Raw genomic sequence first — 144,179 nt, 5'->3', positions numbered from 1 at the left:
CAGCAGCTGATGTTTCGTCCATAACCATATTACATACAGCTGAGTGCTCGTGTTTCCACAAACTAGGCCTAGGCCACGCAAGGAAAACTATAAGAAAATGATAACTATATGCATTTCAACTTTGCAAAGTCAAAGTAAAAATTGTCAATGTGTGTTATGTGTCTTTGATTGGTGAACACTGTTTTCTGAGAGTTTATGCCCTGTGTATTTATGTAGTAAGTTGGCTTACATGCAAGGTTCAGGGGCAGGACCTTTGAGACATTGGCCTTTACAGTGGGAAATATCTGAAGAGGCATTTCAAATGTGTTCATTTTTATACTTTGGTGGTCTAATTATTGCCAATGGCCAATGTATATAATTGCATTTTCATATGTATGCCAATTTTCAACTGAAGGTCTGCTTAAATGTTTCTATGTGTCAAGACCTAGAGGGTCTACATGAGCTCTACTGACCTAGCCTAGGCCTACTTCTTTTTTAAACCCATGCATGGCCGTTCTTTCTCAAGGGTGAAGTCTCTGAAAGGTTGAGCAGATAAACAAACTCTCATTAATTACACGGGCCTCATCCAGATCCAGCGGCGTGAGGGTCTCCGAGAAGAGTGCGTGCTTAGAGGAACATATCACCTTCATAACAATCGGATCCCAACATTCAGTGTAAAGGTCAGGGCGGGAGTGCGTAGGATTACACTTTAATGCGTTTTTAATGAGGCGGCTGCCTGTGCCTCGAACTGTCCAGCGAAAGAGGTTGTTGTTTCTGAAGCGTGCAAGATAGAGGGGCTAATGAACTGGAGGGCTATAAATGGAACGAGGCTCTCTGTGCTTCCCCCCACCCACCCCACACTCTGCTTCACCCGGGGAGCATGTGCAGTCATTAACTGTTTGTGATCGGTAGTGTTGGTGTGAGAGTGCTGCGATACCGTGGTTGTTGTAAAGAGAGGCTTGTAACGTGTCGTAAATCAAATGAACAACTGTAATGTTTGATTTTGAGCCACTTATTTTGGTGTAATAGGCCTAGGCCCTGGATTATGAGGTGTCAGATAGTAGGCCTAACTGATCAAGCAGCGGCTGCTCTTTAAAAACTGATAGGCCTACGTTTGCAGTCAGCAAGTCAATGTTAATATGAAGGCCAGTTGAAGCTGAATATTTAACACTAATGTCATGTGGACAACTCCGGTCTGAGAACAACCTATGGTCTGTTTTTGGAAGACAATGAGTGTTAACTTTCATTGGGGACCAACACGTTAACTGGAGTAGGTTTGAGTAAAAACGGAAAATGAAGCCTATTCACAACAAAATAGCAATAGCCTACAGACGAAACCAAAGTGATTTGAACTTGTAAGTGTACAGAAAGGGTATAAAAGGATTGTTTGTGCAGTCAGTGCATTACCCAAATTCTTCTTCCAGGCAATGCCATCTTGTTAGAAGTCTGTAGGCCTACAAATTGTTGTACAGACTTTCTTCTAACCAGATGGTAGCGAACTAAATAACAGTAAGGTTATTCACAGAATAGTTAATGGCTTAAAAGAGTGATTTACTTTGACTTAGGGAATCTACCCTGAAGCTATATTTAGTTGTGAATGCATTTTCCAGTCTTTCTCAAAACTGCACCGATGATTGGATGATTGGTGTTTTGGTCCCCAATGAAAGTTTACACTCATTATCATCCAAATATAGACTCACGGTTGCTCTTGAACTGCAGTTGTTCTTTAAATAAGTCAATGCGCTTTTGTAAACAGAAATATATAACCAACCAATCCCTGTTTTCACAAAGGCATCAACAGGTGTAGGCTACCTACCTACCAACCTACATAGTCCCTAATATTACTTAAGATTAAGTGAGATTATTGTAGTAGGCTGATGTGTCATTAACACCTCATTCAGCATTGTGTTGACTTAGGGAAGTCAAAGGATAGGATTCAGAGGCTTTGAATTCTGTTCATTAAAATACTGTGCAATACAATGGCTTCAAATGTTCTTTGTAGCAGGTACATTTTTGTATCTCTTGGTTGTATGGTGATGTCCATGCTTTGATGAAAGCGTTCATTGTATCTACTAAATACACATGCAAAAGCAGTAGGCAGTGATGATGGCAGCTCAAGTAACATTTTAAAGTTCTACTCTCCAGGCTAGTTGGGGTGCCATCAAAACATTGCAATAACATGACAAGTAAGCCGTGTAAGCCGTTAAAAGCATAACTAGCACAAAAGTCTCCTCTGTGATTCACCACTGAAAGTACATTTTTAAATCAGTTGACTCACTTTCTAACTGCATTTGTTCTCTTTCAAAACATGTTATATTTCTCTCTTTTTTACCTCAGCAACAGGTTTTCTTCTCTACTGCAAATGAGGATATTTCAAGCATCGCATCATCACGTGTGAAGCCACTGATGTCTCTGAAGCCATATTATGCTGGGTGATTTAGATGTTACAAAGAAAGAAAGAAAGAAAAGAAAAACAGAAAGAGAGAAAAAAACAACTCATGGGAAAGTCGGAAGTTAACGGGGTCAAGACAGTTGAATGCCCACCTTTCCTTTTTTTTTCTTATAGCCGTCTTTTTCTTATAGCCGGAGGTGTGATGACAAACTGTCATTTGCGTCATTCCAAAAAAAAAAAAAAAGCCTGGGCATACAATCCCACTCCTCACTCTTTGCGCGCGTCGTTGCTAGGCAACACATCTTTACCTCAATACACACACACACGTGTAGACATGAGGAAGGGCAACACGTGCAGCAGAAGCTGCTGCTTCCACCACCGCCCCTTGCCCACACGCACACCCACCCTCCCCCAACCCCCCAGGTGGAGAAGCAAAGGCAACAAACACATTAGGGGAGACCGGGTATGGTTGTAACATGGGGGGAGTTGTAACATCACCAATTCCACCAATCAGGGATAAGATATGAGCCATGTGACAGTTTCTGACTGCTCAGACTTCCTTAACGATCACATATGGACATTTTCAAGTTGTTAGTGCCATTTATCCCGGAGTAAGGAGAAAAATTCAACATCTGAGGTAAGAAAGTAACTTTTTTTTTTTAGATTTATTTTTTTCTAGTGTTTTTACCATTGTAGATACAGTTGTATGAGTTTACATCAGGTCAAACAATAGTTTCTCTAGTAAAGAATGGTGTAGCTCTCTCTTGCTAATGTCAAAGCACCATGCTAATACAGCTAGCTAAACAATGGATGACAGTGGTGGGGTAGGTTGTAACACAATTTTTGAATATGTTAAAACCTGTGGAATGGGGCTAGTAGACCCATTTAATGTCTGTTTAATTTCATCTTTGTGTGTGTGACTGTTCAGCCCTCTCTCTCTTCCATGAGAGACACAAATACATACACACACAAAAAGTATAAACACTGTGGTTTTATATTTAGTTTAAAACGTTAATATGATCTTCATTCTCTATGTGAAGAACGGATTGTATGGTATACAATATGTTGGTGAATCTATTTTCACACCCTGTGTACCCTGTTTATGCAATAAATCAGTATATCAAATGGAATTCCATTGTTTTTCTGCATTTTTTTTTACCTGTTACAATCTACCCCAATAGGTGTTACAATCTACCCCAGTAGTGGGGTAGGTTGTAACAAAGGTACACACTGTATTTGTCATAATCTCACAAATTCTGTAATATAGTTGAAGAGATTTAAATGGTTGCCACTTGTAGTAGACAAATGTGGGTACTTTGCCAAAAAGTTCCAGAACTGTAGCTTTAAAAGAAATGGTAGTTTTAGGTGCTGAAGAAAAATGTGTTACAACCATACCCGGTCTCCCCTACCTACTTTGCTTTCTAAAGTGATAAAAGTATCCATAAGCCTGAAAGGAGGGATTTCATTGTATTAAAGCAGATCTCTTGATAAGATCAGCTATACTTAAGCTCTGATTTGTATCTAAACCCTTTTTAAAGTAGGGCTATATATTTTTGGGTCCTTTTCCCTTTATTCAGATAGGACCGTGTAGAGTGTCAGGAAGCAAGTTGGAAAGAGAAATGGGCTGAGAATGAGATTGATAAATGACCAGGGGTCAGATTCGAACTCTGGTCCTTGTGGGTTCTTCGACTCAAATGTGCTAGAGATGCTGTACGCTCTTGCGTTACAGTGCCCCCATCTAAACCCTTTTAGTGGCTGTTTAGTGCAAATCTAAAGCCTTCCCAAACAAAAACACAAAATACAACATTTGTGATCTTACTGGTGTTGCGATCACTAGGCCTGTTCCTACCCTGTACATCGTGCTCTTGTCTGAGTTATGGCATTTGTTATGTCACAAGACCACTGCCGGCCGAACAGTAACTTTCCAGACAACCGTAAAACGCATGCAACGCTCAGTTAATTCGCACATTTATGAAACATTTTGGCAAGCGACAAAAAGCCATAAAAATCTATGGTCAAGCGGCATCGCTCTTGAATAATAACCGGGGATAAATTACTCAACTCGGTATAAAGTGCAAGTTCTACTGGATGTGGTGATACAAGGTCAGAGCCATTTCTTTGTCAGGGTATTTGTCATTATGATGAACTCATAAACCCTGGCCTGCAATGCCTCTGTAATTTCTTTGTTAATGATTCATGATGCTTCCGTAATGCATTACTGTGCTATAAAACTGCAGTTAAAATGTATAATGGCACTTAAGCTAATGTGATTATATCTATTTATGTTATGTACGTATAACAGTTAGCAAACTGAGCGACTTCCTGGGTGTCTTTATGTCACATCATGGAATGGTTCCTTTGTACAGGAAACATGAAGAGGAGAGTCACATTTATCTCTTCCCTATCTGTTCTTTCCCCCTCTCTCTGTTTTTCTGTCAGTCTCGCTCTCTCTGTCTCTGTCTCTCTCGCTCCCCCCTCTCTCTCGCTCTGTCTCTCTCGCTCATACTCACATACATACACACACCCATGGAGACGGACTCTGGGAGGTTTGGCCTGATTCTGGTGTCCACTCTTGTCCAGTCTTGTGGGTGCAGGGAGGACAGCCGCTCCACGTGACCAGGTTTTATCCAAATCTGACAGTAAGCTGTAAATGCAGTTACCCAAAAGCCATGGAAACAAGTAGCAAAAAAAAAAAATATTCATGATTTACCACTTAAATCAAAAGTCATTTGTGAAAACAGTTGCCTCACTTTCTAATTACTTAAGTTCTTTTCTGTCTGATTATTCAAATATTTATTTCAATGTCATCAATGAGAGACTGTAATTTATTATCATTAAAACACAATAATGTCACCACACTGGATTGAAGTCTACTGATGTCTGTTGAAGACTATGCTTTACACATGATAGAGACCAAGTTTCTAGTTCAGGCATTTGACCTGAAAACAGAGAGAAAGAGAGACACATACATTCACATGACACATGTGAAAGAACCCCCATACACACGCACACACACACACACTGCCACATCCACACTTCCAAGAAAGGAGGCTTCCTTGAAAATCACACGTTTGCTGTTATTACTCAACAGCGGGACCCAGAGTTGCTGAATTTCCCCTCCCCTTTTCCAGACAGCCCCCTTCCTCTTCCTCCTCCTCCCTCTTTCACTCGTTCTCCGTCGCTCCCTCTCCCTGTGTTGGGGTGGAGCAGAGAGCGGCACGTGCCCTAGAGAGGTTGTGCTGAAACGTTCTCCTATATTTAGCCCCCGCCCAGGCCCCAGAATAGAGAAAGAGAGAGAGACAGAGCGAGAGAGATAGAGAGAGAGAGCATACGTACAGGCTGGGAGCAGCTGTTGCCCACTGCTGTAGGATGCACAGGGGTGGAAGTGAGGGAGTGGAGGGAACAGAGAAAAAGAGAGAGAAAGAGAAAGAAGATAATCAAAAAAGCGAATGAGCTTCAAAGAGTGTGAAGGAGAGAGAGAAGGAAAGGGGAAGGAGGAAAGAGTGAGATTCATAGAGAAGGAGGGAAGAAGAAGAGAGTCAGGGTCGTCACGGAGACACTGGAACGTGACGCTACAGGGTTTGAGGCCCCCTCCTCGCAGAACTCCATCCCTACTCCACCCCCTAGTTTTTCCAGACTGACCTCAGCCAAAACAGCAGCAGCTGGTCTTTTGCCCTCTCTGCCACTCCTGCAAGAGGCCCTGGTGACTCACCTCACACACACACACACACACACACACACACACACACACACAGTATAAGTACATACAGTAGTTCCCCTAATACACAAAAACCACACGGTGCAGTTACACACCCTGAAATCAAAAGCCCCATGGTGGTAAATGACACCCAGGCGTACATTCAAGCAGTTGCCTCTCTCCAGCTCTCTGTGCGGGCCCTTGAGCCAATAACGCGTTTGCCACTCATACTTGACCTGTCTCCAGTTTCCACCCTCACAAAAGTACTTAGTATGGAACGAGGAGTGATTTGAAATGGAGTCACTCGAGTGATTCACACACACCTACGGCAACGGCTCTATGCTGACCTCACATGAAACCATAAGTAATGTATGTGTTTATGTGTGTGTGTGTGTGTGTGTGTGTGTGTGTGTGTGTGTGTGTGTGTGTGTGTTTGTGTTTGACATGTCATCTGAAGGGGTCCATTTCCATGAGTGCGCTTCAGTTGGTGAGTAGACTTTACCACCCCAGGAGTTATAGTTTCACAATCAGAGTAAGCACTTTGTTCCATGAGGCCTGAATATTAAACCCTTCTTGAAATATCATTATTCATTTTTGTTTAATCTTTCCGGCAGATTTGCAGCCAATGTGTAGGTGATTTGTGGGAGAGTTCACTAGAAAATATTGCCAGAAGTTTGCCAATGTTGGCCAATATAGGCAAACTTCCAATAAAGTTCTGGCAATAAAGAGGTTTGCCACTAGATAGATAGATAGATAGATAGATAGATACTTTATTGATCCCCAGGGGAAATTCAAGCAACTGTTCACCAGAAACCTAAAATTTCTGTTAGGGCACTGCCCAATTGCCCAATAATTCAGAACCGTTGCTTACATCAGTACATCAGAATTCCCATGTATAGCCAGCCCCCATGTTTTTTTTACCTCATACCTGAAGAAATTTTGCAAAATGAATGTATAAACCTCAGTTAATTAGAGAAATAAAAAGTGGATATCTGGAAAAAAAATGTCATCAGTATAAGGTTAAATATTTGTATAACAGATCTGTAGTGTTTAGTATTGATCCTTGTGTTAACATAATTTAAGTAATTAAGTTGCAGCATCATATTAACAGTACACTTTATAGCATATTGTAGTGAACTGAGCCTAGCTGGTTATGAATGTGAGCTCCCATGGTGCTGTGCAGTGTTTGTGTGTGTGTAATGTTGATGTTGGTTTTAGTGATAGTAATTGCGTTTACCTTGTCATGTATGTGTTAGCTTGTGCAGTCTTTCTTTATGTTGTACCTCATGTGTTCACCCCGTGTATTGCATGTGTTACCTGTGTAATGGTGTTCATGTGATTAAGTGTGTTGGTTCAATAAAAAACATTCTGAGACAACTTTGCAGTTTGTTACAATATTCAGAAAATGTGGAGTGAACAAAACTGTTGGTTACGTTTTACGACTATATCAGTTAATATGATGACGATTGTCTTTTTACATTTTATACATTTATCTTTTTTTTTCAATTGTCTAGGTGCTGCTGATTGTACCGAAGTACCCATGTGCAGAGACATGCCCCCTTAGAACATGGCAGAACATGTTGTTAACTAACAGCACAACAACAAACTGATCCTTTGAGTCGTAATGAAGTTCTCATCTCTCCCCAAGACTGATGATTGCTGATCTAAGAATTTAGCACAATCGGATATAATGACTTTTTCCAGGTGAAATGACATGCATCCTTACATGCACCGCTTTCAAAATGTTTCATAGGCATGACTAATAGGCAGTTGTATTGCCAAAGCAGTCATTACATATAGGACTCTCACACACACACACACACACACACACACACACACACACACACACACACACACACACACACACACACACACACACACACACACACACACACACACACACACAATAGATTAGTGATATACTGTAACAGCACATTGTGGTGACTTTTAAATGACTTCCTGACACTTATCTAAGCCCGGGTTCCCGTCTGCCTGGTAACACTTTCCCATGAGGAGGAATCCAGCGCAATAAAGCGACTGCAGGACTGCAGTGTTTGGCTCAGTAAATCACACACTTACCCACAAGGCCAATCCACGTCTTCATCGGTGCAGTTTGCCATGGTTCTATTTACTGTACAAACTATCTGGATAAACACTCCTGCATGCACACACGTCGCTCGCACATTCTTTACAGACGTGTATACACAGCCACTTTATTTGTCTCTCCACGCCATGCCCTTTACTCTGCTGTGTGACACACATATACATGTTTCTCATATACACATGCATACATTCAAGCACACACACATACACATACTCACACATACTTTTTAAGTCAAACAAATACGCAAACACTCTCTTTCTTCCACACAATGACCCACTCTCTCTCCCCTCTCTCTCTCTCTCTCACACACACATACACATACACACACACAAATGTTTATCATTAGTGTGTGCTCAGGAGGAGGTCAGTCTAAGTTTTTATGGCCCCTCTCTATTCCAGGAAGGAATGTGAGTTATTTCGTCAGCGCTGGCAAGGAGCTGCGCCATGCTGCACATAGCTCCACAATGCCAGCCCTGGGGCCCACACAAGCTCAGCTGCCAGGGCCTTTTGTGCAAGAGGGTGTGTGTGTGTGTGTGTGTTTCTGTCTGTGTGTACTTTTGTCTGTGAGAGTGAGTTTGTGAGTGTGTGTAAGTGTGTGTTTGAGGGTGTGTGTACACACAGGGAGCTCAACTGTAAGCTAGACTACTTTTATGCAATGGGACATCTCCACTTTTATGTCTACATACTTGACTGTGTGTACTGTATGTTCAGGGGAGGTGGGGGGAAGAGAGAGAGAGAGTGGGAGTGAGAGAGGGACAGACAGACAGAGAGAGAGTGAGAGATAGAATGAAAGAGAGGGAGACCAAGTGATTGGTATGTTTAAATGTGGTATGTCTATATAGTCTTGGAATGTGGAATGCCCCTTTCTCTCTCTCTCTCTCTCTCTCTTTCATTGAGTGTCAGGAAGCGTGGGAAATGTAATGAGTGCACCGCAGCATGGAAGTGAGCTCACCCATTCAGCCTGGCTAGACCTCAACATACAGAACCACTGTATGGAAACCTCTAGAATGTCTGAGCCTTTAGTTCACACAAAAAAACGCATACTGAGCAGTATGTTTTGTTGGAAATAGAGGCTGGGAGGGGTGAGGTGGGGTGGGGTGGGGGTGATTCACATAACTGCTCTTACAGTAAAAGACATGCAGGTGCTTGTGGGAACAGAAAAATGCAAGGTGTTACACAGATATCAAGGCCTGGCGATTATTTACTTTTATGGCGATTATTTACTTTAAAGAGGGGTAAAGAGAGATAATCCACAGCCCTAGTCGTGTGGGTGTGTTTTTCTTTCTCCCACTCACATGCACATGCTCTAGATATTGAGGGCTTATCAGAAAAAGAGGTCAAAGCACATTTAAAACCCACACAAGCATTGTTACCTTGAAAGAGGGAACAGCGGCTTACAGAGGACACCTCAGCCTAAATATAGATCACGCACAACTTCTACAGTACATCTGGACCGAGGAGTCTCCTATTCGAACAACATTTGACCATGGACTGATTTCTCTCTCTTTCACTCTCTTTCTCTCTCCCTCTCTCTCACACACATATACACACACACACACACGCACACACGCAAGCACGCACATAGAAAGAGCAACAAAAGGATTCGTTTGCCAGAGCCAGACACACCGTCAGCACTCGCCTCGGCCTCTATGCCTCCGCGGGCCAAGTGCTCTATGGGGCAGATCAGCAGCAGTGTCTGTCTGCTCCCTGTAGGCTTGTGGGCCCCATCTGAGGCAGCGATAAGAATAGCACTGTTGTCTTGTAGCCTCCTTCCCCGATAAAGGAGAGACCAGTAAATCACTGGGTTAATGCCACACACACACACACACACTCAAAAACACTCACACACATTCTTTCTATCTGACAACTGTGTGTCGGAAAGAGATGACTTGTAAAGAAATGTGATAAAGAAACAGCCACCTCTATCAGGATGCCTAATTAGTGCGAACACAGCAGAGCTTTGTTTCACAAGTTTACAAGTGCAGACACGAGTGATGACATATATTTGCAGATTTTCTACAGACCATAACGTGCGCATGCGCGACTGCAAGATTGAAGAGAGAACTCCAGTAAATGAGTAAAACAAGATGTTTTTGTGCTCTTCCACTGGCTTGGTGTGACGCCTATCCAATAAGACTGCAGCACAAACATACCTTCACGTCTCGTCATCTATCATAGGGACTATAAATGTAAAGCTGGGTGATAACACACACACACACACACACACACACACACACACACACACACACACACACACACACACACACACACACACACACACTCAAATTCATTTACAACACTCAATATAGGAGTGAACTTCAAACACACATGTGAGTCACAAGATTCAGTCGACACTCTTCAAAGAGCCTGAGATAGCAAAGCAATGAATTAGTTCAAACATACAGTCTAATAGTCATACACACAGAGGCAAGTCAGAGTGCTCTAACATGTCTGTGCGATTTCCGAGCTCATAGATAAGACTGCTTTGAGTGAAACAACACAAATCTTACATGACTAAGCAACGAACCAAGTGAGTGTGTGTGGAGTGAAAAAAAAAGTGTGTGTGTGTTGCTTATTCAACCTGGCACGCTCCTTCCTGCCTGAGTTTATAGAATCAGCATTACATCATTTCTGTTAATTATTCCCAAAAACTCCCAAGGCACAGGAAACCCACCAAATCCCCCCGCCTCCCCCAAAGTGGGAGAGGTTAGTGGATTAACCTCCTTTTCTGTCTCTCTCTCTCTCTGTCTGGCATGACGAGGGAGTCTTTTGTGTTTGTTTATCTTTTGCTCAGTCAAAAGATAACAAAATCATGGGGAAAAGGCGTGTGTGCGTCTAGCCGAAGCACACACACAGACCCAACTAAGCACTCTTTCCCTCGTTGTCTCCTCGCAAGCGCTTTTAATGAACTGCTTGTGAGCTTTTTAAACTAATGTCACTGACATTTCACTCACCAGTACCCCCCAGCCCCACCCCACGGGCTGAAAATGTGACCTAAAAGGGGGGGGAATGAGAAGAAAGTCAAATTCTGTGGAATGTTGCTTTAAACGTCTTAACTGCCAGGCCACTTCCTGGCTCAGGCAGAATTCGGGGGCAGAATGAATAGCCATCTCAGGCCCGCCCTGTTCGGTGGAATGCAGCTTCTCTTGTGTAGATCTCTCGAAGGGAAAGTACAGAATAGCATAAAGGACTAGACTAGATGAACTGCAGAGAGGTCCATGGTATGACCGCCACATGGTGTTGCCACCTGGCTGCTACACAAAGGAAGTAAAGCTCATTTCCCTTGTTCTATCCATGCCTCACTCCTGAAACTCTTTGTAAGCATCCAAGTAACCAAGCACCTCGGTTACTTAATTAGTGTTAAACAATCCAGGACCAGAAATATACACAGTCGGAACTACTTGAAGTGTTTGAACATCAAGTTCAAGTGTGTGTGTGTGTGTGTGAGAAGAAAGAGAGTGTGAGTGTGTGCGTGTCCATGTGTGTGTGACTACTTACATAAGACAAGTCTGAAAAAAGAGATAGGATACTTTGGTGACACCCTAAATGTATGTCAGTATACATGTTTCTGTGTACGTGTGTGTGCTTATGTGTGTATATGCCTGTGTTGTTTGTGTGCGTGCATGTATGTGTGCAGCAAGCAGTGTTGGTCAAGTTACTTGGAAAACGTAATTAGTTACTGATTACTGATTACTTATCCAAGAAAGTAATCTAGTTATTATAATACATGATTACTTATTTTCAAAAGTAATTAGTTACTTTACTAATTACTTTACTTAGTTACTTTACAAAAACACACTAGCTATACACAACCTGAATACGCTTTTTTAAAACTTGGTTTTATTAGTTTCAATCTTAACTTTTTGGTGTGTATACTCCTTCATTCGAATAGATGTGAATAAAATACAGCAAAAAAATAAAATTAAAACCAAAGTCCAAACCAAAGTTACATCTTTTAACAATTGCAGTGCAGAGAGGAGTAATGCATTTACCAAAACAGAAAATGCTGTTGCATGCCACATTTAGGCTGTTCTAATGTCAAGAAGAGTATGTGTTTGAACTGTGTGTGTGCAGTGCCGCTGCTGGCTATTTTGGTGCCCAAAGCAGAACTGTTAGTTTAAAATATTTCTTAAGAAATACTACTAATTTGATGCAGTTTAACTCATTTATAAATGGTGCGCTGTCACTTTAAGAGCATCTACACAACTCTCATAATGATCAGCTCCATTCAAATATAAGCCTATGACTAGTCCACAAACTCCACATTTGGCACTATATTAGCAATAGTCATGATATTAAGTTGGTATAAACAGCTAGCTAGACATTTTCTGTTTGCAATTAAAAGTGATAGCTTAGATGAGCCTGGTAGCACCTACCTGAGTGTAATATGTTTCAATCGGCATAGGCTACTGTGCTTCATGTAAATGCTTAGTTTAAGGCAGTGGTTCTCAAACTTTTTCTTTCATTCCCCACTTTGATCAAGGGGGCCTTTTCGAGCCCCACCTGCCCCTCATCACTCTAAGAAAGTGGTAGGTCAAACTTAAAATTGTCAAATGTATTGAAATAATGACAAGTTCTAAATATATCCTCTTCAGCAGAGTTGAAATCAGCTGGTGCTGCAGATATAATAATAAATTAATACATAATGTGCCATTGTAAATTAAACACACATATTTCTGTTTTCCAGCAACATACAGTATTAGGAAGCATAAGCCAATATTTTACAGCATTGTACAATATATTCAATGAAATACCAACATGCTGCATTAAATGGATCCATAATCCAGTCATACTGAGCACTGCTGGTTGGGAAATATTTTTGAAATAAACTTTGCAGGGATGTGATGTAGGCCTACTGTTTAATACATGGGATCACAAGAGTGGCTCCCGAAACAGACGTTTCAGCGATTTCACTGATTCTCAAAGGCATACTGTTTGCGATCCCGGCCTGTCCCATACCTCAAGTTTTTTGGTGAATGCAGTAATCTTATCTGCTAGGTGAGGTAGGTGCTTGTCTTTGCCTTGTAACTGGAGATTTAACTCATTGAGCTTTCCAAATATATCGCAAAGATAGGCCAGCTCCAAGAAATGTTCATTAGTGAACGTGCTTGCAGATTCATGAACATGCGCTCACGCTGCCTTGACACGAGCGCTTCCCTATGAATAACACAGTGAGTCCATTGCGCATCGGGTGCTACCTGGGAATAGGCTACAGATAAAAAAAATAATTAAAAAAAACTCCTGTTTTTCGCGCCCTACCTGGCATGTCTCCGCGACCCAGTAGAGAAACGCTGGTTTAAGGGAAACGAATTATTGAAGACTTCAACACTCACCAGCCCCATTACAAAAAGCAAAGACCACATTATATTTATTATATATATATTTTTTATTTTTTTTTTGCCCATTTTCCAAATCACAGTGAATGCAGCCAGAATATTATAATGCCCTGGCACCTGTTATAACGGGCCAGTAGGCTACAGGGAACCCGCGACGTCCTCTATTTTCACCTGTTGCTGCAGCCGTCATGTCGGGATCTGGGGGTTTCTCAATGAGTTTCACATTCCTGTGCCGGCTTGCTAGGTGTTTGCTCAGATTTGAGGTGTAATTTTTCGCTGTAGACAACATTTTTCTTCCCAGAACAGTGTACAGCGTTAATGTTTTTTTCTTAATGTCTGAACTGCAATGAATTAAATGCTCCATGTTCGCGCTCTCTCCTGCACTCCATGTCTTGCACACGTGTGTCTGTTGTTTACATCTATATCTGGCAGCTATAGCCTACATCATTGTCAGGAGTTAGTCTCACAAAATCCATATGGCAAAATCCCAAATTCTTTTACTGTCTATGGCAAAATCACGGTTTAGTAACGCAGTAACGCAGGCTGCTTGCAGGAAAGTAAAAGTAATCTAATTACTGTTTTTGCAATTGTAATCCCTTACTTTACTTGTTACTTGAAAAAGTAATTGGATTACAGTAACGCGTTACGCGTTACTGCCCATCACTGGCAGCAAGTGACTCCAACTACCCAGTGTACTTTCTTGTACCTGCCACACTTTGGCTGTTCTCTAAGCAGAAAATAATTATGTTGCCCCTGTTTGCAAGGTATTCATGGACTCTGGGCCCCTGTCATCTCTGACCCCTTAGGCTTGGTTTACCTGTGGCCAGTCTGTGTGTTTGTGTGTGTGTAATTGTTTTGGCTACTGAATTTCGATTGGCCATTGGCAGCCATTTGGCTGAGGGAGCCAAATGAAACTTTAGAACGTGTGGCAAATCTTGGTGCGTGAACTTCGTCCAGATTGTAGTAACAATCCTACACGAATCACTTTCACTAGGTGGCGCTACACCACAAATGAGATGTGACGGGCCTCCTTGAGACCAATGTTACACAAAAAGTTAGTTTGGAGAGTTATTCGCTAAAAAAAACACTTTTGGCCCAGGTGACGGAGGGACCACCAAGTTTCATGTTCCCCGGTGATCTGTGGTCGTATTAACCTAATATGTGACCGCACTGCAATTAGCAATTAGGCAAAACAGGCATTAGTATCAATAGCACATACTGTACCATGAATGTAGGCTTTTCCAGAAAGCTACATCAAGAGAAAATAAAAACTCCACACAGATTATGTGAGCATGTGAATCCTTGTTTGAATTTGTCTCTATTACTTTTTATTGTTCAATAACCTACTTTCTCGAACTAAAGCCTGACCACGTTCATCTTTCACAAGCTATACGTAGGAACATGACTCTTTAGAAACAGCAAGCACTCTCAGCTCCTGTGCTGAGTGTACAAACCTGAAAGACATGTTTATTGGCACAATATTCAAATTAGCATGGTGAGGCAGTGGCCATCATGATCATGTTCGGTAAAATCTGCGTGGGATAGCTTAAGTGGAAAACACATGGCCAGTGTTTACACTGGCTCAATCATTATACATTAACTTGCCATACGCATGCCAAACACCACCCTGGCTCAGAGCCGTGGGAGTGATTGATAGCTAGATGGTCGCAGGAGCACTCAGTTGGCACCAAAAGCATTACTGTTGATGCCCTGAAACAGGATGTCACCAATCAGATTCAGTGTGGTCTTTACTACACATAAATACCTCTACTACACCTGATAAATAATCAGATGTATGATAACATTGCGCCTGAGGACAATAAAGTTTCACTCTTTAAATCTGAATTAGAGGCGTGGTTTCCACCTTGGACTAGTAATGCTTGTTTGGAAACGCAGCCTTCTGCTGAATATGGGCCACTGCTTACCAGTCTGGCATTACCAAATGTGCAAAACAATAGGAATACTGACAAAAAAAAGCACACTAGCAAAAGGAGTGGGGGTCATGATCTGTTATAGTCTCTCCATTTCCCTTAAATGATAAGCACTGTTTTGAAAATGAGTCAAATGTTGTTGCCCAATGTGTTGTTCCAGATGGTGAGAAAACAAAGGCATGACTGGTAGGTCACAGAAGGAGTCACATTTCTCTTTTGTGAGAAGAATTGCTGCTCTGTCACAGGTGTGACCTTAATATCATTCAAAACAACAGCAATGATGGTTATTATGTCAACAATATGCCCACAGGATACACCCTACTGTCAAATCAGCATTATTAATCTTATACAACCAATGAGAGAATGAGACCTTGGCAAACTGGAGGCTAGGAGTGCAACAAAAATATTGAAACTTTGCTAATTATTCTACTTTGTCTTTTAATTATTCTATTTGATGTATTTTACTTGCCCTTGACATTGCCCTATAAACTACAACAACCCTATAATGCATATGGCCTGTAAGAATGAGGAAAGCTTTCCAGAACAGTAGAGTTGATGATTTATTGAGGCGTTTTACAAACTTTTTGGTAAAGATACAATTCTTCCCAAACCATTCATAAGTACATATCCACAAAGTAGTGCATTGCTTTGTTGGGTAGTTGGTGCAGTATAGTAGAACTACATTGGTACAGAATATGGTCATTCGACTTGACAAAAATGCTTTTAAGGAAGCACTAGCTTTCTGGAATATTATCTGGATCAAATGTCCACACACATACTGTATAATGGAATAGTATTTTGAAAGGCAGTGGAAGGCAACTCATGAAGATGGAAAACTGACATTTAAATAATATGAACCCATGCAAAAGTCATATGGTTTACAAGTACAACCTTTCTCACAGTCATGCCTATTCTGACAATATGGCCCACATAAATGAAATCATGTATCTCAAAGTACCTAAAATCTACAGAGGCAACCATCACATAGTTCATTATCACAGATCTAGTAGCTCTGCGTTTAATTTCTCTCACAAGAACTAGCAGTAGCATATTAGATGCTAATAATTTCGAAATGGGACACCCCCACCCATGTCTTGCACCATTTTAAGGCCAAAACTGCATTAAACACAATACGTGACAAATGGTTTTTAAAGTGCCACATTTGAATTTTTGGGAAAGAGTTAGGCCTCTAACTATCTAAAAGTTAGTAGGCAGGATTGCCCTTGCCTGAATCATTCAGGCTGAATTACAACCCCCACCCAACCCTCAACAATGCCACACCGTCACCTTGACCCCCCTCCTCTGGGAGAAGGAAACTGTGGTCTGGCTGCTCCATCACATCTGGCTGAAGGTACTAGCAAACGTTGTCGCCATAACAATAGTGGTGATGGAGAGATACACAGACGCTCGCTGGAGAGGGAAAGGGGCTTTGACTGCCTCCGGTCGGTTCCGCTCACTCTCCCTTGAAGCGTGGGGGCCTCTTCTCCTTGAAGGCGGCCAGGCCCTCGAGACGGTCTTTCGTCGGAATAACCTTGGAAACAACAGAGACCAGTCAACAAATCCCATTCTATCTTTAGTTTGGGCTCATGCATGCGTGTCCACCCTCCTCCAATCTCTCACTCGCTCGCTCACATACACAAAAAAATGACTGCAATCTGATGACTAAACCTTTACAGCGACAGCCTGACCTGCCTTGTTTTCCTCTACGTGTGGGCAATGTGTGTTACTGTGTGCACCAGGCTTAAACAAAACTGATTCTGCTAGAATTATCCCTGGTGTGTTCATAAGGCTTTCCAGGCTTACCTGGGCATAGCAAGCTTCTTCAATAGCTAGACCTGTCTTCAGGTCCACCTGCAAATGAAACGGATTATAGAATTAGACATTTCCTCTCATTTGAAATGCCACAAACAATTCTTCCAGGAGGTTCAAATGCGCTGCTCATTCTTCACTGAAAATATTTAAATCAGGCTAGAGGGCCATCTTCAATTACACTACACTACATACTCAATCAACTCATACAAATTGGCTTTCGGACACAGTCAAACACTAGATTAATTAACTGTGGGCGGCAGAGTTCCTGAAGGTGCTATTGTGCTGGAGGAAATTAGTGGCTTGTGTAGCCAAAGGTTGCTTTTTGAAAAGCTGGAATGGGGCCACATAAACATCACATCAGGCGAAAGAAAAACAATGGATGCAATTCAAACACGTGAACAGAAGAAGGCATTATTAACCTTTACATACGGTAGATTCCTATTTGGGTCAAATGTTTTTTTTTTTTTATATATATATTTTTTTGGGCTTTTTATGCCTTTAATTTGATAGGACAGTGGAGAATGACAGAAAGTGAGTGGGAGAGAGAGTCGGGGTGGGATCCGGAAAGGACCACGGGGCGGGAATTGAACCCGGGTCGCCAGCGTACGGTGCAGGTGCTCCAGCCAGTTGTGCCACAGCCTATTTGGGTCAAATGGTTTAATAGGGAAAAATGCCCTTAAAGCTAACAGCTTAAATTGAACAAAGCACCATTTTAAATTGAACATATGAACTGCTTTTCGTTGTCTTTACTGCATTTCGTTGTCTCTGTACTTGTACTCTGCACAATGATAATAAAGTTGAAACTAATCTAATATAATCTAATAAACAAATTCATGCATCTCACAGATGAACATGCTTCCACTGGTTTTATGCGTTTTTGCATTCTTTTTTATAGCCTAACCTGCATTACAACAATAGAAATCAAGTAAAGCTAATTAAGCTAAGTGAAGCTAATTAAGTTAAAAAGTCTGTTTTAGTCTATGACTACAAGACATCAACCCTGTCATCACCATCATGGCGTCTCCAGGAACACTGTGAATGCTCACTTACTCACCTACTAAAAAAAAAAAACTAAAAACACCACCAGACTTACAAACCTTCACCATGACAACAACTCTGAAAGACCTACTTTAATAGGTTACCTTGGCATTTTCCTGTGCCAGAAATATCTCGATGGCATACATGGCACAGCTGCGTGCGCGCACACACACACACACACACACACACACACAGAGAATGAAATACAATAAAAAAAGATATATAACCTTGTTTCAACCACTTGTCTTTTATAAAAGGTAATACAGAACGAGTCCAATTTTGACCATCTCAGCCACAAAATGGATGTACTAAAAAAAAAAGGCAGACTAGATGAAGCAATGAGGCAAGATATCTGTGTACAAAGCATAGATGGGATAGTAATGGTGGTGGGTAAAGCGAAGGCGTGTATAAACAATCAAATACCTTGCATTGATTTATTGATTGCTTCCAATTAGACCTGATCAGATATTGTGGAGCTACGTTAACCAGTTCGTATAAATAACATTTTGAAAGGATTGCTCATGTCTTTTTTGTTGAAAAAAAAAAAAAAAAAAAATGTTTATGCTAAATGTACCAAAAGACTGGGAAACACTGTCAATGGAGTTTCTGGGAGAAGATGACTAGACTAATTCATACTTCCTGTTAGTAACAGTGAGGTTGAGAGCAGGACAGGGAGGAAAGGGGAGAGAGAGAAAACCTTTTGCAAAGTCACCAGTAGGGTTGTGCCATTTCATATTGCATACCGTATACCTAGATCATTCTTGTATTGCCAATATTGTTGCATGTTTTTGCATAGCTGTATGTGCCTCCATACAGAAAAAGGTGCCTATGTGCCAGCCCAGCCTTAGTAACCAGACTCGACCCTCCTCTGTGCCTACGTACCAGCCTAGCCTTAGTTACCAGACTCGACCCTCCTCTGAGTTTATCTAAATGGTTGTGCCACACAGCTCTGGGCCTGCTGCTTTTGACAGCACAGATCAGCATAGAACATCATGCCTTACAAGAAGCCATTAAATACTGAGGCAGACATCACCTACTACATAATAGCCTTTTGTAGCTGGCCAGTTTAGAGTTCAGTCCTTTGTATGGCCACTAAATGAAGTCAATTAATCAAGAGTACAAGGTGCACAGTGCCACAGTGAATGAAGTTTCCTACCTCAATCCCCTGGTTGATTGCCAGCTTTGCCATCCTGATTGCAATAGGTCCCTAAAAACAAACAAAACTACTGACACCAATTCAGCAGAAATGTACAGCGGTTATTCACATATTAGTCATATTCACTGGAAAGTACAACATACATCTCAGATGTCCTGAGAAAGGACGTTGGCTGATAAGGTACCATTAGTGTTGTCTCAGCATATGGGAATACTTTGCATAGTACTATTTCTACATCATAACACTGACCCAATCCTAACATGCTTTCAAATGAGCAAATGTCAGCAAACTGTTATTTCAAAATAATTCCTCTTCAAGGAATTTGCTCCCAATACCTACATATGCTTAACCTATACATGAAGTTAATACATTGGTTATTCAGACAGCATGTGCACTACACTTTATTGTAGATCGTCTGATTGACCACAAAGTTCACTTTGACGTTGACTAACCTGTGGGTTGAATTCGCGGGCCAGTTCCAGGGCCCTGTGGTAGGCTGCGTCGCCACTTTTGTTCTGCTCCACGGAGTGGCTGACCAGCCCCAGCTTGCAGGCCTCCGTGCCGTCAACTACCCGCGCTGCGAAAATCAGCTCCTTGGCCAGGGCCACGCCGATGGCCCTCGGGAGTCTCTGGGTGCCCCCTGATGAGAGGAGAGGGGAGGAGAGGAGAGGAGAGGAGAGGAGAGGAGAGGGGAGTGGGAAAGGGAAAGGGTAAGGTTGGGGCAGCAGGGGCCAGGTGATGGGGGGGGGGGTATGGTGATATGATATGCGTGATAATTAACACATTTTCATGACCATCAGTTCCAGACACATAAACACTTGGCACAGTTGGCTTTGGATTGAGTAACTAAATGATAAGAAACCAGAAGACGGTATTGCAGGACCTTTGTTTAACACTTCCTCTTGAACCCTATTCACCCTCCTCCTCCTCCTCCACACACACACACACACACACACACACACACACACACACACACACACACACACACACACACACACACACACACACACACACACACACACACACACACACACACACACACACACACACACACACTAGTGTCTGGTGGTTAGTCCCCATTACTCATGGTCAGGGTGACCTGGCGATCTTGCCTTGCCGGCCTCCATATGGGCCTCTGCATCCTCAGGCATGATGGGCAGGATGGGATGCCTGAGCTGGCCCACGTCAGATGGGGAGCAGAGGAAAAGCTCCATCATTCTGATTCAGAGCGGTGTGTGAGTGTGTGTTTTGGGGGGGGGGGGTGGTGGCACACACACAAACATGTTGAGCTCTCCCACAAGATTGCTTCAGCTAACCTCTTGAGATGGTCGGAGAGTAAGTCAATGTCGTAAGTAAGCCAGTGAGTCATAAGTGTGGGTTACAGATGTTTGATGCTTGCTGGTCTTAGTCTTAGTCTTGTGACGAAATGACCTTTTTTTTAGTCTTTTGTCATATTTAGTCATTCAAATATCATTTTTTTGTTAGTCAAGTTTTAGTTGACTAAAAGTTCATCATTTTAGTCTAGTTTTTTGTCAAAAGAAAACTAAAGGTAGCTTAGTCTTAGTCTGTTTTAGTCAACACATTTTAGTCTTTTTTTTTTAACAAATTATTTCTGATTACCATTTCAGTCAAATAGTGTTTCACACATCTCAATTTTTCCAACAATATTGTGTGTCCACAGGGCTACCTCGTCTGTTATACTTACTCATTCTGATTTTTGTCAGTCAGTATGTTTTACATGCACAGGTAAGTCGAGCTACAGTTATAGCTCGGCTGGGATTTGACCATAGACAGTAAAGATTTGACTGGACCACTGTCATCATATTCAGAGACCAGTGTTTCTCAAAGTGTGGTCCGGGGATCACTGGTGGTCCGCAAGGTATCCCAAAGTGGTCCCTTGAGAGCAGACGTGGTAAAAATATAATATAGATGAGTTGTTTGCAATATTGAACCAACTTGTATGTAAAAAAAACAGTTCTGCAACTAAGATATGCCAGTTTAAATCATACAGTATGAATCCACACAAAAGCAAAGTACAAAGACAATGCAAGATGGTTCAGTAGGCCTATTGTGTAGACTAATTATAGGCTACTGTTGAAGTAGGTCTAATCTTTTTTTTTTTTTAGATAGGGTTAGTTAAGTGGTCCTGAAACTGAAAAGGTTTGAGAAACACTGTCATAGGCCAAAGTATTAATGTTTTACTCCGCCCGCTAGATGGCGATATAAGCAAACACAAATAACATTCCCCAAACAGACTTTCCATATTAGCTTACTTGCTAGCAAACTTTTGCATCATCAGTCTAACTAGTTAAATAGTTGACATTACATGATAAACATTTTTGTATATGGGACATTCTGGGGGGATGTTAATTTGTATGAGAGAAGCTTCAACTTCTGGGTATGTAGCATTGTGGCATAAAGCTTAGGTAGTTAGCTTGCTAACTCTGGCAGAAATCTCAGTGTTCTTGTTCCATGTAGTTTAGGTGTTGCAGCCACAGGGTTGCAGCAACAGCACGTAGACTAGCCTACAGGAAAGCTGCTTATGAACTCATTCGAATATTTTGAAAAACTTAACAGCTAGATATTCTGTCTTCTCATTTTGAAGACCTAAAATGAAGAGAGATTTTATCTTAGTTTTTTATTTCATGCAAAACATTTAGTCTCGTCTTTTTTCACAACAATAATGCATCTTAAGATAGTCTTAGTCAGTGTTTCAGGACATTACTGCCGTCTCACATCGTCTGCCTCTTAGTCATGAAAAAAAAAAAAAAGGTTGTTGACTTAACATATTTCCTCTACGTCTCGTCCTGGAAAATTAACACTAGCTTGCTGGACTGAGCAATCTGCAATCAAAGTATTGTACAGTATGCTCTCATACTAGAGGTCTGCACTCCCACGGTAGACCCGCGGGCCCCGACGCAAAAGAGTGCGGCGCGGTACAACTTTTGAAAGCTCTTTGCGGGATGAGAGAGGTGCGTTCGCGGGTGCGGGACAAACCGATGATTCACTGCACTCCCGCAAATTAAATATGTGGGTAAAATTAAATATGGAAATGATTAAAGTAGCCTAGTGTTCATAACTATAGTTCAGCTGGATGTTCTGTTAGGCAGCATTAAAAAACGGGGTTTAAGCATAACTGACGGATAGCAGGCCTATAGCCTATTGTCGTTTACGTGGGTTCAATTTGTTCCTGCTGCTCATTGTCAAAACTCGAAATAGAAAGCATGACAGAGGAAGAGGGCACCAGACTAGGCCTACTTCAGTTGTTAGCCTACATTCAGAACCAAGAAACTTTTATCTGGAGTCTTTCTCAGGTGTGTGTGCTCCTTTCGTGAGACAGAAAGAAAAACTGAATAGGCTGTCCCTCCTGCATGCTGGCTTTAGCGGGCAGGAGCCCGGGACATCATGTTCCAGATCTTGGGCGGGGCCCGGGACATCAAAATGACACATCATGTTCCAGATGCGGGCGGGAGCGGGACTAAAAATGACACATTTATGCGGGAGCGGGACAGAATATTGCGGGAGCGGGCGGGTGTGGGAAAAATCAGTCCCGCGCAGACCTCTCTCTCATACTGTACCAGTGGAAGGTCTCTTCCATTTAATTAAAGCTGGGAACAGACCTCCCAATTGTTAAACCCGATTTTAAAAGGATGGATCGTCCGTGACAGTCGTGGGAAGTCTGAGGGAGTCCAATGGTAGTCACGGCTGGAATCGTTATGTGTGTTTAAGTGACTAATTGAATCTGGATCAACAATGGAAAGAATCGCAAAGGATTCAATCTAACATGTTTGATATTTTCTTGACTGGTCTGTGGTTGCCATGGTTGCAATTAGGAAATGAAAGAGCCAACAACTCAATCGTTAAGTCTGAGCTCATAACTAACTCCCAATCTTACCACACTCCATCTGGAGGTTGGGTCTACTCGCGTTCTTATCGTGTGTGACTGGAAAAAAACCAAGTCTGTTCCCAGCTTAAATTGTGTTTATTCATACAAAACCATTATATTAGAATAGAATAGAATGCCTCATTGCATGTACAATTAAATTGGAGATACTCTAGTAAGGTGTTACTCTAAAAAGGTGCCATGTGTAGGATTTTTTGTTGTTGAAAATATTCAAAAATGAATCAGAAATAGCAATATAATGTGAGAAAATAACTGTTTTGACATAATTGTCAAAAATATCCAGAAGCTCTGTGTTGCCCAAATATCCACTACAATTGGAATGCTAACCAGCTAGCCTTGCCTATGCTTGGGATTGTAGGCCTACTCTCACATGTACCACAATGCATCCCAAGAGGTGCTGTACTGAACACATACAAATTAATAGACAAGTGCCATGGCAGACATAATGGGGTATTAAAGACGATTCAACCCCTATAGAACCTCACACGTAGCCCTTGCACTGACATGGTCTTAAAGTGCTTTACAGAGCACTCAAGGCCTTAATCGCCAAAGCAAGCACACAGGCAACATTCAGTGGAACTTCTGATGGTCTAGATCCGGTGTCACCTAAGGCCTGCCTTCAGCAGAGAGGACTTCACCAGTTAACGCCCGAACTATGGGTTGACGTTGCACTATGATATCATGTCCACTGAGACTTTACTTGAGTGTGGTGCGTCATTAAAGCAGAACAGCTGAGAGTTATGGGTTTCATCTGAGCAAGCGCCCCGAGAAATCTCTGGGGGAAGCCCACAGCGCAGTGATAGCCCACTGTCAATGAACTAGCCTTAAACGATCAATCCAACATGGGGACGTGACAAGCCTCCTCATGTCTTGCTCGACACCTGTTGAAGAGACGTCTTCGTTTGCATGACGAGCTGTACACCTGTGGGACTTGAGAGCAAACAAGCTGCTGAGTCACGCGATTCCCGCTCCTGGTCTTGTCAGAGAATGTGGATGACTTACGTCAGACAGGCTAATACACAAGTGGTCTGATGATCCATTAGTACAGTCATTTCAATTTAATTAGCCGCATGATGGTGTTTTATGCAAATAATTTTAAAAAAAAGGTCAAAACCTCTCTTGATCGCACTCAAGTATTCACCACAGTGTCCAACTACCAAATGAATCAGAATCAGATCGGAAAGAAGAATAAAGAAAAAAGAAATGCATTCCCATGTATCGCCAGTCGCCCTTGTGTGCAAAATCAATGTATAAACCTACTGTAGGTTAATAGATGGGAAAACCACTGGTTGTGGGGTTTGTATAAACCTACAGAGAATGACTTTGTTCTATGAATGCCTAATGTGAGGAATTCACAAATCAACACTGTCATGAGGAGACTGCCACAATCACCAGGTACAGCAATTATTTACTGAAATGCTGCAACACCATCTTAATGAGCTGCACAGTACTGTCAGGTGTTCAAGAATAGGCTTGGATGAAGCATGACAGCTCAAAAACATTGTGTGAATTGAGCAACTGTGCTGATATCACTACCTGACAGTGTGTCAACAAATACTGGGGGAAAAACGTTTCTCGTGCACGCGCGGTTTCTCAATAGGCCACAGCGATTAAATGATGCGTTGTGACCAGACAACTTACCGTGCCCTCATTATTATTATTTTTTTTATTCATTAGACCAAAACTAGGAAGTACATGAAAAACAGAATCTCTTTAGTAACTTCTGTCCACAATGACTCACAGGGTAATCTTTCTTCCATTCTCTTGGTTTGTGAGTTTTAGATAAATAAACAAAGGAGTTGTCTACACACAGACAAGTTCTCTGTTCGCTCAGGCTTAAAAGGCTTTGAAACGGCTGGTTTGTAGAGTGAGCAGAAATTCTGCAGGACCAGATAAGGTTGACTAAAGTGACCTCCACCAGGTCCATAATCACTGATTCTAGTGATCTTGTTTGATTCTGAGGAAGATGCTATGTGTCAAAATGTTAATCATTTGCACCTATTAACCTATGTGAAACCGACAATTTACCATAGGCAAAACAAGAGACACTGTCTACCAGGAGTGTCTGCTGCCAGACAATACTGAAAAACATAACCATGATGTTAGGATAAAAAACCTGTGTGTGTGTGTGTGTGTGTGTGTGTGTGTGTGTGTGTGTGTGTGTGTGTGTGTGTGTGTGTGTGTGTGTGTGTGTGTACATGGCTAGATATATGCGTCATTTAAATAAACACGGCAAGATTTCTATCTGAATTAGGGCTTTGTTTAGTCCTGAGGGGTTGTAAATGACAAAGAAAAAAAAAGATACTTGAAGAGGAATAACTACTTGTGGTAGATCAACTATCTAACACAGATTGTTACCAGGGCAGTTCAAGTACAGAGTTATATTTAATGTGCAGCAGCCAATCTGAATCTGTCGTATCCAAAGTAACACACACACACACAGTTTGTATTTCATGCAAGGGTCTTGCTGTTTGTTTCCTTATAGCTGTTGAACAGAGTCCATTAGACAAGAAAAAAAATACAATACAAGTAATGATTACCTTCAGTGCAACAGTAATAGTGTAACCCTGTGCAAAGCTGTTGAAAGAAAATTCTTTAAAAAAATGTAAAAAAGGTGTTCTCAATTATTTTAGTAGTCACTTTTTGGATGGGCTGTTTATCTTAATCACATGCTCATTCAAATCTCTGACTGAGTACTGGTGCATAGTCAACCATCAGAACCATTAAAGCACAGACAAGAGGAAACACAAACAAACAAAAGAGCAGGGAGTCAGATGATGGCAATGGCTGCAAAGTCACGTCAGTCAACATCAGCAAAAAACAAATTCAAAAGCCATGCATGGCATAGTGTAAATGTATCCACATACATTTGGTAAGGGGGGGGGTGCAGACATGAAGAAAAAGGGTGACAAAAAGGAGGAACAGGCCCTTACTCCATTTCTCATTTATGGTCATTAGTTCTTTCTGTTCCCCTTATGGTCAACGCATACCAAACATGAATGACGAAAGCTTTGTGTATGCCAATTACCAACTGCTAAAGCCAAAGACACTCTAGAGGTTTTTGGTTTGCAACTAAGCACAGACACAGGAGCGGATAAATTTACCAATGCAATATTTGACTTGCGACATCACTTTCACATGAAACACAATCAGCCCTAAATGTTTCAACGCAGTTGCAACACACAACGAATTACCCAAGTGCTTTGATGGAAAAAAGGTGTTTACAGATGGTGTAAGGCAGAAACAGTTGCAAGAAGGGGGCCGATGTAGCAACTCTACACTCTTCTCTGATTGGCCTGTTGACAGCTTCAACTCGCTCACTCTTGTCTTCAGAGTCCAGTAGCAAATGAATAATATAAGCTCCAAATCTAGGGCACCGAGTCTCTGGCTGGCTATTAAGATTATTCAGGTTAATAGCAACAGCAGAATCAACACTCCTGCTTTTCATTCGCTCCCTTCACATGGCACACTACGCAATCACGGACATCTGACTGCTTTATGAGGGCAACAAGTCATGAGGCTGCACTGTCGGAAGTCTGTTACTGAACTTCAGTGTCCACCATAAAAAAAAAAGAAAAGATGTCCCCGCAGACGCCTGTGGCCTGTGTGCTGACGTTCTTGTGTAATACTGGGTAACATGTTTTCTTATGAGAATCTTACAAGATTTTGCAAGAAATTCTAAGAAATTGTTGCATCAGATTTTTTTTGCTGAGAAGAAAAAAAGATGGCATGATGACAGAGACAGACAGACACAGATAGAAAGTGAGAGAGGGAAAGAAAGAAGGGAGAGAGAGAGAGATAGAAAGAGAGAAAGAAAGAGAGAGAGAAAGAGAGAGAGAAAGAGAGATTGGGTGCATAATTCAGCCAGTTGTTAAAGTGGGACAAAAAAAGGCTGAATACTCTCTGTTGTACCCACTCTGAATTCCCTAGAAGTCCCACCACACCCCACCCCACCCAACCCAACCCCACACTGAAGTGCTGTGGCCTGGGATCATATTTACAAAACCACTGAGGCAAGCGTGACCCGCTCGCTTTGCCTTCCCAGAAAAGTTCAAGGCAACAGCAGCAGCAGCGGTAGCAGTAGCGGAGCACACGCCCCGTGTGTGTGAGGCTGCACAAACATGTCCGAGCAGAGGGCCAGCTCAGAGAAAGTGGAGCTCCGGGAAAAAACAGAATGCAGAATCGCACAGTCTCGACCCCTCAGGGCAAACAGGCGTCAATCAGACAAACGGAGTGACATGATGTGGGTGAGGGAGAAAATTGAGACGTATGATGATGATTTATGCAGAACTGAGAGGGAAGGAATTCACTGTTTAGGATTTATGCAAGGAGGCCTTCTCTTACCTCTGGTTGAGTAAAAACTGCACATTTTTTTAGGCTTACTGTAAACACTACACTAGGTAAACTCAGCCCAATCTGCCAGCGATTTTATTTTGCCCTGCAGCTCATGCTGGAAACCTCCAAATTTTTCTATCCTACTTCCGCTACAAATCTGTTGAGACCAATCAATATTAGATTGCCAATAAAAGATTGAGCTTGGTCTGGTGATAGCCATGCTATGTAAGCACCTCAGGTGTACAAACGTATTCTAGGGCAAAAAGCCCCTATGTTTTCGCACACACACAGACAACACACACACACACACACACACACACACACACACACACACACACACACACACACACACACAGAGACAGACACAGACACACACACACGTTACACACACCCACCCAATGAGCAGAGGTACAGATGGACACCTTTTGTTTGCACGCCTGTGTGAAACACCGCAGGCAGAACCCTGCCCATGTCCTGCTTGAATGCTACCATGCTGGATCAGGTTTCTGCATCACACCTCCCAGGCTATGAGCATGAGTGACGTGTCTCACTCACACCCACACCCACAGTGTTCACGTGGAGCTCAAATAGGCCTTGGAGCAGCGAGAGACACCGATTCCTAAGGGGGACATGTCCATTTACTCTCATTTGCAGCGCGGCTGTATAAATAGGAGTACAGTACAACCACACTGCAGCCGAGCCGGTTACCTTGGCAAACTAGGCCACACAGGCATCCGCTGCACATGGCCTAGAAGGTTGTGTCCCTCTTGCGACATGTAGCCTATAGTTCAGAGCTTAGCAGCATGGCACCTAGCTCCTCCAAAGTCCACCATTACACTACCGTTCAGTGCACAGATATGTATGATGGAGAAGGAAATAACTCAGGCCACAACCGCTACAAGAGTTAGACTGGTCTGATACAGAGGCTTTTGTAGTTTCCTGGGACTCTGGGAATTGTTGAGGGTTTTAACCACAAAAATAGTAGTAATACAAAAAACAAATCAAACATCTTAAAGATGTGTAGTTCTCAGAAAAGGCCAAAGGGTCCTGTTTTTCAAACCCATCCACTAAACTAACAAACTAAATGTCACTGTACTCTTCAGGACTGATCTGGTCAACCAGCCAAAGGTTGAGATGTAGAACTCAACGTCCACAGCTTGATGTCCAGCTCCATAACACGGCACATGTTTCACCCGGCACGTTTGCCCTCCGGGGAAGCGCAGGACATAAATAGCCTTAATGCATTAAGACGCCGAGGAAAACTGAGGTCGGCTTGTTGTTTGTGCGGCAGAGTTTGGCCCACTTTTCCGCCGGGCGCACGAGTAAGTGAGCGAACGAGTGAGGGACAGAGAGAGAACGAATGAGTGAGCGAGCGAGGCGGTCTGCTGCCGTTTACAGCTCTAATTTCCAGTGCTCATCACCAGGCAACGAGGCCGGCCTGTGCCGAGAGGCCGTATCCAGGGGCAGTTTTGTTTGACCTGCACGAGTTTGCAACGGGTTTTCTTGCCTTTCATTCTCTATCGATGTCATTTGCTCACCCCATTTTTCCAGATTTTGTTTCACAAAATGACTAATCTTATCCTCACTTCTACAGACAGAGATTTTTGACAAGTAATGTTAATTAATTGATAAGCATAATGCAAAATAAGCGATTGCATAAATAAACCCTTACACACACACCCCCACCCTATCCCTTAAAGTGACTGACTTAAATCAGCAGTCAGCAGTCCAGACAATTAGTGATAGGAGTCTCAAAATTAGTTAAGTGGAGATCGCCTGAGTGCAGTGAATATTTATAGTATATAACAGAACTGGAAGGTCCAGTCACTGGTCAATCGGTATTCCTGGCTACAATTCCAGAATTTTAAGGCTAAAAGTAGCTCCTAAGTGGCGAATTTAGGAGCAACTCCTAAAAATAATGGGCGTGTCACACCTAACTTTAGGAGTCATAATTTTTTTCACTAAAAGTAATTCACGAAGCATTTTAGACCTAAAAGTAGCACCTAAGTCTGGGACAGCTTAAAAGAAGTCAAGAGGAACTCACTAAGACCTATTCACAAACAGCTTTTTGTGGCATTTCACGTTGCGATGTTTTGAAATGGGTATGCGGCAACAGGAGCTTCCAATCGCGAGGGAACAATTTTGCATTGTAGGCATAAAAGGGATGCTACTGTATAACGCCACCAACAACAACCAAAACTACTCATTGTCAACATGTAACGTTTCATTGTGAATCAAATTAAAATGTTCTCCTCTTTGCAAACGTAGGCATATGGTGACAGATTAATTTAATAATGTTGCAAAGATAGCCTAGCCTACTGCATCAATCCATATGTTTCATTAGGCTACTAGGCTATTTGTTTTGCCTTACTCTTTATTCATTTAGGCTAGGCCTTTTTATTCAGTTATTTATTATCTTCCGTCCTTCGCACTACTTGTGTAGCGCACGCATTCTCAGACCTGTCACTCATCATCGTAAGGGAGGTGTTTGGAATCATTCCCGCGTTACAATCATCAGCCAATCAAGGTGGTCACTTCAGTCAAGCTCGTGCATGAGTAATGACGTCATCCATAGCAACGAAGACTCACTCTTAGTTTAGGAGTTGTCATTTTTCCTTACTAAGAGTAGGTCTGAAAGGCTTTGTGAATAACTTTTAAGAGAAAACTCCCTAGCTAAAATCTTTTAGTGCGATTTAGGAGTACTCCTAGTGGTAAGATAAAAGGCTTTGTGAATACGGCCCCAGGTCACTGAACATCCACTGGAGTTCAGTGAAATCCATCATAAGGAATGCAAGGAATATGGCAAATGTGTAAATCTGCCTAGAGCAGGCAGTCACCACAAACTGAATGACCGTTCAAGAAGAATACTAGTGGGGGAGGCCACCAAGGCACCTATGACAACGCTGAAAGAGTTAAAAGCTTCAGAAGCTGAGATGGGAGAAACTCTGCATACAACAACTATTGCCTGATTTCTTTACCAGTCGACGCTCTATGGTTGAGTGGTAAATATATTTTTATATAATCTTATATATTTATATATATTATATATATTTCTTATTAAATCTCGACTAAAGTTTGCCCAAAGACATGTGGGAGACTCGACTCCAAGGTCAAATGGAAGAAGGTTATTCGGTCTGCTGAGACCAAAGCTGATCTTTTTGGCCATCAGACTGGATGTTATGTTTGGCGGACACCACTGCATATCACCACAAACGCACCATCCCTAATGAAGCGTGGTGGTGGCAGCATCATGCTGTGGGAAGGCCTCTCAACAGCAGGCCCTGGAAGGCATGTGAAGATAAAGTTAAAATGTGGAATTAAAGTAAAACTATGGAAATCCTGGAGGACAATCTGATTCAGTCTGCAAGAGAACTACTACTTGGAAGATTCACTTTATAGCAAGACAATCAGCCAAAACATACAGCGAAAAAGGAAGACAACAAGGTGAATGTTCTGGAGTGGCCAAGTCAAAGCCCAGACCTCAATCCTTTAGAAAATCTGTGGCTGGACTTGAAAAGGCTGTTCACACCTGATCCCCTTCCAACCAAACAGAGCTTGAGCAGTTTTGGAAAGAAAAATGGAAGCCGAATTGAGACCTATTCATGTTTTAACTGCAGCCAAAGGCGCCTTTACTACATGTTAACTTGAAGGGGGTGAATATGTATGCAATTGCATATTTTGCATGATATATTTTTAATTAATTAAAGGAACCATATGTAAGATTGTGGCCAAAACTGGTACTGCAATCACTTTCAAATTACTGTAGAGCGGTGTATCCCCTCCCCCTCCCCCGACTCGAGGTTGCCAACCCACATGCTGAAAGACTACTGACTTTGTTATTAGTAGATAGGTGGAGAGTGGCGCATCAGGCCAAAACACAACATGACATGACAAAACACAACATCAACATCAGTTGAGGGCTGCAACTTCACTTTTTAAATGACAATATCCTGGCCGGTCTACTATTGTCAGTGATATAAGTATTTGAAATGAACATGATTTCTTAATGTCTAGTGACATATCAGGGCCATTTTATGATTAATTGAAATACATTTCTTACATACGGTTCCTTTAACATTACTTTGTAAAAATATCTGCTCTCTACTCTTGTAGAAATCTGCTTTCACTTTGACATTAAAGAGAGGATTATTGTAAAAAAAGACTAAATGAAATGTATTCCATTTATAAAAGCAGTAAAAATATCCAAGGGGGGTGAATACTTGTTATAGGCACAGTATATATATTTAAATATATTTTAACTAGCAGTTAGCCATCAGTTACTAACTTGAGCTTGTTATCAGTTAGGAGTTTAGAGTGGCTGTTCTGAACAGCTCCACATCTAAAACTTTTACATAGGAACGTTTTCAACCCCTTTTCATTCAAATCCCTGGTTTGACACACACACACACACACACACACACACACACACACACACACACACACACACACACTAAGCAGAGGTACAGCTGGACACCAGTATCTTAAAAAGTAATAGACACCTTCACATCTGACTGCTAAAAATGTTGCTATGCCTTCCCTGGTCCAAAATATTTTGGCCTAGTACATCAATAAAGCAACATCTCCACATCTCTCACACCCACAAAAGCATCTAAAGCCCAGTAATGGTTCAAAAACAAATACATTAAGAAAAGCATATGAGAGCGAGACATTCGGTAGCTAATGAAGTATCTGGGCCGGCCAGAGAGCATTATGAGAAGGGAGCTCTAACTGGGTTAGTGGTTCTGCACTGGAGTGGCTTGATCAGCCTCAGAAAATATTGAACATAATGACTTTTTGTTTTTTTGAGTAAGGACCATTTTTTCCGTTTGTTTTGTGGTCAGTGTGCTTCCACTGCGCCCATTCAGTGTATGTGTAGACAGTTCTTGCAGTGCAGTGACATTTTCCATGAAAGACTAAAGAAGACCAAGCCCAACACAGACAGGGCTGGCTGCGTCAAAGCAAATTAATACACAATCTTGTTCCACCATATCTTCAAAGGATATCGAGGAAACTCTGAAACACTGCAAAATAGAATCACCTTGACAACCGTGAGCTCAAATGAGGTGAAAACTGTCCATGTCCAAGAAGATCAAAGAGCATGTTTGTGATGACTGTTTGTGATAACTTCTATATGGCTATGCAACACAGTTCACCCTATTCACAAACTCATGATTTTATCAAAACTGTTACAAAATTGTATCTGGGCTTCATTCAGGAGTTCAACATAACTACACTTGCCAATAAGCCTGCATAGGGGATGGGCTGATTTCATGATGCTTACCACATACCTGCATGAAATAAAGTGACGAGCATCTGAAGTGTTCACCCAAAGGCAACTTTTTTATCTCTTTGCCAAAGATGTAGCTGAGTGCCAAATGGTAGCTGTTGCTGCAAGCAATTCTGACACCACCCTTTTTCCAGTAAAATCTCTGTTTTGATAATGTGGTGCTGCAACGTGACACCTCTCTCTAAGAGAAACGCTCTTTGTTAATGTGGCTTGAGTTTTGAATCTAGAATGGAATGCGATTCATATCAATTCCACAGTTGAGGACAAAACTCAATTTTGAAGCCAAGGAATTCATATACTATTTGTGGCTTGTAATGCTAAAAAAATTACTTTATTGGATTACCCCCAGTGATGTCAATGTATGTAGTATGCTCTCCACTGCAGTGTTATCCTTCATAAGGGGTTTTATTTAGTCATTGTATTAATACACACATGGGTCAGGATTTTCAGGACACTAATTATCAAACTGTATGTTCTACAAAACTGCTGGGTAGCAGCACAGATGTCAGAGAAAATACCCATTATTTCAAGTACATAATGACAAGCGCTTGACAAGCCAGCCCCGCAAGAAATACTGACTCAGGCATAATATTTTAAATACTCAGCAGCAAATACAACAATGCAAGGGTTTTTAAAGGAGTTGTCTTGTCCTCTAACAACCTATGGTTAAACTTGCACTTTTGGTCTAGATATCCAGCTTTGTTCAATCATTATGTAAGGGATAACGGCCGTCGAGGTGTCCTGTTATACGGAATTAATGGACGAGGGCGACACCTCGAAGGCTGTTATCCCGCTTATCACATAGGCAATAGTCATGCCTTTAACACGCAAAGGAAACAAGCAGTTCCATTTATAAAGAAGCCGACATGTACAACTTTTTTTTGGCCCTACAGTATAACGGCGATAGCATGGACAGTTAGCTTGTTTACAGTCGATTCCATTGTTGCAAAGCCTGCTTTCAGGCTCAACCATCGTCCTACTATGGTTGTTATAGTTACCATTCATAAGCATTGATATGGAACGGTGATTAAACTTTTTTTAACCAGATCTAAACCAGATCTACTTCATAGGTGTCCTGTTATTCAGAATTAATAGCCACCGCACCAGTCAATCAGAAAAGAGTATTTCTTCTCTCCGGGTGATAAACCTCTATACCCCATTTCTCTCTTCATGTATCCCATCACTACACTATGGCCTTTAAAGCATGTGCTACATCAGATGAAAAACAAATGTAATTCACACATTATCTTCACAGGCCATTTCTGCGTCACATAAGTCACTTAAGAAGTCATCAAAATGATGTGTATTTCTGAAGTTAAGTAAACAGCAGGATTTCATAAGAGCTAAAGATATTGCCCATGTACAGTATGTATATGTGTGCTTTGAGGTTAAGTAATTATTATTTTTTTTTTTATTCAACCATATTGTCATTTTTGAGAAGGTTTTTTTGGCGAAAACCTACCGATCAACACAGAAACTTGATCTGACCCTGATCTCTGAGACATGACCAAACAATAAAAAAGAAAATCCATCACAAAGGTCTACAATTTCACATAAACACTAAAAGATTAGGTGAAACTCAAAACTAAGTCTGTGAGAACAAGCAAGTAGTTCTGGCAACATGTTCAGCTGAAATGAAATGTAAAATTGTGCCCTCAGAAACAAGGAGTGGATGCCACCCTGTTGTCACCGTAACAGCATCCATTAAAACCACAAAAACCCACAGAATGTTTCAGCTCTGGTGTCATGCAGCCACAAGATAGTGGGATCAGACAGCAAACCTTTCATCAAAACATGTAAAAACTCCTGCTCCATGTTTATTTTCCAACGTCTACATGCGCACCAAGTTTCATGTGCCACGGTGTTTTGGTGTCCCGGTGACCAAAAATTCAGAAAGTTGATGGAAAAAGAAATAATAAACAAAAATAATAATAAAAAACTTTGAAAACTCCTATATGTCCGCCTAGCGCTAGCACTACAATAATAATGTGGGGGACTTTGTTGAATTGTTGCTCATCTCTCCTGGATAGGGACTCAAAGGTGGGAGACACATGTTGGTGGATCCACCTCCACTGATCCCTGCTGTATTTCTGCGTGGCAGTGGTAACTGGCAACTGTGTCACATCTGAGTAAAAACCGAGTAAGTACAACGTTCCAGTTGTAACAAGCCAAAGAACAAGATCCTACCGTTTGTTAGCAATGTTAACAATAGCTAACAACAGACAACTGCTAACAAAAAGTTTTTGTTGCATCTTGTTCTTACTACTTGTTGCAACCAGGCTGCAGTCAACTGTGGTCATCTGGGGTGTGAGCGTAGCCATCTTGGAAATTCAAACTGAGTACTCGGGGTTCGAACAAGCTGACAAGTAGGAACCCCTGACAACCCCTTTGCTGGGGTTTCTCACAAGAGACCATCTTCAGGGGGCATTCCAATAGCAACTTCCTGCTACCTGGGAAACATGACCTCTTAATTTCAGACCAATTGCTAGGCCTAATAGCAGGTCAGTGGGCAAATTAGTTTCATGGAAGTGCATGACAAACCATTCATTGCAGGGGAAGAGAGAAAAAAAACTTTTGCTGACGTCTTAGCACTCCATTTCCAGGGAATCGAGGGCCATGAATAAATCTGAAAGACCTGGCAGTGAGCCAAGGCTCTGTTGACCCATTTTCAAACAAGGGAGAAAGATGGCTCGCAACAGGCTGGAGCAGGAAGGCCGCTTCACTTCCCCTCCATCATATCTCTCTCTCTCTCTCTATCTGTCTGTTTGTTTGTTTGACTGACACAGGAGAGCAATTCTTAGACAATCTCAATAACTTTTCCTCAGATCAAGTGGCTCACCTACCGAGTCGGTTCAATTAAATGGGCTCTGACAGAAAACATAAGGGCAATCACTAATGTTACTTTCTGGAGTTGGGCTGGTGTTGCAGATGGTGGTGACAGCAGATGCAACTGCAGTGCACCTCTGGTTTATTTTTGCTGAAGGTAGTAACAAACACAGAAGTCTGGCTCTTGTTTGTGTACACTGACACATACTAAAATGTGGGCTTAACAGTCAAGGCATCAAATGGTCAACAAACCACAATATGATTCAGTAAAATCCGAAAGATTACTCCGAATTGAGTAAAGAATCTGGTTCAGAAATGTTAAAACATCAGCACCCAAAGTGACACCAGTGACTGAAACATTACAGTCACTCAAAAAGTATGCACAAAAATGTCCCCCTTCTACAAGTGATGGGATTTTAAATATAGAAATCACTGAAATGGAGACGGCAGTGACAAGTCTGTGAGGACATCGATAAAATGTCAAGATCTAAATTCCTACAGCACTGACATCAGTCCAATTAACACAAAGCCAGTGCTCCACCCCAAATTATGTGGCTTTCCCCATATAGAACTTTCCAGAAAATATACAGATATTTTGAAACAATGCACAGGCCATATCAATATACATTCTTTCAATTAAAAAAAGTGTAACGTTTCAGATTAAGTGATGTGCTTTCATCACAACATTTCTCAGTCTGACTTCATGAATCAGCCATGTAATTTATTCTCTAATCTGTGTCACAGCGCTAAACTGCCAAGAAGCTGATAACAAGCAACCACTCATGAGACAAGACCAGGCAACATTTCGGAATAAAGACCTCTCAGAATAACCACGACATTTGAGAAACTGAGGAAATGGAGAAAAACAGGGGAAAAAAATAATCCTTCTCTATTCAACCCCTGGCAATTGAATGTGCCATTGTGGTGTTCCTGATTCCCGGGCTCTGTGTGACAACTGTATTTTTAGCATGAGGTAACCGAAGCGGTAATCTCCTTTTATTAAAAAATTCCTTGGATGGGCTTCAGTCTTGGTGGGGCCGCAGACAGAGGCTGACCTTTGACATCCCCTGACAGATCCCCACAGCTCAAACCCCAGCTGAATAGAAGTAATGAGATGCACATAGAGAGGTACTTCAAAGAGACCATATTTTACTAGCCATACAGGACCCAGAGAAAGTTCTTGCACATTACTAAGATCACTGATTTTGGGTATGAATAAAGTCATTTTGAATGCGTTTAGGATATAATGTATTTGAACACTGGACACGACACAAAATTGGCACTAGACTAAATGTTTCTAGACAATGTGTGGAACTATACTGAGTCAATTTCTCCTTTTGTCAAGTCATACAAAAGCAATTACAGATATTCTGCATCATCTAGTTATGTCAACTCATTATCTTGAACTTGTTATAATAGCTTCAACACTAAAAAATGATTTCTTTCTCTAACTGCCCTCTTTGCCTACACGCCACAGAGTAGCTTTTGATATGAGTACAACTATTCTGGTTTATTTCATTAAAATAATTAAAATGGTCTACTGTACATGATGAGGAGCCGTTAATTATCTTTATTTAATACTTATCTTTACTTGATCTGAAGTAGAGGTGTTGACAAAAGCACAGAATCAGATCAGATGTAGTTGCTGGTAAAAATCATTCTTTTGGGAATGAAAGGTTGAAAATGCACTTTCTCAATAGTCTCAACTAAGTGAGGCAAGTAGGCAAGTAGGAATAACATCTGGTCACATCCAGTGGCCTCAAATATAGTCCACTTCAATACCTTTATTTGCAACATGGCACAGTCCCAGAACAATGCTTAGAGACACTATGACTATGACCAATTTAACACTCAATGTGCATAAGTAGTTCACTTTAAAGGACAATTATGAAAAATGAATTATGTTAATTCTGTCCACAGTCCTCTTCCTCATTCGAAGCAAAACTCATGGATCCTTTGCATCCGTGCAGATCCAATGCAATATATCTGAGGTATTTCAACTTTCAGAGCAATTCAAATCATCTCAAGTAAGGTAACAATTCTGCTTGTTATTTTCAGTGGGGTCAAGGGCAAGGTAAGAATGTCAAGTTTATTCTTTGTAAAACTTTGAAAATGACAGCCAATATAATACATCTCTGTTTGAATTGTCAAATAAGACGAGCATGAAAATACTCAGCAAACTTTCAGTCTTTTTGAGCAACATTTCAATTGATTCCACAAAGATGAATAAATCTTTCAAGTGTGCTGATGAAAATCGGAACCCTGTCTATTGGAACCATCATGTTTGTGGCGATTTCTGAAGTGTTATTTTGTTTTCTTCACAAATAGTCACAGGAAGCTCTTTTCTTTCTGAAGCTATGTGACACTGAATCGTGGATGCTGTTGTGTCTTACCTGCACCAGGAATGATGGCTAACTTTGCTTCAACCAAACCCATTTTTGCAGAGTTAGCTGTGGAAACAAAACAAATGTAGACAAACACTCAACATCTGATGAAATTGAAAAGCAGACAAGGAAATTTGTTTTTCATTTCAGTAGCTCAAAAATCAATATACTTTATTATACACCTACAGCAATGACAGGTACTTAAAATAGACTCCCATTTTGCCCTCGGCAATGATTTGCATGCTAAAAAAATGTGTGAAAGCATATGGGATATCATTCCCGCTGATGCTGCTGCGTGTGTGTGTGTGTGTGTGTGTGTGTGTGTGTGAAAATAAAAAAAATCAGGAACAGATTTAGGGCTCCAAAAAGGGAGGAGAGTGTGCTAAAAGATGAACAGAGACATCTGTTCCCTGATGATTAAATATGGACTGCTAATTAATTCTTTGACAGTGCTCTTTTCAATGAGCTTTAACACACACACACAAGTTTTTGAAACTACTCCACACACACCCTTTGTAACACTCAGTGGGACCAAAAGACAGAGGAATTATACCCATAATAAATGTACATGTTACATATGTAACACAGGACAAAACATCTTTATATACATTCAACATATGCCGCAAAGTGCCAGTAGCCACATTTACATGGCAGTTTGTGATTCCAATTAAACTATTCTGATTGGAATAGAACGTACCCCATGTAAACAGATGGCACAAATGTTTCAATCAGGTGCTCTCAAGCGCTTTAGAATCTTTGATCGGAATAGCCGCTGTTGCCTACTTGTCCTTGAGAAGATACAGCAGGCAATCCGATTGACCGTATACATGGCTGTTCAATCAGATTAGGAACGGAATACACCACCTCTTTCATCAGGGATTAAAGTGAAAAAAAAAAAAAATCGTTTGACTGAACTTTTTTCAGGCCATAAGTCATACGTTGTTCATATCTACCTATAGAGATAGCACCCCTTTTGCGGTCGCGACCTATTGGTTTTTAATGTACAAAAAGATGCAAACAGCAAAGTAAAGGGAGTATTCGCCTTATTCACACGGCGGCCATTGTTTAAACCCAAACGAGGCTACAGGGTACACTTACTATATAATTAATGCCACCTACAGGTGAATGCATAGAAAATAACAATCCTATGGTTTGTGTACCCTGTAGCCTCGTTTTAGCCGCCAATGGCCACCATGTGAATAAGGCGAATTGAGAGTGTTCTTGATTGAGATTAAGTTTTCCTGATGAACAAAAATATATTTTAGTACTATCCCTGACCATTGCTGATTACCCATTGCTGTTCTTTTCTACTGCAACAATATTGCAGAAAGGCTTTAACACACTCTTATTTAATTTCTTCAGGCCAAAAGTGTTTAAAGGGGAGATTTTTTTCTTGTTAATATGCAATTCAACACCAAGTAAAATCTATAAAATCAAGTTTGCAAGACTTCCCATTTCCTCATCAAAGTAACGAATCAGAACATTCTAGATATTGTTCATATTTCCATTTGTTGCCTCATCCGCATTTAATGAAAACATGGTAATTTTGAGTTTTACAGACAACTCAGTTTTCCAATGAGCAGCAATACTGTGTGTGCTCATGCAGGAGGTCTGCGCATTTGATAACGACAATCTGGAGACGGCGCTTTTGTCTTCAGCAACAGATTGTATAAGGTTGACAAGAGGTTGCGATGAAGGACAGGTCGTGTTGCGCTATGAACATGCGTAGCCTACTTTCTAAACGTAAAAACGGTCAGCCATAGATACACGTAGCCTACCTCTGTCGTGGTGGCTAGTTGCACCAGGTAGGGAAGATGTCCTGAAGTGCACGAACGTTAAAGCAACACCAAAGAGTTTTTTGTACATTAAAATAATGTTTCCAAAATCGTTTCAGTGGTTCATCAACTCGTAACAGATAGGATAGGGTGAACGGCACTTTCTGCATTCGCTTCGCGGCCCTCTATCGGCTATAACCGCACTATGTAAGTTTGCCGGATCGGGTAGCGGTTCTGTAGTTCGATGGAATGAGACATGAGAAACTACAAATTTGACTTGCATCTGATGTCGCAATACATCGTACTTTCATAAAATCATGCAACATTTTCTACATTGTCTGTGGACATTGTTATTTGCAAAGCTGGTGCTGGATAAACAAATAGTGCATGCGACAGAGGAAAAGTTCTTTGGTGTTGCTTTAACCTTATGGCGGTCTTCTGATAGGTGGCGTGCTAAAACGTTTTCCTATTGCATCCATAAACAATTTTCTTGCAGCGAACCGAGCAAAAGCAAACCCCTGGCACTTTAATTTCTTTACACCATGGCTTGTTAGTTCTCCGTTTCCAACAGCTGCCCATCTCCGTTTATTTTTTAACTTTTGACACCTGCCTTCCTTTAGCAACAACGCATCCATGACAGCTAGTGGCCTTGCCAAATATACGCACACAAATCATGACGCTAAGGTTCTGGTACGCCTACTGGTTGTGGTTTTGTGCTATAAATTAATAATATTTTATAGCAAAGTTTTAAGTTGACTATTTTAATTGCATGATTATTTTTTGTCAACATAGCCTACACTCACAACCTACTGTCACTGTCCTACTGTGAAAAACATTGTTGTCATAACAGACGGGATAATAAATTGCATAGGCTACGGTTTATATTGCCTCGCTTTACACATGTTAGTTGCATTGATTAAAAACAATAATAGTAGCCTACATCGGGTGGCATAGCAGGCTATCTGTTCAAGTCATAGGTGACACCCAAAATGAATGACCTCCCCTGACAAGAGTTCGCGATAGTAAGAAATTGTCTACATTGATGCACGGAAAGAACACAGCCTACGCTTCTTCTCGTATCCAAAAAAGTTAAACGGATTGGCCAACCTCATCAGCTGTCTCGATTGTGTCCCTATAATCCAACTTTTAGACCGTTATAGTCCTCCACAGAGCCATATAAAGGTAGAGTTGCGACAACTCCATTGACGCTAATGTTCCATTTTTTTTCAACAATGGCGACTAATGGAAGCCTCAAATAGTTCCCGAAAGTTAACAATTTATAATAGCAGCAGTGCAGTTACAGACTGTTTGTTGCCAACATTTCAGACTCAGATTTACATTATTGGCTCATCCGAATAATAATAATAATAATAACAGTAACAACAGTAATAGTAGTAAAGTAATAGTATTAATAACCTAATTATAATAATAAACTATTTATGTATCGACTATGACAGCTTTTCTGCTGCTCGATCAGTTTTTATCAGTTCTTATCAAATAAATTAAAAGAGGCTAAAACCCAATAAATGTGCCACACATAATAACCTAATATAAGATAAACCTTGCCTATACCATTTCAATTAGGCAGCACTAGGCAACACCACAAACGAGCTGTCATTAAGTTTTTGCGTTTGTAGCCTACAACTTTTATGACGTGATGTGTCTTGGGCATTTAGCTTTACCATCATGTCAACATAGTTGTAACGTTATGCAATGCTCATCTAGGCTATGGATTTAAGTAGGATAAAGTGCAACTGCTTCCCCAAAACAATTCCTCCATAACTGTGGATTTAAACGTTTGATATGTGGATAACTTTCAGTGGACTAAACACATAAAAGGTAAGATTTTGTTATCATAAAGCTAGCTGGTTCGTTAAATATGGCGAAGCATATTTACAGCCAACTTTGTAGGCCTACTTGCAGCAGTGAAATTGAGTTTGTTGTTAACATTGTTGGTAACGTAAACGTTTCTTCAGTTAGGAGCAGGACTGTTTTTTTTTATTTTGCATTCATTTTCATTGGCCAAAGCTAGCCTATGCATGAGAGAAACTAGATTTGAGGGAGCTGCAGCTGTTAGCATCTGCAGGTCATATTAACACAGCAGGGCACACTAGCCCAGTGATGAAGGATGAAGGATCGTAAAAATCCCCATCCCCAGAAAGTTTCAAACCAAGCTTGCGCTGATGATGCATGATCACTGATCAAATTGCTATTTTCTGACACAATGCACACCATTTCCAGGTGCTCACCTGTCTGAATCTCAAGCTCTTTAGCCTAGCATCTGCTGTTCACAGCACGGTGAATGACAAACGATGACAAAATGCTGTTCATGTTTATGAGTTCATATCCTGGTTATTTATCGAAGGACTTACATGTCACGTTTTATATTTTATTATGATCACTCGCATTACCATGGGGTTACTAAATAGGTAGGTCTAATGCTACGGTTAACTTAGAATGCCCACCATTACACTGGAGATGTTAAAAAACGTTTAAACTTGTTTTATTCTGCCGCGACGATAGGCTAGGCTTGGCTAGGTAATTCGCTCATTAGCTCAGATCAGTGACTACCAGAGGAAACGCGGGGTAGAAAGCTCAAACAAGTAAATGTTAGAATAGCTGTGTTACAGTTTCTCGTTGCAATCAAAATTTCACAGGAGCTCCATGCGCTTTTGTAGGCTACACGCAGTCTCAAAAACACTGTTTACAGCTTTTCGAGTCACTGTACGAGGTCATTTATTTTATATAGCGATAATTTAGATACACTTATGGGGTGGGTGCAATAGCGTTTTCTAAAGAATCTCTTCTTTTGTACAGAAATTAATATTAAGTGACACATACATAAAAGGGCGGAAAAAAACGTCACCTTATATAGCAGGCTAAGATATAAGGTCTGGAATTTAATTTAATATTGTTGTAATGGTAGGATAACTACATAGTTTACACAATAATTACACTGTGTTATAAATATTGTATATCAATGCATTTATTGACTGTCAATTAACCAAAATCGTGGCTCTGTCTATCATTGAACAGTAGCCTATTTAATGCATTCTAATCCATTGTCAATCACTTCCGGGAACTATTTGAAGTTTACATGAACCACGTGACCTTAACGAATTTTGAACACCCATTGTCACAACTCTACCTTTATATGGCTCTGGTCCTCCATACGTGTTCTTTTTTTTTTTTAAGCAAACGCTCGAGACAAGTGTGTAGCTACAACATAGACAAAGAAACTCATGGCTGACTTATCTTCTTGAGTGGTCACTGATTGAGACACAGAAAGTTCTCAAGAACACTATTAGGTCTTTAAACATTTACCTAATATTTGTAGTTGCCTTAAAAAAGGAAAAAAAAAAGGTGACAGTCCCCTCCCCCCTCCTATTTTTTTTCTCATCGGATCTGCATCGATCTCAAATATGACATTTCTAAAATCAAATTGACGGAAATCCGTCCTACGACGGAGAACTTTAATTGTCTTTCATTCTGATCGGATCAGGCATTTGTATTCCGATCGAGGTGTTTATGAGAATTTCTGTTCAGATTAAGCCATTATTCCGTTTATAATCGGACTAAAAGTGTCCGTGTAAACTTGGCTTCAGAACATCTGAATGCAGCATGAAAAGGGGGGATAAGGAGCCAACTCACAAGCTACTCTGATATCACAGGCCAATGCCATTTCAAGGCCTCCACCCAAAGCGGCTCCATCGATGGCTGCAATCGTGGGCATCGGGAGATTACCTGTGTTGGACAAAACACTGGAATGTATGAATGATCAAATTTAAAAACTTCTCTCACACACTCATTCACTCACTCTCTCTCACTCAAAAGCTTCTGTCTTTTCAAATTGGCTCACTGTATGGACCCAAGGGAATTCTGTCATATGATAATTTGTCCCAAGTATGTGTGTCTCAGTCCCTTAAATGTGATAATTTAATTATGTTTAACAGGCACTGGGAAACTGTGGTTGCAGTGCAGACAGTCTTTAATGAGTCATCACATTCTAAAACACTTTGTTTAATTCATCACACTTTGTTCAAATGACTTAAACAGACTTCTCCATCACATACAGAGCATTTGGTCACAATAGTTTTCTATGACTTTCCTATGAGTTTCCTTTCCCCTAATCTACTGGCCTGGTTTCACCAGTGAAAAAAAACTGAGCTGATTTACAGGCGGGCTACTCACACCGCATAAAAATAGTTGAATTCAAAATCTAAGTGAGATAAATAAGATTAAATCAAGTGAATATGTACTTATTTTTCTAATATCTGCTTATTACAAGACATTTTTGCCTTGTACTAAGTGAAATTCTTCTTGTTCTATTGGCAAATCTTGCCAGATAATTATGCTTATTTTAAGTAGTATTTCCACAAAACAAGAAATTTTCACTTGCAAGATTTGCCAACAGAACAAGAAGATTTTCACTTATAACAAGGTCAAAACGGTGCAAAAATGTCTTGTTATCAGCAAATATTAGAAAAATAAGTACATATTCCCTTGATTGATTTAAGAAAGGGATAACGGCCGCCGAGGTGTCCTGTTATACGGAATTAATGGACGAGGCCGAGGGGCAAAATACTCCCCGACGCGCAGCGGATTGTTGCCTCCGCCTGAGTCCATTAATTCCGTATAACTGGACACACCTCGAAGGCCGTTATCCCGCTTATCACCCGGTTGCCACTGTAAAGCAAAGGAAACACGTGGTTCCATTTAAAAAGAATACTTTTTTTTTTTCAGAAAAGAGTATTTCTTCTCTTCGGGTGATAAGCTTATTTATCTCACTTAGATTTTGAATTCTTGGATTTTTTTGCAGTGCATCTATGCTCTAGAATCAACAAAACAATAGTAACAATGATAGAGACAGAACTTCAGCTCCAGCTCCTTGGCAACATCCTGGATGCGAGGAAATAATAATAAAAAAAAAATGTTACAGAGCACAACTCACCAAGTTCAGTGATTAAGCCCCGAGCTTTCGTAACAAACGGTCCCACTTCGCTCTGGTGCATTTTTGCTCTCTCTTTGAGGTCCGCCCCTGTTTAAGCATATAAGAAATATATAGATGGGAAAAAAACATTGGTATAGAGACAGTTGCAGTATGTCTCCACACTATATTCACTGTTACTGAACTTACTGTGCTTAAAAAAACTGTAGTAGTCCCAGGTTGCACTCCAAATTTAACATCACATTGGAAGAGTTTACCTACTTTTGCAATATAGGCCACTTCTCTGAACTGATTTTGATGTGCAACTTTATTCATGCTTGTATACTTTAGACAGACTTTTAATTCATCTTCAATTCCATTACCGTATTTTCCGGACAATAAGTCACACTTTTTTTCATAGTTTGGCTGGTCCTGCGACTTATAGTCAGGTGCGACTTATATATGAAAAAAATTATATAATTGAACATGTTTTTAAATGTTTATTTATATTAACTGACATGAACCCTACATGAAACATTACCGTCTACAGCCTAGAGAGAGCGCTCTCAAATGCACAAGTCCTGTGCACTTTCAGTCAGAGATTAGTGCTTGTGCTATGCCTGAAACACACGTGCATACTTAAATCCTCAAATGGCCGGGATTCTATTTATAGCCGGGCCTCAGATTCGGACAAATAAAAGCCAGTATAATTTTGTTTCAATTTAACTCATAAAAGAGCTCTTTTTAATCATTTATATTGTTGGTTGGTTTAATATTGTTGCCAATGAAAAGTCATCTTCCCACACCATGAGTCTCCAACACGTTGCTCTCAAGCTACCAGTCACACGCAGCCCTTTTCTGAGCTAGAGGCTGAAGCAATAACCTACATTTAAACACAATTGTTGCTACCAGGCATCAGCCTACAAATTTTAAAAAAAAGTAAATCATGCATAATTTAACAAATAACTAAATTTAGGCTATCTTAGACCTTTTTGGCTATACGGAATACGGTTTCACGTGCAGCACAGCACACGTTCCATAAATGAATGAAAGCGGATGCCTTATATCGCAATAAGCGGATGGAAATCCCAACACTCTTTCATACATGAAACTTAATAGTGAACCATTAAATACCCCACAGATTTCAGTGGTCATCAGTCCCAATATTTAGCAGTCCAAACGTAAATCAAATCTCAAATTGAACATCTTCTGCTTTTGATAGCCTACCGGTATGCCGCTCCAAACGAAAAGTAGGCATATGTCTCACAATAAAACGCAAGAAATAAAGGCCTATAGCTGATCGCTGTTTTGCTACTAATTATCTTTCACGTAATGAATATGCACAGAAAGTGAAATTAGGCCTACTATGCGCTCCGTGTCTGTAGCTGTCTGTTCACGTCCGCAATCGATTATAACGTTCCTCAAATGGAGAACACATCCATGTTCTCTCGCGTTATAGGCGGTCATGCTTCTGTGTTTGTCCGTCCAGTCAATAGTCCCGCATTCAGGCCGCTCCATTATTAGATTAATGTCAGACAGCGCTGTAAAATCTGTGGGAATTTCTCGCATTATGATGGCTAGAGTTGCGGGACTTTTATTAGTATGCTCAATAATTTATGCGCAATACCCGCAATCCCTGCATTCTCCACATTTTTAGCAAAATTTTCATGTACCACATCAGCATTTTTGTTCATTGAATCTTTTGTAAATTGCTTTACAATTACAGTCGGGCCTATAGGCCTATTGCCTGGCTTGCCTCAGCTTCGGTCACATCCTTTTAAAACCGTCTTTTTCTCTATCGTGAGAGTTTAATCTGCTGCCAGCTTGTTACTCCACATCGCCCAAAATGCTTGATTGCATTGCATTCTCCACATTTGTAGCTAAATTTTCATGTATCATATCAGCATTTATGTTAAGTGAATATTTTGTAAATTGCTTTACAATTACCATCGGGCTTAGGCCTATTGACTGGCTTGCTTCAGTCACGTCTAAAACTGCATCTTTTTCTCTCTAGTGAGCATTCAATCTGCTGCCAGCTTGTGACTCCACATCGCCCAAAATGCTTGATTGCATTGTATTCTCCACATTTTAGATACATTTTGGTGTACCACATGGCATTTTCTTTCAGTGAATCTTTTACCTTCCTGCCTTCCTCTTGGCTGCCTTCACTCCTTCGTCTTCATTAACATTAATCTTTTTGGCCTCAATAATCTAGTTACATAGTCTCTGTTTTTGGTTTTGGATTTTGTTAAATACATTTCTAAATAAATGCGACTTATAGTCCGGTGCGACTTATATATGTTTTTTTCTTGTTCATGATGCATTTTTTGACTGATGTGACTTATACTGAGGAGCGACTCATAGTCCGGAAAATACGGTAATTCCTAAAGGAAAACTCTGACTATTTTTTCACATAGATCTCGGTTTCTCGAGGTCACCGAGTAGTATCGGTACGAGAAAAAAAAAACAGGCAGCTACAGTGCTACACTCTGGGAGCATGATTTAAAACAATTTAATCTAAATTTATCTATTGTGAGGCTACATCGCTTGAGACAGTTGTAATACACATCCTAATATACTTTGACCTCTGCCAGGTGACATACCTTAGCATGCAATCTTTGTTCTTTGCATTGCAATATTCAATTGAGAGACTACAGTGCACTACTTCATAACATTACCTGTACTCTAATCTTCAACATCACCTTACCTGCACAGAATATTCCAGGCACCATACTGCATATGACCACTGTGCGTACTTTGTTGTTCTTCTTCACAGATTCTACTGCTTCAGACATCTGGAAGACAACACGACAGAGCACTGAGAGACTTCAAGTCACTTGGAACCTTATTCTGAACTTTTTTTGCCCTGTTAGAAGACTTGTGTAGTAGGTTTTCCACTGCTACTCACCAGATTCACAAGATTTTTGCTGATGGCGTTTTTCGCTTTTGGTCGATTGAGGCCGAAGACTACAATTCCTAAACGAGAAGCATTAGTTACGATTTGTCACTGTGCTATAGAAAATGATTCTGATGAAATATCAGCTTACAATTAAGCATTCATAACAAGCAACTGTATTATGGAGAACCATAAACTGCTTAGTATTATGTTACATAACCAAGTGAGGGGGTGTTTTTCACATTCAAAATGCAGTCCTCTTATGATTAAAGTGTTAGATTCTGCAGTATGGAAAATATGATTGTAAAACTGAATAGAGCATCTACAAACAGCATGGAGGTTGCTCTCTAGTTTCAGGTGATCACGTGTGTTGAAGGTTACTAAGCAACAGATACTGCCGGGAGGAGCTTGCGAGTTAAGTTGTTTGTTAGAGCAAGAACTTGGCTGATTTAAGGGGGACGGCAGTCTATGTTTTGGTGAATTTATTAACAAAATGTCAGCCAATGCAATGTGTTACGTCTTAACTTCAGAAAGCTTCAGAATCACTTCATAGTGCCGACTGATTTCATTCTCACATATCTGACTGATAGGCCTAAATGTTATCCTATTCAACCCTACACACATTTACTTTATACATTGTAACATTAACCGTTTGCATTCATGTTCCACTGACGGTGCATTTCATACCATTTCAAGATGTTTTCAACTAGTGTGTTTGTGATTGGGACTACGTTAGGAAACCATAGGATTAAGCTATGCAGAGTTTCTGCAGTTCATTCTCTAATTGTAAGATACATAACAGCAAGAAAAAAGTGATGTTGAATTCTAAAATCTACCTGAATCATCACCGTCCAAATATCTAACGATTAGGTCGTCTCCGGACTTCGAGTCTGAGCTGTATTGACGGACTCCTCCATGCGCTGCAGAACGGACATAATGTATTTTGTTACCGAATGCATGATTAATAGCGTCCTGCAATCTGCAAACTCCGTCAAGACTGTTCGTTTGGGACCGAAAAGCCTGAGACAGGACTCTGCAACCAGCAAGAACCGCCATGCCGCTTTGCTGCAGTGTTTCTTTGACTTTCAACTTTGAACTAGTGACGTAATTTGAGAACACGTGACCAACTATTCCTGTCGCAGAATGGAGTTCCCTCAATGCGAAACATTTTGGATAGGACACTGAAAAAAGACAATGTAGACATTGAAATAACCTAGCTTTTTACTTATCCTTGTCTGGTTACTTATAATTTTATTTGCAGGTTATATAGCCTATTTTACCACTATATCAACTTGAAGGAGTTATTTACAACTTGAACTTGAAGGGTGAATAGCTTGCCAACTGATGTTTGATTTCAAGTGATAGTTTGGACAACTGAAAATGTAGATTTTTCAATTTATCAAAACACATTTTAAGTTAGTCTCCTGTTTAGCTTATTTTTTGTATTATGACTCATCACCAATCTTGAGGATGGGCTACCCTTCATCACTGCCAGAGAGCTGCTTGAAGCAAGGCCTAGTCTGCATGATGTGCACTGCCAAGTATGTGACCTGACTTTGCCTTGTTCCTTTAAGTGTGTTTATGCAAGTAAACCATGAATGCAGGACTCACATCATTCAGTGCTTACATACATTTATTGTAAACAACAGCAACAAAAAAGTGTATTGTGTACAACAAAAACTTGAAAAGTCAACATTTAATTTGCATGTACATTAGCCTGACAGTGGCTTCTGGGCTACAGATGGAGTTTCCAAGAGGGCACACCAAACTACAACAATAAGTGCACAACACACCATTAATTATCAGCATTCTTTTTTGTTTTCTCTTTTATTTTTATACACCATATGAGTTGCACAGTGCAGTAGCGAAACAGTGGAAAACAGGCGTTGTGCAAAACAGAAGGTGAACACTCAGTTTGAGAAACAGACTTTCGAGACCGCGTCACGGTCAGTAGTGCTTTTGGTCGACTCGATCACAGACCCTTGTCGATGGGTTATCAGTCTTTTGAGCGAGGCTACTTCTGCGGACAGGCTGGCAATGCCCTGTTTCAAGTATAAGTTCTCAGAGTCTGTGCCGGCGTAGGAGTTCTCATTAAGATTGACCAGAAGTTTGTCAGTCACCAGGTCTGGAGAGCTCGGGCAGATGACTCCACCTGCCTTGGGCGTCTCCATACGTTCTTTGTGCCAGAGCTCTGGTCTTTGGTTCCAGTTCTGAACGTTCGTCACTTGAAGGGACAGTGGGCTGAAAGAGGACTGGATGTATTCAGGTATGTCATTCTGGCCCACTGGGTAGCCCCCCGTCCTGGACATCTCGACGGGAGATGAGGACTTCCCTGAGGAGTCGTAGTCGGGATCAATGGCCTCCACCTTTATCTGGATCGCCCGGGCCTTGATGCGCAGCTTGTGGGGCAGGGCCGAGGAGCCAGAGTCTGGCACTTTGAGGGTGGAGACGATTACACTCTTTGGGTCGCACCCGGTGGGCATGGGGCCCTTGGGCACCTGCTGCTCGTCCTCGCCGTCGGACGACTTGCTCATGGTGACATCGTCGCCGTCCGAGGTCCTGGGTGAGTTGCTAGACGACCTGGTGATCTGCAGGAGTGGCGAGGGCTGGGAGTACGGCCCAGGGAATGGGTTGCTCAGGTAGTTCCTGTACAGTTCGTAGGGACTTGCCTGATCACGGGGATAGCTGCCGTTTTCAAAGGGCTCCTGCTTTATGCCCTCCGAGGTCCGGCAAATGCCCGCCAGGGGGCTGGCCTGGGCGGCCGCACTGGAATCCGACCCCTCGGACAGGCTGCTGTGCGGCGAGTGCTTGATGACAGATATGCAGCTGCTGCCCAGCCTGGCTGGGTCCAGCTCCCGGTTGTAAGGGCTTTTGGTGGGGCTGGGCAAGAGATAGTCATGGTAAAGTGCCGCGGTGGTGGTGGAGATGTTCTGCACCTCCTGGGCGTAGACAGCCGAGCTGACAAGGCCGTACTTCAGCTTGAGCGAGAGCAGCTCAGCCTTCAGTGTGGCGTTCTCCTCGCCCAGGGCCATGAGCTTGTTCTCCAGCACCATGTCGTTGAGACGCCGCTTCTCTCGGGAGCGTTTGGCCGCCTCATTGTTCTTGCGCCTGCGCTCCCAGTACAGGCTATCCTTCTTCTCGTCGGGGATGAACTCACGCTTTCGCCGGCAGGGGGTGGATTTGGCTCTGAAAGGGATGCCGGACAGCTTCTGACCAAGCAGGTCTGTGTCCGCACCCTGTAAGGCAACAGCAAGGACCAGGGCATCCTCTCCGTTGAAGTGCCCATTGGTGGGCTCCTTCTTGATGGTCTGCATATTACATACAAGTGCTGTGATTTTAGTTGCATAAAGTATTCAGTGCTGACTCATTGTGTTTAGAGGTCTTTAAGTTTGTCCCAGAGGGTGAAGCTGCACGTGTATATGCAGGCGAGATAATATTTGGTGTGCCTTGTGAAAGACCTGTGTTGAGGGGCAGAAGAAAACATATGTATCAGTATTGGTAACATATCAGATATTATGCAGTTATTAATCAACAAGCAAAATATTTCACAGTATGATCCAGGAACTGAATGAACAGGGGGAAATTAACTGAGATTGACAAAAACTCTTCAACAGTTTAATTCACATTAACTGCGAATTACACTTAATTGTCTACTAGTTTAGCCTTATATTCCCCTTTCTGTTTAAAGTAACTTCCTGGAAAAGTCAGCTAAATCAGAATTTGGGAATAGGCCTTATGACAAAACTTTAACAAAAATCAGCTGGTAGTTTGGGACTCATTGTTAATGAAGTTAATGAAAGCTACACTATGAGAACCAAACTATGATAACATGACCAAAATACAGTTCAAGGTAAGGTGATACAAGCACACTTTTTGTAGTTTAATCAATAATGTTATTGTTTTGTAGAAGCAGTAACAACAAAGTTATGTAATAATTATTTTATCTATTTAATGTTATGCTACCTTACCTTCATAAGACAAAGCCAAACTGGCAAAATTACCTAAACTAAGCAGAATTAGGTTCTAAGGGCAAGGGAAAATATTTACTTTAAAAAAAACCATTTACCATCACGAAAATATACATGTAGGAATATTGTGCACCATTTACAATATGTATTACATATTTTATGTTGATGTAAGTTGTGAAACAGCTCCAAAATTCAGCCAGACACGCCTAGGTCCCCGTACGTGCACGAGGTGCTACAAATTATGCAATGCCTAAGCGCACGGCACGAAGCGTTACATATGATGTCATCACTAGAGGTTGGAAAGGCTGCGACACACATGTAGGCTAAATCAGTGTGCGTTTTTAAACGTTTTAATACATTGTAATCCATGAGATAACTGTGCTGTCCCTTTAACGTGCAAATGTGTTATGTGTCGTCGGCAGTTCGAAAACACTACCTCCTGTCGCTAAGAATAGCCACCAGCCCAAAGATTGATTGCCTCTGACCTTCAATGCGGCGTTCTGCTGGCTGAATGAAAAGTCAGGAGGCTGAACCCAAAGTAAACGAGTACGATATATTCACTACAGACATGTATAAAACACAAGCAAAATGGTTTTCCGCGTGTAAGCATTTCGGCAAGAAATTAAATGAAGATGATATGCGACATAACCATGTTTCCTGCTTTCCAGAACTGATAGCGAGGTTTCATAAGGCTCGTCTCCCAGGAGCGAGGAACAAAGGAATGTGACCAGCCATGATCATCACACGTGGCTGAGCAGATACAACAAAATAAAAACAAACGGGGAAATTCATAATCCTTCGCCAAACTCCTTAAAACATTAACCTAATTGAACGACTGATGCCTGGTATTTTCGAGTGATTTTTAAACCTGCTTGGGTTACCCTAAGAGACGTTATTCAAATTGACTGCGGTCTTGTGAAGTGCAGTCAACAGACTGTTGCGGAAAATATATAAACACTGTATCCACGTTCATATCAAGCCAAGTCGCACTTTGCCTAACTTAAGACACTAATGACAGGCCATGATAAATGCGGAGTGGCTTAACATTCTTGCCTATTACTGACAACTGCATTATGTATTGGCCTTAATCAACAGGCTCCTTTAAATGTTGACTTTATTGATTATCATTTTAGTGTTCATAAAAATGCTTCGTATCGTTTATTCGTAGGCAGTAAAAGCGCACCCTGAAAAGTTCGGCAATGTGTGTACCGATAGGCAACGTTCGATTAGGGAGGTGAAGCTGGGACGAGCGGATAGCTCGTTCACCGTCATGTCCCAATGCCCCAGATTCCTTCATTGTGTCAGGATTATAAAATAAGCGTGATCAGCTCTCCTCGCCCGATTGCTGGCATATTCTATAGTCACTAACATTATGTAAGGCTAATTTGCTAAGTTTTGTAACGCAAGACTGCTGTTTTTCATAAGCCGATCAAAAACAAAGAAGCACAGTGAAATTACTACTGGTTTACAGTGTAAAGTGCGAGATTTTTTTGGATGTGGATTGGCTTAGAGTCTATACTCGTTTAAAGCATTCATGCAAAACGCAGGATTTCTGCCAAATGGATGCGCAGGCTCTTGTAAATTATCCAACATTATTCAACTTATCTGCACGCGTAATGACAAGCCCTATATTGATTGTGTCCAGCCGACTGAGTGTTAACAACCTCGGTATACCCACCCACCCACATTGAATTCTGGGTCACTATGCCGTAGCCAATTTGATATGGTGAAGAATGCGTGTTTATAAATATCCAAACACAACTATCCTGAGTGATCACCAATAAAAACAATCTAACTGTTGCAATATCCCAAGCTTTTATAGAATAAATGGAGGGTGTCCTCCAAACTGCGCAACTACAAAGGCAAATAACTATAAAATAAACCTGTTTGTCTGCCCGACACAAGAGTATTTTAGCCAGAACACGTAATATTTCAACATTTGCAATCTTTCATATTTATAAATAATAATAAACCTAAATGCAAGCCTCCGGTATAAGTAAACAGAGGGCAAGTAACCGTCCTAAATTTAGCTTAGAGTCCGCTGACGTTACCGGTAGCGTTAGAATGAATTATAAGCAAGGAAGACTTCTAAGATTAATTTAAAATTACCTTTACAAAATGGTAGTCCAACACTTCGCAAAACGGGTTTCGTGGTGTGTAGGACAAGTAGAAATCATTTTGTAAACCATTTGTATGTCTAAGGTGGTGTTTCCTTGTTTCTCCCCAGCTTTTTCCTCCCGGAGTGACTACTGCCTCATGGATCTGTGTTAGTAGGTCACTAAGATGTGTATTGGCAGTGCGTGGTTACTGACATCGCACTTAGCCAATCGGCGTCCAGCATTTTCTGATTTGAGCCAATGATTCGTTTTTGAAGTAGACATATCAATGCAAATGAATGAGTCTGTGCCGAGCAACACTCTGTAGGCTGCCCCGGGATACATCTAAACTCTTATCCAACAGAGTACATCAATTGCATAAGTAGACATAACTTTTTCATACAATGGCACATACCTATGCCGTGACTTATTATGAAAACGGGACACGGGAAAGATCAGACTTACGCGTAAACACTAGCCTATCCTGTACACTACACCATTCTCACGTTGTCACGAGAGGAAAACTATGAAACAATAACGTATTAAGAACTCGGTAAAGTGTACATTTCAGATTTATCCCATAAACCCATCGAAGCTCCGATCAGTATATTTGTTATACCCAGTGCGATAAGTGTGTGAAGAAAATAAGCCCCTCACCATTTTAAAAATCATAAAACCTGCAATTTGATTAGGCTACTTTTTGACCTTTTCTTTTCATACAGGGGTCAATGTGGCCTGTCAACTGCATGCCGACCTCATGGAATAAATATGAACTAGTCTATACCACCATTTGATTATGCAAAACAGTTGGGTACGGAATCAACACACCAAGCAACACTGACACCTTTCGATTGATTTAGGATTCGAGTTGTACAAGTTAAATGATCAGGTAAGGTGTAGCCTATTAAGTTAGTTAAGACATTAAAATGAAAACTAAAAAGTACAAATAAATGAACGGATCAATGAAAACTAAAAAGTACAAATAAATGAACGGATTACAATATATTTTAATTGTGTATCGCTGACCGACTGAAACATCATTTTTGTCTGATTTCTACTGTCCATACACTCACTGGCCTACTCCAATCAATCGACACAATTATCAGGCACTTTACATTTCTATGCATGATCATTATTATTAGCAACACATTGTGTTAAAGGTTACAGGACCCCACAAATAATTCCACCTCGATATTTCCACGAAGGTTCGATATCAAGTTCAAGTACGCCATCTTCTGGGGCGCAATGTGCATTCAATCTCCTCATGCCCGCATGCCTCTGAGGAAACGAAACGATTAGGCTAACTAAACAACTGGTGAACTAAATTGAACCGAATAAAATCCCAAACTATTATATTACTGTAATAGTGCCCATGTGATTGTAATGAGCCTTCTAAATAAATGAATGAATAACCTTTTCGCAAACATAAGCGCACAGATTCATCTTCTATTCTCACCACCAGTCAGTGAATCAAATAGCCTATATATGACATATCAAATTTAAAATATTGAACTAAATATTTATCCAAAATCAGATGGAGCAGAGTACATTTTCTCCATACAATGCTCCCTCACATCCAGGTTGACAACTTCATTATGTGAATAGGCACCAATCTGGTTAAACGGGCATGTTCGAGTACAGTTAATACTAGGCAAAGACATATGGGATTTGCCCATGTTAAGAGTGTGTTTTATTATATGCAGAATACACGTGCTTTACTCAAATATCCATGCGTAAAGACAACACGGAGTTTCGCTTACCAAATTCAGTTGGCTTTGGCAGTATGGACTAGTGTCCTCCGATTACAGAATATAACAATAGTAGACAATCCCAAAGTAATTTTAAAACATGTACTTTAGCGACTATGGTCCAAACACACATCTAAAACAATGTAAACATTATGTTGACTGTCTGTCAGCGCACCACAAGTATTGAATATTGTTTATTGGAAGTCGTGTCTCAGTTCCATCAAGTATAGGCCCACTCGCATCTCGCATCAGTTTATCTTCTTCAGGGGCGCATCTGTATGTGTTCATAATCGGACTGTCCTGGTGTGTTCTGCCGGCTTTGAATCGTAATTTGTGAGGCAGAAGAGGCATCGCAGCACCGTTGTCTATTGGTTTAATGCATTCTACAGCTTTTGCCACTTCAGCAATCTCATAACTTCTGGAATCACTCGGACGCACATATTTTGGGTTAGCCAACAATGCTGCGTGACTACCTAAAGCCTTTGCTTGGACTTTTCCAGTTTGTGCTGTTCCACATGTAGGGTTTGGGTATTCCCAGAGTTGATTAATCTGTGGCGGTATTGTTCCATTTAATCCAAAATCAGATGGAGCAGAGTACATTTTCTCCATACAATGCTCCCTCACATCCAGGTTGACAACTTCATTATGTGAATAGGCACCAATCTGGTTAAACGGGCATGTTCGAGTACAGTTAATACTAGGCAAATTACTTGATGGGAAGTAGTATACAGGGAGAACGTCTGATCCAGCGTTCATGGGGGTTAGGCCTATGTTGGTCAGCGGTGGGAGACAAGAGAATTTAGGTCTACCTTGTCTCTCATACGACACAAAATCCATTCCACGTTCTGGCGTCGATTGCGAGGGTGCGAGAAAAGGTGTGTGCCCAAGGGCGTCATAAGGGCAGTGTTTCATTGGATCCTGGTGAGCTTGTCTGTCGGGGTTACTGGTCTGGACTGAGGACAGTACAACTTTTAGTTTTTCATTTTCATGGAGGAGCTGGACGGCCCGGGTCTCCAGCAGGTACTCCTCCATTCGTTTACGCTGCCTTGACCTCTTCGCTGCCTCGTTATTCCGGTTCCGTTTCAACCAATAATTGCCATCCTTTTGTTCATCTGGAATGAATTCTCTTTTGCGTCGTGTCCCAACATTCGCTTTGACTGCAGAACCTGACTTGATACCTAGGATGGATTTAGCGTAAACATTATAAGCGTTGCCAGGAGTGCACCTGCAGTTTGGTTCCTGCAGATGAAAGCAATGAGCCATTAGAAAAACTGCGTCGGAAAGAAGTTTTGGACCCTAATGATGTTTCTTTGCAAGGGAGGTTGGCTGAGCAGAGATATCTGCCTTATCATCTAGTGCTTTGCGAGTCGCAACTGGAAAATGCGCTGTCGTTAACAACTCCCCCCTTGATAAATATTAGGACACTAAATCCAATTTATTTAGAAAATTCTTACGACCACGCCCCATATGTTAAATGAGCTTTTTGTATGGCCAATCACTATAACTGGATGTCTAAAACTCGTAACTGTCACGTAGACCAACGTCCACAGAGACAGGTTTCCTCAAACTTTCATAACGGCAAGTGGCAATTCTCTTCCTGGGTTTGACCACAAATTTGTCTGATTTAAAAATGTGAAGTACATGATTTCGTTCCTGTGCCGAGGCAACAGGATGCTATGACTATGAAACATAATTACTTTTTCCTATAATTATGTATTCCTATTTATTATTATTATTATTATTATTATTATTATTATTATTATTATTATTATGTTGTACATAATATTCACCAAATATCATTTAGGTCTTTCTCCAAAACAAGCACATAGGACATATCACATAGCCTACTGATTCAGTGTAATCTTTTAGCAACATACTCACAAAAACATTAATAAATTAAACCGCTAGAAATTTTGTTATTTCTTTTTATTGGACACTCCAAGTGACTGGAAGTACACAATATATGAGATTAACTCTTGTTATAACAGCTTGGTTAAAAAAGCAAATATCTGGTGGCAAGGACATAAAAATAACACCACTGGCTAAACAAACTTTGCCCCAAGAAAAGGCAAAGACATAAAAAAAAAAAAACAACAACATATCTTTTGAAAACAATTACAATACATAAATTACAAATCTTTACAACATAATATCAAAGTTGAAAAGAGTAGGATCTAAAAATGACACCAGGCACTTCTGTACACAACTGTATGATGTGATGTGTAGATTTTCATTTTCACTGTGGCACTGTGCCTCTTTTCTGTCCCGAGTAATGTTGTGCTGACAGCCAGTCTGTCTTCTCATCACACTATGTTGGGTAAGTAAGTATGTCCACAGGCTATGGGAATTAACTTCATCATGTTATGATGATCATCTGGACCAAGGTCGATGAGCTTACAAACTTATTTCAGGTCAATGAGCTTGTAGTGATAACTGGTCAAGGAGGCTTTTATGGTCCAATGTTCAGTAGAAGTATCAGTGACCAAAATAACCTAAAAATATGTTGTTGGAGAACGACGAAACAAGACAATCACGAAAGAGAAACAAGAAAACATGTCTTGTTGCACAGCAACAGTAAGAACATCAATTCTTCTGAATGGCTTTGCAACAAAGTGACACTGTCCATGAAACATGGCAGAGGGCATCCACAGTGCAGAGGCTACAAACTGTATTCTTCTCCTTCTTCTTCATCATCACATCATCTGAAATACGACTGATGGGATCCTTTCCCAAAGCCTAAACAGAGGGATTTCTGTCCCCAAAGACCTAGAGCTCAGCACCACACACACACACACACACACATCTTATCAGTAACTGCTGAAAACAAAAGAAAAGAAAAGAAAACAAAACAAAAAAAGCCTCATAAATTACAATTCAGTTCCTGTTTCATTCAAATGTCTTGCCTTCACTTATTTGTTTTCCTACTCATGTACAGTTCACTAACAAGAAAAACAAAAGTCTCTCTTATCACAAGAGTTCTCTTCCGTTTGGTTCCGTTCGGTTCCGGAGAAGGGCCCGCTCTACGCCTCGGCGCGGCCGTCACTGTTCTCTATCTGGGGGCTCTCGCTGTCCCCCAGCAGCTCGGTCTCCGGGACCGACGTGTCCTCGCTGTGGCGTCCGTTCTGCGATGCGCCGTCGGGCGCCTCCTCCTCGCCCCCTGCCCCCGCCACTGCCGCCAACTTGCCGTCCTCACTGAGCAGGACGACGCGCTCGGTGCCCGAGGCGTTGGACGGCGCCGTGGTGACGTAGCCTGTGCTGGTGGAGCCGCTGCCGCTGTGGTGCGAGCCGGCCTTGGCCACCATCTGCTGCTGCGCGGCCAACTGCTGCTGGGCCATCTGCATGGGGATCTGCATGGGGTAGAAGTTCTGCAGGTACGGGTACGCGGGCATAGGCTGGTAGCCGTTGACCGGGATGTAGAGCTGAGGCGGCACCATGGGCCGCATCTGACCCTTCATGGACATGAACTGGGGCTGCGACTGCTGAGGGAACGGCGAGGCCTTCTTGGGGTTCATGTACCGGGCGGCGCTGACGTTGCTGACAGGGCTGGTGCTCAGCGAGCTTGTCTGCGTGGTGTTGCTTGCGCCGGACGTCTGCGCCGAGCTGTTGTAGTTGGACAGGCTCTCCCAGGTGCGTAGGCGCGTGTGGATATCCTTGAAGCGCGGCCGACGCGCGGGGAACTCGCTCCAGCACTCCAGCATAAGCGTGTAGATCCACGCCGGGCAGTCGTCCGGGCAGGAGAGCACCTGGCGGTTGCGCACCATCTCGATCACGTCCTGGTTGGAGTAGCCGCAGTACGGCTGCAGGCCATAGCTGAAGATCTCCCACAGCACCACGCCATACGACCAGATGTCCGAGTCGGTCAAGAACTTCCCGTAGACGATGGCCTCGGGCGACATCCAGCGGATGGGGAAGGGGTTTGCCCCCATCAGCTTGTAGTAGTCGGCCGAGTAGACCTCTCGGAAAAGGCCAAGGTCCAGGATCTTAACGTTGAGCTTGTCGTAGACCAGGATGTTGCGGGCGGCCAGGTCTTTGTGCACCACGTGGTGGCTGGACAGGTACTCCATCCCCGCTGCCACCTGCGTGACGATGTGCAGGAAGTCGGCCTGCTCCAGCGTGGACTTGACCGTCTTGTCGTCGTCTGAGCTGCCCACGTCCGAGTGCGGCGAGCGCATGACCAGGAACTCGTGCAGGTCGCCGTGGCTGGAGTAGCTAAAGACCATGCTCATGGGCTGCTCCTTGGTCACAATGCCCAGCAGGCACACGATATTGGGGTGCTGCAGGCGCGAGCGCAGCATGGCCTCGTGGCGGAACTCCTCGCGCAGCGCGCCCTCATCCTTGTCCTTCACCGTCTTGATGGCCACCACCTGCGTCTGCTCGCCGGGCGCCGTGCCGTACAGGTGACCCTTGTACACCTTGCCGAAGCGGTCCTCGCCAAGCTCCTCCATGAAGCGCACCGCTGACAGGTTGATCTCACGGAGCTTGCCCTGGGAGGAGAGGAAGATAAAAAGCTATTTCAGACTTTGGAGATTTAGGTGATTGACCTCAAATGTTTCATAGATCTTGCAAGTAAACAACCTACAGTAATGTTAGCAATTACTCCAACACTAATGGCAAACCCCTATGGAGTGTTTCACTCAGGGAACTTCCCCTCCATTTCCCATATCATTCCTAAACAGCCCAGTTTACTCATTTTGGTGTGTGCAGTGTTGAGGCTGGCACTGCCCACCTGGTGCTTGTGCTGGTTTAGGAGTGGCAGCTCCATGTCCTGGCTGGGCGAGGCGGTGAGTTGGCGACGGGTCGGTGTGTCGGCCGACTCCTTCTGCTTGTTGCGGCACATACACACCAGGAAGAAGAGGCAGGCGATGACCAGTGGGATGGCGATGCTGGGGATCAGGATGTAGAGGATCTCCTTCTTCACATTCTCTGGAGGCTCTGGAGAGGCAAAGGATACATACTCAAGACTGAACCCCACTAGTGAAGAGGTAGAGCACAATACTCAAGACTGAACACCACTGGTAAAGAGACAGAACAATACTCAAGACTGAACACCACTGGTGAAGAGACAGAACAATACTCAAGACTTTCAAAACTACTTGTACTCTATAAACTACACTAACTAACTAACCAATTTATTTAGCTGAAATGCTAATGTACTCAAAAAACCTCTTGTATACGTTAATGAAATTAATTGTCAATTTAATTGACATTAATTTAATTTATTTTTTAATTAAATTGTCATTAAGGTTAATATCGTAATAGATAATTAGGTTAGTTAAGATCTCTAGAAGATATCAATAAATCATAATGACATTATGACTTTATGAAAATAATAATGACTTCATGAAAACAGTTGATATTATTATCCTGTTGTACTGTTAATATAACAGCAATAGACAGTAATAAGTAGAAGTAGGTCATGGGTAGAGTTTTACTCACTGCAAGGGCGGATGTCACACAGGTCAACTCTGACATGGGGGTCCAGTGTAAAGCACCATGGCGCCTCCATCTGGCCACCGGGGTTCCTGCAGAAGTTGTGGCCGCCCCTGAGCTCTGGGTACTCTATAGGGGTCAGGTGGTGGCTGTGCGGGTACTGGCTGCTCCATGGCTGGCACTGGTGGCCTGACCGGGTGAAGCTGACCGTGCCCCTGTAGTTGGGTCCGGTGCCGTTGTAGCAGCTGTGGTCTGAGGGAGAAACTTTCAGAGTTAGTAAATGAATGACTGTGTGTTGGTTTGAAGCAGGGTAGGGCCACTAGGGGGCCCTCTTCACACACCAGTGAAATGGCCTCTACGTCTACTATAGAACTGGCGTCTAGACATCATCAAAGACAGCATGACAGATGTTTCTTTGACGGTATTTTCAGTAAAGTAATTTCATCACACTAAAGATTAAAGAATACATTAAAAAGCCTATCTTATAAAGCCTGTCCTTTGGCAATGTCATTCCACATAACCACAGTAGAGAGAGACAGATAATTGTCTGAATTCTTTTGTTAAAAACAACTCCTGTTAAAGCATGTAATCTTCACACTTAGCCTAGTAGTACATGTTAAAATATGCTTCTGTGTCACGCTTGACAGATATGAGTAATCTTGACTCCCACCCAGCACAGAAGTCTGTGGCTTGTCTGGTATCACTCTGTGTACATGTTCCCAGTTGGCGCCATACCAACCCATCCACCCTGCCAACCCTCTTTTTGGCACAGTCTCTGGATACCACCTACATGTTCCCAGACAGAATGCACCCATCCATCCATCCCCACCCTTTTTTGGGATAATCATCCCTGTACTCCATCTCTAGTACATACCACCCTCCCCGACATTCCGCTTCGTCTCTATGCATTTGTCTACGGAATTCTTCTACATCTTCCATACCATAGCTGACTCAGGCATCCATTTAGCATAGGACAGAGCTGGTGTTATCTCCATGTTCCCATCTTTCATCTCACCCACTCCCACTCCCTCTCCCCGACCCTTCCCCCTTGGTTTCTGGATCTCTATGTACTCTGTGCCAATGGCAGACCAAGCATATCTATCTCCAGTGGGTTCCATCTACATATTCCCAGTTGGCTTTTTCACAACCCTTCTCTTTTACCGTGACATCCAGCTTCAGGACCTAGCTTTGGAATAATCTACAACAGGGTTTTTCAACTGATAGTTCACAGCCCACTCATGGTCCATGAAAGCATTGCAGGTGGTCTCTAACCATGTGTTCATAATGTGATTTTACAGTGGTAATCAGTCACACCCAACAACAGCAGCCCTGAGATTGCTCCTAGTCAAAATGGTGACTCCTGGGTTGAATCTATAGATTTTTCCTGCCCAACGCTACCCTACTATCCTTACACTACTGTGTGTGTGTGTGTGTGTGTGTGTGCGTGTTTTCCACCTACATGTACCCAGGCGGTCGGTGGGCACCCCGATGCGCATGCAGTTGGCAGCATCGGGTGAGCCGGGGTGTGGCAGCAGCTGGCAGTTGGGCAGCTCCAGCTGCATGAGCAGGTGCGGGTTGGAGCGCGCCACCGTGTACTCGAAGTTGCACAGGTCGTTCTCCAGCGCCTCGCACTCGTCACGGCACAGCTGGCGGCGGCGGGGCGCTCCACGCCCCCCCTCGTCGCACAGCGGGAACACCTGGTGGCAGAAGGAGGGGATGGCGAACTGGGAGCACTGGTCCGAGAGCTGCGTGGATGTGCCGATCATGGTGAAGGCAGCTGCAGCACACAGCGTGTGTGTGTGTGGGGGGGGGTGAGAGAGATGGAGGGATATGAGAGAGAAAGAGAGACAGACAGAAGAAGTAGAGGAAAAAGAAAAAGATGAACATAAGAGAGAAAAAATAGACAAGAGAGGTTGAAATATTAATACTTTTCAACAATTAGCAACTTTTTCCACTATTTTGTATAACACAATCATTAGTCAAATAGTCATTAGAATACACTCACAAGTACACCCATGAATACATCTCCTTAACAACTTCAAATATTTAGCTGACTGCAAGCCAGTCGAAGAAAAGACTTGACAAACACAAGCCTTTTCTATTTAGGGCCTTTTTCCATCCAAAGGTAGAAAGGACAACGTAGTCTCCTCTGCAGAGTAATTAAATATCTATAACGATAATGAAATTGAGTGAACTCAATTTCCTGAGGGAGATTGGGCCAAATATGACATCAACGACGGAAAAAAGAAAGAGACTCCTGACTGACGGTCTGTCCAAAATAATGTTTTCTGACAACCATTATGGTTCACTTTTGTCTGAGCTCCTATGATGAGATTATACTGCTTAAACATTGTGTTTCTGCCCTATTCCTGTGCTTTCAAGTTGCATTTAGTAATTCAATCCCAACTTGGCCCACAACTAGCGAAGGAAAAACATGCAAATGACGCTTGGCCCTCGAGCGATACTGATATGTGGAAAAAATCTTCTGCCAAATCTATTAGATACATTACATATTTTTTAAATGAACGGCATCTAATTCTATACAGTGCTTAAGTAAATAATAACTCCCTCATGTTCTCCTGGGCAGTTTTTTTTAAACAATTCCGAAAGCAACGACAGCACGGAGAGAGACTTGGATAGTGTTTCTGTAGCATCGCTGACTGTCCGTGTCCGTGAGACAGAGCTTTGTGTTAAAAAGCCGACGAGGTCCGAGTGCGGAGCAGGAGCTTGTAAATGCCACAGGAGTCTGTCTGATGAGAGCATGCTGACAGGAGGTCACGGGAGGGCGGTCTGATAAAAACATCAGCCAGCCACCAGCTCGGATTCCAGACGAAGACGACACTCTCTCACCATCACATATGGGCTTACATAAGCACGCACTCCTCAACACATGTGAACCACACGAAAAGCAAACGGACACAAAATGGCTGCGATTCGGCCACATAATAGATAACATTTTACGTGTTGTGCAATAACAGCTAAAAGAGGGGCCAACTTTTGAACAGTGGAACAAAAAGGAAAATTCGATCCAGGAGGTATATCAATGATCATACATACACAGATAATGACCATACTACCACAAACATGAAATGAAAAACAACAAATGGGAAATAGCAGGACAACCTTGTCTCTAAAAAAAGTCAACAAACAGTCACATTATTCTCACAGACAGAAGACGATTAATGGATACAATCTGGTGATCACATGGTGCGACATAACTCCTGGGCAATAACCGTGTTTAATAAACATGTGGTGCACCATGTGTGGCTGCTCTGTCACTCACCGGTGATGCGGTTCTCACTCTCACCCTGCATCTGAAGGGACTCCACGTAGATGCTGCGGTTGCCGATGAAGCGGGCACAGGCGATGCCACGGTACGGCTGGCAAAAGCCCTTCTCCTGGTTCCTGTCAAAACACAAATAAAGCCATGAATCTTCCAAAGGTAGATATGTTTTTTTTACAAATCTGTTTTTAAACAAAGCTTGGAACCAAAGTCTGTGATTCCTTCTACTAGCACACAGTACACTGATAACAGATGGCTAGAGATTACAGAGAGCACAGTGAGAGATTACAGCGAAGCACAGAATCAGAGAGGAACATCCTTAGTCTGCTGAAAGGAAAAATATTCAATAAAGTTGATAAGTCAATTAAGTTGTGTAAAGTTGAGCCAACTGTACATTGAAAGACCTCACATTTGGTAATAAGTGCAAAGCATGCCCAGAAAAACAGCGACTTGAGTGTATGAGTGTGTGTGTGTGTGTGTGTGTGTGTGTGTGTGTGTGTGTGTGTGTAGTGAGTGAGGGGGTGTGAGAATGTCTTATATCCTCAGACAGGAGGAAATAAGACATTCCTACAATCACAGTTGTTTCCCCCAAAGACTTTAACATAAGGCTTTATCTCATCTCTCCATCTCAACCCCCCTCCAACACACCCCCTCCAGCCAGGACCATTTTCCCTGCCTGAACCTTAGATTACAAACCAAGCATTCTTGATCCACACCGGGTCCAAAGCAAAGTGAGAGAGCTGTCAGGACGCTGCCATATTCAACTACCAGACAATTCCCAGCTTGCCGCATCCAAAAAAAACGCCCAATTCAAAGCAACTGGCTGTTCAGTGGCATCCCAGACACGATCGCCGCGGTAATGAAAACCTTCGGCCTTTTCCCCTGTCGAGGGAGAGATGGGCCGCATTCCCAATGCCTGATGGGAAAACACAAGCAACTCTGCCCGTAACTGGACACCTCCACCAGGAGTCAGTCACAGCGTTGGCACAGGGATGGTATTTTAATTAGACAGCTCGTTAAAAAGAGAGTGCCGCCACTGCCGTGCCCCTGACAATGCTGTCGACGTGACAAAGTGGAGAAAACATACACACGCACAGACATATATTTAGATATAGACGCACACACACACACATATATGTGCACGAACACCACACACATACACACACAGAGTATAATTAACACATGTTCCAACACTACAAATGTCACCAGGAGGTCAGTTGAGGACTGCAGCAGAGGTTTAGCTCTCAAGCACTAAACCAGACAAGATACTAGTCAAATGTTCCATCTATTAACCTTATTGTTAGCTATTCATTTTGCAGACGGTTTTATCCAAAGCGACTTGCAGGCGTCAGTTACTAGGGCCCCTCCTCCTCAGAGAAACTCAGAACAGAGAGTAAAGTGCTGCTGCTACTGGCTACTGCATGCTAGCTGACCTTACTACACTACACTACCACCGGCCCATCTGCACTGTCCAAAGGAACCAAATCTGAAATGATATGGAGAGGCACAGGCTCCAGGCCAAAAAGGCACTCAAAACATGGTGAGCCAGTTATTAAGAGGCCTATTAACTCATTATCACTCACTCTGCAGTGGCATATGGCGTAGGTGCAAGGAAAAGTTGAGGTAAACATTGGACGAATGTCAAACGCAAAAAGTGGGGAAACAGTTTGTTTTCCTTATAAATAGTGCTAATTGTTTATGACCGTATGCCGCAGTTGTTGGAGAATTCGAGGAAAAGTACTGTTTGTGCTGAATAGGCCATACAAGGCACAGTGAGTCTCCTGCATGCATTGGATTTGGTTTAGTATGTATATTGCCTCTGCAGAATAAAATGTAAATTTTAATAGGCTACTAAAGGTCACTTATCTGTAGGTTTATTCAGAATATGTCTATAAAGTGTCTTTGTAGGGATACAATGTCCATGAAAAAAAACAGAGTTTAAGTGAGTAGCCTCATGGCCTTCAGCTTGAGCAGGAGGCTTTCTCTTGTCTGCCTTCCACCAGAGGCCAACATGAAGAGGTATGAGCAGGGCTATAATTTACGTCCACACACACACAACCCGAGCCCTTCACAAGAACCAGAGCTCAACACTCCCGGCCACTGGCCTGGCCGAGTCCCAGCTGACCACCAGGCCGGCCACAGGCCCTGGGAGACGAGCCTCAGTAACGTCGAGAGAGAGAGAGGAGGAAGAGAGAGAAAAGGAGAGCGAGAGAGAGAGAAAGAGAGAGAGAAAGAGGAGGAGGAGGAGGAGGAGGAGGGAGGGAGGGAGGGAGACCACACGGATTCAATACCATGTCTCAAGATGACCGTCTCACGCTTCCCACACAAAGTCTATCCACATCTGACATTCTGATGTTGAAAATTTGAAAGAAATTCATTTAATTTGGAAATAGCTTCTGTGAACACTTTTGGAGAGCACATTTTAGCATTATACACAGTTGTATAAGTGGCGTAATTTATTTTTATGACTATTTCATAATTGCGTATGAATAAGGAACATTATAAAAACTGTGAGGAGGGCACTGAAAGCGAGCGGACAAAATGGTGGAGCGATGAGGTCAGTGTGGACTGAGGTTTGCGGGCTGGAATCTCCTGAGGAAGAGAAATAGTTTCGCCGTACCTTCGGAGAGCCTGTGTGTACGCTCCCCTCTAAGACGGCCTTGTTGCACTCTAAAACCACAGTCAAATACCAAGTGAGGACATCCGGAAAAGGCCGAGGAGGAAATTGTGTGCGCTAGATCGCTATCTCCACTGATACCAGCACACTAGGGATGAAAAGGCACATTTTGACAAATCAGCAGGATACGGTGTGACAGGGTTGTTTACAGTATCAGGAAATAGATTGTCCTCGTTCATGTATACTACATCCATATGTAGTGTTTGTTTATAATTATTGCTGATTTGTATTTCATAGCGTATACAGTAATTATTATTCTTGCATAGTTTTTCTTTTGTGGCTTTCACTATTTGCACTGCCTCCATCAACAAATACTCCATCATAGTGACTGGTCTTTGTAGTGACTCTGTTGGAATAGACTATCTCCTCACTATTGTATATATATATATATATATATATATATATATATATATATATATATATATATATATATATATATATATATATATATATATTCATCATTCTTGTGTGTTTTGTTGTTTTGTGCACGTCTAAATTTACCTCGGGATCAATAAAGAATGTATCTTTCTCTCTCTATCTCTATCTTTGTGTAGATACCTTACAGTGTGTCTGTAGAGGAGTTCATGGTATGACAGTTTCCCTTCTCAGTTATATAGACCATCAGAGCTAATATATCACAGACACGCTCCAAGGTCTTTGTATGAACTGTATGCATGTGTTTGTGGGTAGACACATGTTCTGTTAAAAAGAAAAGAATGGGCTGTTTTGTCTCAACATCCTGCCTGGTTTATGTTCAAGATGAACACCTCAAAGACAAAAAAAAGGAATCAAAAAAAGGTTAAACATATAACTCCCCAAACTTCCTAACCTTGGCAGAGAGAAGGGCTGAGCGACCTTCCCATTGACTTGAAGCAGTGGGGTAGCGCACATCAAACGAGACATGCCCCACAGTTCTCTCGGTGTGATAGGAAATGAAAGTGTCGATTTGAACCAAGATTAGGTGTGGACAGAAACAAAGAGAGGGGGTGGGCGAGGGAGGGAGAGAAAAGACAGAGGGAGAGAAAGAGAGATGACAATAAGCAAGGACACTTTCTGACATGGTAGGTGGAGATGTGAGTGTGTGCCTGTGTGTGAGAGAGTGCACACGTGTGTGTGTGTGTGTGTGTGTGTGTGTGTGTGTGTGAAGAAGAAGGTGAGGGGTACGTCTCCTCTCTTTTTGCTCTCTGTGCATATTAAATGACCTGATCAGAACCATTCTGGGTCTGGAGAACTCCGGGTCTAAACTCTGTTCAGCTGTGTGGTGTGAGCCGCAGGCTGTTCTTCTAATCAGGCACAGTGCAAGTTCCATGCTTTCCTCGTAAGGAACCTTTTTTTTTAAGGAGGAAAGGGGTGGTTCTTAGAATCTTTTAAAGAAAATGTCCACAAAGGTCCACATTTGCACTGCATGTTCGAAAATATTATGATAACTCCGCCGTTCCCTTTTCGATTCCAATTCCCCGCACCACGACTCTTGTGAATGGATACAGTGTGGAGAATTGTAGCATAACTGCTCTGGAAAGGAATTTTTCACTATTCATTTCTCATTCTCTTCAAGCCCCAACGTGGCTCCCTGCCAGCTGAACTGTCAATGCCCAAAAGCCTCCAGTCCTTTCAGCATCAGTATCACATATGGTTACAATTTCGCTGCAGTTTTGAATTGACTGCAGGGATTTTTTCCTTCTTCCCAGATCACATTTGAAGACTTTAGGGTTTGAACAAGAATTAGATTTATTTTCTACTTCCTCTTGGCTCCAGAAAACCCCAAAAAGGCTTCAATGTATATAATGCATATAAATGGAATTCAATAATGGTAAAGTTTAATGTGATGGTATATGCCATTCATCTTAAACTCTCCCTTTCTTTTAGTTTTGGTTTTTGGACAGTGTGAAAAGTCTACAAACAGTGAGGACATACAATTGCTAGAGCCACCATAATTTGAACAATTACAGTTATACTCTCATTAGAAGCTTGGAGCGTGCTCTAAGAAATAAACTTCCCATTGCAGTTAATCACAATTTACCGCCAACTTCCACCCCCCCTTGATTAACCAGCATTACGTGTGGATGTGAATTTGTGATTAGCCGTTTGGTAACAATTTATGTTTTGTCTCACAGGGTTCAATATTTTTTTACAATAAATTAAACAAATAAATAAATAAATAAACAAACAAACAAATAAATAAATAAATAAATAAATAAAGTGGCTCAAAATTAAACATGTTTTAGGCAGATCTCCCAGACGAAAACTTCAAGTCTACTCACTCTCTCTCTCAGCTATGCCTTAAATGTGGCCCTGACATGCCAAATAGTCTCTGAGCTTGCGATGCTACGCTGCTTAAACCACTGATTATCCTTCCCATTGCATAGAGTATGCAGTCTGTGGCCTATATTTTTGTAATGGAGGTCTGGGATTGGGCTGCTTCAAAGCCTGGAGAGACAGTGCGGTTTCGGAGCGGCACAAAAGGCACAGATTCTTGTGACATCCAAACAGCCTTTGTTCTGCTGCCTGTTTTCGTGAATATAATCATGGTCTCGGCTAATTCTGTACAGAACACAAAAAGAAAACTGGCTTTACATGGTGTTTGTGTAAAATGATTTAGATTATATACAGTCAATTTTTGACACCTCTTACTGCATGTAAGCATGTGTTTACTTTAAAACATATATAATTTAACTATCACATTGACATATTTGAGCCTCTGAAGTCAGGAGACAAACAATCTTTTTCAAATTCAGAATACCCAGCTGTGCACGGCCAGGGAAAACTTTTTCATCCTGACCTAAAGACTTCTCGAACAAAGGCTATTTGACATAGATCTGGCACAGACTACCCAGGAGCAGAAGAATTTAGAGATCTCAGCATAGATGTGAGTGGCCAGTGAAACAGTGGGCTATTTGTATGCCTCAGGATTCCAGGGAAGCAGGTTATGTCAAGGGGGCAAAGCGGCCCAAGGTGCACTCTACCTGCAAAGCCAAAACACTATTCTCTCGAAACAAGCAACCAAAGAGCAGTTTTTATTCCAACCATTTTCCTTCATGACACCCCCCTCTTGATTTGCTTTCTTCAAGGTTTGAGCAGACATTTTGTTCCAGCACAGATGTTTTGCAGTAATAGAATTACTGATGAAGATGTTGGAAACAATATGACAACATTTTTTGTCTGTTCACAAAAAAAAAGAGTAAGAAAGAGAAAGATAGGGAAATGACAGAGAAAACATCTGTGCGTTCAATTTTAGAAGGTCCCCATTGAACAAACTGTCAACCGTATAGTAAGGCTTTGACATTTTGCAGATGGATTTGTTCCATTAAAATTTGTTGTTGAGCAAACACAACACAGGTCCCCTTCCCTCAAGCTCTGTGTTGGTTGAGTATGTTGAGCAACACAACATGGTAAAATGCACCCCAAAATATTCAGATAAGCCTTAATTAGATCACGAGTAGCCTGTCCAAAAGATTTATGATATGTGCTGCAGTATAGCCCCAAACCAAATACCCACTCACACCAAACGGTCCATCTATGCACACCCTGAAAGTGGTTTCAGTTTCAACCGCGAACGTGTAAATAAGAATATTTCTGACAAGCTATAGATCTTTGTGCCAAGGGTTTTCGGGGGAGGGTGGGGGCCATATTGTAAAAGTTCCTAGTCTTTGAGAGCTTGGTGAGATATTTCCTCCTCAGAACTTTTTAACGCTTTCAGCCAAAGGGAGAGCGCAAGGGGGAGAGACCAGTTAAAGTCTGCACTAACAAGCTAGGCTAATTGCTGGGAAGCTCAATAAAGATCACAGGGCCTTGGCAAGGTGGGTAGAAAAGTTCACATTAAAAGGATAGGAATCTGAAGGAATCATGAGCAAAAAAAGTACACTTAAAACAGTGCTTGCTCTTCTGAGGGAAATTAAACGTGCTTACAAAAACAAGTGTGACAACACATCATTCTACACATGGGCGAGTTGACAGATAAAATGACTTGGCTTCCAAAACGATGCACTTAAATCAGAGGTCGCATGGGAGAGATTTGGCATACGGCACGTATACTAAAGGAAGTCAGGGACGGTAGTCTGGCATCCCACTTGGGCTGTAATTAGCGGCTGAAAACACCAGTGAAGAAGTGAAGGCACAATTCAGATTAGGTTCTTAGCTTATATATAACCTCCACCAGGGTAGAAGTTTATGATTGATGGTCTACTCCTCTTTTCATGGAGTGCTCTGAAATTACAAGTTTTGTGTTTCATAAGATTAGCCACTAGATGGCGATCATTAACTCATAACAGCACTGGGATGCCAAATGTTCAGATCAATGATGGGGTCTTTTTGTTTTGGGAGAGATGGGATTCATGGACAACTCAGGAGGAGAAAGATCACTGTTTATAAGCACTGTACTGTGTTGTATATCTGAAACTCTTGTCCATATCACGCTCTCCCTTTCATGTGTGCACACCAATGACGGTAGAAAACATGGACAGCATGGCGTTACGCACTTGTGTTCTAAATAAAATAAACCAAAATTTGGCCAAATTAACTAAATTGGAGCCAGAACATGCATGATAAACAGAATTCCACCCAGAATTCACCATATTTGGTTGAATCTTTTAACTAAGCGCAGACTTTCCATTGTTTTTTACAGTCATGGGCACACACACACAAAAGGACAGTCACTTAGAGTAAAAGAACTACGGCAAAGACACTGATAGACAGATAAAAGACCCAAAAAAGCCATTCAAATATACAAAAGCATTCCTCAAAGCAAGGAATTTATGACAGCAGGCCTAATCCCAGAGTGACCTGGCCGTCTAAGGACTCCGGTCGCCCAGGGGGACTGACGTCATGGAAACCCCACTATCAGGGGGCCGTCAGTCACCCTCTCAGACGGTCCCTAACACTGGCCAACCTCGGGCCTCTCAGGCCTTATCGTCGGGGGTGAGGGAAGGGCTAGCCCAGCGGTGGACGGCGCCCTCTGGTCGCGCCACTGCAGGACACCGTGTGACCACTGGCTGTCTGGGACTTCTTCAGAGAAGCACATGCACTCACATACACACACACACACACACACACACTTCACAGTAAATCTCGCTGCATCTTCCTCACAGACTGCTTCAGATACCAATATCGTTCCAGTTTCCTAAGCTCATGAAATCCACATAAAAGCACAAAGCTTTTACTTTTACTATTCTGTTACGAACTGGCCGTGAAAAAAAAGACAGACAGACTGATCCTGACTCCTTTGGGCTCCATCCTCGAGTGGAACTTGAGACATCCCTCCACAAACTGGAAAACGATTTGAAAATGAACCAAAGCGCAGGAATCGCATCGGGGCCGTTTTAAGCTTCAGGCAGGGAGGCGCTATTAAATCACTGTGGGTTCCACCATCCGCAAACCCCAACGAGCTGCACTGCGCAACGCCAGCACTTAGCAAGAAACCTCCAGATAATGATTTGTGTGTCCAAAGTCTATAAAAAGGCCCTTCACAAAAATCTCTCTCTCTCTCCCTCCCTCTCTTTCTCTCTTATAATATCAGTCTGCTCCCTCTCTTCATCACCATCCAAGAAGGCTGGGTGGCTAGTCAGTCTGAACGCCCCTGTCAGACATGGCAGTATTTATTTTGACTTGGGGGAAGGAACAATTACAGACCCCGCCTCGCGCTGTCGTTCCTAAACTGGGGGTGACTGCCAGCAGCTCTCCGGGGCTGTGCTGGGAAATTAGGCAAAAAAAAAAAAAAAGAAAAAAAAAAAGCCCCAAGCCTGTGCCAGAATGGGGCTTTTGTTCCCAGGCAAATCAAAACAACGTAGACAGGTCTACCTTACCGGGGGCTGCACCTACAGAGGTCCTTGTCCCCATGTTGGTGACCCCACTCCTTCCATCCTTTGCTCTCTCTCCTGAGCATCTCTCTCGCTCTCTTTCCCCCTTCACCATCTCTACATCACTCTTTCTCTGTCTCTCTCTTTCTCTATCTCTCTCTCTCTTTCTCTCTCTGTCTCTCTCTTTCCTCTGTTAAGATTTCCATGACCAAGAGCAACAAGTATTTAGCAGTAGCAGAATGGTTGAGAGAGCAGGAGAAAGAAGAGTGGCCCATCAGTTTATTTCCTCACAGACAAGAGGAGCCGAAGAGAAAGAGGGGATTTGGGAGTTGGGAGCGAGAGGATGAGACTGCATGCTAAGCAACCCTGAGAGCCACTAAGGGTGAGAGAAAAACAAAACAAAGACAAAGACAAAGCTTAAGAAGAGATTATCAAAGAGACAAGGAGAACCTTTACCCATCCTAAAATCTTTACCCCAATGCAGTTTAACATCCTTAAATCTTTACCCCAATGCAGTTTAACATCCTAAAATCTTTACCCCGATGCAGGTTAACATCCTAAAATCTTTGGTATTTTCCTTTCTGTTTGGCCAAAGACAAAGCTTACGAAGAGATTATCAAAGAGACGAGGAGATCCTTTACCCCACTGCAGTTTAACATCCTAAAATCTTTGGTATTTTCCTTTCTGTTGGTTTCCAAAGTAATGTCTTAATGTTTGTCGTCATTAAGTAATTATAGGCCTTGAACTCTCTCAATTGGCTGTGTTGTGAATGTTCTGGCACATCTATAAACAACTTTATACTTTACTTTTATCTGTGCTAACCTTGAGCTAAGCTCACATGTGTAAATTGATGAGGCTTTAAGCCAGTTAAGTTGTTGCAGATGACGCACTGATAAACCAATAACGTCACCTACAGGAAAAGAGCAATGAATCAGCATTCCTTTAGACTGTCTGGATCTCTGACTAAACAGCTAGAACCAGCTGTTCAGATCCCCTAAGGAGAAAACCATTCAGCTTCATCATGACATGATGAAGACACCCATTCTCCTCTTCCTCTGTGCTGACCATGCCAGAGGAAGAGGAAAGCGGTGGTGGGCATGGATCGCTCACTACGGGAGGGTAGTGGCAGGGTGCAGTGGCACGATTCGTCAAGGAAGACCAGAAGAGAAAGAATGAAAGAATGAATGAAAGAAAGAAAGAATGAAAGAAAGAAAGAAAGAAAGAAAAGATAGAAAGGAGAGTCAGCTGTTATATAACAAAATAAATAAAAAAGAAATGTCTTACGGGTCATTTGTGCCAGGTGTTGGAGACTGTCCTGTAAAAGAAAATAGAGACTGTGAGTATTTCTGTACCAACCACCGAATAACTGCCATGATGTCACACAGTCTTCAATATCCTATTCATTTATCAACACTAAGAATATTGTTCACATTAACCTTTCATGACCTGCCATCATATGACAGCAATTGGATGACAGCACAATGTCAACACATCCAGAAGACAGAGCATTTCATAGATTCAAGTGTGCTTTCTAAATAAAAATAAAAAACTCTTCTGAAAAGGCTGACTTGCCTCATGTTCCATTCCACAGCCTAAAAGCTCATTACCTTGCATATGCTTTTCGCATTAATCGCGCCGCAGTACCGATCGTTACAAGATGTCCGCTTCATTTGAGACAAGATGACAAACGGCTCATGTCAAAGGGCCCGACCCTGACTTCGCCGAGAGACTGAATATTATCTCCCCTTCACAGGATCAAACTCGATGGCAAACGAAACCTTCCATCAGGATCCTTAAGAGTGGCCTACTATTATTACATCAAGATTACTTTTCAGGCGGGGGGGGAAACGAAAAGCACCATGCCTTCACCGTGACATCCTACTAAACCTGTCAGACGTCCTCGACGGCCAATACGGGACTTTAGCCTCTCGGCCGTGTGCGCACAATGTTGTTTTGTTTGACTTAATTTCGTTCTCTTCCCCTTCCAGGAACCAACGTTTCTGAGAAGGAACATTGAGAAAGTTTGTAGCCTGTGCCCCTGAGTTGCGTTGCGGGAGAATGGAGAGATTTATACGGGTACCCTCCAATAAATCTAGAGGGGATGCCAGGCGGAGGTTTTTGTGCATATAGCCCCCGTGAAACAGTGTGGCTTCAGTTCCAGCAGACCGGCAAGCTCGCCACATAATAACCTCAAATAGCCGGACAGGAAAGAAAATATGAGGGATACGCTGTCGTTTTTTTTTTTTATATTTTTTTTTTTACAGCACACTGAGAATAAATGGATTGTGCCCATGAACGTGATGGGCAGAAAAAGAGAGTTTCTCCACAAATGAAATGGCTGTTTAAGCCACAGCAGAACAGTCTGGATAGAGAGAGAGAATGCCTGGAGTCAGTGGTCATCTACTTGAGCCGGTTAGCTCATGTCTCCTCAGGGATAACAATAAGTGGAGGTTAATGTCCCACCACTCCAGTTTGACTAAAAATACAGCAACCAAATACTTAACTATGAAGCAAACACTATGTTTTAGAATGCACCAACAAGAAACTGAAATGAGTTTTAACCAGTAATGTCATTATTTTGGTTTTTAAGGAATGCCAAGATGTGGTTACACATAAAAATAAAGACACATCACTCATCTCATCTCAAATTTGAATCCCACAGTACTCCCAATGCCATGGATTCAATGGCTCAAAACCCAAACAATAATAAAATGGAATCAGTCCATCTACTGAAAATTCTAATAAAGCCCAGAGAAGCACATAAAACAACTCTCCACACATTTGAGGGAAGGTCTGCTTACCGAGTCGGACGTAGAGCACTCCCGTGGCGGTGATGACCTTGAGGGTGTTGGTGGCCACACACTGGTAGTAGCCCGTGTCGGTGGTGTCCAGGTCCTGGATGCGCAGCTTGGAGCCGCTCTCGGTCTTGCGGATGGAGATGCGCCCCTGCTCCTGCACCACGGGGGCGTCGTTCTTCAGCCAGCGGATGGAAGGCCACGGCTTGCCCGCCACCTTGCAGTAGAGCGTCGCCGTCTGGCCCTGCATATGGGTGATGTTGCTCGGCTGCTCCACAAACTCCAAGAACAGGTCTGCAGGAGGGTCAGAAGGTGAGGGGGAGAGGAGGGGGGGGGGGGGTCAAAGGTCAGTGCTGAGGTCACAAAGTATCAACATGGCTACCATGCATTCCAAAACTCCCGCTCCCATGTCAATCACACACTTGGACTTGTATGGGCCCTTCACAAGACAAGTGGGCTAGTTTTACACAGTGTTCAAATGAACATCCTGTAGGTCCGATTTCAGCTGACTTTGTTGGCATAATGTCTTGAAACTGCAAAAAAAAAACTGTTGTGACATGATGAATGCCAACTCTGAAATGCACAACTACAAACGAGGGAATAAACTACAGCCACTGCTGACAACAGTCCACTGCTTCTGTCTGTTGGCCATAACCAGAACCAACTGCTATGAGCTCTGGCACTTCTCAGGCCAAGAGCAGCGTGCCGACTTCCTGTCTGTGTGTAGCCTATAAGCGCCTCTCCCACCCCCACCCCCTGTTCTCCTCCTCCTCCTCCTCCCCAGCTCTCTGTCCCCTCCAGCTGTGTCTTGTTCAGACAGGGCAGGGTGGGGGTGATGGTGGTGGTTGGGGACGGGGGGGGGGTGAGATAAACACAGGCTGACTGGTCCGAGGTCTGGCTGCCAGGGAGCTGACCCCCGGGCGTTTGAAGGCCTAATCCCGGCTGAACTGCTGAACCCCGGCAGTCGAGCAGGGCGGTGGTGAGGAGGCCAGACGCTCTCTCTCTCTCTCTCTCTCTCTCTCTCTCTCTGCCTGCTGCTGCGCTACATCTGGTTGAAGTAACGGCTGGCTCGGCTTCTCTCCCTCTCCTCACCTTCCCTGGGAGAAGAGACGGCAAGCTCCCGCGCTGCTAACCCCTCGTTGGCCCGGCCTTTCTGACCCCTTCATTCCACCCCTCCCACCGCGACTCATTCTCTACACACACACGTGTGTGTGAGATAGCCCCGAGAGGCCTGTTGATTTTGGCTAGGAGACTCCCCTGATGCTCACCATGTTAGCCGTCAGCACGGCTTTGTTTGCGGGGTTGAGTTTCAGCAAATTGAATATTTGGGTACAGGGCCCATTACCAAGCTCAGTAGGGAAGCGCACGCACGTGAGAGAGAGAGAGCGAGAGAGAGAGCGCGTGAGAGAGAGAGGAGAGAGAAAGAAAGAGAGAGAGTGTGAGAGAGAGGAAAGAGAAAGAGAGAGAGAGAGAGAGAGAGAGAGAGAGAAGTTTGCATTACACATACTCTCTGTCAGATCCCTAACCTTCTTCTGAAAACCATCATTAATGATGTGACAGGACTGGAACCTTCAACATACACAAGCAGTCGGAAACCCAGAAGCTTAGATTTTTATTTTGAGACTGCAGAGACAGTGGTGCAGAGGGAGTTTTGCAACAAGAAGTTTGGCAGGAGGACTTGCCAGACTGATTCAGTGGCAAAATGTGGCCAAAAAGTCACTCAGTAAAACATGAAGATAATAGTAATTTCAGCCCCTAAATATATATATCTACTGTAATTTTGGGTATTTTGTGAAAACGGTTTATTGTTTTCCTGATGTTTCACTGCTGCAAATGCAAAATAACATCCTGTGAAGAAAATTATCTTTAAAGAAAAAAAAACTTTTTGGCATGAAATGAAATAACCTCAATATGCCCACGTTGGGAAGCAAGTCCACACTGTGTGTGTGTGTGTGTGTGTGTGTGTGTTTGTTTCTGGAGCAGGGTCACCTCTGTAACCTTTCCCTGTTGCTCACAAGGAAGTGTGACATGGCACCTTGGCCAAGGTGAGGAATGCAACAACACAAGGTGACCACAGGGAAAGTGTGTGTGTGTGGTGTGAGTGTGTGAGTGAGTGAGTGAGAGAGGAGAGAAGGGAAGAGAGGGAGTATGTACATGTGTGTTTGAGAGAGAGAGAGAGAGAGAGACAGACAGAGAGGAGAGAAAAGGGAAGAGAAAAAAGTGAGTGTGTAGTTGTGTGTAAGTGAGAGATAGAGGGGGGAAGGAGGTGAAGTGGGGTCTGAGAGAGAGAGAAAGCAACAGACAGAGAGAGGGGGGGGGGGAGGGGAGAAAAAGGGAGAAACAGACAGAGAGGGGGGAGGAGAAGAGAGGAGTGGTTAGGGTCCTGGACAGTCTCTCGACCCTAGGGTGGCGGGCGGCGTGAGCTCATGGCTTCTGACTGGCCAGACCCAGACGGGTCCCAAACAAACACACTGCCCTCAGATAGCCCACTGAAGGGAGCCAAGTCCTATCAGCCAGGCATGCAGTCCAACGTGGCTGGGTCAGATGTGGACTGCTCCACTTATTTTTCCCTCCCTCAGTTTCATGTCCAACCTTGCTTTTTTCAGAGCTGTAAGCTGTTTAGGGGTTGCACTTCCATATTTTTGGAAGTGCAGGCCAAATGCGTGCATGTGGTTCGAACAGTGGTTCCATATTTGAACTGAATTAGATTGTGACATGTAGTAGAAACAGCCTTTGGAAGCTGATTTTGTGCTCAAGGCTTTTTTCTAACTCCATGTATTGTGTAAAAGCCATCCATGTGCTGTGTAACCCCCCACCCCACCCCTCCACACACACACCCAAATGTTTTTTTTAAAGTCCTATTTATCTATTCCAGCTTTAAATTGCATAGGAAGACCAGATCCACGGCGTAGGAAACTGTATTCCCATATTTGATTTCCCATACATTGTTTCCATATGAATCAATGGACATATAATACATTTGCCACTGATGCGATAAGCTTTCACTCTCACAAGAACATCTCGTAAAGAGGACAGTTCACGCATGAAAGTGGAAGAACAACAGGTCAAGGAGACAAGCCGTCGTGGGCCCTTTGAAGTATTTCACTGAGGTAAAGAGTCACTACGGGTACGATAGGGGAACGTTGATAGGACGTGCATCACTTCAAGACAGAGCCACACACTCTGATACTGATCTGGAGTGAGAGCTAGAGGAGAGTGGGGGAGTGTTGGCTGGTGGTGTTGGCGGAGAGGGAGGGAGAGGGAGGGGGGCAGAACTATGCACCTTGGTGAAACGAGGGCAAGTTGAGTGCAAGAGGGAAAGAGAAATAAAAGACAAGGCTGTTTTGGCAACAGAGGGCCCTGCTAATGGGGAGAGAAACAAGGGAAAGAGGGAGAAGGGGCAACAGAGTAAGACAAGAAGAGAGAGAGAGAGAGAGAGAGAAGAAAAACGAGTTGACCAAGCATGTAAGAAAGTAAGAAAAAAGGCTAGAGATGAAGGTGATAAAAAAGAAAGAAGGGAGAAAGACAGACAGGAGATCGAAAAAAGAAAAGAAAAAAGAAGGAGTGAGAATGAAAATGAAAGAGAGATGCATTCTCTGAATGCGATCGAGTCTGCTGTCAGGGGCAGGTTCTCACAGGCATGGGCAAAACACTCCTCGCTGCAGCAGCAGCAACGCAACCTGGATCCCAGTGGCAGACTTCCCTGGGCACTCCATTGCCCCTGACCTCCCCCCAAGCTCTGCTCCTGCTCCACTCTGTCAAGGGGCCAGAGACTGTGTGTGGGGAATGAGGGGGACGAGTGGGCCTCTGGCGCAACCACAACAGGACTGCCCCCCCCTTCATCAACAGCCCTTAAACCACACAGCAGGCTACAGGCACACAAACCCACTGACTCTCGACCCCGACCAAAACACAGGCTTCTCCCCCAGTGCAGTCAGAGTGGATACACACACACTTCAATCACATTCTAGACCATTTTCAGGTCTGTTACAGCTCTGTTCACTGTCTGTTTGAGCCCCTGAGGAGTGCCCCTTGCCAAGTCAATACGACGCAACACTCTCCGTGTGGAAAGATACTACCCAGAAGGTTTAGCTTAGGTGTTTCGAGAGGGCAGGGTGAACACAACCAATGGGTTTATTTGTGTAATGACGGCACAAACCTATTTCTTTTGCACCGGACATACCAGTCGTAGGGGGCAAGCTAAGGTTAAGAGATGTAGCAGAGGGCTGGCCTTGTAATTTTGCAGCCGTGGAAGCGAGCCCAAGTCGCTACCTGGTTGCCAAGCCACAACTCGCATGCACGCTCCACGTGCTAATCGAAAGCAGCACCGCCGATTAGCAGGGCCAGGAGAGAAGGCCTGTCTGGAACAATACTCCAATTACAAGCTAATTCAGTCACTCCAGTGTCCTCCCCCCACCGTCAAACAGCAACCACACCGAGCACCAGAGGCTAAAGGCTTACTTGGTGGCCATAAGAGCAGCGATTCAAGCAAACGCCCTCGTAAACAGCATCTTTGTGAGGGGATTCGATTCAGTTAAGTTGCTCCGTGCCACGGGGTTTGAGTTAAGAAGGACTAATGCAAATAAATAAATAAAAAAAAACAGATGCCTTGTAATGCAATTAGACTCCGCATTGAAACCGCATTAAACAACATGTAAGGGCCAACAAGACAGGCCATTAAACATTATCTGGCTCTTTGCACCTCTCACCTCATCAACTGATGTCTGTTTACTGCAAACATCGGCCTGATAGAGCGTCTAGACCACAGTTCGCTGACTTGGGCCAAAATATCCAAATCACACAGATGCTCTTAAATAAGCACAAGCTATAATCTGTATGAACATGTTTTTTCCTGTCATTAAATTTGATGTCTCTGCTTACAACAATATCTAGTGTTTTATGTCAAGACAAGAGTTTGAAAACACAGCCACATACTAAACACAGGCAAATCCTTACCTTGACTGCATATAATGTGACAGACAAAGGAAAGCTAGGCTCCATATCATGTGACAGACGAAGGATATTTTCAAAGCTAATCACCAACACAGTCTGGCAGTAGGTCATGTTTAAAAAGCTGGTGTCCATAGTTACTGGCTAAGGAATTACTGTCAGTCATATCAGTGAGGAAGACACAAAGACACACTCACACAGGCAAACACACACACACACACACACACACACAGGGTAGGAGCTTTCTGCCGCATAGCACAGGGTCTGACTGTGAGCGGAGAAGCACCCGACTTACAACGCTTACGCAATGGAAACTCGGCAAGCCTGGGCCCTCACCACAGAAGGCACACTCAAAGGCTGATGTCATCACCACCACCACCACCACCGCTGCCGACACTGCTGCTGATGCTGCTGCCATCTTCAGGTTTAATTGGAGTTTCCTGCCCCTGCCAGTCCGGAATGCGCCGGGGCGCCCCGGCAAGCGAGCCTCGGAGCAGAGGCAGCTGGCATGCAGGAACACCGGGCGCACCACTCATCCTTTCTTGGGCTGTTTGTGTGTGTGTGTGTGTGTGTGTGTGTGTGTGTGTGTGTGTGTGTGGCAGGGGCCGAGGCGATAAACAACAAAAAGGGAGCCAGTGTTGACAAGTCACTCCAACCCGGAACGGCCAAGCGCTGGCCACTGACTGGCCTTATAAATGCACTTTCAGCCTCAGTGTTTTGCTAGGGAGAACGGAGGGAAAAACCAGTCCCAAATCCAGGAAATCGTTTTCAGTATTTTTCAGATTCTCACAAATCCATCATGCAAAAGTACATCATTACTCCTTTCCTGTGTTTGCTCAAGTGTACAGCATTATATCCCTGGTGGTGGAAAGTTGCAATAAGTCCTCTCCATTTTTTCAAACCAAATGTGCTTCTCTGTGTAGGCCTACAGTGCTTTCTCTTCCTAGAAGCGCTATATCGGATGCATGACAGTTTATTAATGGGGTCTGCAATACAATAATAAGAATGCATTCCATTCATGGCATCTACTCCCAAAAAAGGGTTGAAAAATACGACAGACCAAAACCTGAGAGCGGCATTTTTCTTCTCTGGCCAGCTCCTATCCCCCTTCCACAATCTCTCAACCCGCCCCAACCTCACCACCCTTCCGCCTTCACTATCGAGCTTGAGCTAGTGAAATAAAATACATCTCCAGCCGTTTCTGGCCTACAAGTTCCTCCAAACAGCGTGTGATTTATGAATCCTCCGAGCACTTATCCATCATCATCAATACTGGTCAGGGGCCAGAAGGACCGCTGCGCTACCTGTCGGAACCGTGGACGCCGTATCGGATATCAAGGCAGGAGGCGGCTGACTGATTTCGGCGCGCTCTCCCGAGGGGGGATCCGTATAGCGAAATCTCTGCTTCCTCTTGAGCCGGTGCCACCCTTCTTGATGGGCCAAGCAACACTCAGCTGTAAAAATGAGTGTGTGTTGAAGCACTCAGGAGATGTGGACGATCGAGTGGGGAGTGTTGGACTTGGCCCCCATTCTTTTGCTGGGAAAGGATGTCTAACTTGACTTAACTTGATGAGTATTAAGTCCGGTAGTAACCTTACTTCAACCGTGCAATGGCTTTGGGCCCTTTTTGCCTTCATGCAGAGTTACATGACATACTGTGTCATTGTTATGTACAAATCGCAAGTAACAACAAACCCTGACAAGATTGTTTCTGGCATAATGCAGTTAAATCAACCATAAGCCATATGCTTATACACATTCTGAGATCATAATCTCCATGCTCCAACAAGTGATCTCAATCGTCGAGTTAACGTCATGCCGCTCCCAATCGGAGCCTCGCTTGGTGTTGGCCTCGCTTTTTTAAACATGTCTGTGCTTTTTTTTAACCATTCGTTTTAAAACAAACAGACGCAAAGATTGCAGTCCTTCAGAAAAACTGTTACTTGCTTAGTTTATTCCCCGCACGGCACTCTGATGGCCAACAAAAACAATTCTCTGTGGCCTGGCATTCCATTTTCAGGCACTAGTATTAACCAGGCCCCATATGAAGAAAGTGGTAGGTTTTCCTGAAATTATGACTTGATTTATGTACACACATGAGCATGCAAGGCAAGCAACATGCCCCCCCCCCACCCCCCGCTCTGGAACAGCATTTAAGCCGCACAACTCAATCTGCAATCTCCAGAGTAGCCCCAGTTCCGATAGGGCTTGACGTTTGACCAATGGAGCAGAACTTTCTGAAATGATCATTATGTTATTAGGACGTTAATACCAACAAACCAGACCAGAACAGCTCTGTCTGGTTGCCACTCAATGGCATTCTCCGGAAACATATTCTTGGCTTCATGTTTTAAAGCTCTTGCAGCAGCATTCCACCAAGAACAAAGACAATTGTAACTCTAACAATATGTCCACATTGTCCAATGATAAGGGAAGTCTCTCCAGAATATATATTATGTCCATTAATGTGATTTATACAATTCTATTGGTTGTCAGGTTTCTATCATTTTAAATTCGCTCTCTGAAGTTCACCTGATTTTGTTCTTCATGTCGCTATGTCTTAGCATACGGTGTGGACATTGCCATTCTAATGACATAAAGTGATACTTAAAACTATAGTTTTTACCATTACAGTTCTTGGTGTAGGTCGGCCTTCGTACAGTTGAGATTCCATTTTTACCAAGCACATACATTTCCATACACTCAGTGCTTAACAATTTGGGCCTGTAACATTGCACCGTTTTGGGTTTTGCCGCAGTGCCCCCGGAGCACTAAATTGTGCAGGAAAGAGGATGCAGGGGAGTTGAGAGTCCTATCAGGACGAATGCTTTATTCTGGCATAATTGCTTCCTCGGTTTGCAATCAGAGACCCAGTCAAGCGTGGGGGTGGGGTGGGCTAGGAAGAAGGCAAGGGTTTGAAGGGTAGGAGTTTTTTTAGAGGGAAATTTTGGGCAGCAATCCCAAGGTAGCCAGACAGCAAAGGTCCATTCCAAAAAGTGGTTCTCTTGAAAAGATGTGAAGTCAAGGACATCTGGGGGTTCGATTAAGATAAAAAACCTACTCTGCAACTCTTCATAAGTTTCTGAAGTGCAATCTGAAATAAATGTTGAAACACTCCTGGCGATGCCTTTCAACAGATGTTTCCAGTGTGCTTGTGTGGCGCTGACCGGTAGTGTCAGCATTTCAGCACCACTTTAAACTCCGCATCACCGCTTGGCCACTTGTCTTTTTGAGGTTATGCCCAGCAAATAAGAACTTGTGAACAGAGAAAACCATCGCTGAGAGCTAGGAGTGCCTCGTTCTCTCTCCTTTTCCTTCTCTCTCGTCCTCCCCCTCTCTCTCAACAAGCTTCCACCCACAGAAAACCTAGCCCTGTATTTTTTTTTTTTTTTTTTTTTCTGAAGGGGACTTGGATCCTCAGCTCACCTTAGCTTTATGGCTTGGCTTCATTCCACCACTTGTAACACAACCATCATTTCATGTTTTTTTTACACCGAATCTGCTATATTTCTGCTTTATAAGCGGCCTCCTGACTTCTCAGTAATCCTAAGTGTGAACCCTGAAGCACTGTTGACAATGGCTCACATGCATCAACGTCTGAGGTGAAGATGGGCCAAGCCTAAAAAAATGCACCAGAGCCTCCCAGAGGATTCCATCCAGTGGATTCCATTCAGGAAGTCTGAATGGTTGCCACGGCAGTACAGGCTAGGGCTTATGGGGAGACTATAATTCAACTTCAGCAAGGTAAAAATAGAAAGGTTATGACTGCTCATTATCTCCTCCCCCCTGATGCTCAGCTGTTCCAGCAGGCTTGTTGGAAGAAATGCATATCAACATGTAAATTAACACTTAATGGCAGCAGGGGGGCGAGTAGAGACTTGTGGGGACTTTACCTTCAGACGTCGGTAGACCTCCACTCTGGGCCTCTGCCACAGGCTCAATCTCCCCAGATTCAGATAGGGTCACGTCTGCAGCTGGATGGAAAACAGAGAAGGCAGGAAGAGAGGGAGAGAGGGAGGGAGAGAGAGAGAGAAAGAACAGTTAGGGAGTTTTAACCTGACACAACCTTGGACTCAAGCTCATAGAGCAGACTATTGCTGAAATACTGCAATCGGATAATGTAGTAGAGATGGGGATTTTTACTCAATCCACCAACCACACTTCACAGGTACATATTACACACATATATGTCAGGTTCATATTATTTTTTTCTAAGATGGCTCTGATTAATGATTTTAAACAGAGCACAATGGAATTCAACTTTGATTTCTAACGTCGGGAGGGAAAATTATTTTACAGTGCCAAAGATAAGACAGTCATACTGGAAAATTAACATCAATAACACTTGAGAAACTAGTGAGATGCTTCCCTGAATTTACCTCCATATCTACTTGAAATCTCAGATTCTGCTCCTCAGTAATAAAGTCATTAGTTGTAACTTTGATGTTGATGATGATGACTTTATTGATGTTTAAGTACTGCAGTACAGACGGATGTAATTACAAGTATACTGCTTAATTGCATACCTGTACAACACTAGAGTGCTCACAAACTACACCAGCACAAAGTGTGGTTTAGTCATTTCAGCTCATCACCCTACAACACATTGCTGATAACAGTACCATTCTTTCCAGCTAGAGATTATTTGAAGCCATTCACACAGTGTAGCAGGTCTGACAGAAAAAGCATACTGTATTTAATTCTGCCTGCAATTGATATTCATAATTACAATCAGACTCTGTCTTCTTCCCAATCCTGATGAATAAATAACTTCATGAGTAGCGACCACAGAGACCCCAGATCAGATCAGTTAGGAGTGAGGAAGTGCAGACCCGCCTGTCCCTCTGTTTATGAGACGGCTCTCTGCTCTGCACATCTGGCTCGACTGAGGTCAGCCTCTATAGTAAGACTGCATCCCATCAGCGCGGGCCTGCCCGCCCGGCCCGAGGTGAAATTCGCCTACAGGCCCAACCATTAGCGCATTAATGAGCAGGCTGTGATGATTATGATGACTGCCCAGCTATGTCCAGTCTAATTCTCACCACCCAGGCGCTATGGTGGACGTGCAACACAACCGGGTGGGGAGTGTGTGTGTGTGTGTGTGTGTGTGTGTGTGTGTGTGTGTGTGGTGGTGGCAGTTTAGTTTACACAGTCCACCTCTAGGGGGGTTTGCTTCTGCTCTGGCGACACATACGTAAGCTTTTTAGTTAATGAAAAATAAACACTTCCCCGGTGAAAGTCCCCATGTGTGGGGTGCTGTGTGCTTTGCTTTTGGACTGGACTTTTATGATGGCCAGTTTCCACACAACCTCAACGGCTCACCCACTCTGCCAAAGGGGAGGCCAGTCTGAATAGTAAAGCTGTGACTCTCTCTCGCACACTCACACACACAAACACACACAGCATAATGACTGTTCATTTATTTCCAATAAATCTTGCTATGTTGAATTTGCCTGTGGTCAACTAAAAATAAACTGAAGTAATAGGCATATCATGTAAGCTTGAGCTTCATAGCGCTCAGTATAGTAAAAGTCATTTAGTATCCAGCTGATATGTCACCAGTTGAACCAGTTAACACACCTCGTACTATTTTCATTTGATGCAACACACACTGTCCCAATGAATACATGTTTTGTTTTTTGTTTTTGTGTGTGTGTGTGTGTGTGTGTGTGTGTGTGTGTCTTGAACAATAAGTTCCGGCCTACGAAAAAGTTCCGAGTGACGTAATAATGACATTTAATTCACAACAGGATATGGAGGACAGGAAGTGGAAGAAAGAGATGGGAGTAGGATCGGGAAGTGACCGCGGGTCGGATTCGAACCAAGGACCCCGTGGGCAAAATATGGTCTGGATTCTACAGCTTGCACCACAGCAACAAATGTCTTTGATGTCAAAGTCTTCCGAATTAGGGTAATACGTCCAACCAGCCAGAGAAAAGCAGTTATTTCAGCTCATCAGTGTTAACATGCAAAGCTAATCGAATGACCAGGCGTATTATTGCTGGGTGTCACTGACTTCCTGGTGAGTCATCTTAAATGACCACTATCAGCGCCCTATCCAGGGGGATGTGTGCTTTGGAATGTGCCTTATCCATGCTCTGAGGACCAAGACAGATAAGTTATGGCCCCTCACAGGGCCACTGGGCCAAGAACAACAGCGAGAGTGCTGTTCCCATGTCAAATTATCATTCCGTTGTTTAGGTAATACAGTTGGGATTTGTTTTACAACGTGGACACACTTTCTTCCCTCTTCCTTGAGTGCCTTTCAGTCAGGGAAAAACTTTGCAAGATAATTTCTCAACTGTACGAGAGAGTGCGAGAGAGGGGGGGGAGAGAGAGCGAGAGAGAGGGAGAGAGAGAGAGGCGCTTGGGTAAAATCACACGTAATTTACAGCCTTTTTTTTCCCTCCAACACATGCACAGACTCTCCAAACATGCAACAACATCCCGTTCCTGGAAAACGCTTGGGGCATTGATTGAGAGGCATATGAAGGCTGACCTTGGCAACTAGAAGGAAAAAAGGTCTTGAGGGAAAGATGGAGGGGAGAGATGAATGGGCGATGTTGCGATTTGGCAACCGGCCAAAATGATTAGCGTTAACACCGACGGACAAATGGAGACAAAAGTATTATTGTCCGCGAGTTGAGCCCGGCCCACACCTGGCTCGTCAGGCTGTCACTAAGTTTATGTGCTGGCTCAGATCTGCCAGCCACTTTGCACACTTTACACAACCACTCCTCGCGTCTGTTTTCCTTGGATACATTACATTGTGTGTCAATAAAAATGACACGCGCCCCTGAACAGAGAGGGCCTCTAGTCGCATGCTAGTCGAGGCATGAGAAAATGCCGTGCACTATCACAGAGTGAGAAAACGATAACTGTGTGCAGCACCCGTGTGTACTTTCCATTAGGCGGGTCAACATTTGCGGACATATTAATGCATCTCACCTGTGTGAAAAGCCGGGTTTCACAGGATGTCCCATGCAATCCACAACTCGCACACGGTCCCTCCACTTTCCATTTAACACACCACACACACACACCCATCTCAACCAACCTCACCCTACTTTCTCCTCCGCGCCCCTCCAGGGCCTTGGGGGTACCCTGGGCTGAGGAGCCTGTAGTGGGGCTGAAGGAGGTGTGGGTGGGGGCGTGGGGTGGAGGGGCCCAACAAAGGCTCCAGTGTGGAGCCTGGGGTCCCCGGAGTGGCTGATCTGATTATTTTGGCTCGGCCGGCCAGCGGGTTCGGGTGTATGCGCGCACTCGCACCCCCCGCGCCACTGAATCGCGCCCTTTCACAGGAGGATTCTCCCCTTTCAGCCAGCTCCTCTCCTGGCAACGGCCCGGCCGAGTCGGCCCACTCTCTGCTCCGCCACAGCCGCCTCATGAAGCGAGAGGGAGAGGGGACAACGCACAACGCAGGCCTGGGGAGAGAGGTGAGGCAAGGAGGGGAGACGAGAGGGGGACGAGAGTGCTGTGGGCACCCTGAGAGATATGGAGGTGGGGGGTGGGACAGATATTAAGGGCTTAGGGTTGGTGGGGGCAGGGCTGGCACGTCCGAAAATGTAGAAGCTTGTTAACACTCCCGAGGCCCCCCTCTGGAGGGTCATTCATACGGGACTATTTGCCAGAGCCATAAAGAAAACGCCACGAAATAAAACGGCTTCAGTTTCTCGGCGCAGCTCGGACCAGTGGGCGACTGAAAAATATACGAACAGCCTGAGTTCCCCGGAGCCTACCTCTCAGACACACACATACACACTCATATATTTAAATGTGGCTGTTTTATGCCTTTAATGGCAGCATAATAGCGTAAAGCTACTTTGTTATGTTTTGGACGCGACCGTTACACCATTGCATCAGTCCGCCTTGGCTACGGAATGAGCTCATCTGGTGCACTGTGAATTCTGAGCCTGATTCAGAATTCAGAATGCCACTGAGCACTAAGCGGTCATCGAAGGGGACCTCGATGACCAAGTAAAAAAAAAAAAAAAAAAAGAAAACCTGTAAAAGCACTTAGGACCTCCCGTGAATTTTCAGATATGCGTAAAACGAGGTGACAAGCATGAAGAGCTGCGTCTGGCGGTGCCTGAAGGCTGGTGGCGTGGTGACCTGGATAGCCTGGGAAGAAAAGTCTTGGGAACCGCCGCGACACAGGAAAAAAAAACAGTGCCCCTCTTTACCCCCCTCTCTGCACTCAAGCAGTGAAACAAAAAATAAACGCTGCATTAGCCTAACATATTTTAACCCCTTCAGGGGCATTTGTGGGCAAACATGACCTTGAAATTTGGTGGCACCGAGTTAGACATCAGGGTGAGTCACTCACTCCCCCCCAACACTTGATTTACGTTCACGTTCAAGCCAAACTTATTACTCTGGCCTGCACATATCATGTGGGGACCACTAAAAAACCCTATATGAATGAGGCTCTCTGCACAAATATGCCTGCTCCAGTGATACTGTGGCTGTGCGCATCATTTCGTGTTTGAATTACACACTACATTTCCCATGAAGAAGCCATAAAACTACAGTAGGTGAAGTAATTTCCTGATGCTTCCTGTAGCTTCTGCATGGGACACTAGGATGTCTCTGCATGCTTGGTATTAATTACAGGATATTGGCATGGACTGCATGGATGAGACCCTACGTATGTGTATACATATATCCCACCAGTGCAAAGCCAATCTGGTACCGAAATTATTCCTATGAATTCTGCTGTTTCACAGCATGCATTCTGCTGCATCCCTATTTGGTATTTATTTATTTGATATTTACTACAAGGTTGTCGTTGGGGTTGGTATTGTTGGATTCTGTAACTAATTTCCATGACATGGCAATATCATATGCATATCACTGAAATATATAACAGCCTTTAAAAAGGCACTACCGATTAGTCTTAAAACTCGACGGGCAAATCACTCTCCTAGTAAAGAGCATAGCTGAGGACTGAACTGTGAGTCACCTGGCAAGCACAGCTGCAATCTCGAACAACAATGTTTGTTAAATCGCAAAATACCTAGATGTAATAGTCCATGTGCTTGAATTGGATTCAAATTTGTCATACAGCAATTGCTTTAAATTGCGCATTGCATTGTGTGGTAATTTGGAATAGCTTGAGCAAATCAAATTGTGGTGGGAAAATAGTTACTGGGGCAAAAGTCAACGCCCTTTGAGCATGCTTGACAAAGGAATATGATTAATGAAGAACTAAATTATATAAATGCCTTTTTCTGTTTAAATTCACAGGGGTGAAAGCAAAGGCAAACCAATTTAAACAAACAGGGAGTATTCTACCAAGGGCTCTGGACCAGGGCAACCAATACAAAAAATGCATCTAGTCAGCAATTACGATTAATGGTCGGGACCATCTCCTTGGCAAGAAAAAGAAACTGAGAAAACTGTGGCTCTGGGGGTGTGTGTGTGTGTGTGTGTGTGTGTGTGTGTGTGTGTGTGTGTGTGTGTGTGTGTGTGTGTGTGTGTGTGTGTGTGTGCGTGGCTGATGATCAAGAGAGGGTGTATCAGACAAACTTTCTGAACATCTTTCTACTGGATCCCAGCTTTGTGGAGGTCTAATCCTCTTGCCAGAGTTAGAAGCATGGCAAAGCAACTGAAGTGACTGACAAACCTGCACTTGTGGAATTCCTCATTGTTTCCCAATACATGCCTACTACAAATTACAGCCATGTTTTATGGCATGTATCAATAACAAATTAGGCATTTACTCACTCTATAGAGTGACTTGAGCTTTAAAAAGAATCATTCAATCAAAGCATGTCAACGAAAGATACTTTGAAGCGCGTGTGTATTTGTGCAGACTGGATGTCAGATGACGCAATTGTAAAGCTGAACCACTTCCTCCCTGTATTAAGTCTGTCTGTAAACATGGTTTGCCTATAGTGGTTCTTCCCACATCCATTACTGCTTCTCTGTTGATGCACACCTGGAAGTGATGTTGGGGGTGTAACCCATCTTTTTGCTTTGCCTGTGTCTTGCATGAATGGAAGCCCTCCACATGTAACATGTTATAGCTGCCCTGGCTAAAAATACTGCGGGGCGATGTTTGATTCCCCGGCGTTTCGTCGTGTATCTCTGCGCCAAGAGTAATTACATGGGAGTGAGCGAGCTCGCCATCCTCAGATCTTCCACACAAATTATGGGATAATAACAGCTCTCTCCACAGACATAAACTCCACTCCAACGAACTCACAACGGTTCCGTGTTTATCGTCAGGAATTCTGGTAGTCATAACATGGTCGCTAAATATAAAAGTGCAACAGGTCATTAGGCAAACAGAGGGAACATGTAATGGGAAGGGGGGTATTAGCCACCCCCAACTCCATTGTTGGGTGTCGAACAACATACGCCGGCTAACTCCCCGACCTGTGCCATGTTATTAGGGCGGCAGCGTGCTGTGACAGCTGGTCTTATGGATTCAGCCTCCCGCTGCAGGCCTGGTGTCATAAATCAGATCGGGTATCTGCCAGAGGGAACCAAAGGCAAAACATGGGCAAATAATCCCCATCCCAACCTGGTCATTTGGGGTTTTCAGAACTCGGGAGCTGGAGGTGTAGAACGCAATGTGACTGAAAATGGCCAAGCCGATCACCAGAAAACATCCCTGAATAAGAGCTAGAGCTACACAACTCGAGACCGAGCAGCAAGATAAAGGGCCCGCGAAATAAAGGCAGACATTAAGCCGGTTGAGTAATTAAATCAATTTATATGATTGTGCTGTGAATAATGGCCTTTTACCATAACCATGTGCGGCGCAAGTAAAAAATCACTTGGTCACCGTCCAAAAGACAACACAATTAGGCTACAGGCTCATAATTTGACATTTTACCATGAAAGCTAATCCACAAAACTTCATTTAAAAGGAACTTAAAATAAGACTCCTGCCTGGTTGCTACTGGATTTTTTAAAGTAAGTCTGATTGATTTCAGGGCTCATAAGTCATCTGTTAGTTAATTAGTTCCTTTACCATTAAAGCACCTGAAGGTTCCCATTCAGGGAGAAACCACAGCCGGCGCAGCAGGAAATGCTCATTTGTAAGGGCCCGGGGCATGCACATTTGATGTGTAGCCCAGAACACATCTATTCATAAAGCATCAAGTGGCAAGGAGGAAATAGAGAGGGGAGGAGGAGAAGAGAGGATTTGGAGCCTGTTCAGACCGGACCTTACTCTGGAACACACCTGGCCGCGGATCCACGCCATGTCCAGGCCTGATCTCGGCCAGATCCAGCCACTATCTGGGTGCTGTCTGCAACCAGACTTCTGTGTTCACTTCACACCCACTTTCACTGACAACTTTTCAGAACTTTTCCATGAATTTTCAGAACTGTGTTCATTACTCTGCTGATTGAGCTTAATTATTTAATGAAATCTATGGAATGCAATAATGTCATTGAAATTACTGAATTTCATGAGTTTTTGCAGGCCTGGAAAATGGGACTTGACTTTTTGCAGGCCTGGAAAACTTTTCCAAGATGTCCAAGACTGTGGGAACTCAAGACACTTTCTTCCAGATAGGATCTTGCTCTGGAAAAGACCTGGCCCAGATCTGCCCCACGTCTGTGCCCCCCTTCCAATCCCAACATGGCCACCATCAGGGTGAGCTCCCTTAGACCTTGCTCTCTCTCTCTCTCTCTCTGTCTGTCTCTCATTCACTCACTCTCTCTCTGTCTGTCTCTCTCTCGCTCACCCTCTCTCTCTCTGGCTCTCTCTAACAGCTCCACAGTCCTAATAACAGCTCCACAGTCCTAGCGGTAGCGCTGAGCTTGCCTTGGACACAGTTCCTCCTGCTCGGCTGGAAGATGTCCCGACCATTTCCTCCTCCTTGCCGAGGGCCCAGACAGGCCATCCATAGCCTGGAGGGAAGCTCAAGTTCACACGGCTAGCATCACACAGGCAGCATGTTTTTCAAAGGCCCGAATCAAAGGGGGACAGGAATGGGCCCATTACACGGCAGTAACATCTCCATAAACTGCTAAATTGGTGGAGAAATTCAACCTTGGTGGGTTTTGTGTTGTGGATTTACAGTCAAATGGAATTTTCTTTTCATTAATAGAAGACGTAGGCCTCTGGTTTGATGATACGTAAGCGCGGAGGCATGTATGAGAAATTTTAAATGTTTTACTTATCCATGTCTAAGTAACACAGACACGTGGACAAATTTTAAAAATGAGTGACTATACTTTCAACTGACCAAAAAAAGTCTCAGTAAAGGAAGAAACATTCAACACAGTCACAGCTTGTTTTTATGTTCGGGATATATACAGAGCTTACCACGATTTGCTAAGATGAAAGTCGTTCTCACAAATCATACACCTTGATTTATATTAACCTCCCGCAGTCTGTCAGCGAACAAGGTGAACAAACAAGATTAATGCTCTGGGCAAACAGTTTAGGGTGCGATTAGACACAATTAGAGCCCACACGTTCCTCCTCACCAGGCTGCAAGTTTGAACATTTTTTCCCCACAACAAACAATTCAGTCAAGATCAATTCGTAAGTCACCATGATTTCATCTCCCCTGGCTTGTCTGAGGGGAGGGGTAGAGAAAGCAACCAGCCTGTGCCAGTAAAAACATTAAGGACATGAGTTATCTCACTGGCTGAGTGTAGATCAAAGGGGGCAGCTCTACCCAGAGACTCTCCAAGCTAACACTCCCTTTGGGCATGTAAGGTTGGGGTGGTGTCTAAACACACACACAGACACACACACACACACACACACAACGTATGGTAGCTACATCCACCCAAGAAATCTTAGGTTGGGGTGGTGTCTAAACACACACACACACACGGCGCATGGTAGCTACATCCACCCAAGAACTCTTAGCCAGGCAATGGGGTAATTTGGTTTTCTAATTATCCATGGTCATCATGGGGAGTAGAACTGGAGTTCTGTTCTGTGCGGAACGTTCTCCACTCGGGTAAAATCCATATAGAAAGACAGCCGTGAAAATTTTGAATATCCTTCTTTCCCGTGGTCGTTCTGACTCATCTGGTGCCCTAGGAAAACGCATTTATGGCACTCACCCCATTAAAAAAACACTAAAAGTAAAACAATGTAGGGAAAAAGGACAATAAAAAAAAAGCTCTCCTATGGAATACTCTATGTCAACTATGACCACTAAATGCATTCATCCACGCACATCCCCAGTCCTGCACAGACAATCTCTAATTTCATATACACAGGGACATCCATGAGAATGAGGAGTGCCATAAGGTATATATAGTGCTTTCATGTGGCTAGGCGCAGTTCTGCTTGGCAGCCCATATAAGGTCACACTGGAAGCCATGAAACAAAACCAGAAGGAACTCTCCAACCTTTTCGCTCCGAATATCCCCGAGCGCCACCACCACCACAGCAGCAGCACCACCCAGCTGCCGCCTCCTCCACCAGGAGTGGCCTGACATGCACTCGGACCTACATCCGTCAGTGTTGTTCTGTTGCGTCTCCTTTTATTTGCGGTTGCCTAAGCAACAAAGTCTATGGTATGGAGGTGCTAAGCTCCTAATGCTTGTGAGCTTTAACACTTTCTCCCCTGAGGGAGGTGAAAGAGATGGCTGTGTGGGCTTGGTCCACTTCCATCCTTACAAGACCACAAGCTGCCCGCTTCGGGCTACCAGATGTGCGATGGGCCCGGTTTGCCATGCAATGTTAGCCAGTGCACTCACACTATAACCTGAGGCTGCTAGGTGGGAGAATAATAGACTATACACAGGAAGTCAGGTTTTTAAGATGTCAGAAGCTTTAGTCTTAAGTTTTTGTTTAATAGGCTTGGGGATCATTGTGGATTAAAGTGGCTTTCGTGGAACTGGAAAGGGTTAAGGTTATTAAGGTGGACAGCAGAAGGGGATGGTTTGCAAACCACAACCTCTTCTCAGGAAATCAGGAAACAAGAGCCCCCACCTCCCCCCCACCCCCCTCCATGTCAACTTTCCTCTTCGGAAAATTCTGGATAAATAAACATGAACGAGAACCATAGGAATGATCCCTGTACGTGTATACGAGAGAGAGTGCGAAAGAGAGGGAGAGAGAGAAAGAAAGAAAGAGAAAGAGAGAGAGAGTACAGTACAAGAATGGGAGAACGAAAGACTCTTTATGTGTGTGCACAGTGCAGCATTGCCTTTTCCAAAGCCTCCCCCCTCTTTGATGTAGTAAATCTGTGTAATTTAAGAAATATTTGGTTTCAAAGGGTCAGTTACAATATGCAGCCAGGAGCCGTCTCCCATTTCAGATTTGAGGAGCCAAGCAACAGGCCCTGAGCATTCAAGTAGCTGCTGAGTTACGACAAACCACTGAGAATACTGCTGAAGCAACGGAGAGAGTAAAAATAGTGTATCTTTCTACCATCTAAGGCTTAAGGGGAAAATAATTTCAAATGTGGTCCTTCCCTTTGATTTATCTCAGATAGCAACTTGCTGTGGGCCGGATTAGGGTCGAATCAGGGCCGGAACTGGCCCAACATCTGTGGCCATCCAGAAACCCACAACTCCAGTCGGTAGCCTCAGCAGGAAGGAAAGAATTTGTCTTCTGAAAGGCTCCTCCACCACCAAAATCCCCCTGTGCCATGTCAAATAATTTTTCATTTTGCTTTGTCAACAAGAAAGCCTTTCATGATGAAAAGACTCAAGAGCAACTACCTCTTACAAATAAGAGGGCCGTGGAGTAGGAACTCAACGTTTGAACAGTGAAGGTTTGCAGGGCTACATTTTACCGTGACGCCCCATCCCTGCACTCCACTGATTCCAGATGCGCTCATGCAAAAACTCTTGTGTCAACTACTTTACCACTCTTTCTCCCGTAAGAGCATGATGACAGGAGTCATCCATGAGGACGCGGGTAGACAAACAGCAGACAGCAAGCATCTGAAGAGCATGGATGACTCTGGGCTTAAAAGCACAGGACATTTGGTCGATGTGTTTTCACAGGTTGTTTGAGAAAACAAATCAACTCTGCTTGCTTAGGGAGCTGCCAGAATTTCGCCTAATGGTTTCGTGGCTGGGCCTGTTTTGGGTTTTAGCTACAAGTGGCTGGTCATGTTATACAAAAAGCCAAATGACCTAATCATTTCAAATCATACCATAATCAGCAGTAATATGTTTAAGACCAATTTATTATTTAAAGTGCTCAAATATGTTCTCTTGTCAGGAATGCTTGCAAGGTTAGAATCAAAAATGCACAGTAGAGTTTTTGCAGCTTGCTAACCAGACAAGAGATCATGCAAGTTCAGGTCTAGGTCAAAACATTATTATTTGGTTGTAATGTTAAAGACCCCAGAGGCTGTCTGTTTGTCTAGATGTTTTCTCCACAGACATAACCCCAAAGCCTTTAACGGACACTTGATGTGCTCTACTAAATCCCCAGCAGCTTGACACTGCTGACTCTCAGGTCAGCCACTGGGCCTTGTAAGGAGTGAGGCAGCACTCCTATGCCCAAGGGGATTCTGGGAATCGGAGTCTGAGCAACCAGCTGAACATAGTCCCTCCCCCGTTCTCAAGCTGAATCAGCCACTTGTCTTAGAGAGGCAGGAAGCCTCAAAGCAAGCCTTGCTCTGTTGGCAAGAAGGGGGCAGAGGCCTCCTTGAGTCCTTGGCTCTCCTCCAGCAGGCCTTAAAGTAGTCCTTAACTCCAAATTCGTGGTTGTCGACTGATATTAGATTCTCCTATAAAGCTGGCCTCATGGAGTCCCAAGTCTGAAAGTGAAAAGACTGGAAGTTGGACTTAATGGTCATATCAGTGAGTCAGAACTATGCCTGCTGTGTGTCTGAAAAGGCCACAATAACAGGGTTAAGAGGCGACGTCTGCCTAGTGACTTGCAGTCAAACATGTGGCAACATTTAATGTGACGTTCTAAAGTGCAACAGAAGAATTGTCCTTTTTAGAAAAAATTCCCTGATCTTTAAAAACTACTGATTCACCCGGAGATGACATTGACGGCTAAATTGCTCTTGGATGTTCTGCCTCGGAAAACGTCCAAAGCAACTGTTATCCCGCGTCTCAGTTTTCATGGAGCTGGGTAGACCAACGGCGAATCTGATCAGCCAGGATGGAGGTGGTGGTGGTGGTGGGGGGGGGGTTGCAGGAGGGTGTAGATGGAGCAGAAATGTGGAAAGGCGAACACTGTCTTGTTCCTTCAGTGCAGCTGCGAACTACTACCGACTAGTCTCAAAGGGCACCGACTTCTTGGACCTCGCTTCCTCTGCGTTTTTAATGCTCCTGCTGGATGTCTGACAAAACACACATTAACCAAAATGTCAGCGTGCTACGAGACTCTTCTGACTGGGCCCAACATCGAGCTGCAAGGGACCCGGTAATTTATGGCCGTTGACACTCGCATAACCTAAACTTTCCACCCGAGAGAACAGGCATGGCATAGCAGTCGATGGCCACACTCCTGCCTCCTTGAGTAATGTGATGTTTGCAATAGCGCTTGAAACGGGCCTGCAGACGACCGCTTTCACTGCGCGGCTGGCAGAGGTTGTCTTAAAAGGTATTCAACTGTGAGACTAACCAGGCCATGTGTTTTAAGCATGTATTTGTCAGGCACAGATATATTAATCCAGAGCGAGCATTTTGCTTCAGATATTGACCCCATTACGGAAAATGATTTGGTGGTCTTATTTTTTGAGCACATGCCTCGTATATATGTGGTTACTGCTCCCATTACCAAGGTCTCTATATATATAGAGAACACACACTGTCAGCAGAAAAGTAAAATGGTGGGAAATGAAAACAGACTTACTCCTTTTCCAAGAGAAGGTGGTATTTAATAGTATTGAAAAAAGATGACTGTCACCCGCCTAGTACAATTTCTGGACAAATGAATAAGCTGTACAGATTCTCCCGGCATGGACAGACCTTAAGCAAGTCTGGCCCCTTAAGTAGCTAGTAGTAGATTCCAGTTTTCATCACCTGTTGGTTGTAGAAGGTAGAGTATTGCCCTTAAGCTACAAAACCACTAAAGGAAGAATTTGAAATGAAAAGAAAGACAGGTACTTAAAACCCTCTAGACATATTGGTCAGATGTGTCAGAGCCCAAAATACCTATCCAAGAAAAACAAAAAATATGACTCACTGAACATGAGCTCTTGAGAAGAAGCTGTGCCACACTCAGCTTTCAGTCAAAAAGCAGTATGTGCCCAGGAGAACACCAGTTAAAAGACAGCAATTTAATTTGTCTGTTATATGTGTGTCTTTTTTACATTGTTCTTCACTAGATACATTTCATACATTTCATTAAGCTTGTTACAAAGAAAACAGAATTGTCACAGACTCTGTATCTCTGAAGTGCTCTAAAGAAACAGCACACACACTACCACAAACAAACCAATCACACTAGACAAATTGTCAACCATCTTGCATCAACGGCACCATTATCATCCAACTCTTTCAAATCACAGTGATGCTCCTGAAGCCAGAACAGTAAGAGGCCTAAACCCTAACCATCCAAACACATTGGGAGTGAGGCCTGCTGACTCTGCTGCTGCGTGAGGGACCATTACTCTTTCATGTTCCCTTTATGGACTGTGCACTTCCCTCTCCAGGGATCCCCCCTTCCATCTGCTCCCGACCAATAGGACGCTTCGTAAATCACCAGACAGACGCCCTGATGACGTACAGCTGGAGCTGAGAGCACAGCGGAGAGTGGGAGAGGGGACACGAGTGACGCTAATGTGTGTGTGTGTGTGTGTGTGTTTTGTGTTGTTTTTTCTGCAATTGGTTCACTGGGGCCAGCCAGTTTGACTAAAACAGTTTGGCTATTGTTGCTCTAAGTGAAACCACTGGAGATAGCGAGTGCATGATGCTAAGTTTGGATGGCCTATGAGTGTTTAATTCTATACAGAGGGCCAGTAACTCACATTCTAGTTATGTGCGTCAACAGCACCCACACGATAACCGCATTCTATTAGCAAATTCACTTTTCTCATTTAACTCAACAACTGACAGCAATCAGACAAATGGAATCTTCAAGGCGAGACGACCTGGTGGATGTGGAATGAGACACTCTGGGAGACATAGACTGATGCCTTGATATCTTTGAGGAGGCCATTTTTTTCTATCCATGACATAAAGGAAAGAAATCTCTCTACCCAGCCAAAAAAGGTTTAGTCATCTTAAGAGGAAAAATGTCACAATAACCTCAAATTGTCTACCACAGGATTAGGATATCAGAGGAGTTGCAAAAATGTCTCAGTGTCTGTGCTGAAGGTCATTACAAAGCAAGTTACTTCAAAAACAGCACAAAAAAACTCCCTGTTTGAGAAACAGTAATACCAAATGTTTCAGCCAATTTCGATTTACTTAAGCACATCACCGATGGTGGTTGCAACACCCTCCACAGCAATGGTGGTGCTTAAGCAGTGCATTTTTTTCTTGTAGCTGTGAGCGTTTAAGATAACTTGCGTAACTTGCCGATTTTACCTCCCTCTCCCTCTTTTCAACTTCTTTTCTTTTCTCTTCTTTTCCCTGCACTCTTTTCTTTGAGGCACTTTCCTCTTTTAGTCTTCTTGGAAGGGCAGCAGGGGGTTTGCACAAGCACTAAAAGCTAATGGGAGTGTGGTGTCATGGCCAGGAAGCTGCGGAGTCATTTGCCTCAGACAGTGTCGGCCGAGCCCTGAGGGGGGGCCGCGGCAGCCGGCCTTTTAGGGCCCCCGGAATGACAACAGCCCCACTGTACAGCTGAGAGCCATGCCATTGGACGGCGGAGAAGAACGAGGGCCTGACCTGGTAATCCAGGTGGACAAAAAGGCCATTCTTCTTTCACTGTTTTCCCTTATACCTGTTAGCAAAGCTATACCACCATCAACCCCCTCACTGTAAGATAAAGCTAGAGGCACTGAGGTTCAAGGGACTGGAGGAGTGTGTGTGTGTGTGTGTGTGTGTGTGTGTGTGTGTGAGAGTGTGAGAGAGAGAGAGAGAGAGAGAGAGAGAGAGAAAAAAGAGCGAGATAGGAGTAAGAATCATCACATAAATCAATTTATCTCCCATTGAGTAGTCACAATTCAGAAAGGCTATTCCATGATATACTGTAGCTTGTTGACACTCTTCTGTATCTGGGGAGGTCTATTGACTTTTAAACTTGTTTAAAAAGCTTAAACATTTCAGAAAGCAATTAACACAAGTCATTGAATCAAAGAGATTCTCAGTGTTATTTATTGCAAGTCCTTTATCATTATGAACATTTCATGGAACAATACTAAAGATGCCAATAAGATGGATAAGAAATGCATTCTGGCGACCATAAAAAGGAAAAGAGCACAAATAACTTGGCAGTTAATCCAAACATGAAAAGCCAGCGATACTGATAATATTCTCAAATTCTGTTCCAGTATTCTATGCCATGCCTTTTGGTTACAAGATAAAATTAGCAAAAGCAATCAAACAGATAAAGGCTTTTTACCAGATGTCATGTTTTATGTTGTTGAACTGCTGAATTAAAAGATAGATAAGGGTATTGGGGAAAACCAAAAACAACGGACATGAAGAACACAGCCGTGAGCCGTCTCACTAATATTAGACGCAGATCTGTGCAATGGCTAATGTAAAAACAGGCTCTCGCACATTTGGCAAGCTAAACAGAAAAAATCTGTTGATATAAGGACCTCACACTATCCAGGTCGTCCATTACATGCAAACCCTGTGCACTACAGGTCACTGGGAAATGAATTGGGACTAAACAAACTCTTTCCCCAACAGTCCAGGTCCTGCACTTCATATATGTTAGCAGACCTAAGGGAGCAGACTTCTCTCTGCAGTAGGAAATGAGGGGTAGGCCTGAGTTGTATATGTTTCCAGAGGGGGTGGGGGTTGGGGAAGGAGGGAATAAGACTTGTAGCTTCCATAAACCACCAACTGAGCAACGGCGCAGGGTTTTTCACAGCTCGAGTGCCTAGTCAGGTTTCTGGAGCTCTGATCCAGGGGCAAGTGCGGGTCACAGTTGTATGGCCCTTTTAATTTTTCTTGTTTGGAGGTATGTCTTTATGGTGCTCAAGGTTTTGGCAGATAGACATGGAAATTATAAAAATACCCCTTGCTTTTGTGCACAGTTTGCCCTCTCTGAGCCTTACCCAAAGTGGTTCCGTCTTCCAAGTTGTTCCACAACACGTACTTCGGATCAGTGTGCATTTGCGCACTGGGGACATGTTTTGCTGGAGAGTGCAGAGGGTTAGGAGAATACCAGAGATGCTCTTCCAAAAATCACAGCTTATTTACATCTGCAGATACTCATTTCTCCATATCCAAAGATGTGGTAACTGTTTGGGACCCATTATTAGGCGTAATGCTTAGGAGACTCTCCCAAATGACCCTTTAATGGAGTAATGTGGCTGGACCAAGGATGCTTTCTGGACGGCTGGAAGTTAAACAGTCCTTATTAAGCAATATAACTGTGAGGACATGGGGGACCATGATATTCAGCCATGGTGCTAAACATAAGGTTAGCAAATAACTAAATAAATACAAGGGTCCAACTCATGTTGCACAATAAACAGACCCAAAATGTGAGAAAAAGCTTCGCCAAGGAGGTAGCAACAGCATACATACTTCAACACTTGTATACAAATTGGCTGTTCTTGGCATGTTGTGGTATTCCATATGGAGTACAGCCCTAGAAAATGCCAAAATAACAGTTTGAGATGGTGTAAACCAAAATCAACATGGGTAAAACCATCTGTAAACAGACCTCAAGTACCACAACATTCAAGCAAACAGGAAGACAGCAAAACACGATCACTGTGACCACAGGCCGGCAAAGCAGCCGAGACAGACAAGTCTACCATCAACAGTAACCGGAGAGGACAGTTGGAGGCCTCGGTGGAAATCATAAAAATAAAACACACACACACAAAAAAGGCTTGGTTCGGTGACGAAGCCAGTTCTCGGTCCACAGGGAGCCCACTTCTCTCCGCTGTACAGGCAGTCTCACGTCGCCCTGCTGTGTGTCTCATATAAATGTCAATAAAAGAGCAACAACATCTAGTTTTGTTAGGCCCCACGCTGAAGGGAAAGGGACAACACACAACACAAGGTTTTTGTGTTATCGGTACTTCAGTGTTTCTTTTTAACCATTCCTGTTTGGGGACTGGCACCACATAATGCTACTCTTCATCTCTCTGAAGCATAGGTTTAAATCAAGAATCATGAGCCTTCATACCATTGCACAGAGTGCAGTGAAGCAATGAAGCCCATCACAGCATTGACTAATATGCAAGGCTCACAAAACCTTGTGTACAGTCCAAAAGTAACAAGAAGAACAACCGATGGATCCTTGAAAAATAACAACTATCAGTGTCAAAGATTAATAGAGCACATGACAGGATGGGAAGATTCAACATGATGGCCATCCAAGATCAACAGTGTCTAGCAAAGGTAAGCATCAAGTCTCACCCCGTTCTCAGCCATGCATCTCTATCCAAAATATGCCAGTGTAAGCCAGCAGTATCCTCAACTTGGCAACAGTGCACTACTTTATGTTGCTGCACTACTTGAGTATTCATGAGTAAAACATGTGTACCAGTAGCCTACAAAAAAAAAATTTCATGGTATACACATTCCACAACGGAAATCAACTGTACTACTCATATGAGTCTCTTGCCCTTGGGCCAAGTACGACATTATGTCTTCCCACTGGGAGGTCATTTGGTCAGATATCACCAGAAAATGAAACCTACAATAGGCCTACAATATTTTGTACATTTTGGAAACTTCTTGGCTGAGTCATCATTTCGTCACAGAACCCATGTGACATAAGGGAGAGGGTTAATTGTAGGGGAGGGGCTAGTGGTATTTAAGACCTCAGAAAGAGGTAGCTCTCTCTGCCCATTTTCATTGCGGTCTGGTTTGTGGTCCTGGGCTGTGCAGTTTTGCTCTTCAGACTGGCAAGTTTTTCTTTTCTTCTTTAGATACATTTTGTTTTTTCTTTTCTTAGTTCATAGGCCTACAATATTTTGTACATTTTGGAAACTTTATTTTTGTTTCTTTTATTTTTTTTGGTCACTTTTGGAGAACCTTGGACTGGACCTTGGACCTTGGCTGAGTCATCATTTCGTCACAGAACCCATGTGACACCAGTCAACATTTTTCTAAATGACTCCTGAAAACTGCAGTGGTGTTGGAGATGCAGGCTTTTCAATGAACAGATGCCGTATAAGTACAATCATTAGGCTCCTCGCCTTTCATTACAACAATAACATCGATAATGCATCTAGTCAGCCAAACCAGACTTCGTGAAAATAACCATGATTCCCTCATTGTTTCCTTTTCACATCAACCATGCTTGCTGCTGTGATTACAACTTGCCTGACCTTCAGAAACTGACCAGCATTAAATCATTCCACCTCTCAAATGAAGCTCATAGGAACATCTCATACAAAATAAATGAGGGCCTACTTCAAAGATGAAATGCAACACCAAAGAGGGAAAAAAAAAGAAAAAAAGAAAGAGAAGAAAAGAGAAACACAAGGACGAAGAGGAGTAGGAGGTCCTGATCAAAGTGTGTGGTGCGCTTGGGGCTTAAGCGTGTGGGACTGCCTGCTTCAGTTTGGAGGAAACCATAGAGGCTGAGCAGAGCTAATCCAAAACAGAGATGCGCTAGGCTAGCATTAGCATAAGCTAGCCAGGTCAGTCCAGTCACTGAGAATGATTGGAGGCTCCAGTAGTCTAACAGCACATTTGAAGAAAACACATGTTGCCAACTAAGACCACCACCACTAGTGCTCCATGCATAAGATGAGGGATGTCTTGGCAAAGAAGAATCGTGGCTAAAGCTTGTGTAAGTGAAAGGTGGTTCACCCCCTTAAAGCATGAATGTGGACAACAATGATTGGTGTTTTTTTTCATAACAATTTTCAGGGGGTAATTTTCAACCAGAACTATATGTTAACACCTTCTGTGTTACTTCTATGGCTCACAACAAAACCACACAAAAGATCCCAAAGATGATATGAAGGTGTGGAAAAAGCTAAACGACTCAAGACACTACGGGCCCCCATCTAGAACCAAACTTGGTAATGTTTACAGAGCCACGCACACGTAAAGGATCCAGCATGTTGTATGACTGATTTTTATCTTGAGTTCCTTTGGTCCTAATGAGGAACAGGACCGCAGTGTGACTATGGTATCTAGAGGAGTGAGACTACCAACTACACACACACACACACACACACACATGGGCATGCACACACACACACACACACACCTCCCCTCCAATGCCACCACCATGTGCTCAGCAGATGTTTAGGGTGAGGGTGGGGGGTGACTTTACATTCCCTTTGTACCCTCGATCCTTATTCCTCTCTCTCTCTCTCTCTCTTTCTCTGTTGTGGTTTGGCCTGACAATATCCTGACTCTGACCTCAAGAGCTCGTCCATAAAAACACTGATGGCAATTTAGAAATCCATGAACACTATTTTAGGGGTTTCAGATAAAAAAAAGAAGAAAAATGGGCACGTCTCGGCTGAAGAGTAAACGGTTGACTTCTGAGAAACAAGCCAACTCGTGACTGAACATATACATCCATTTCACAGGGATTAATCTAAAGGGCTTATTTTTAAATCACACCATGCTCTTCAGGTGTCACAACACTGCACAGCATAGCTACATTCACTTCATGGACATTAGAGGAACGTCTTTAATACCTTGTTGACTGAATGTAAACAGTTGCCAAAGTGCTTCTGAGGAGCAGCAACCCTAAGCAAACAGACTCTTATGAATGCAGGCAAAAGTCCCAAGTAAGCAGACAGATGGACTGAAACAAAAAAGAACAACTTTTTTTCTAGTATGTTCTTTCTGGGATGGATAGCCTCACACCTCACCCTCTCAGTCCATGTGGCTTAAAAAAAATAAAAAGAGGGTGCGGGTTTGAGGGCGATGAGAAAGACTTCATTTATCTTTGGCATGGCCCAATGAATCTGGAGTCTGTGCCTAGCCTAACGTGGCACACCACCAATTCGTCATATTTGATGATTGAGGACTTCCCCTGCCCAACAAGACTAATTTGACACTTAGCTGTAACAGACCAGGTCTGCTCCAAAAACAGACTCTTTGTGTGTGTGAGCTTGCATGTGTGTGTTTGTGTATCTGCATGCAGGTCTGTGTCTGTGTGTGTATGTATGTGAGTTTGTGTGTATTATTGCCATCTTGATGCACTGTGGGTATGACTGAAACAGTGTGTGTGTGGTTCACCACACCTTCTGTCTTTTTTTTAAGGCATCTCCAACTTTTACGACTTCCTCATAAACAGCTCTGCATAGGACTTGACCACTGCAGCTGCAAGCCAAGAATTTAATTGAGACTCTGTAATTTTGGAGACTTAACAATGTACACAAACATGTGTTAAAACAAAATGTCAGAAGTCTAATTCTCCTCATTTCCCTCATTTTCTCTCCCATTTCATAATTCTTAGATTAGCCAAGCCTGGCTTCCTCCCATTCTAATCAAGTTTGAAGTTAATGGTATGAACAACATTATTTTGTTTGGAGATGTAGAATTACCACTGAAAAACAAAAATCACACAAGCATGAGTCCCTGACACGCATTTACGGTTTGGAAGTCAGCAGAGAAAGTCTTTACTGTCTGCGAACAACAGCAATTAAACTTAAAAGGACCCGGAGTCCCTAACAACAGATTGCCTCTCCCTTAAAATGACTGACCAAACATGGCCATTGGACTTATCTCGCTCATCGCACAATAAAACGCAAAACTAAAACAAAGCATAAAAGTTCAATTAACACTAAAAAAAAAAAAATCTCAAAAGGCAGTACAAAGGGATCTATTCCGAAGCAATCTCAGACAGACAATGCTGGCTTGTCCTGAGTGTTCCAATTCAAGAGTGTCTGCTCTGCAGCAGACAAAAACAGCTTATGTGTAATTCGTAGGTCTGGTGCATTTTAAACCTCAATTCAAACTCAGTGCAGCCGGGTGGACAAGAGAGGAGGAGCGGAATGGTCGAGTGGAATGGTCGAGTGGAATGGTCCCCCTGGCATTCTTGTGAAGCCTGCAGTCCAGGCTCCTCAATGAAAGGGCCCTTTGAGAATAAGGAGGGCCACACTAGCCCACTGGGGCCGTCTGGTAAACTTCATCCCCACTCCACTCTTCTCCTCTCTGTTGCTCAATCTCTCTTTCTGAGGTGTGCTTTTTTCTCCCCCCCCTCCACCTCTCTTCCTCACTCTCTCTCTCTCTCTCTCTCTCCCCCACCTTCTTTTTCCTTTGTTCTTTGTTGTTCTCAAAGAGGCCTCTAACTAGCCAAACGCTGAGCCTCCAGCCTTGACATTCATATGTTTTGGCTTTGCTGAACCAGTCTGGAGGTAGTGTGGATGAAAATTAGATCACCAAAAGAAAGGCTGAAGGGATAAAAAGGAAAATCTCTTCCTTGAGCACTTGTCGTCAGGATATTAACTTGCCATTGAGAGACTCTCACTTAATAAAGAAATTAGCCACAGCAATGATCTAAACATGAGCAACTCACATTAACTTTTTAGTCTTTTTGTGGAAGAGGCCTGTTGGTAGTCTTCCCAACGTTGACACACAAGAGCGTCTGATATCATGTTCACATGCCCCGAGTCGGACCACACACACAGTGTGTTAAATTCATCACTGCTGCAGACTCTTCCTTTGTCTCTGTCTGTCTGTGTGTGTGTGTGAGTGTGCACGCATGTATATGTCTGTGTGTGTGTGTGTGTGTGTGTGTGTGTGTGTGTGTCGGCATGGCCAGGGCCCCTCCAGATAATACCCAGGTCCGTGATAAACAGCCCCCTGACCTGTGCGCCTCTGGACGTGTAATATCGTAATCATTTCAGTTTCCATATACACAGAGGGGGGCCCCCACAGCGGCGGCCCAGGCCTGTGCTTGGATTTGCTGCGCTCTGTTGTTTTCATAGCACATGCCTCTCTCGGCTTAAGGGCCTTCACTTGTGTATCCCCTCTGCACCTCACGCAAAGTTTACAGTCCCCCCCACCCCCGCTCTCTCCCAGAGACTAGCCGCTCTCGTAAACACACCACGATTGGGTCAGTATGGTGGAGGTCTGGGTATGGAGTGTGTGTGTGTGAGTGTGAGTGTGTGAGTGTGTGAGAGAGAGAGAGAGAGAGGAGGGGTGGGGAGTAGAGCTCCTATTATTTGTGTATCTGTGGATAACCCGCCTTCATCCACCTGCACCCAACCATGCAGCCACTGGCCCTTCCTCTCCCCCTGTCCCCTACCCACATCTATGCTAGAGTCACATGAATGACAATTGCGCAATTACAATGCCTTGCAAGTCCGCCGCCAAAAATAGCAACACAGGATCTACTGTAAGACCAATCAAAGGGGGTGGTATTAAAAATGAATAGAAGACGAGAGCCAATCAAGCGCTTTGAAACTGACACCGTGAGTGAAAGTGTGACAGCCAGTGGAGTCAGGTTACTAGCGTGAGTGGCACACAGAGTGCGGAGAGTCCGACGTGCGCTTTGATCAGTCTCTGTGCTCTACACATGCCAAACCGCATCGTAACAGATAACACCAAGAATTTGGTTCAGCAACCCCCCACCACCACCACCACCACCATCCCCCCAACCCCCACCCAACCAGCAGACCTCGGCAGAGTCGTACACAGACGGACTGATTATGGAGATCTGGGACGCATTGTCTCTGGCACAGGATCTCAGCTCTTAAAGAGAGAGAGGCTTGTTTAGAAAAGCAGGCCTATTGCAGTGTTGCTTAAAGCCATCTGTATCCATCTCAGCAGTGACTCAAAGTGACAACTTATTCTCCCTCTGGATGACAAGGGCCATTTGTGAAACATCTTATCGGCGTTTCTAGGCATACAAGATCAAAACAAAGCAGACAACTTTAGAAACAGAGAGACTTCTGCTAATGGTACCCTCCTACTAAAAGGGAGTTTCCTTGCTACCTACCTGCTTGCATAAGGGGGTTTAGGCCTTAGGTTTCTGTAAAGCACCTTGAGACAATATCAATTGTTCATGGTTCTAAATGACACATTTGAATAGAGGATTACTTCCAAGACATGGCAGTATAAGGACATTCTGAATCCACGCACTCCATTCAAAACAAATAGACGCAGCGATGAAGAGCGCAAGTAGGAGACCCCGTTTCAGACCCCTGCCTGCCTGCATGCTACTTCTCAGCGGGACATCTGGTTGCCATTTCTACCTTGGCCAACTGCTTTTTAATTGCAACATTAATCAGATGTCCAAAATCCTGTAGTAGAGGTCATCCCATAAACTAGGTGTTTATTTGATAGCCACTGGCCATAACAGTGCTGAATTGTCCAGGCACGATGGAGAAAAAAGGGATCTAATCCTGGATCATTGCTTATTATGCAATTATGATGATTCAGGAGGAAAGAGAGGTTAAAATATCCTCATTGTTGGCGTCTCAAATTGTCGCCATTTGGGAAGCTAATTACTCACCTAGTTAAAATGTTATCTTTTCCCCCACAAACACTTTTTTTTCGTGTCTGAGCACACCGATAATCCCTTGATCGCTTGGCCCAGTATTTGAGGTCGCTTGTGAGGAATTTTCCCACAAAAAGTGTTGGCAATATGGCGGCGCGATGGCCTTTTTTCCCAGGGGTCTGAACCGACTCCTTCCCAATAAACTTATGAAAGCAGCTCAAGAGCGTGATCCCGTTATCCCTTAGTGCCGGTCGCATTACACAGTGAGGTCACTGCCCAAAGACCCAAACCAGCCTTTAGTTGATCTGACACACACACACACACACACACACACACACACACAAGGATTGTCTTCAGTGTCTCCAGCAGCGTTTAGAGCTCAGAGTTTCAAGCGCTCCCCCACCCCATGGTGCGCACCTCAGGAGCTCCCTGCTGGACTCAAAGAAGAGTCCGGAAACAAAACTCAAAAAAAAGAGGCTTCTCTTTACAGTGCCAGTGCACCCGGAGTAAATTACCATGGAGACCCTAAAGCAGGTGTGGTGGCCCCAGATTTAGTGTGGGCTTCATTTAAAGGGAGCACAGCAACGGGGGATGGCGTGTGTGTGTGTGTGTGTGTGTAGGTTGGGGGTTCCTGCGAGGGCCACTGGCAGTGTTTACAGCTGCAAGGCTTCCCCTGCTTAGCCCTCCAGCCGCCCTTAATAAATACCTGTAAAATAAATAGACCATGGTGAAAACCGCCCAAAGTGCTTTTGCAGACATTGTAAATTAAAAAGGAGAGAATATGTCAGAGGATACGGAGCTGCTCTGCAGACGACTACAGGACTGGGGAGGGGAGGAGTCGAAGCTGAAAATGCTGACGCGCTCAGCCAGGACCTGGACGGAAAGCTGATCATTGGGCTATTCTAAAAGCCTTAGCGGTCAAACATGGACAGCTGAATGCGATTTCTGCACCTAAATCAAGAAGTAGCACATTCAAAAATACTATACAAGCTGAATTGTTTTTGGAGAGCGTTTACAAAGCGCGAACTAAGTAAAGAACTTCCAACTAAGCTCAACCAGGCCACTCTCATTTTAGCTATGGTTTGGTGCACTTTGGTAGGCTGTGTGTGCCTTTCCCTTTTTGACTCAACGGCCTTTAATTAAAACAGATGGCAAACCCCGGTTTTGCATGGTGCTAATGTGCAACTATGAGAGAGAAAGTTACTTTCACTCTTATTCCTTTCCTTTAGCTTTCCTGTTTCTTGTTAGTTTTGGAACCTGTGTCCCCCTCAAAATGACAACCTCAAAGACACTGTGTTAATACACACTGCAACAATTTAGTATACAACTCACCCTGAACATTGCGTTGACATTAACTGAAACTAATAGGGCCGCACAGGTGTACTGTATACACCTGGAGCCATGGGTAATTACGCCTGCTTTGTCTTATCTACCCACCGAGCGAACCAATCGCCTGGCTCCAATGTCTCTCTCTGTCTCTCTCTCTCTCTTCCCCCCTCCCTGGCCACCGACTCTCCAGAGAGATTAATAGGGAAAGGAGGAGATGGCTGAGTGAGGCCTTGCTGGCACCAGCACTTGAATACCTTTGGAATGAGCCTCCATGGTCGGGCAGGTTTCTGAGCTCTGATTTATCGCCGGTCCCTATCTGCCCCATCTGTTAGCAAGCTGTCTGCTCAGGTAAGCTGAAGCAGCAGCAGCAGCGGGCCCTGGCAGTGTGTCCATGTCTGTCTGCCGCCAGAAAGAGAGAGAGACACATCCCTCCTTTCAGTGGCACGAGGCCATGGCACACAAGGCCTGGCATTCAGCGTCACGGCAGGGGGAAATCACCGCAAATACGGACTAATGATTTAACACCTTGCAGAGTATGGTCTGTGTCTCCAGGAATTCTTAAAATTGTTTATGCTATGCTTGGCCATCGTGTTAGCGTGCTGAGAGCGGGTGCTTGCTGGGCAGGGATTTAAATGCTGTCGCGATGACATGTTATAACATAATCCAATGGCATGTAGGCGATACTGGAACAGGGGCAATTTGGCCATGGCTGTAAAACCTGATGCAACAGGCCGACAGCACACATGATACAGGTCTACTGAACTCAAATAGCGCACAAGATTGGGAACAAGTGGAAATCTGTTTTATGTCAAGAAACTGAATAAACTCTTTGTGTATCCCATTTTTATAGAGATCAAATAACAGTTTCTGAGTTTTTAAGTATCAAAGAAATGTGACTCACACTGGACTAGAGGATAATGGCCACAAATCCACAAGAAACTTTTTTTTTTTATTTGACAATTTGGCCCATTCCATTCAAGCTTGTAAAGCAATGAGTCTGTTTCACCAATAAAAGATGGTGTTGAAACCTAAATACCAACTCCACTCGAACAGGTTTCCAGTGCACTACGGCCTGGAATCCTGGAGGTTAGATGGACCGTTCCGAAAAATCCCAACTGCTCCTCAGCTCCCTCCTGCAAACGGCACGCTCCGTGGACAGGGAGCAAACCACAAGGCCATTTTGCGGTCGGCACTGAAGGGAAATTGGCGAAAATGATTAAACAAAAAACACATAATCCCTTCTAACTTTGTGCGAAACTCCCGAAAACAAAAAGGCCAACTCAAAAGGACAAGGGGGGGCAAGGAGGAATTTGGAGCAGGATTTGGACGTGCAACGCAAAATGAGGAAATGGATTTGCAATCACAGGCTCCCTTTTGAAGTCTCTCCAGAGACGCCATAAATCACTTGGCCATGGAGAGACACGTGCATGCGTTGTAAACCCTGTCTCTCGTGGAGCTATTTGTTAATTGCTAGGTCCAGCAGGCTGAGCTCTGTGATTGAATATGTCCATGGGCGACAGCATGTCAGCGCAGTCTTCAGCAGATGAATGAAAAACAGATTGCCAAACTGGAATATACTTTCTGTTTTTCAATTGTGCAAGGATCTCAGATAGTGATTGGTGAGGAAGATATACAAAACAACAGTATACAGTTTACTGTAAGAAGAAAAATCAGTAACAGTATACAGTTTACTGTAAGAAGTCAAAAATTGTTGCCTCAAATGTTAAATGTGAAGATTTATTGTGGAAAGGTACACTTGTGACTACATCAATCAGAACGGAGTAAACAAGTATAAGAACAGGTCATCCATCATCATCATGAATGATCACATCTACGCATCGCAACCCAGCAGGATGACACGCAAGTGAGCTGCCATTATTCCACATAATTCAACGTCAACCCGGGGACCAATAAATCGGTTTATCTGCACAGTTACTGGAGAAGCATTTAAGAAAGATATTTAAATGAATCATGGAACATTGATAAACACTTGGAGGCGAACACACCACCCACCACCCCCACCCCTTTATAATAAGAATTTGATGGGATGGAGTGTTTTAATAATTTCTATAGATTTATGAAAAGCTGTGGTGTACTGCCAGGGTGCTGATACCCTTCCAACATTAACATCCTGGGACTCGACTTGGATGTACAACAGAACTGTAAGGTCGGCTCTGGTATTGTTCAAGGAATTTAATGGGAAAAGCATGTCCCCACAACAGCAGAACATAAAACATTACATTCACCTATAAGGTTTAATTATTTAGTCTACTGACCTACACATGGCCAGGCCTTGATTTATATGCCCAGTGTTACATCTACGCTGATGCACTACCCGAGTTTCCCCTCTTGGGACGATTTGTTCGTATGCCTGGACTTGTAAAATGTGCACAAAAAAGACAAGAGAGATTGCGATTCAAATCAGGTTCCAGGCATTTTAAGGAAGACTGGTAATGACTAAGATTGCCTAAGCCATAATCACAAACAGAGCGACCAGAGGGTTGGCCAGAGCGAGGCTGTCGCTGTAAAACCTGACATGCCCTGAAAAAGGCTTGCGCCGCGTAGGTTCCCCCAAAAGACGAGCTAGAACTAATTCAAAACCGAGCTCTCCTGACATCACACAGAACGGCAAAGCATACGGCAGCGAAGTCAGCTGGGAGCACAGAGCATGGAGTATTTCAGGGAAAGCTTTCTTCATGGTTTTTCCTCTCTCTCTCTGTCCATCTTTGTTTTTTTTTTAAATGAGGTGCACCTGGTCAATCTCCCTGTCACTCACATCGACAGGATTTCCCCCTTGGGGGCAGCACGCCAGGCGTGCTGTGGTATAACAGCCCCACCAAATCAATGTCAGCACACTAGAAACAATGGAGCATGGTTAACTTCCAAGGGTCACCCCTGCACATAGAGCCTTATCCAACAATATGCTCCCTCTCCCTCTCTTTCTCTCTCAGTCAGGGGTCCCCTGGTCTGAATAAAGCTTTTTGGGGAGGAAAACCCGATACAAGCCGGGCCTTTTGCAAACACACGACGGTGAACATGGGTAAGGGGGGGAGCTTTAACAGGAGACTCGGGAGGACAATATGCCGCCTGAGTAATGTGAGATAAATCCACTGTAGAGAATCGTGAGAAAACACTAACACAGGCAGATGTTTTTGGATGGTAAACATCTGTGATCTGGTCTTCGGCCCCTGCACCCACCCCGCCACCACCACCACCTCTGCAGCACATGGCGTTGGTATTTACAGTGCCTAGTGCCCGGCTGGCAAACATACTGTGATCAGAAATGCCAACGGCAACAACAAAACCACTTGCAACTTACAGAATATTCCAATATAAAATTAAAAAAAGAGAAACCCTTATAAAATAAGCAACAGGATTTACTCTGGGACCTATCCCTAGCCAACACAATGTCTTCCAAGCCCGCAGACACGGCCCTCAACAGCTGTCTTTGGTTCTCATTCATCTTCAATGTTGACATTTTATTGTATCACAGCAGAAAGCAGTATCGAATCTGCCATTGACATACTAGTTTAACTCGAAAAAGACGCTCTGGCTTTATTGGATTTTGGCCCATGGGGGGATTTTCACATACTTACATACTAAAATGTGCAATTTACATCAATACTGCTCAGTGAAACAGAAAACCATTAATGTTTCACTTTTATGTTTAAACATGAGTACACAGTCTTCTTCATGCAAAGCCTGGTGAATGTCCACACACATTTCAATCCAAGATATTGAAATTATGGTGTGTGCATAACACCAGTGTGAATAGCCAAAATAGCTGTAATACAAACAGACCTACTCAACGTTTGTGCCAGTATCTGCTAATGGATAAAACTCCTTTCGTTCACCGATATCCTTGGCCCAGCCACACTCATTTGTGTCAGTAAACACCCAACATAGCGGCCTAACTAATGCAGCCGCTTTTGAGCAAACACCAAAAGAGCCCTAAAGAACGGCCACACTGTTAACAAACACGGCCATGATAAGGGGCCCACACAACAGTGGGCTGGCAGGGTTCTCCGTGGCGCTCCCTCTTTATCGGGGTAATTGAATGAGACAGCACCGAATCCCCCGCAAGGGGGGAAAGAAGCCATGAGCTGAGCTGGCCCTGGTCCCCACAGAAGAGAGAGAAGACACTTGGGGAGGCACAAAGGGAACAGATTGGGTGTCTGGAATGGAGGGAGGGATGGAGGGAGGGAGGGGGGTACAGAGAAAGAGAGAGAGGAAGAGGGAAGAAAGAGAGAGCCAGAGGGAGAGAATTGAAGAGAGAGAAAAAGGGAGCAGAGAAAGAGGGAGGGAGGAAGAGGGAAGAAAGAGAGAGGGAGAGAGACAAGACAGATACAGAAAGGAAGAGAAGGGAGGGAGAGAAAGAAATAAAAGGAGAAGGAGAAGGGGAACGAGATAGGGGGGCTGAGGCCCTCTACATCTGAAAGTGTGCAGAACAGAGAGAGAGAGAGAGAGAAAGAGAGACAGAGAGAGCGAGAGCAAAAGTGAACCTGACAAGGAGGCTTACACAGGCTCTCCAATAATGGCCCTCCCTCAGCAGTGAGACGTGTCCCCTCCAGTCCTCCCTCCTCGTCCCTCTCTGCCCCCTCCCGTCACACCGATTGCAGCACAAAGGGACTCCTTTGAGCATCCTGACATCTCTAAGTAGAGGCAGGCTAGGACTGTGCGCTGCGCCTGGGTCCCAAGAGTGGGTCAAGTGCCAGTTTAGCAGCTTGAATACAGACACTTGGCCCGCAAACATGTTCAAAGGGAGAGGCCCGTAAACCGATCGCCTTTAACTGGAGCACGATTGTCCCGTATTCACTGCATAGAAAAGCCATTTCAGTGCACAGATGAGGAATAAGACATAGTGGACTAATTGGCTGTTGTGGCTTAGCTAAAGAATTTAAAATAAACTGTTTGGTTTCAATTTTAAAATACATTTGGATTCCTCTGACACTCTCCTAACTAAATTACCTCACCACTTCCCTTTGAATCCTAAATATTTGCTTAATGTAAAAATGTAATTGGGCTGTATTATGCTTTCCATGGAGACATGTCAGACAGTCACCGAAGTTATATTGGAAAACCTGTACAGAAGTCATTTATTTTGGTCCCCCCAACCCACCCTTCCTGTAGGCTAGGAAAGGGTCTGCTTTGTCACTTAGCACAAATCACATCAAAGCCGTGTGTTTTGGGAAAGTCATTTACACCCACAGGATAGACAAAATAGTCCGCGAGTGGAGGGCAGAGGTCAGAGATTACAAATCATTCCCAGCGCCTCAGGAAATGAGGCCGGTGTCACCGAATGACATTTCCTCGGAGCCGGCTAACGGCAGAGTCAGGAGGGATGAGATTACTAGAAGGTTCTGTGTGCTACATGAATGAATGGAGTGAGGGAGGGAAAGAGCACACAGAGAAAGCAATATCCCAGAGCTGAGGCCCCAAGAGGAGGCTTCCCGATGGGACCAGGCTCCCTGAAAAAGTAGCTCTATTTACCCCGTGTGAAGTGCTGCTCCACGTTAACACCCCACCATGACGGGACAAGAGGAGTAGCCAGAAGAGAAGAGCCACTGTCTGGAAAAACGCTCAATCCGCAATCCTCTCACCCCTATCCGCTTTTCCGAGGAAAGACATAACTCATGCTGCGACTGTCTTTTCCGTGGCCATGCGCAAAAAGTCAGACACATTTAGGCCGCGGATCAGCTCGTTCCGACATTTATAGGTCCATTTTTAAAATGCCATTAAGCATGTTCCTGTGGGCCCATGAATGCGTTCCAATTTCAAGCCCTCGGACAAACAGGAACTTAAATAGGACCTCTAGAATTTTTTTGTGTCCTTGTGCTGACGTTGTTTGATGAAACTGCCTTCGAGGCACTCCTATTTTTCCTATGGCTCCAGAAAACAAAAATGGAAATCACCTAACACGAATGAGGTATTTTGGCGTCGGCGCGGTTTGCACAGGTGGAGAACGCATACAGGCCTCGAATGACGGTAGGTGCCAAGTCAAGCTGGAATAAGGCCCCAAGGCCTGAAAGACAAGCTAATGGGCCAAACTACTCACGTTCACTCGGTCCGCTCTACCCGAAAAACTCTCCGGCGGTAATCGTTTTCGCCCTACGAGGAACGGGATAGACACTATAATGTGTCTGGGAAGCTTCTGCAGTGACGCCTGGCCCTGTAATTTGCCAAGCGTGCCATTGTGTCTTCTTCTTCTTCTTCTTCTTCCTCACCCTACAAAGACACAAATCCCGTGCCACACAATCCACCATGGCCCAGGATTCATGGTTGGCTGCGGGCCTGTTCAAAGCTGAGCCAGCCCTTTTGATGTGTGTAATCAACAGCCGTTGTGATGATGAGCAAATGGAGCCGGCGGTCGTCACTGCTGAGTGGACGTGTGGAGCTGGGGGAAAGCTGCAACAGTGGAGTCAGGTGACCTCAGCTTGTCAACACGTCTGTCACACAACTAACAGGAGGAGAGAGAGAGAGAAAGAGAGAAAGAAAGAGAGAAAGAAAGAAAGAAAGAAAGAAAAAACCCCTCAAGAAAACAGGTTCTAGCGAAATCAACAGTATTCAGACTCATAAGAGAGAGAAAGAGAGAAAGAAAGAAAGAAAGAAAGAAAGAAAGAAAGAAAGAAAGAAAGAAAGAAAGAAAGAAAAGAAAGAAAGAAAGAAAGAAAGAGAAAACCCCCCAAGAAAACAGGTTCTGGCGAAATCTACAGTATTCAGACTCATTCAACCAGTTAGCTACAAAAAAGCTTGCCTGTCTGTACAGCAAAAAATTAATTAACTATGACCACCACCATAACTGGCTGACATTTGTTGCCATAGAGCAAAAAGACGTGAGCTCTTCATTACAGGACACTCTAATGAGCAAATCTAATGAGCAATATGTAGATTTAGATTGCTACCTAATGCACACACACACACACACACACACACGTTTAATGTGATTAGCAAATAATGCAACCTGAACAAACTAATGCCACTTAACTTCTTACATTTAAGCATCTCTGCAGGCTCGGATCAGGCAGGCCTTGGTTCACTTTCGTCTGCACTCACTCACCACAATGACAAGCAACACCACACTAATGCAGTGTATAAACAAACGTCAGTAATCCACTCAAACAGCTCCCACAAAGCAGACTAGCAGAGTCATGTGCTAAATCCCCCGTTTTGGAAGTCACTACTGTTTGTTTGTTTGTGTGTGTGTGTGTGTGTGTGTGTGTGTGTGTGTGTGTGTGTGTGTGTGTGTGAGAGAGAGAAAGAGCAAGAGAGAGAGAATATATGAGAATGCCACGACCACACATATTTACAAAGTGGCACTTGAATTTTTTTTTTGTCACATGTGATCAATGTTTGGTTACCTTGTACAAATGGAACTGGAAAACATGTAATCGCATTTAGATTTCCCCTGCAACTCAGTGAGTCTTTCCACTGGACAAGTTTCTTTGCTTGTGTGCCAAAAATCGAAAGTCCCTAAACCCCCGGTGATGAGGTCTAAATAAACACAGAAACTCTGTCAATACTCTGATTGTTTTCGCACACCCTTCAGGTCAGGCTCTGTGTGTATCTACCAAATCAAATGAGAAACAGTGTTTCCATGGGCCCCTTTTGGCAAATTATGCATTTACAGCAAGCACATGTTGGCAATGTGAATATGAAAATGACACTAATAAGGCACACGTGTGATGCAAATGAAATTGATTAAATTATGTTCAAATGTATATTTGAAGGTCACAAAGGCTTCTTTCTACATTTCTCGCTAGAGATACAACCATAAACCACTATGGGTGATTAAAGAATGTTAGAAATGCTCAAATACATAAACTGTATCTTATTTCAGATTGGCTTGGAGAGATGACGAGGATTCAACAAAAATGTCCACTTCCATAAATCTCACTGTTCTACAACATCTGTGCCTAATTAATATGAAGAGGGTGGAGGTTGAATGTATTTGGTTTGGGACAAGTTAGAGTCTAATTTGATAGACAGCGACTGGAAAACACAACATGGAGTCTGGGATTGGGATAAGCACCCAGGAAGGCAACCAAAACACGGCAGGCGGAATGATGGAACTCATGGCAGGAAACTGGCAGGAGGGAGGATAGGGAAAGACTCCGGGAGGAGTGAGTCAGGGAGCGTCGTCGGCGGCTGTGCCCCGATTCCAATAACATCGACACAAACAGTAAATTTCATGACAGCAGACACACTCAGTCACACACATAAATTCCCCTAAAAATGCTACCTTATTCTTTCGTTCTTGACAACGTAGCTAAATTTATATCTCCAATGCTCTTACTCAGTCACCAGTTTTCTGTCACCAGTTTTCCGCATCATTTTCTCTCCCTCTCTCTTTTTTCACTGGCCTCTTCATTTGTCTATCTCATTCTCTCTCTCTCTCTCTTGGTCAGTTCTCTCCCTTCTTGTCCTCCTCTCCCTCTCTATCATCCACGCACTCTACAGTTTTCTCCTTTCCTCACCCCCCTTTCTCTCCCTCTCCCCAACGCACCCCTCCTCCATCTCATAACATTAGCCAGGAATGATTGCCAGGGCCACATGATTAGAAGCAGATGCCACCAAGCCCATTTTTTTCACTCATTTTCACCCAGTTTTATCCAGATAGGGAAACACTATACACTGCTTGCATCATGCTACCCACAGCAATGGCCCTTTTCCTGCTCTTGTTGTTTACTGTAGGTTGCTGTATGCAAATGCAACTTTTCTTCAGTTTCAGTCCGTGAAACTGCACAGAGACATACAGGCACGTTTTCAAACATCCTCCTTCATCATCAACTTCCCCTATTATTAATGGATTTATAGACCACACTACAGAGAATCCGAATCTTAAGCCAAGCCAAAACATTTTTTAGAGTAACCCTTGCAAGACATGAAAGACTCGATCAGTTGGCTCATTTCTGGAAACATGACGTCTCTGAAATTGGCTGAGGAGTCGAAAAATTTAAAGTCATTTTGAGAGGCTGGTCCTGCAGAGTTCAAGATCGGCGTTTCAAATGCTTCTTGGCTGTGGCACTTTTAGTTTTTCATTTACGGCAAGATCTTATCACAGCCTTCTGCATACAAATGATATTCTTCCCCCCACACCCTCAGCAAATTCAAGATGCTATCTTTGCGCCATGAACAGAGATCACCCTCATTGTGAGGGTGGCTTAGGGATAGTAATTTCATCCAAGTGGCTGGGTTAAACCAACAGTGCCCATCTCGTAAATGGGGGCCATTCGCCTTGATGTCTGTGCCATTTGGAAGCTGAGGGACAACACTTTCTAATGAGGTGAGGATGAATGGAGAGAGAGAGAGAGAGAGAGAGAGAGAGAGAGAGAGAGAGAAAGACAGAAAGGCCGACAGAAAGATAGAAAGAAAGATAGAAAGAAACACAGAAAGAAACATAGAAAGAGAGAGAGAGGGTGAGAAAATATGAGAGAGAGAGAGAGAGAGAGAGAGAGAGAAAGGTGAGAGACAGAAAGTGCAAAAGATAGAAAGAAACACAGAAAGACCAGACTGCCTTCACTGCTGTTCACAAACTGACTTTGTTGCAAGCTTTGCCAACAAAGCGGCAGGATCTGTTCTTCGAAGAGTTTCGTCCTTCCATCCAAGGGCATAACATTCCAATACGTAAATACTGTTTAGAATCAAACTGTTTAGACATTCTCAAAGGATCCCTACAAGCCTTTATGGCGCTGGGTGCAAACATTCTCCAGGCTTTGTCCCACTCCATTTGAAGTGCAGAAGACTGCCCCAGGAAGGGTTTTTAAAAATGCAGGAATACGGTTCCTTGCAGGTCTGTCACATTCTTTTCTTGTTCGCCCTCCCGCCAGTCTTCGCCACCAAACTATGATTACCATAGCATCTGTGCTAGGAGGCACAGACTCTATCTACGAGCTTGTTAAACCCTTGGCCTCTCACGTGTCATTTCCGCACTTTCACAACCGTCAGTTATAACTCCCCTGTGAAGGAGAGGGGAGAGAGAGAGAGAGAGAGAGAGAGAGAAAGAGAGAGAAAGAAAGAAGAAAGAAAGAAATAAAAGAAAGAAAGAAAGAAAGAAAGAAAGAAAGAGAGAGATAAGCAGGGCAGGCTCTTTACAGATGGTACAAGCCTACTGTTTGTTGCCTGACACGACCAGGGAAAAAAAATGACATTCTACTCCAATACAGAAAGCATACACTCAGGTATTTAGCGTATGATAACTTTTTTAAAAGCAAGCTCCTGAGGCATGCTGCAGAAAAGGGCACTTTTTCACTGACGTTTTAGCCTCTCATTACAAAGAAAAGAGCTGTTGACTTCAAAAGGGAGCATAGCACAAGTACACGTGTTTGGAAACAGGCCCATTTGTTTTAATTAAGTCAGGGAGGAAGTGAAAAAAGTGCCTTCGGGCTCATGAGGAAAATATACATAGCAACAAAAAAGCGGGTTGGTGTTTTAAAGAAGAGGAGGGGAAAAAACTTGGTTACACAGTCATGGAAGTATGCGCTATCAAGCATGAGACAATGTTCTGTGATTGTTTATGTGGCAAATGAAAAACAGACTAAAGAATTAGGCCTAATGGCTCGTTAGGGGACCAAATGTTGGGGGAAATTTCAAACAGTGCCCAGGCACATGTTGACAACATAATTGATAAAAACAGCTATCCATAACAAACCCACAATCATTAAACCACAAGCTCGCCAAGCAGTGACTAGAAAATTGAGCTTAGGGTTTAGAAGATATGGAAAATTTCACGTAAGAGTGTACCATTACAACATGTGCTGCATCCGACAGAGCATAACTTTGAAGTGTATTTATAGAGCTAAAGTAGAAAATATTAACTTATGTGGATAATACTTTTGTCATTCAAGACTGGTGAGTTTTAAATGTTCCATCTGAACTACAAGAGAGGCTTACTCAAAGTCATGGACAAAGAATGTTGTCATAAATAACAGACCACTTTTTTCCATTAAACAAGAAATTTCTCAAACAAGAAAAGACTGTCTGAATTATTTGGACGAGCAACCATCAAAATGGGGTGATGTTACTGTTCACAAGATTTTAAAATGTTCATGCCAGCTATTAAGTTTGCTATTTATTCCTCAGAAATACAATTTGCGATCTACAAATGTCACAACACTTACACTAAGAGTAATGACCAAAAAACAAAAGGCACAGAGAACATTTCCGAATTACTAGAAAGAAACTTTCATCTCTTTCTCTCTCTCTCTCTGTCTATCTCCCTCTCTCTTTACTGTATTTCAGCATTCTAATCCACCTCTACTGGTTCCATTGGAATGCCTTTCAGCTTTGACTCTGCATGCCCATCTGTTGCACCTGATGAAAATTCCGGAACGCTGACAGGAACACCTGGTAGGCCTTGAGTGAACGCCGCCTGGGCGTGGTGTGGACAGATATTTGATGGACACTAATGAAATAGCCCTCAGAGGTAGATCCAGACCTGGCCTTCTCATCGTGATCCTGTCCAGACTCTGCAGACAGAGTGAGTATAAATATGGCCCCTTCACACGGTGCAGGCCCATTCATCTCCAACAAAGAATGTAAATGCAGGCAAACATCTTATATGGGAGAGAGGTGAAGCCAAAATGTTCTGCTTTACAGTGGTTATAGTTGCTTTATGCATTTCATGTAAAAAGGCCTATCTACTGTACACTACAAAAGGTGACTGCGAGTTAGCAAGCCCTTAAATACGACATTATTTCTTAGCCCCTCAAAGGAAAAGTATTCAATAATGCCAAAGTAGATTTCACCTTTGGATGTTAAGCCTGGAGATTGCAATGCCATGTGGGTGCCTCTCATAACAGAGACGGGTGTGCTATGATGGATGTACCACTGCTGGTTGATTCCACATTTCTAGACAATGAGTTACAGAGCTCGCAATGCATTTTGTATCGGCCAGATCTCTGCAAAGCAAAGAACAGGGAGGAACCCCATTTACTTTCCTATGACCTAAATACTGAGAGCCTTTCATCTGAGCTCAGTGTTGAGCACTGCAAAATGATCTCAGGACGCCTGGAAAAATCCCTCTCAAACTTCATTGAAACAGAAAAAGGTGTTTCTTTGAGACATTTTTGCAAGAGCAACATTACAAACACAGAAAACATGCGTCCAAAAAACACACAAGACATGTTTCGATTAACAGCCAGGCCGTCACACCTGGTTTCTGCAGGGTATCAATTTTTAACCGGCTATCGCCACGTCCAGAGGCTCTCCCATAAAGGCAGCAAAGTCTTCTGAAGCTTTGTCTGACAGTCTGCCTGTCTTCCCTTTTTCATGTGGCTAATGGGTTATGTTATGAGGGTATGGCTCCCTTGTCAAATGTCGTTAAAACTTTATTTTCCGACAGGCATTAAGGACATCTCCTCCAACTCCTTTTGAAAGTTACACCCACACTATCTGTTCCCTGCCTGCTCCATCTGAATGATCTACAACACCATGGCCCATGTGAGACACACACACACACACAGAGAGAGAGCTTTGTGAGCCAAACCTGCTATTACTGCTGCTCTCTGATCAAAATTTTATGTGCGACCTTCAAGGGCATAAAATTAACTGAACTCCCTTAATACAGGGATACATCCACCTACTTATTTTGGATAAGGCCTATTCCAATTGAGAGCACCCCTGGTTCTGTTTACAAGGCTTTGCTGCTCATTTTCTATCGCTTGCTCTCAGCAGGCGTTGGCCTCTAACACACTTACTAAACAGCAATTAGGCTGAGGGGCTCATATTGTGGCTAAATATGCAGCCTTTGGTTCGACATGCAATCAGGATAATTCCACTGAATCAACGATGATCGAAACGCGCCTGCCAGACAAACCTAATCACGGCAGTTTAGGGGCTAAAGCCATTATATTTGAAGACCGGGTTTTTTTTTTCTTGGCTGCCTCTGCTGAGAGACCTTGGCCAACAAATGATGCACTCTCAGTAAAAGTTATTCTCATAAATCGGTCTGGCTTCAAGCTGGAGCGGGGTCAAATACGAATTACAGATCCCTACGTACGAACCGGGGCTGAAATTAATGTGCAACTGAAAACTGACTCGTCGGAGATCAGACTCGACACAAGCCCGAAAGAAACGAGCTCTGAAAGACAATACGCCCTGGCAGATGCCCCCGGCTCGTGACGAAGACCAGAGCCACATTACAGACTTTCACTTTGCATTTGTTTGTGTTTCTATGGCTCATGCACTATTCCAAATAAAAGATTGGAAAAATCAGTCAGAAAAACATTTGAATTACCTTCGCATTAGTGCAGCACCAGGGACAGAGCAGGGATCCAATTTTCCAAACAGAAGGCAACCGCATTATTATTTCTCTCTTACAGAGAGGGGGAGGGGGAAAGAGTGCACACTTGGGTTTTGATGGACTCTGACCCTCTGGCGTGTCCAAAACTACTGTGTCAGCTCAGCTTCCCTACTCATGCCTTGGCAGACGGACTCACCTCAAGTCTTCTCGCTCCCAACCCACTAAATCACCCATCCCGGGCCTTCTTCAGTTCCCTAAATCTAAGCCCCACTGTTCCATGTCATCCCTTTAGGTGGAGGCTTCCGTGATGAGATGCACCCAGAATGAAGCCAAGCTGGCACTGGTCGTGTCCACATTTTTGGGATTCAACCATCAATGTCTTTCACATCAGAACTGAGGGAAAGAATGGATTTCCTGCTTGTCCCCACAGATTCTAGTCAGCTATAGTCAGCTTCCCAGCAATGAAGTCTTGAAGGACCCTCTGTTCGCCTGAGTAACTGTTTTCTTAACATATTTCCATTAGAGGAAATGGTGGAGAACATTCTTCAATAATAAAACATTGTATCATAGCCCAAATATTGCCACAGCATCATATCATTGTCTTTTTGGCAACCCCCACCTCCTACAAAGCAACTAAGAGTATTTCTCCTCAAACAGAAACAGACAGGTAGCATCTGTCTCCTGTGAATGGCTTTAAGATGACTCTTTGAGGAGTGTTTTAAAAAGAAAAAGGGTTGAGTGGCTTTAAGATGACTCTTTGAGGAGTGTTTTAAAAGGGAAAGGGTTGAGTGCTGTTGATGTGTGGAGGCTTCTCTGGCTCCACTTCCCCTCTCTGAGGCTTAGCTGGGGCCTATTCCTGAGCTGGCTTTGGGTGGCCCGTGGAAAATGTCACATTGCGGCTTTAATGCCGAGCGCGGGGATGAATTAGGGCCCCCTCAAACTGTCAGAGGAAATCTGAATATGGAGAGTCAGCACAAAATTCCACAAAACTTTAGTCATCTAAAAACAGAACCGCAGCAACAAAAAAAAATAAATAAATAAATAAATAAAAAGTCTTTTGATGCCAGAACATGCTTGGCACAAAGTGGACAGGCTGTCTGTAAGTATAGCCCATGTAAAATGTTAGGTGTTAAAAAAAAGCCAGTGATGGACACAAATGTATGGTTTTAGTACTCCCTTCCAAAGACTGCTGCCCTCCCTAATGGAAGAAGGTGAGGAATGTTTCATAGCAAAAAAAGAAAAACACAACACTGCACATGTTTGAAAAGTGTGTTGATAGTTCACTTTTTCATTTGGCAATCACACTGCCGACCTTGAATTTAAAAACAACAAAAAAGAAACGACTGTATTGGAGCCATGTATTTCTTTGGCACCAGTTGGTCACCATTGCTTGTCTGTTTACTGGCAGACCTTAACACTAACACACACTCAGACACCACCACACCAGCAGCTGAAGAGGACTTTTTTTTCGTACACTTTCCCCTGCCATGCCTTTATCTGTTCTTTTACTGCCTATATCGATCTTAATCTCGCTTTATTTCAGCACTCCCTACGTGCACCACATGGCCCATCCACACAGCACTGAGAACGTATAATCATCCTCCTCATCTGGCCCATTCATCATCAGCAGCAGCCCCATGGAAATGGCACAGGCTGGTTTGCGTGACTGGACCTTTCAGTACGTAGCGGACGCTTCCTCAAAACTGACCCAAGTTTCGAGTGCTTAGAGCTCGTCCACTCCCAGTGGCGGCCTGTTTGGATTGGACATCCGGGGGAACGGCAGCTGGGGAGCTTAATGTGCTTAGTAAAAGCATATTTCCGCTGTACACGCAACCGCTGACCACAGGCTCCTTAGCTGGAGTCGTCCGCACGGCTATGGCAGTGGCCGCTCCCATTTCAGCACGCTGACAGCTCTGTCCAAGGACAGTGTGAGGTGGTTTATTAAGACTGCAGGACTGAGGCTGCTGAGCGCACGCAGGCTAGATCTGGTCCTGTCCCAATGTACTTTTCTCTCTCTCTCTCCTTCTCAAACACACACACACACACACACACAGAGCCTTTCAGATTTTCACAAAAACACACACACACGCACTTTCAATTTCTTTGATACACAGGCAGTCTCTCTCTCTCACACACACACACACACACACACACGTCTTCTTTCTTTCTCTCTTTCCCTCTCTCACACACATATAAACAGACAGACACCCACTCTTGCCACGCACACACAGACACACAGGCGCGCGCGCACACACACACACACACAGGCACACACACACACACACACACTCACTCTCCATCTCTCTCAGACCCACACACACACAGGCATGGGGTATGAATCATGAGCAAGGCAAGCTTCTTCACATCCATTCCAGCACTCTTGCCATGTTTGTCACCAGTCGGTAATTTTGTTTAAACAGAGAACAAAGGCACTTTTAATACTGCCCCTCTCACTGCTGAAAACCACAGTTCCAATCTGGTAAAGTATACAGGGAACAGCCTGTAGCATCCTGCAATGCAACCTTAAGACATCTCTTTTTACCCAAGAAAGTGCACACACACACACAAAACTGATTTCACAGAGAGCTTACAGGATCAACAACCCTTTGCTTACAGTGGGAAGCCCAACTTCTTGCCCGGGGCAAGGGCTGCTTTGAAGATTTCCGCCCTTGCCCAGGTTAACACTGGATTAGTAGCTTGAACTTTGGCTCACTCTTCAGCCACGTCCAGTTCAGCTAACGTATGCCTCGGATCACAAACAATACAGGGGGCGGGGGCGGGGGCACCAATTTAAGACAGGGCCAACCTGCCAATGCCCTTTCCTTTTGTTCACCCCTTTACAACCTCGGCAACCAGTAACATTCCACTATAAATCAGGGCCTCATGATGCCTGTAGTGGGTTGTTTGCACATTCACTAGCACGCGTACACACACACTGCAGTGCAGTGGAAGTAACTCATTGCAGCCATAGTTTCATAATCTGCACAGCAACCAGCAGCCAAACATCAATCATCTTGACTAGATGTTATTGTTTAAATGTTCTTGCTGGATTAGCACTTTGGATGATGGGAAATCAGTGCATCATTAAGATTTTGTAAAGGCATACCACTAATTTATCATGGCAATCATTAACACAGACATTGCTGGAAGGGAGGGTTGGTGCAGGGTGGATTGCAATTATGTCTGGATAAAAATAGTCAAGGATTTCTAAGAATTCAATAAGCAACTCAATGGTAGTTCATCAGCAAATGGAATTTTAGATCCGGTACAAAGGGGGAAAAATAAAAAGAATAGAAATTTCTTCTTTGTTGCATTGTTTGGCTGTAAGACAACTGCCAGTGGGCCCCAAGTGCTGTTATTAGTGACTAAAACAATTAGCATGTCAATGCCTTTGTTGAATATCCGTAACACCTTTTGATGGGGTGTGAGTGCGAGCAAAAGAAGTTAACCTCCCGTGGCTAGCTACAAAGGGGCTCCCCTACGGAGTGCTCAATCTCTTGATAAACAGGCAGGGTTCTTTCAATGTGGAATTCCAATGCATAACCTGGTGCCATACACACGCAAAATGGTTCTGGGGAGCTTTTTGCAGATCACCATCTGTCAACGGCATTCAAATAAAACCCAATGGTGGGTAGCCTACTGTAGGCCTACAGTACCAAAGTAAGTCAATATGGACATGAGCGAGGCTAAAGGTGATGGAGATGAAGAGGTTTTGATTGAGCCCCATCCCCCTTGCGTTGATAGGCTACCAAATGGCAGAGGCCAGGGGCGCTAGTTCACAACAGGATATATCGACATCTGTCACCTCCCGTGGAGAGGTAAATGAATTAGAAAGTCCGACAAAAGCTCTGGATCACTTTCAAATATGCATCAGATAACGCCCACCACTTTAGGCCTTACTCTGCGGCCGCCCGTAACTACCCACAACTTCACAGGATTCATGAGTGTGATACAACGGAACGTTTAAGAACAATAGACTGAGTTGGCTACCAATAAATTATCCTTAAGTTTACCAGCCAGTAAGTGGAACATGCTTTTGAGGTCTGGACAACTCATGTCCCATCAAGGCGGTTTTCAGTTCTTCCACTAAAGAACAGCTCCACAAAAGAACCATGAAATTTGTGGGGTAGCCTATACGCAGACAAGCATTCAACACTAAAAACTTAATCTGGGCAATAACACTTAACAATATACCCATAAGACACAGACTCTGCCTAAAACACTAAAAACGACCTACGGTCATATGTTAACAACCCTCCTTTAAACAAGACTGAAACCCATTGTATTGGCTGTTGAACCGCATTTTAATGTTCCTTCAAACACAAAAGACCTTTTTTAGAAGTCTGTCAATAGGCAATCCCACAGGAAATCAGACCTCTATGATTGGATCAATGTGTGCTTTGCTTTTTAAGATGGCCTCTTAGGCTACTTTTCACTGAAGTAGGCCTATTGAAAATCATTTAAAAGTTTTATTACCACCTCAGGACAAGACAGGCTAGACTGCACATACTCGGTTTAAAAAAACAACATTTCTTCTTAAGGGAGGTCTCACTTTAAACACCATTTTCTATGCACTGCTTCTCCAAACAACAAATTGAAAGTTTTGGAATTTACTTACATGTCAGAGTTTGGACCATCACAGTTGCCACAAGAAGTATGGTTTTCGTGAAACGTACAAGTAAATAAGACTTTATCCGTGTCACACGCATCTTTCCACTCAGTGCGCTCACTCAGATGTACCAAACAGGGAGATTCGCATCCGACATGCAGGAGCGCAGGTATTTCACTACAACAAGCGCCACTTCTGTAGCCTAGAGCGTTTATAAAACTATTTCTCCAAAGACATTCAATGCACAGGTAAAAGTGTACAGGAGTTATTTTCAAAAGTCAGGTGTGGGATACGGTAAACTCCACGGAGAAGCTTCCTTTCAAAATAACGGCGCAGCTCATCCCGCAGAGTCAATGGAAGAAAGACGTCGAGCAGCACTGGTCCCTTCCAGTGTTTCTGAACTCTCCCAGTTGAACAAAGTGAACGGTGAGGCTCTCTCTGTCCGTTCATGACGTAGCATGGATGGACCCAGGGGTGGGAGAATGTTGGAAAACTGTTGAGAGTTGGCGGCATGCGCCATCTACGGGTGACAACTTTCTAGAAGTGTTACTCCTTTTGGGATACTTCCTTTAGTAGCGCTCACGCCTTTATATTAATAAATTGTTTCAACGCGTAGACGTGGGTCCAAGACAGCGATCTGCTCGTTGTTAAAAGTGATTTAGACAACTGCTCTGGATTAAATAACGTGTTTCTCGTTATAAGACCATTTAAAAAGGCATTCTGGTTTCTGTCAGCGTCATACAGTAGAGCTATAGGCCGTGATTTTATTTCACACATTAGAGTAGAAAACCAATAGCCACTTGCTTTTTATTTAATTAACTTTCATTCAAATTAACATTAGCAGCATATAAAGGCACATTATAAAATGTATCTCCAACAGTGTTATTCCATTAAACAATCAAATAATATAGAAAAAAACACATATGCATTTACAAGCTGATATTCAACATATGACATAAATAAGCAATTGAGTGGTGGAAATATATATAATATATATGCTTTCCGTGACCTACAATCACATTTGTTGCATAGTGATAAAGATCTTCCTCAGACAAACTCAACCAGTTGAAAAGTGATCATTTGCCAGTACTACTCAATGTTATTCCTACAGGTATCCTGTTCCTCTGAGGTATATGGCAAAGCACATTTGTCATAAAAGAAAAATAATGTTTTTAAACACTGTTTGTACAGTGACATAGTAGTTTCCACACAACTGCTCTTATTATATCAAAATACACTGACACACTTGAGCCATTAAAAGAAAAAGTAAAAGGAAACAATTTAATGATGTTTCAAAAATGTTACCTCAATATCACAAAAGAAAAAAAAAAATATGCACACATAAAAACAGTGCAAAACTGCATTCGAATGATTTTTTTTTTTAGAGCGAACAACCCTTTGGTCAAATGTGACAAAAAGAACAGTATACAACACAAGCAATTTTTTTTGTCACAGTGTGGTGAAAAATAACAGTCCATATAAAATTTATAAAAAATGTGTTACTCTTTCAGTATTTATTATGGATTAGTTAAGACTTGCTATCATAATTCAAGGCATTCATGAGGAAATAAATAGTTTTTCGGTGGTGCACACCTTGTAGACCAGTGAACAGCAAATATTACATTCAATTCCATATGAAATGAGCGACTGAAAACACTTCTATACAGTATCTGAGTAAAAATAAAAAATCAAAGTAACTGTTGCGTGAAAAAAAGAATGATGTGATTATAGTATTGTTCTGGCCACTACAGTAATGCTGAAGCCACCTGCTATATCAAGCATTAACCGTTGGACAGCTTCTCACATGTGGTCCTCCGTGCCAAAGAGGTCAACCAGCGAGGGGTCTGTTGACTGGCTTGCCAAGCGTGTCTTGGGGTCCGGAGTGCACTGCTGGAATTATTTCAGCATAGCTGACGCAGCTTCGCGTATACAACTGGCCGCTTTCTCAATCTCCTCTTTGGATTGCTCCACGGTCACGACCACCCGGATGCTGCAGGTCAGTGGAAAAATCAGATGTTTGTTTTAGAAGAGTTCACATTGTGGCAACGCACGTGGCTAATAACAATGCTGAGATCCGCACATGTTAACACTGTGGGCAGACAGAGGGGGAGAGGAAAATAAACATCGACAAGATTTACCTTGGTGGAGGAAGAAACTTCTCTTCTTTGTCAAGATATCTTGCTTGTGTAAGAGCTATTCCTCTGTCCAAACACTGCAATACAGGACATTTTATAAATGTAGCGGCATAAAACTTTTATAATATAACAATATAACTGCATTTATTATACATATACGTTGGGAGGTTTCACCATTGTATTTGTGCATAGTGAAATAAAAGGTTTTGCGCTTCATATCTAACCGTAGTAATCTTACCTGATCTGATCTTGAATAAAGTGTATAGACTCATTCCCACTTACGTAATCAACGATGCTGCGGAGTGTCTTGACGTCGCTGTCTCTGGACCCGGTGCTCTTCTCCAGCTGCAGATGGAGGGCTGGAGCAAAGGACTCGCCAACAACCTTCAGCCCTGGAGTCCTGCAGCAGTCACACAAGACACACTCCAGTCACACCCATGCACAATCTTTTGGCTGATGCCAACACATCCATGCCGTGCAGTGAAGTGTATGTTTCATTAGTGTCTGCACCTGGTAATTAAAACCATGATCTTGCTCTATAGCTGAAAAACCCAAGTGCATAAATCTAACACAGCCTGTCCTTAAATATACTGCCTATTAAAGACTTGAAGAGCATGAACTGTACCTCACATGTTGAGAAGACTCCAAACATACAGGGGCCTCCCCAAACGCATGTATGAGAAGCATCCAGCAGACAAGTGTTTCAAACCTCTGTTTGCGTATTTTGTTCCTTCTTCCCTGGGCCACAATCAGACCACAATACACAAAGCGGCCCTTTCTGGGAAAGTACCAGAAAACGCTGAGGGTTGTAGCGCCCACGCTAACCAATGCTTGTGTGCAAAAATACTCTGTACCCTCGCTGACTGGAAGCGTTAGGAGTTCCCACACATACCGTTTGAGAGGTCCCAAGCCTCATCCTGCTGGACTTGACTGATCTAGTAATGTAAAGTTACTGGTATTTAGCAGACATTTTTTCCCCAAGCAACACAAACTTGCAAGAGTGGATTTGGGATTTGAACCCAGGCCAACCGATTGTCAAGCAGCAACACAACCACTGCTCCACCATGCCTACCGGTATATTAAGTCCCCCCACAGCCTATTTTTAACTATAAATACCCTAATCAGGCTAATCACGAGCTAGGGGCTAATTGCAGTGCCTATCTTATAAACTGAGAATAACTTATCAGATAACTTCAAACATTATCAGAAGGGATAGACACCAAACATGGGAAGAGGGAGATCCCCAAGAGGACAACTGAGGGATACAATCTCCTGTATCTTCTCTCATAATGTTACAGCAGAACTGTGCGGCCAAGAAAAGAAGGGAGTCTCTGAGCATGATGTATGTGTGCAGTAGAAACAGGAAAAGCCCTTGTGTCAAGAGTGTAAATATCCTGACGAGGGGAGAGACAGAAGTGCGAAACTAGTCGGGGGGTTGTTGAATTTTTCACAACCCAAAAAAAAAGAGGGGAGAGCAAATTCATAAATCAGCACAGGTTGTTGTGATTGCTGTCCGATACCTGCTAAACCGCAAGTATAGCATCACAGTGTCGGATTCCTCGGCTGCAGCGACTGAGAGGCTAAGACAGGCTGTCTATTTTATTTATCTATTTATTTTTTTTAAATATCACTCTCTTTTCTGTAGCCAACAACGTAAATTTGCAAAAACTCTTGCTATATGGCCAAATCGCAACATTCTGTTGTCTTAAATTATGTGGTGCAAAACTGCTTCCATTAAATAACGTTACAGGAAATGTTTTGACTTCAAGAGCCTTTCCCTGTGTTTGTGCCAGACTGCTGGTTTCTTTCATGGGAAACAGCTCGGCAGACTCCAACTCACCCTTGCAGAGCCTTGTGGACGTGCTTGCATTTGTCCCCCAGGATGACGAAAATGTCTTCAACAGAGAGGAGAGAGAGAGAGACAAGAGACACAGACACACAAAGAGAGAGACAAATAAAACATACGTACACACAGAAGGATACTCAACTTCCCCTCTGTTGAAATACCCTCTCCTCAGTCCCTGTTCAGTGCAAGAAGCAGCACAGAAGGCTACTCAACATCACTTCCCTTGAACCCCCCCAACCCCACTCCCCATACAGTGCAGTTAGTCCACACTGTGTGGGGCTCAGGGAGCGGAGTCCCGACGGGCCGAGGGTAATTAGTTTACCTTGGCCAGCAGGAGCCTGGCGCCCCCTTCACCAGGGCCTGCTGGGAGGTGGAGCAGGACAGTCGACCGCGACTCATCTCTCATCGTGAGACTGGCCATAAAGCCTAAACACCCATTCCCCCCCATACTAGATAACTTTGACATTACGTAAGTGCAGAACTATATGCCGTTCAGCCTCTTTCTGATATATAGGAAAAAGGGTCTGCGAGAAAAGTTCATTGTCTAAGGGCCGTAGGGCATTTTCTATACAAAGGACTGCATCTATAAGGTTTGGATTCAAGAATCTGTGTGAATGTGTGGGAGTTATACAGGCAAACAAAACAACACAAATCAGGTCAGACAGTGCCTAAATGGCTGTAAGTTCAAGTATTAGTCTGGATCATTTTCAAGGAGTTTGACCCATTCAAGTCAACAGAATACATCAAAAGCAGCCAGATTGTTCATAAGCTCAAAAGAGCTTCCATTGTTAAGATGTGTGAGTTTTGGATGTCTCTTAAATATGGACATGCTGTGTTGTACTTAAGTTTCAGTTAGTTTCTGTGTTGATGTACTGTTTGAGGCTTTGGCACAAAACTGTCCCACAGAAGAAATTAGTCATACATATTCCTGATACACATTCCAAAAACTTAATAACAAAGAATAATTTAAATCAGATGTTAAAGCACATCTGATCTCATGTAAATAACTTTTGACAAGTTAGACATTCTTAAAAAAAAAAAATTCAACTCATTCCTTTACAGACACTGAGTACACAGCTCCACTGCCGGCCTGCTGTCTGGTCAGACTCCCGTGCATCAGGCCCTCCACCCCAAGGTCAGGCGACAGAGCGTTCAGTTGGCCGACCAGCCAACCGGCCTCTATACAGGCCTCAGCATATGGTCTAAATCATAAACCTTACTGAAGCCAGGCCAGTTTAATTTAAAAAGCACCCAAAAGAAGGAACGCTCTTGGTCATTTGGTTACGAAGAGAAAAAAGGGAAAACTAATTACATCCCTTTCTCTCCCATACACAGACACATCATATCCCAATCCAAGCAGACCTAGCAAAGGCTGTCTGTGCAGTACAAGATTACTGCATGTGTATGCATGCAGTTAGCAATGACATAGAGAAAGCTGCCTAACTGATGAGGATAACAGAAGAGCAAAAACAGAGGCTGAAACTGAATGCATGTGAATTATACCGCATGCATATTTGAGCGCTAAAACTGAATATATTTGTAATGCATTCAGCCATAACTTCCACAAGGCTGCTTATGCGATCAATATCTCTTGTGAATTTAGCAGGAAGGCAGATCAGTTCTGGGATGCATATGAATCTGGCGGTCACTTGGCACAACTCGTCGGCGGTCTCACCTGGATCTTCCTCCATGATGTTGAGGGCCTCGATAGCGGCGGCGGCCAGCATGGGGGGCAGGGAGGCGGAGAAACAGTAGCCCTGGCCAGACAGACGCTGAGGAGGAACGGAACACACACACGAGTGCAGGAGATCTGTGTTTACCGAGCTGATTTGTTCTGAGGGCTTCATCCACATGTGTATGGTAGCTGGGCAATTATGTCAAAAATATGATGCATATCCTGTTTTTTCCATTTTCAATATAGTGGTTGGCATACTATTCTGGCGCAACATGAGTGTCTGTATGTGTGTATGTGTGTGTGTGTGTGTGTGTGTGTGTGTGTGTGTGTGTGTGTGTGTGTGTGCATGTGGATTTTTCTCTCCCCATCATTTCTAAACTGAACTAAGCCAGATGCTCAGCACAAACAACCTATGAGACCGTGTTTACAAAGAGATTTCTAGATGGCTTTCCTATAAGTGAAACATTCGTTAAAACTTTCTACACAGTGGCTGACATGATCCAGAATGAGGCTGGCTCAGATCTGTCCCCGCAGTTGGCTTCTGTCAGGGACCTGTGTGTGTGTGTGTGTGTGTGTGTAACCACTTGTGTATGTGCTTGTGCGTGCACTGCTGCAACACGTTTCTTTTTTTCCCATGCTTTCCTAGGCCATCCCTGGGTAAAATTTGGCGTTTTAGCCTGAATTTCAAAAGCCCATGTGTCTAACATTACCTCGGATATCATTCCATCATGTCAAGAATCTTCAAACAATGCGCACCAGTCTTGCAAAAGCGTTTAAAATAATTGTCCGCGCCATTCCACTGCGCCCCAGCCACAGCAAATAACCTACAGCTGCACATCCCTGCAAACACTACACGTGTTGATATCCGATGAGCAACAGCACACATCTGAAATACATCCCCAGCACGCCTTGAACGTGGATCCGATTTGGAGTGTCGCGGGCTCATGTGTGGTGTTTTTCCGTTTGTTATCCACCCATTTTTATTAAAAGTATATTGACAAAAAGGGGGGAGGGACAAAAAGAAAAACAGATCTCAAGGCCAGGCGGTACCTGGTGGTCTATGACGAAGGATCTCCCACAGCAGAAGCCTCCGATAGACGCAACCGCGTTCTCCATATTGGCACTGATGAGGTCGATGTCATCAATCTGAAATGAGACACACAAAAACGTACATTTTTTGTCTCCAAAAATTCCTCTGAAGACCTTGTTGTGGTATTTTTTTGTTGTAGGTCACATAATCCACCACATCAGACTGAAAGGAGAAATTTTTTTGGTAACAGCAAATACTACACATCTGTGGTATTTATATACTATAATACTAACATACTGTATGCTATATTATACTTATTTATACTCATCAACTCGTCAATTATCTTCTCATTTTAATAGTGGTTGTGACACAATACTCACATTGACCCCAAAGTGTTCTGTGACCCCTCGGCCATGTTCTCCCAGGACGCCAAAGGACACGCTCTCCTCCAGGAAGATGCGCACCTTGTACTTGTACTTGAGCTTCACCTACAGAACAAGAGGACCAACGCATGAGGCGAGAGGAAGAGTAGTCTGCATCGTGCCTTATGTGGCTCAGTTATCTGTTAGGCATGTGTGGCCATTCTGGCGGCCAAAGCAGATGAAATATGGGAGTATTGTAATGGCTGCACTTGGGAATGGGAAGCAGTGTGTGTGCGTCTCTACTGAGCTACTAAATCACTGCTGTGCACAGACAATAAACTGAGGCAACGTGTGCAGGCAAGTGCAAATAAAGAGCGGATAATTCGCCAGTATTCAAAATAGAATTCTTATATGCATAACAAAAGTTGGTTTTGTGCAATAGGTTGAGAGTCAAGAACAGAGTAACATTTTGAGATGGTTTCTTCTGTCCTACTGATAAAGGATACGTGCCGTAATCTCTGCACAGGTCCATGATGCAACAGATTCACTAAGTTACATAGTAGGACAGCACAGCATTGTGGCCACCATGGGTTATTTACAGATCAGAGATCACAGCAGAGCTTGGAGCCTCCCTAATAAACATCAGGACGAAATCTTTCATGTCCTATAATTTACACACGCAAGTCACTGGAAGATGTAGCGCTTTCCACAGAAACTATAGACCAAAATCAACCTTGCTGCATCTGTAGTGTACACACAATCAACTTAAGTCAGCATAGAGTATGTGTGTGTTTTGACTCTGTTTATACATGCGCTCTGTTCTCTTTAAACAGGACAGGCCGGCAGAGGGCTGGATAGTGTTTGCGCTGTGTCTCACCAGCTCTGGGAGGGGACACACGTCGGCTGTGTTCACGTACAGGCCCTCCACCACGATGAACCTCCTGGTGACTCGGGCCTTGCGGGGATTCTGGAACGCAAAACACATGAGATCTTTCACACGAGCCTCAGTAAGAGCAACATACACAAACACACACACACACACTGAGGCTTGCAACATAAAGACCGTGATCAGGGTAGACTCTTGCTTTTGTCTCCCCTTCTCACTGGATAACGTACTGCAAAGCCAAATAATCCCAGGGTCAGCAGTGAGTTTAGGGGATATGGGTCGGTCGTGCCCTGAGAATCCACTTTCTGCACGCCATGTCGGCAGGAATCAGGACTCTCACTCTCACTTTCACTTTCGCACTCTCAGTCTCGCTTGCTCGCCGCTCACTCACTCACTCACTCACCCTCTGATCCTCCATTTCCTGTTCTTTCAGGAGGCGTTCCAGGTCCTCCATGTCGTTGTGTTTGAAGTACTTGATGAAACTGCGGGAGGCCTGGAGGCCCTTCTGGATGGAGAAACACGCCGCCTCATCGCTGTGTGCATATTGGTGTATGTATGTGTGCATGGTTGAGTGTATATATGTGTGTGGGTGAGTATATATTAATGTGTTTGTGTATATATTAATATATATATATATATATATATATATATATATATATATATATATATATATATATATATATATATATAATGTGTATGTGTGTGTGTGTGTGTGTGTGCATGTGCATGTGTGCGTGTGTGTGCATGAGAGAGTATATGAGTATGTGTGTGTGCGTGAGTGAGTATGTGTAAGTTGGGAGGGGGATGAGAAATGAGTAGGCTTAGTAAGCACTCTCTCCAGGAGACAGAGGATTTCATCAGGTTCCGTGTTATTAATGATACTTAGTGTGTGCGGACTACGGAGGTGTCTGGGGAGGAGCAGCGGCTTACACAAAGATGATGTCACCTCTCTTGGAGTATGCCGGGATGGCGCTAGCTATAGTAGCGAAGCCGTACGAGTAGATAATGGCCTCCTCCGTCCTCATGAACTTGGCCAACCGCTCCTCAAGCTCCAGGTGGACATCTGCAAGTGTTGGCGTGCACACAAGCAAGCACACACACACACACACACACACTTTAAATTCTAACATTATGAGGACCTGAACTTGGAGGGATTCCCAAAAACACATTTCTTTGCATTACACAACACCAGACATTTGATGTCCTTATTTAAAGGCTTAAAAAGATTTACCAAAAGTTCCATAAAATCCTCTTGGGCCACAGGTTCCTACTCCATACTTCTTCAGCGAGGCCAGAGCCTTGTGCTGCAGGAACAACAAGACAGGGCCATCAGAGAGTTAGAACTCAAATGCAAAGTCACATCCCAAATACCCTCTGAAGTTTCATAAATGCATTAGCATAAGCAAAATCATTCAGAGCAGAAGGCCAGGGAAGTTGTAAATCCAACTGGACATGTCAAGGTAAGACGCTGTAGCCTGTACCCAAGGCTGCCTGTTCTAGGTGACCTGCTGAGGCTTTTATTTGTTCAGGAAAACATATGATCTGTAGCAGCATTGCAGCACACATCTGCAATTTTCCAATTTCCATCTTGCATAATTTAGCCTCGCCTACCACCAGGGCTTTTTGCACAGATATTGAAAACAAATGTTCTAAAATAACAACCGAGGAACTTGGACTGTGGTCTTATCATATAATGATGGTGAACATTACTGGTAATAGTTAAAAGGTTTTGCACAAGAGAAATAAAGAAAGCGGAAAAACTTGAGCAGTTGCTTATATGGTCTATGGTTTGTTATGGGAAAATGTCTGCTGAATCTTTTGACTCTTACACTATATTCATCATTTCAGTATAGACCACATGCATGAGTATGCCAAATTTCTGTAACAAGCACAGATAAAGTAACATATGCATGTTACTGATATGGTGTTTCTCCAGGATATGATGAGCGCAGTGACCTCACATTCATCTCTGCGACAAGAACGCATCCAAACCACAGTGGCCTCTGCGAGGCTCCATTCCAGCAAGCAACACATGAGAAACGACTGGCGACAGTATCAGTCTAAAAACACTGCTAGCAATTTACTTTTGTTAGGGCGTTTCCCACTATCTCACCAACAAACATCCCAAACTGGCTTGGTCCTGCAGATAAAAAAAATGCCATCAAGGAAAATAAGTTTGTATTCCAAAGTGCAATCAGAGAACGTGGTGTCGACCAGGAGTCTGGAGAATAATGGAAAAAGCCACTCTGTTGCTCCGACCTCCCTATCTGAAAATAGCACCAACCTTGACTCGCTCATTGTCGAGCAGGCCCAAGAAGTTAAATGAGGCGAAGTTAATGCACTCCTTCCCATTTACGATGATGTTGTGGCTTGGAGGCCTGCAAAAGTAAAACACTGTCATTAGCCATAGAGCAAAACAGAGCCCACTTATTATTCCATGATCTTGCATGTAGACATCTAGCACACAAGTAGCACTGTAAATCAACAACTACAAGAGATATAAAAGTACTCCTCGCTATATTGACCTCGCTATACACTACCGGTTTGGGGTCACTTAGAAATGTCCATTCCACTCCATTATAGACAGAATACCAGCTGAGATCAGTTGCATTGTTTTGTTTTTTTAATCGGGGCAGCAGTTTTCAGATTACATTATGTGCTTACATAATTGCAAAAGGGTTCTCCCATGTTTTCTCAGCTGGCCTTTTAAAATCATATCAGATTAGTACAGAATGTGTAACAGAAACAGAATGTGCCTTTGGAACACTGGATGAATGGTTGCTGAAAATGGGCAATGTAGATATTGCATCAAAGTTAAGACATTTCTTTCTACAACAGTCGAGAACCCTTTTGCCATCATGTAAGCACATAATGTAATGCTGTCCTGAAAAACAATGCAATGGATCTCAGCTGGTATTCTGTCTATAATGGAGTGGAATGGAAATTTCTAAGTGACCCCAAACTTTTGACCGGTAGTGTGTATAACTTGGATGAATAGGCTACAGAGTTCATGTAAGAGGTACCCATATGCATTTAAGTATAAGTAAGTAAGTATAAGTATACTCTTTTCATCCCATGAGGGAAAATTGGTCTCTGCATTTATCCCAATCCGTGAATTAGTGAAACACACTCAGCACACAGTGAACACACAGTGAGGTGAAGCACACACTAATCCCGATGCAGTGAGCTACCTGCTACAGCAGTGCTCTGGGAGCAGTGAGGGGTTAGGTGCCTTGCTCAAGGGCACTTCAGTCGTTCCTACTGGTCAGGGTTACAAGTCCGAAGCGCTAACCAGTAGGCCACGGCTGCCCCCACATAGGTATTTTTAGGCTTACCCAGTAACTATGTCGTAATTGAGGGATGGGTGGTTCTTTGGTACCGGGGGAACAAGAGGCTCTGGTTGCCATTCTTCAATCAACTCTTCCTTCTCCTGTGGACATACACATTCATCGAACCATCCATCAGAAAACAAACATTATCTTCTTTATCTCTGTTTTTTTCAAAATCAAGTGATTTTTTCGCAACCTGGTCGTGCAGCACTGTGTAATTTCTGCTGAAAAATTCTACACAAGTTTCTAATGTAGGCCTATACAATCTAAAAGTGTTTTGTGACATCCTTAGAGCATCAATATATGTTATACTTTATCTGTGAGGTCAGAACGCTCCTGTAGTTTGTAGGTTTTGGAGAAAAGGAGTCTGATTATCCACAATATGAGGATCCCCTCCAGAATCAGGTGATATGCAGGCGCCTAGTAAGAAAGAGAGTGGACAGGTGAGACAAGATTTCAATGGAAACGTGCCTTAAATCCTTGTCAGCCTTTCCATTTTAACTGGAAAAGAAATGTATTTAAACACACAGCACTTTTATCCACAAATGATGTTTTACAAGTGCTCTATAAATAAACCTGACTTGACTGGACCTGACTACTTGTAAAAGCTTGGTTCTTTAGGCCCAAGTCTGGTTTAAACCAAACAGTAGCCTAAATACTGTGTAATTACATGTTTGAGGACAGTGAAATCACCTACTACAAACTCCACTGAAAAGTTGTGTGACTGCAGCAACAGTGCAGTGTACTCTATGGCTTACTGCCACGCCTCACCTAAATCCACTGATGTAAGCTTGATAATGATAGGGTGGACTATGGTTGGTGAAGGGGCACGTTCCAAATAGAGCAACACACTTTCTAACTATATTTTATCTTAGAAACAAACACTAATGATCCATAAAAGGATTTTAAATTAACAAGCTTACTTATCGGACAACTTAACAAGCTATTTTGATTGCTTGACAGTTTCAATTTATCTAGCTAAAACCAGAAGAGACAGAGAGCCAAATCTGGATTAAGAAGAAGACATCAACAGGTAGGATAATGGCCAACTGGACATCACATGTACAATTCCAATTATCAGGTGGCTTCTAGTTCTAGTGCTACAATGATCTGATGATTTTAGTGATATTATAACTGCCACGGTTTGTCATTCGTCTTGTGTATCCTGTCTGCATTGTTTGTTGCTCTGTTTCGGGAGTTTGAGTTAATTTATTTTAAATGTTGGACATACATATACATTTGTTCGCATTTCTTCACGTTAATCTACAGAGAACACTGACAATTCAATCTCTCCCCACTTCTCTCAGAATTCAACAGCTGATCTTGAAGCATCTCTGATGTCTTTACCAAACTTCAACCACAACCCTTTGCACAAAAAAACGCTACTTAACAGCTTACAGCTGAATATACAAATCAGTCACTCCGACAACGAAATATCTTCACAGTGACACATTTCAGTAGCCACCCTTCCAACTGATATAACGTTTACCACCCTTCCTAGTGAATTACTACATGCTATTCTAGCTAGCTTGCTGGCTACACTTCCTGGAGTATGGCACAAGTTCCGAACAGGATATCTGAAATCCTCTCCATTCCTTTCGACATGTATTATCGTCGGATGAATCTATGGTTTCAGTGTAACCGTGTGTGAAATATACAGCTGTATTTATGAACGCTGTCGGACTATTTTTGTCTACTTACCTCGTAGAAAGCTTGTACCATCTCCACTAGTACCCACTGTTGCCCGGACGCCATTTTCGTTGCCTGAATCACGTGACCTGCCTATAGGACCTGCCCACCAAACGGCATTGGCTTTCTAGGATCGTGCGCCCTCAACTGGTAAAGGCTAAAAGCATCACCGGGGGCTCTGGCACCATCCTGCATGTGCTTGGTGTCAATTTTAGCCTTTTGGCTCCACTAACTATTGCTTTTTTTTTTAACTGGACCAAATCCATTTGCATCTAGGTTTGGGGCCAAAATAGCCCGCTAAAACAGATTCAGAGATTTGGAATGTTTGAAAATACCATGGGACGTTTGGCTTCTTTTGGCAATCATATGCCTACATCAAAGGGAAGGGAAAATACCCTACAAAATAACATTTGACTAATGATAATCATTATTTATTTCCTCTTTAGATACAAACACAAAACAACTGAAGGTATGGGTTACTTTTTTGCCTCATTGCAGTCAGCCCAGGCTCTGAGTCCATTTTGGTTTGAAATGCAGGCATGAGATATTTGAAGTAGATAGATAGATAGATAGATAGATAGATAGATAGATAGATAGATACTTTATTGATCCCCAAGGGGAAATTAAGATAGTAGCAATGGTTAAGATACTCCTGCTTTGTATTCTATCACAATAATCTTTGGGCAATTTTTCAGTAATAAAAAAATAAGCTAGGCTAAAGGCAATGTTCTAGTTGCTTATCATAAAAGGTGATCCAGATCTCACTATATTGAGAGTGGCTAAGCATAGCCTACTGATCTGTCCCATTGTGTTTTGAGGCAATTTCATTTTCAGATATAGAGGAAAGGTGTCAAATTACTTGTGCTACAAGTAGGGGATTTTCTACAGTGCCAATCAACAACCAGGACAATTTAACAACATGACGCAGATACATCGCTGCATGTTGTAGCCTTCCCAAAATCTGTTAAGGGCCTTTTTCACGGTACAGCATGCAGCACCAGTGACCTGAATGCCCAGCCCAAGAACCGAAGCAGCAAAAATCATCACCAAGAAAGCAGCCCTCATGAGCATAATTATACCCTGTTGATGGGGTCTAAGCAAAGCAAGTTTGAGTAAGACCTACAAACATAACTCCATTCTTTGACCTCTGAAGCCCCAGCCCTTTTTAACCTTTGGTGACACATTTGATGTCTCTTTCTTGGTCTGCTTGATCTGCTTCTGTTTTTCCCACAATGCTGTGTAATATGCATACAGTCTATGGTAATATGCAACATATTGATATCCTGCAGTCGTTGGTGCTGTGGTTCTGTAAAACACATCAAGGAGCTGGTTATGGTTATTACTTCCAAATTGCCTCCATTAATTAACTGGGAAACATTAAATTAGGAGCAAATTGTGATAAAATACTTCCATATATTCTCCACTAGAGGGCGTTGATCTCACATCCATCTTTCATCAGACGCTAAAGGCCAACTTCTCTAGACTACTTGGTTGTATTTTGGAAAAGGAACCCTTTGCCCCCAAGCTCCTTCTAAAACATTGTGATTGCTCATTTTATCAATGCAGAGACATCTGTCCACAAGCACTGATGTCAAGCAAAAGATGCAGATTTAACCAGAGGTGCAGATCTTACTACACTTCTGCAAATGGACGAGGGAGATTATTTAGCAGAAACAACATCTCAAATGCCGATGAATGAGATGACATTCAATATAAATAAAGAGACAGAGAGAGAGAGTGAGAGAGATCGAGAGAGAGAGAGAGAAAGAGAGAGAGAAAGTGGGTAAAAGGTTTTAGTTTCTTAGCTAACATGACAGTAAAGCCCAGCAGTAGAAAAAAGCAGGGGCTCAGTGGCTACTCACTGTGCTGTGCTTGCTGTGCTGTGCCCATGTGATCCCAGTGTCCCGGCTCCCTAATGTGAAGCACGTGCATGTGCTCAGAGGAACAGGGTGTGTAATGCCTTGATCAGTCAGTCCCTCCATGTCTGAATGTATTTGAGGTCTCTTCACATGCAGGCATGTAGTGACCAAAATTCCACTTCCTTACAGTATATAGCTATTTAATTAGAAGCTTACAACAGTTACTACTCAAAACCTACCCTATTGAAGCAGAAATACGACATTTGAAAAAAAGTAATTGTTTATGCATTCAGTAATAAATGCATGCAAAACCTGCTCCACAATTCAAGACTGCAGCCAGACCTTGTACCTTGACCAGTCAAGGGTCAAGTCATTAGTTTTGCATGAGCCATAACAAAGGTTTTGCATGCCATGGCACTGAACCCCTAGCCTCTCAGTATGCATTTCCAGGCATAACAATGAAATAGTAGAGCAACCATGTGCCACAAGGAAGCAATAAGCTGAAATAAAATCACACTGTCAAACTTCTCTATGGTGACTCAAAGTGAAACACAACATAGCCATCTCGTCATTTTAATGATCCTGGTGTGTGGTAGCCTACTTTTCCTCTTCTCTCTCTTTCTAGGCAGCTCAGAAAAGTCTTGCAAGCTGCACACCCATGTTCAGGCATGTCATGAATAATTATGTGTAATCACTTGTGCCAATGTCAACAAATGCCTTAAAAGAGCCCCTGTATTTCTGCATAAACAGTCAGTTGGAGAGTGAGGTTTCACACTTTGGCTTAACCGAGAATCAATGTTTGTTTCCACGTGTTGTAGTAAGAAACAATGTGAGTAAAATGAATGTGGTTTTTATTCACCAATAAGGCCAAATGGACACAAACCACATCCAGTATAATCACACAGGGGGATCAAGTTGGAGGTGGAAGTGGTTTGAATGCACAATGGGATGTATTGCAGCAATAAGCCAGAGACTGACTTTGAATTTCCAGTGTGTTTTATGTAACTGCTGGATTTCACAGAACCGCACTGCTGACACAGTGTGGATGACAAGTTTCCATGGACAGGGCCAGCTTCTTTGATTGGCATGAATGATACTTCCTGACTCAGACTCTAGTACAGTAAATCAGGTCACACTGGAGCCCCTCTGTCAGAGTGTCTCTGAGTACTACTGTGTGACACAGTTGCCTTCTGTCGGAAATACTCAAGAATGAAGACATGTAGCCTATACAACACAGACAGTTTTGCTATACACAAATCCTGGGGTTTCAGTTTAATATTTTGCTCTCTTCTCACTCCTCTATTTCTTATTCCTTATCCCCTTCTCTCTCTCTCTCTCTCTGTTCCTCACTCTATCGCTCTCTGTGGCATTTTGTTTGCAGATATAAGAGCATACATTTTATGTTGCATGCTCCATAAGGTTTACAAGCGATGCATGTACTGGATTTATTTATTGATGGGATTACATAAGCTGCTCTTTGCTCTCTGCTCAAGGGGAGAATAGACAGGAGGCGGTCATCACTCATTGTGGAAACCGTCACTGGCGGCAACACCTGCATCATAGGCCATTGGGTTGCCAAGCAACAGCAGGGAACTGTGTAGGATAGTGCATAGAATGTAAATTATATGTCCTACCCGAAGGCCACTTCCATTTAGAATCGCATGAAAAACAGATTGCAAACAAATTCTACTAATACCACTGATACAAAATTGTAATGTTTTTTCTAATTTCAGGGATGTAAATCTATTAATAAGTAACACTTATTAAGTGACATCTTAACATTTAGCATAAATAGAACATTAATAAACCTATTGTAATGGTCAAAGCTGACAAGGTTTCCATGAACTATTTAACTGTGTGTTCTTAGGAGATCTAAAACCTGTGCATAATTTAACATGATCAAATTATACGCTTCTCACATTGCTCACACTAATTGAGATGCTATCATGTGGCCACTACTAATCAATCCAGTATTACTTCAGTGAACCCTAACGTAAAGCATTGCTCTCTCATCTTGGAATGTCAGTGCATGATGAGAGTCTGCCTGTCTGTGTGTGTTCTGTATGGCAGCCACTCCTCCCATTGGAACTGAGATGAGTCATCCAGGCATTGTTTAGAATTGAAATCTCAGCTGAATGTCAGTGGCTCTGTGTGGGAGCTTTGCTTGCACTTGGTGCTGGAGATTTATTTCCCACACTGCGACAACTGACCTTGCTGCTTGCCTCGAGGGTAATGCTGTTAGCGTAGGTGTGGTGTGGTGTGGCGTGTGTGT

General features: G+C 43.3%; 4 protein-coding genes and 1 long non-coding RNA gene across 5 annotated transcripts; 1 reads left to right on the top strand and 4 right to left on the bottom strand.

Moving 5' to 3' along the window:
• The first annotated feature begins 2,858 nt into the window (after positions 1-2,858).
• On the top strand, positions 2,859-48,274 carry LOC125305025. Its single transcript, XR_007195320.1, has 3 exons — positions 2,859-3,008; positions 7,583-7,772; positions 47,660-48,274. It is a non-coding gene; the product is annotated as an uncharacterized LOC125305025 (long non-coding RNA).
• auh (AU RNA binding protein/enoyl-CoA hydratase) lies at positions 16,730-48,856 on the bottom strand. Its single transcript, XM_048259619.1, has 10 exons — positions 48,616-48,856; positions 47,792-47,859; positions 47,591-47,678; positions 44,908-44,994; positions 43,608-43,700; positions 38,191-38,247; positions 19,898-20,085; positions 19,446-19,496; positions 17,243-17,290; positions 16,730-16,970 (listed from the first exon to the last, which is right to left on the bottom strand). Exons 1-10 carry the CDS (start codon positions 48,833-48,835, stop codon positions 16,893-16,895), a joined length of 978 nt encoding a protein of 325 aa, XP_048115576.1. The 5' UTR covers positions 48,836-48,856; the 3' UTR covers positions 16,730-16,892.
• A 538-nt stretch (positions 48,857-49,394) lies between these two features.
• Positions 49,395-53,999, bottom strand: nfil3 (nuclear factor, interleukin 3 regulated). Its single transcript, XM_048259735.1, has 2 exons — positions 53,857-53,999; positions 49,395-51,237 (listed from the first exon to the last, which is right to left on the bottom strand). The coding sequence occupies exon 2, from the start codon at positions 51,091-51,093 to the stop codon at positions 49,690-49,692; it is 1,404 nt and encodes a 467-aa protein (XP_048115692.1). The 5' UTR covers positions 51,094-51,237; positions 53,857-53,999; the 3' UTR covers positions 49,395-49,689.
• Positions 54,000-57,502: 3,503 nt separating this feature from the next.
• Positions 57,503-127,569, bottom strand: ror2 (receptor tyrosine kinase-like orphan receptor 2). The gene is made up of 9 exons (XM_048259522.1): positions 127,106-127,569; positions 84,412-84,492; positions 75,575-75,862; positions 74,058-74,088; positions 64,305-64,426; positions 62,481-62,798; positions 61,028-61,273; positions 60,318-60,523; positions 57,503-60,075 (listed from the first exon to the last, which is right to left on the bottom strand). The coding sequence occupies exons 1-9, from the start codon at positions 127,194-127,196 to the stop codon at positions 58,612-58,614; spliced, it is 2,847 nt and encodes a 948-aa protein (XP_048115479.1). The 5' UTR covers positions 127,197-127,569; the 3' UTR covers positions 57,503-58,611.
• A 309-nt stretch (positions 127,570-127,878) lies between these two features.
• sptlc1 (serine palmitoyltransferase, long chain base subunit 1) lies at positions 127,879-140,187 on the bottom strand. Its single transcript, XM_048259661.1, has 15 exons — positions 140,061-140,187; positions 138,672-138,779; positions 138,366-138,460; positions 137,315-137,408; positions 136,262-136,334; positions 135,961-136,093; positions 135,434-135,563; positions 135,022-135,111; positions 134,163-134,270; positions 133,803-133,898; positions 132,753-132,849; positions 131,072-131,126; positions 129,514-129,631; positions 129,235-129,308; positions 127,879-129,086 (listed from the first exon to the last, which is right to left on the bottom strand). Exons 1-15 carry the CDS (start codon positions 140,112-140,114, stop codon positions 128,993-128,995), a joined length of 1,419 nt encoding a protein of 472 aa, XP_048115618.1. The 5' UTR covers positions 140,115-140,187; the 3' UTR covers positions 127,879-128,992.
• Positions 140,188-144,179: the final 3,992 nt, after the last annotated feature.

This window comes from Alosa alosa, chromosome 12, assembly GCF_017589495.1.
Source record: "Alosa alosa isolate M-15738 ecotype Scorff River chromosome 12, AALO_Geno_1.1, whole genome shotgun sequence".
NCBI lineage: Eukaryota > Metazoa > Chordata > Actinopteri > Clupeiformes > Clupeidae > Alosa > Alosa alosa.
This window is presented reverse-complemented; position numbering and strand designations above follow the sequence as displayed.

What these genes read in the sequence shown, in the direction of transcription:
- auh (XM_048259619.1), bottom strand. Translation starts at nt 48,835, where the DNA reads ATGGCGGTTCTTGCTGGTTGCAGAGTCCTGTCTCAGGCTTTTCGGTCC. An exon ending in CTGTGATATCAGAGTAGCTT is followed by an intron (nt 38,248 to 43,607) that starts GTGAGTTGGCTC and finishes TTGTTTCCACAG; the next exon opens with CTAACTCTGCAAAAATGGGT. An exon ending in CCCGCGAATTCAACCCACAG is followed by an intron (nt 19,497 to 19,897) that starts GTTAGTCAACGT and finishes GTTTGTTTTTAG; the next exon opens with GGACCTATTGCAATCAGGAT.
- nfil3 (XM_048259735.1), bottom strand. Translation starts at nt 51,093, where the DNA reads ATGCAGACCATCAAGAAGGAGCCCACCAATGGGCACTTCAACGGAGAG.
- ror2 (XM_048259522.1), bottom strand. Translation starts at nt 127,196, where the DNA reads ATGCGTGTGACACGGATAAAGTCTTATTTACTTGTACGTTTCACGAAA. An exon ending in AGGTCTACCGACGTCTGAAG is followed by an intron (nt 75,863 to 84,411) that starts GTAAAGTCCCCA and finishes ACCCTCCTGCAG; the next exon opens with ACCTGTTCTTGGAGTTTGTG. An exon ending in TAAACCAGCACAAGCACCAG is followed by an intron (nt 60,076 to 60,317) that starts GTGGGCAGTGCC and finishes CTCTCCTCCCAG; the next exon opens with GGCAAGCTCCGTGAGATCAA.
- sptlc1 (XM_048259661.1), bottom strand. Translation starts at nt 140,114, where the DNA reads ATGGCGTCCGGGCAACAGTGGGTACTAGTGGAGATGGTACAAGCTTTC. An exon ending in CAGAACACTTTGGGGTCAAT is followed by an intron (nt 133,899 to 134,162) that starts GTGAGTATTGTG and finishes GTCTCATTTCAG; the next exon opens with ATTGATGACATCGACCTCAT. An exon ending in GTCCACAAGGCTCTGCAAGG is followed by an intron (nt 129,632 to 131,071) that starts GTGAGTTGGAGT and finishes TGACTGCTGCAG; the next exon opens with GACTCCAGGGCTGAAGGTTG.